The sequence below is a fragment of the Artibeus jamaicensis genome, unplaced genomic scaffold (genome assembly GCF_021234435.1).
Source record: "Artibeus jamaicensis isolate MK-2021 breed Jamaican fruit bat unplaced genomic scaffold, CSHL_Jam_final contig_432, whole genome shotgun sequence".
Lineage (NCBI taxonomy): Eukaryota > Metazoa > Chordata > Mammalia > Chiroptera > Phyllostomidae > Artibeus > Artibeus jamaicensis.
Window position 1 is genome coordinate 7501504 of NW_026521828.1, and position 144179 is coordinate 7645682.

The 144179-nt window shown below is 43.1% G+C and overlaps 4 protein-coding genes and 1 pseudogene across 9 annotated transcripts in view; 3 read left to right on the top strand and 2 right to left on the bottom strand.

Moving 5' to 3' along the window:
* Positions 1-5478: 5478 nt before the first annotated feature.
* On the bottom strand, positions 5479-35172 carry LSM11 (LSM11, U7 small nuclear RNA associated). 4 transcript variants are annotated; one of them, XM_037152260.2, is made up of 5 exons: positions 34718-35172; positions 29639-29778; positions 27660-27743; positions 26808-26915; positions 5479-8234 (listed from the first exon to the last, which is right to left on the bottom strand). In XM_037152260.2, exons 1-5 carry the CDS (start codon positions 35157-35159, stop codon positions 8226-8228), a joined length of 783 nt encoding a protein of 260 aa, XP_037008155.2. In that variant the 5' UTR covers positions 35160-35172; the 3' UTR covers positions 5479-8225. The 4 variants fall into 4 exon arrangements, with proteins under 4 accessions (XP_037008155.2, XP_037008154.2, XP_037008153.2 ...); XM_037152259.2 differs by lacking the exon at positions 5479-8234 and adding an exon at positions 20898-21300; XM_037152258.2 differs by lacking the exon at positions 5479-8234 and adding an exon at positions 22515-24611.
* A 1679-nt stretch (positions 35173-36851) lies between these two features.
* Positions 36852-43917, bottom strand: THG1L (tRNA-histidine guanylyltransferase 1 like). 2 transcript variants are annotated; one of them, XM_037152269.2, is made up of 6 exons: positions 43700-43917; positions 42698-42874; positions 41783-41952; positions 40919-41007; positions 39421-39528; positions 36852-38354 (listed from the first exon to the last, which is right to left on the bottom strand). In XM_037152269.2, the coding sequence occupies exons 1-6, from the start codon at positions 43888-43890 to the stop codon at positions 38193-38195; spliced, it is 897 nt and encodes a 298-aa protein (XP_037008164.1). In that variant the 5' UTR covers positions 43891-43917; the 3' UTR covers positions 36852-38192. The 2 variants fall into 2 exon arrangements, with proteins under 2 accessions (XP_037008164.1, XP_037008165.1); XM_037152270.2 differs by lacking the exon at positions 43700-43917 and having other exon boundaries at positions 41783-41861; positions 42702-42764.
* An 11285-nt stretch (positions 43918-55202) lies between these two features.
* SOX30 (SRY-box transcription factor 30) lies at positions 55203-73962 on the top strand. Its single transcript, XM_037152265.2, has 5 exons — positions 55203-56208; positions 57824-58063; positions 59987-60166; positions 62334-62826; positions 73117-73962. The coding sequence occupies exons 1-5, from the start codon at positions 55203-55205 to the stop codon at positions 73496-73498; spliced, it is 2301 nt and encodes a 766-aa protein (XP_037008160.2). The 3' UTR covers positions 73499-73962.
* Positions 73963-77821: 3859 nt separating this feature from the next.
* Positions 77822-78314, top strand: LOC119054385 (translationally-controlled tumor protein-like; annotated as a pseudogene).
* A 22135-nt stretch (positions 78315-100449) lies between these two features.
* ADAM19 (ADAM metallopeptidase domain 19) overlaps positions 100450-144179 on the top strand; it is a 77596-nt gene continuing 33866 nt past the window's right edge. Inside the window, exons 1-5 of one of the 2 annotated variants that reach the window (XM_037152230.2) lie at positions 100450-100647; positions 103485-103570; positions 107624-107694; positions 131962-132040; positions 139530-139606. In XM_037152230.2, coding sequence (XP_037008125.2) covers positions 100581-100647; positions 103485-103570; positions 107624-107694; positions 131962-132040; positions 139530-139606 — 380 coding nt within the window. In that variant the 5' untranslated portion in view covers positions 100450-100580. Of the gene's footprint in view, positions 100648-103369; positions 103571-107623; positions 107695-131961; positions 132041-139529; positions 139607-144179 lie in introns of those variants that run through there. The other variant, XM_053665898.1, reaches the window with a different exon arrangement.

Sequence of the window (144179 nt, forward strand, 5' to 3'; positions counted from 1 at the left end):
CATTTCTAATTAGGCAGAAATTCATGTACTTCTGCTAAGTGGTAATGAAAAGTGATTCATTTGCTAAATAAGAGATGAGAAAGAGTGTAATTAGCTGACTGCGGTTTTTAATCTTTCAACAATTCAGTGTGTTTAAATTAGTTTCAAAGAATGGGAGCTTTTGAGTGTTGTTACTTCGGAGCAGTTAAGGCAGGCCCTGGTGGCAGTGGGGAGAGTACCTTCACTGATCTCTAAAACCCATAATCTTACGTGAATTTTTCTGTAAATCGGGAGTTAAAGCCTCACCTTTATATGGTTCTTGGAGGAAATATTTTGTTTCTAAACTTTTCTGTTTGTTTTTTTCCCCTAATAAAATCAGGATCTCTCTCTAAAGCGTTTCCTGTGCCCTGCCTTCTGCCTGCATTGTGTCTGCAAACAGAAGGAAGTGCCCATCTGGTTACTGATGCACTTGAACATGCAGGTTATGGCTTACCGTTCTGTTTTGTTTCAGAGCCCGTTAAAGAGAACAGCGTTAAGGGTTGCCTCACTGGAGGTCCATGCAATTCAGTGATTTGTCTCTGAGGGGGTTACTAAGTGATACTTCAAAGAGAAGTTCTGATACCCCCAAATTATTTGGAGTTGGCAAGCTAATACTCTGATAATCGATTAGGCTCCCCTTTGCCCATCCTCTACCCCATTTCCTGTTCCACAGCTTCTCTGTGGTATCGTTTTCATTCTGCCTAATATTCTGGGGGTGGAGGGTGAAATAGTTACTGTTCTAGCAATGGACATTTGAGGAGTGAGTCTCCACTGCCATTCCAGATTCATTTTTACTTCTCTGATTCGATCTTCAGGAGCCGTAAATATATACAGTGTGCCTGTATGGTATTTTGAACATTTCCTTTACTGTTTAAAACAACTGCCTGAATGATATCCATAGTGCTCTTGGTTTGGGGTAGTCACTAGTAAGTTCAGACCTATATTTGGAGGGAAGGATTAATAATTTTTCAGATATTTATGAAACACATTAGTAAAGTGTACTGTCCTTAGGAGCATAGCTGATGGTAAATAGGCTTCTAAAATAAACTGGCTTGGTATTTCAGCTCCCCTGGGAAACAGGACTGCACTGTGGAAAGAGCTTGGACTTGGGAGCAGGCAGAAATCCCATTTCAGCCACCAGCTGTCTGACACCTGATCAATTTACCTGACTTCTCTGGGCCCTCATGTATTTTTGTTCCTATGAACTTAAAATCTGGAAGTGTTGGATAATTAAAGGAGTGAAACCCACTAGCACATATATGCTTCAATGTTTCTCTGCCTCCCTTTTTTTTATGTAAACGCACATACCAAAATGTCGCTCGTGCCAGTCATTGTACTAAAAAAAACTTCACGTCATTTAATCTACATAAAGCAAGCCCCAAAACTCACAATCCCACTTTATTTCTGAAAGCACTGTGTAGTGAAGAAAGCCTGAGAGACTGTTCTACTAAATTGATTTCTAATTGAGGATTTCCCTGTCTTCCTGAATGTAATTCCACTTTATTTAACAGCAAAGGAAATTATCAATGGTCGGTTTTTGTGAATGTATTGACTCACTTCCACTTACCACATAGTACAGACGGGAGGGGGAGAACTAGGAAGTGAGTGAGGGAACCTTTGTGCAGCCAGTTCTGATGCTTTGCTTCCGGGGGGGGGGGGGGTTCTGGAGGGACCAGAAAGTCCTGACGGACTAACTGGCGTTGTTTGTGACTCGATGATAAGTGGCATTAAGTGGAACCATGGAACACTGCATTTCCTTCCCGTTCGATTTTCCTTCACCTGCATCTCTTGCAGCCGTGTCTCTAAAGGCTCCAAGTACACTTTCCCTTTCGCAGTGAGATGCATGCTCAGAGTTGGTATATGGAGGAGTTTGGTCTCGGGACCCTCTTTACAGCCTTGAAAATTATTAAGGACCCCAAAGAGCTTTTGTTTACATGGGTCATATCTATTGGTATTTACTGTATTCGAAATAACTGGAAAACTTTATAATTAATTGATTTTACAGTAACCCATTACCTATCAAATTACAATTTTATAAAAAACTTTTCCAGAATAGAAATTTGTGAAAAGAGCAGCATTGTTTTTACATTTCTGAAAATCTCTTCGTTACCCGGCTGAGTAAAATGCAGATTCTCTTATCAGCGTCTGCATTCATTCCATTTTGCCATGTTGTGTGGAAGTATGTGCAGGAAGTCCAGTCACAGGGATACATGGTTGCAAAGGTTAGAACCTTGCAGTTTTCGTGAAGGGGTCTCAGGCTCCCCAGTGATGTTCAGGCCCCACTTGGGGAATTGCTGCTATCACCAATGAACAGATTATTGCCTAGTTACTCTGTACCCACTGGCTTGTTTTATTCTGTTTATGAGGTGATCTTTGTGAAGTACAAAGAATTTAGTTCTCCCTTTCACTTCAGTTAAAACCTGAAGGCCTGTCACATGAAATTGCTCTCTGGATACTGAATATTAAAAATTAGCCCTGTCTGGTCTCAGTGGATTGAGCACCAGTCTGAACCCAAGGGTTGCCAGTTCAATTCCCAGTCAGGGCACATACCTGGGTTGCGGGGCCAGGTCCCCCTAGTTGGGGGAGCGCAAGCAACTGATTGATGTTTCACACATCGACAATTCTCCTTCCCTTCCTTTCCCCTCTATAAAAAACTAAATAAAATCTTTTTTTAATTGATGACACCATAGCTTTTGCTCAGTCTTTAAGATTATTTCCTCTGATAAACAGTACATAATTACTAGTTTTTATAATTATGAAGAAGCACATTTCTTACTTTGGATTTTTTGGAAAAGCTTAGCCTGAAAGATTGGGTGTTGAGAGCTTGGTAAACCTCCTGTTCTGTCCTTTGAGAAGCAGGAGTAAGATGGGTCAAACCTGAAGATGTCTGACTTGTTTGCAAGGGGGCCTGGCCACCTCGTGTACTGTGTTCTCTGGCAAACACTTCCCAGGGGGCATGGCTGTAGAAAGTGTGTCCACATTCATCAAGTTCCTGGTCAGTCCCAGACGCATTTGATCCCAACACTGGAGGAATCCAGCAGAGTCTCCCTCATTCCATGAAATGGCAGTAGCAAGCTCTGCTGGGCTCCTCACATCCATCAGCTCCCTCCCTTGTTTTATAACCCAGGAAACTAGGCCCTCCCTCTGACAGACACAGAACAGACAAGTCCGATAGAGACAGCCAGAGTGGCTCTGAGGAGACAGTTCATTAGCCAACCACCATCGTCAGCCCTCAGTCAGAATGTTTGGCTGAGTTCTTACTATGGAAGAGGAAGGGAATTTCAGGCGGAATCCCTTCTCATCCGGGAGGAGCTTCGCTTTGGAAACGTGCGTGTCATAGGCACAGAACCAACTTTTGTTAATGAATGAGAGACATTGAAGATGAGATGTTTTGTGTCTGGTAACTCATATACCAGTTTCATTAAACTACATTTCATAAAATGCAGCTAAAATATTAGGTTGTAAACTGGCTTCCAGTATTCCTAGATTTTTTTAACGGCATTTTCACTTTTCAGTCATCAAAAGTTACATCAAGGAAAGCAATGCTAAAACAGCATGATAAGAAATGTAGAAAATCCGAACCCTCCCAGCTAGGGAATGGAAGTACCCAGGGCAATGGGCTACGAAACCAGAGGACACTGCCCACAATTTCTTCCCTGTGTTTACTCACCCCCTTACGGGCCCACTGCCTGCACTGCCTCAGGTCAGTTAACTCGCCACACCACCTGCAATGGGCCCACACAATCAACGTTGGGAGTGTGTGCGCGTGTAAGCGTTCTGAAGATGACTGAGTTGCTGTTAACACAAACCAGAGAGGCCTAATCTAGACAGGGTAGCTCAGGAAGGCCTCTCTCAGACCAGAGCTGCTGTGCAGAGACCTGAAGGATGAAGAGGAGCCAGCCAGCTGACCTGTGTGCCTTGAGTTTGGCGGGTGTGGGTGGAGCTCAGTGTGAAAGGGGTAAGGACTGTGGCCAGGTGATGGTAACACACTTGGTGTCTAGGGTACTGAGGTAGGCAATTAATTCACTCTCCCCAAAGTTCCTCAGGGCGGGGGGGGGGGGGGGGCGACTACAACCACCAGGGACCGTATGTTCCGAAGGCTCCATTTGCTTTCATGGCCACGGCTGTCATAGACTCCCCTTAAAAAAGTTGAATTGGACTTTAAAAAACTTGAATGGAAAGTTGTATGAAGATTATTATTTAACTGTCAATAATTAACACTGAAGTACATTAACAGTTCATTTATATATGAAAGATACTAATTTTTTTATATCTAAGGGGCCACTTACAAGTAAGAATGGAGTGTTTCAAACAGGGCTAACATGAACTTGCACACTGTCGTTCACAGACAGGGCGGCCTCACACTCGGTTCCTTCCAGACCCCATAGCAGCCCTCAGCCAAGGAGACGGCTCCACAAGATGGAAGCAGCTGAACCCAGGTCTCCTGGGGCAGGCCTTTGAGACCCAAATCCAGTGTCATCCCACCGCCCCTCATTGTTCCCCTACTAATACTGCAGACCCTTTAATTTAAAGACTGTACCTGCCACTCAGATAAATTGTCACTTTCTTTCGCGTATCCCTGATCTCTGACCATGTTTTCCCAGATGCCGTGTAACACTCCACACAGTAGACAACTAATGAATAGTTTCTAAACATGTTTTTAAGGAAGCACTGAATGTTTATAGAATCTATTTACATTTTCTAAAGGCCGCCAATAGGAGATGAGCCACAGAGCAAATAAAAGCTGATCTCTTCTGAAGAGTAACCCTTTTGTTTGTTTTGTAGAAATGGTGATATAACTTAGAATAAGATGTGAACCAAATCCCAAAAGCAGAACAATTTCAGCCGCTTTGGAACAGGATAACACAAAGGCTACTGACGGCATGTTAAGAGCAAGCCGCAGGCAAGGCGGGCAGCCTTGGATGGCTTGCTTAAGGCCTCCACTTCCCAAAGTGCACGCAATGCTGTCTAAAAATTGGGTGCTCTCTGCAACTTTTCGTTTGAATCTGTGATTCTTGCATTTGAGAAACACATATTAGATGCCCAGCCACCAATAAAAATAGAAATGGAATTTCTACGTTTAAGTTGTTCTCAAGGAAGTATTTGAATTGGTATCTTTCTAATGGATTGTAAAGGGCATTTAGAAATACCTGGAAGTTTGAAAACCCTAGTCTGACTGCCAATAGTTAAAACTCTGTTATTTTTGATAGGGAAAAAATACTAACTTTAATGAAAAATATAAGATGAAGTTTGAGGCATAAGTTACACAACCAACTCTTCAAGTCATTTTTATAGGAAAGTGATAAGATTAGATAAAAGAAATATTAAAGTATTTTTCCTTTTAATTAATTTACTAGGTTTATCAGTGTTATCCTTTGGATCTAATTCCTATGATGAACCAAGGAAAGAGTATTATAGCTGAAAAATTTTCAGTTAAGAACTCTTCACACACCTTCAATTCCTTCAACATGGAAGTAAGTCATGTGTACATACATTTGCGATACACACACTACCTGTCTATATGAATATATAATAAAGGTTGGCTCTTAAATACTGTCTCTTTACCAAATTTTTAGATGTCCCAAGAGTTCTAAGATTTAAATGATAAAAAGGGTGCCATAAGGTACTGCTTTAGTAATTAACTGGTTCTTTAATAAGGCCTCAATTACTTTGTTTCATGATAAGGAAAAAAAAATGTTCCAAGACAGAGTTACATTCGACATCTGGAAACCTCCTAACAGCTGGCCACCTAATGAATATGCATCTGCTTAAGAAGCTGTAGACCATTAATAAACCAATAGATGTAAAGCAGAAATGATCTTCGTCAGCTTCAAATGAGATTGGATGCAATGTGCTGTGAAGTGTCACTGTCACATTGAATCGAGTTTGGGAGGTTGACAACAACTGTTATCTACTGTGTCTTTGTAGCTCTACACTGCGCTGACACTTTCCAAGTGGGCGGCCACATACGTGAAGTACAACTTTCTCCCGATCACCTTAACTGAGGCTTACAGCGTACGAGTTTCAGAATGTCTTCTGTTTTGTTCCACTAAACCGTAGTTTGCCAAGACTCTTTAAAACAAAGACGTCATCTCCAGGTGGGAAAGGCAGGAAATAGGATCAAATCAGTACAAAATGAACCTCTAGTGAATGGGAAAACATTTAAAATGAAACTTCTATGTGTCTGCAGGTAGCTTGGGAACTGTGGGGTCCTTCTGAGGGAACCCTCACTCCCCGTGCAGGCAGCCATTCAGGTGTTGATAACTGGTCCACGTGAGACCCTGGAGGAAGTAGGACGCAGGGTCCTTGATCAGACTCCATATTCTCCCCTGGGCATCATCGAAGAGAAGCTCAAGTGCAACCTCAGACTTGACTCTTCAGTTGTATTCCCATGCACACCATGGGGATACATTTTTTTAAAAAATGGGAATTAAGTCCCACCCACTCCCCACAACAGAAAAGTAATTTTCTTTCTTTTCTCTCTCTCTCTTTTTAAACAAATATGGTGTTCTATCACAAGCTGAGAATTATGGTTGTTTTTGAAAAAACCCTTAGCATCAAGTATATATTTAATACCCTGTAATCTCAGCTGTGTCACTACTTTATTAAATAAAACACCACCTTGGATTCCTACACAGAGATTATCACCTTATTTGTGGGGATGTAAAACCCATTATCCCCCAGAACCATACAAAAATTACCAACACAGCTGCCACCTCATCTAACATCAGAGAAGGCAGACTGAAAACCCAAAACTTCACATGACCGGTCGGCTCGGTGATGGAGGCAGTGGTTTGTAGACGAGCACCGGCTGTGTCGTGTGTGCGTGTAAACACGACCATGCCGCACTCCACAGTCGGTAGGAAACCAGCCATACACTGGGGTGTGCAATCATACACCCCGACCCTGACTGTTCAGGGAAGTACTGGGCGGACGCCAATGCCGCACTCACGCAGGCACTGTCAGGCAGATGCAACCAGATTTGTATCATTTTGAGTACAAGTATGATGAAAAATAAAATTTTTAAGAAAACAATTCTTAAGAAATTTTTAAGAAAAAAATGCATCTCGTTTATACATTTGCACACTTTAGATGCTAGAAAATAAGCGGCTTAAACCAAGTATGTAAATAATAATATTCATTTACCCCTCATAACAACTTCCTTTTGTTATTCAATGCTCTCTTTTTCCCTTTACCTTACCCCTTTCTAAAACTATTCGGGGAAGATGATAGGTTCAGTTGGGAGTGCAATCTGAGACGATGGTGTTTTTCTCTGTCAAGGTTACACGGAACATTTTTATTATGTGGCAAGTATGGGTGGGTCCCAGGCCCCAGACGGGGGGTTCTTCCCTGGGCTTCCTGGGAGGGGTACATCCCCAGAACTCAGCCATCGGTGCTGAGGCCCATAAACTTCTTCAGTAATGTTAAGTCATTACTTAAATTCCTATCGGTTGTTGCTTCATAGTTCCCTATTTAAAGGATTTTTAGTTCACTGTTGGATGGTAAAAACACACTTCAGAACTTTTGAAAAGGTGGCTGTACTGATTTCTATTCCCACCAACAGTGTGCGAGGGGTTCCTTTTCTCTACTGGTACTGTCCTCGCCAACACTTCGCTGTCTCGTCTTTTTTAATAATAGCCATTCCAACAGGTGTGAGGCAATATCTCACTGTGATTTTTATAAATTTAATAATTGCCTGCTAATTTCTATATACGGTGAGTCTGGCATTCCATTTACGTAATATACAGGATCTTTGCAAACATATGAATTTAAATGAAATTGAGAAAATTCAAAGAAAAGCACTTCTGAAGTCCCCATGCGACGGCACTCCAATGAGCCAGGATCGCCATGGTGGCACGAGAAAGGCAGCCCTGGGGACGCGCTGGCGTCCGAGGTGACTGCGCATCTCTTTGAAAGCTTGGACCAGTGATCCCTAGAGAAGCTCTGGGGAAGATCCAAGGCCAGAGTGTTCTGTTCCATGCATTCTGCATCCAGATGCTTATGCAATTAATGCCCCCAAATGTTCTTAAGATGCCCCTAGCAGTAGATCCATTCCCCATCAACACAGTGAATTCCTGCAAGATACCCGGTTTCGCTCAGGTTACCTCACTTGCCCAGAGCAGTGGTCTTCCACAGTTGTCCCACACGGGTGAGAGAACACCAGAGGGTCCGCGGCAGCACGACAAGGGTGGAAAATCTATTTGTATTCATTTTATCTGAAATACAGAAAAGTGAGTTTACTAATGATTAGTATACTCATATACAGTGACTGTGGAATAGATACTAATTTTATAAATATATACATTTGTGGCAGGACCCTAAACACCATGTTATGCATAAGATGTCAATCAGAGAGGTTTGGTTACTACCAGGTGTGAGAAAGGAGTGGCTAAGTCCCGGCACACGCACTGCTGGTGTGTCCGCGACTGTGTCCTCTGGGCACACTTGTTCTCGCTCACCCTATCTGTCCCTGAAAGAGGGCAGAAGACTCTGCAGCGTCCACTCTCGAGTAAAAGATGCGTGACCCACGGGACACCCTCACACGTGGAGGCTCACAGGCTGTTTTTTCACAGTCCTTTGCAGGCCTGGAAACCCAACCATCTCATTCCAGTTCCAACTTTTAAACAGGAAAGAAGAGACTTCCGCCAAGATGGAGGTATAGGTGGATGTGCCGTGCCTTCTCACACAACCAAGTTTAGGGACAACTAAATATTAGCATCAGAAAACACAACCAGAACACGGAAAATTGAACTTTTCGGAAGTCCGTTAACAACAAATTCTTCAGCCCGACCGGTAAGGGGCGAAACCGGCGACTCGTGAGGGGTTGCATAGGAGGACTCCGGTCGGACGGACCCAGGCGCGGAATCCAGACGCGCGAATCCAGATGCACGGGTTCCAAACCCAGGATTGGACCTAGTGAGCGACCGAGCAACCCACCGGGTGAGCGACTGCTGAGGAGACAGTGGGGAGGCGGTGCTGCATGTTGACTGCGGGCGAGCGGACAGGCGAGGGAGTGGGCGGTTGGACCGGGGCCGGCGGTCCCCGTGGCTTGCGGCAGTAGAGGGCGCCGCCATTTCCCCGCTCTGACCACGCCCCCACATACAGCGTCACAACCCAGCGACCTGGGAGTCCAAGGCGGCGCTTCTCACATTTAAAGGGCCAGAACAGACGAAAAATGTCGCAGGAAGACCTCAAAGCCCCAGAGATAAATCTAAGCGACGAAGAATAGCAAAACTCTCAGACGCACAGTTTAAAACACTGGTCATCAGGTTCCTCACAGATCTGGTTGATTATAGCCACAAATTAGAGAAACATATGAAGGCTAAACTAAGGGAAATGAATGGAATTCCACAGGAAACCCATAGAGATGAAAAGGAAACTGGGACTCAAATCAATGGAGTGGACCAGAAGAAAGCAAATAATGGCCAAACAGAAAAGAGTCAAGGAGCAAGAATTCAAAGAAATGAGGAGAGTCTCAGGAACCTCCAGGACATCTTTAAACGCTCCAATATCCGAATTATAGGGGTACCAGAAGGGGTAAAGACACAACCACCAGTGGAAAAATTATTTGAACAAATAATAAAAGAAAATTTCCCCAATCTGGCAAAGGAAATAGACTTCCAAGAAATCCAAGAAGCTCAGAGAGTACCAAAAAAAGTTGGACTCAAGAAGAAACACACCAAGGCATATCATAATTACATTAGCCAAAATTAAAATGAAGGAGAGAATCCTAGAAGCAGCAAGAGCTAAGGGGACAATCACCTACAAAGGAGTCCCCATCAGACTGTCAGCAGATTTCTCAAAAGAGACCTTACAGGCAAGAAGGGGCTGGAAAGAAATATTCCAAGTCATGAAATCTAAAGACCTACAACCAAGATTGCTCTATCCAGCAAAACTTTTCATTTAGAATGGAAGGACAGATAAGGTGCTTCTCAGATAAGATCAAATTCAAGGAGTTCATCATCACCAAGCCCTTATTATATGAAATGTTAAAGGGACTTATCTAAGAAAAAGAAGTTAAAGAAACATGAACAGTGAAAGAACAACAAGCTCAAAGTTATTAACAACCACACCTAAAACGAAAGCAAACTAAAAGAACAGCTAGATCAGGAGTGGAAATATAGAAATGAAGATCTCAAGGAGGGTTAGCAACAGGGGAGTGGGAGGAGGAGATGGGGGGAGAAGGTACAGAAAATAAGTAGCATAGACAGTAGATAGAAAATAGATGGGGGGGGCAAGAAAAGCATGGGAAATATAGAACCTAAAGGACTTGAGACACATGGACATAAACTAAAGGGGGGTAATGGTGGGGATGGGGGGGCAGGGTGGAGGGGAATGAGGGGGGAATAGAACAACTGTAACAGCATAATCAATTAAAAATAAATAAATTTAAAAAAAAAAGAAAAAAATAAAAATAAACAGGAAAGAAGACCCAGGCCACAAATGGACTGTAGCCCAAATTTTTTAGCATTTTTTAATTTTTTCCAGAAAAAATAGTTTACAATGATACATTTTCTTAGAAAAGATCTACTTAATACTCAACATGGCAGAAATAGACATGTGCAATGACAATTTACAGATTTTAATGTCGTTACAATGCTAGTGATTAAATGGAACAAAAATTGAATAGAAATTTATTTTGAACAGTGTGGTAGTTACAGAAAGCCACAAGAATAAGAAATAGAGACTTCTGTGAAGACTTTTTTTAAATGAATCTTTTTTTTTAAGATTTTATTTATTTATCTTTAGAGGGGAAGGAGAGAGGGAGAGAAACATCAATGTATGGTTGCGTCCAATGTGTCCCCTGCTGGGAACTGGCCTGCAACCCAGGCATGTGCCCTGACTGGGAATCAAACCGTGATCCTCTGGTTCTCAGGCCCGTGCTCAATCCACTGGGCTACACCAGCCAGGGCTCTGTAAAGACTTTTAAAAAAACCTAGTCTGCTTTGAGGACATAAAAGATGCATAGAACTCGCTTTTCCTTGTTCGTGTTCACTGCAAAACTCACGGGTCTTCTCTTCCTTAATACTCGGGTACCACTAGCACACCCCTTTCATTTACATTCCTGACCGAGACCCACTGTGGGTGGTGGAACTCCACCCCCAAAGCAGTTACCATTAGTATATGGGTCTGCTTATATTGAATCTTTTCTTGTCTCGGTTGAGATGAGATGAAATGAGATCAGGCATGTTCAGGGAGGTATAGCCATAGACATCTCGTCTCATTTGAAAAGAGTGTTCTTAAGACACCTCTCAGAGATAATTCAGTTGAAGCTGGGAGTTGGGTATATATTGAGACCCATGGATATTAAAAAAAAAGTCCCAGCAGTCCACCAGGTAAGGGGCCCAGGAAGAGAGGGCCACATTTTGCTGGACCACTGCTTGTTTGACAATTGACAGATTATGGAGGCCCTTTCTGATGTTTCCTGTTAGGGAGAATATTTTCCCCCCACATATTCGAGCAGCACCACCTCAGGTTTCTTGGTGGGGTCAGGTTGCTCTTCCCAGAGAATTTAGCATCCATGGGACAACGTGGACATTTTATGAATATTTTAAAGTTTCTTCAGCACATCATGGAGGTGCTACCGCAGATGAAATACATACAACACAGCTGTACCCACTTGCAGAGCATGGCAGTGGCAGGAAGACGCAGCAACAAGAAACAGCAGCCTCTGCAGTTCTGAACCTGCCAACACACACACGAACAACCAGGTGCACACAAGTCCATACCGGAGTCTGCAGAAAAGTGGCCGTGCTTGCAAAAGAATGATGATGATGATGGCGACATCGCGATGCTGCCCGCCATGTTCCCTCAGTCTCTCCCTTGCCTGCCACTCTCACCCCCATCCCGCCTCCCTGTCTCTCTCCCTAGTTGCCTTCCCCAGTCACCTCCGCTAACTTCAAAGGACACACAGCAGACACAACTGATGATGACACTGGGGGGAGAACAACCTCTACGTTGCTCAAGACCCTCCCACCCATTTGCAAACGTCACTTTCCTCTGAGAGGCCTTCCCCAGTGACAGTCACAAAAGCTGCCTCAGTCCCCTTCCGCCACAGACTTCCATTCTCCTGTTTGAGTTTTTTCATGGCACTCTGCACTGCCTAAAGCTAGTGCTTATGTTTTGTTTCTTTGCGATGTATGGTTTTTGTCCCTCTTCCCCAGTCACATGTAAACACCAGTTCATCGTCAGTATCTCCACTGCTTAGAACAGTGCCTGGCCCCAGAGGTGCTCAGTCAGCAAATGTCACCTAAACAAATTCCCTCAACTATCCAAGAAAGTAACTCAATTAGCATAGTGTCTGGTGGTAGTAAACGCTTAGTAAATGGTGGCTATTGTGTTTTTATTACATTCTTTTGGGACAGAAAAATTACCTGGCCCCTAGAATTTGATGTTCTTTCCTGGCCCAGCAAAACAATTTGGTTCTTCCCAATTTGGTTCTTCTCACTCTAATCCTAGAATAAAGTTCCCCCCGAAGCCCAATAACTGTACCCTACCCACCCTCAGCCCCAGTCCCAACATCTCTGTGTATGAGCAATGTGGGCTTAGTGCTAAGATCCACCATCTCCTTTGAAGATGCTGGGTGAAAAATCCCCACACGCTTGGCCTTAACTTTCTTTGTTCACTTTGTTTGCTTTGAAGACCTTAACGCAGTATCGGGAAATCAATAAGCAAGGCCGCTGCTGACCCCGTATGTGTCTCCTTGATTCTCCGGGAGGCCTGGCTTACTCCAATGCACTGATAAGTCATGAAGTACCCAACTCTGTCTGCAAATTAAGGTCCTTGTAAGTAATCAAGGAACACCGCGTTTAGTGTGCCGTGGATTTTCCATTGTGAGTGTCATTAGATGAAACAAAAGAGCACAATGCAGGTTTGCATAATGAACAAGCCTTAAGTTAGGTTTGCCGTGATAGGGTTATCAGTCATCACACAAATGAATTATTTAGGAAAGCACTTTTTACAGTGGCTTTTCATTTAAGTTTTGTCCCTTGATGTATGTGTATAAAGATGACGAATTCATTGGACACTGCTGTTGTACTTGTGCATCTATCACTATCAGACCTTTTTTTGTAATTGGTTTATTAATTATAGCGTCTTAATGATCTGTTTAAAATAAATAAACCATTTGCACAATTTCAAAGGTATTTTGTGAGGATCAGCTGATATTAAAATAGCACCAGCCTCATGTGCTTTTTCAGCAAGTGACCTAATTAGTTAATAAAGTAATTGAATATTAAAAAGGATGTTGCAAGTGATTAAAATTTAAGAGCCTTCAGAATGTTATTAAAGCTATAAATCATACATCACTGTTTTAATTTGCATAGATGCAGAATTACTAATGGTCCCACATGCACACGGGGCTTGGCAATTAGTTCTTTAACAAAATGTTAGTGATGTTGAGGCACCAAATTCTCTCAACGGTTTTTGATAGCTATGTAGAAACCTGCTTTTGCCAGATTAAATGTCTAACTGTTGAAATTCTGCTTGCTTCCTTTGACAGGTATAGAGACATTCATTTGCTCAATAAATATTTATGAATACCTACAGTGTTAGGTGTTGAGTATAATGATGAACAAAACTGACACAATCCTAATGGAGTTTACAGTCTGGAGTTAGGTGGGTAGAGATACTAGTCATGCACTTCTCTAAATTCATGTACAGTTACAAGGAGCTATGAAGGAAAAGTAGAAGATGCTCCAAGAGGATCTGGCTCACAAAATCTGATGCCATCTGCCAGATTAGGGACCAAACACTTCATTCCAGGTGAAGGGGCTCAGAAGACTGACTTCTTGTTCGAGGAAGAAATGCGTGATGAACCTACCAATGCTGTACAGGAAGAACTGGGTGAAACTGTTGGGGGGTTATCAGCAGCCCCGACTGTTTACAGCCTAGTGGAATCCCAGTTCTGTCTGGGTGCAGTACTAGCACTCTGCTCATGGACGTAGGCCCAGCCCAGGGATAATAATGAGACATCTGAACCAACTGTTGTGATTGCATTGCTCTGTGCCTATGACTGGCTGGAGGTAGATATGTCCCGAGGGACTCTAAGAGGCTTTCTGGAAGAATTTCCACTCTGATGAAGGGAGGTGGACAAGGAGAACACCCTTCCCTCCATGCTTTTGGATGTCGTCATGAGTGGAGGTGGTACTTGGAGCTATAGCAGCCATACTGAGACCATGAGGGAGAAGGCAAAACAAACCAAACCAAACCACACACGCACAGTCCTTAAACCTGAGCCCTAATATTGCCGAGTTGCTGAACCAACTCTGGAAACTTTGAATGTATTGATGTATGAAAGAGTAAGTTGAAGTTGGGTATTCTGTTACTTTCCACCTAAAGTGTCTTCACTGAACCAGATGGGTTTAAAACAAAGACACTGGACCCTGAAAGACACATTAAGAGCCTACCATAACTGTCAGCTGAGCAGTGATAAAATGCTAAATTATGGTGGGGAGGACTAGGAGGAATGGCAAGTAAGGGCAAGCCCAGAGCTGAGGCACTGCAGACACGGAGTCAACAGAATGTGTTCACTGCTCAGTTATCCGAGGTGTCAGGTGGTAGTCGCTGCCATGCACTGAGTATTTCCTATACTCCAGGCATTGTTCTGAGCATTTTTCACACTGTCTCATGTCATCACTTCAAGAGCTGTATGAGGGACTATTAATTGTCACCATGACCGAATCCTGGCTTAGCCATGCCCTGATTCCCCAAGTCAAATCTCAACAGTCTCTGCCACCACCAGTGGGCAAAAGCCGAAGTTACTTCAGACTCCTCCAGAAAGCTGCTGGCTAGACTGCTGCTTCCAACATTTTTCACTTTATAACACACATAAAAAATGATAACAGTTTAAGGTCCACACTGGTATAAATTGAAGGGGACTTGGAGTATCCATATGGGACTTAGAAAAAGCCTCCATTACTCTTTCTTTATATTACACAATTATAAGAAATAACATTCAAAATTTAGGGAAGATACTAAATACCAAAATTGTATACAAATTCTAAAACATAATCTCTTTAACTTTTAATGAGAAATTTGCATTTGTTTTTCTGCATATAGCTCTTTAATATCAGATTTTATGCTTGAGATAGCAACTCCAGATAAAGATTTTTAATCCAATCAAGACTTTTTAATGATGGTCTCTTTGAATTCCCGATAGTCATCACTAACTATAAACTTTGTTCACGTAATATTTTTAAAAAGTCACATTTTTGATACTATCCCAAATTTTACAATATTTGGGTCATATTTAAAGAATCTAACAGTTCTTTTCTTCCATTGACAATTGCACTGTTGAACACTTCTGAGATCGTGTGAATAGATTTCAAATCTTCGGGAACTTTCTCAAAGTATTTCAAAATAATGGTAACACTTTAACTTGAAGGCCACTCATGGTGGTCAGAGAAGCTGCTGAGCACAGCCAGCTTGGGCGCCACTGAAAAGGCATGTCAGTCACGGACAGAGGGGAGAACCCAGGATGCGTGGAGACGGAGTCTGCGCTGTGCCTGCCCAGAAGCCCCCACCCTCTCCCGCCCCAATGAACTTCCTACTGGCTCTCCTTTGGCCTGGGGCTGTGCTTCTTGCAGGGCTGGCTTCATGGATGTTTACAAGGACCCTGTGCTTAGTCTAATGCTCTGCTGTCATCCTGAAGTGATTTTTGAACAAACGGCCTTGCATTTTCATTTTTTACTGGGCCCTGCAAATTATGCAGGGGCAGTGCTGACATCTGGGACACCTAGAATGCGAAATCCGTTGGCAGCTCCCCTGTGCCTTTGTCCATGATGGGCTTGGGCATGTGGTACCACTGGCCTTTGAGATGTGAAGCAACTTAACCGTTGCACTCAGCTCCTCGACATGGAGCATAACAACCTGGGTGCCGTCAGCCTCACTAGGTTTGATGTTCACATAACCATGGGCCACGCCTTCATAACTTGTCCCATTCAACCACTCCTGTCTCCCAGAGGAATTCTGATGAAGTCGTGGACACTTGTGGTTAGAGGTGACTGGCCCAGAGGTTCTAGCTACCCCAAGAACTGAGGCATTAGTTATATAATTCAAGATGCCACAGCTTACCATTTGGCAATCCTGTGCAGTATGAGTTCCTGGATATGTTACTTTCTGGTATGTTCTCTGTGACCAAAGATAAGTCTAGCACGTCATTGGTAATATCTTTCAAAATGAAGTAGTCAGCATTAACTTTTGAATTCCCACTCAACGCAAGACAGCCTAGGGCTGAGGTATAGTCATTGAGGGTTCTACCCAGGAAGGTCTGACGTGAAAGGTGGAGTGAGCAGGAAACATTCCGAATCCTGGGCTCCTCCTCTGGAATGTGAGGGTTTAAACCAGTTTCTTCCAACCACTTTGGAGTTTGTTATATCGCTCTTGTTTGATGTCTGAGCATTGATCTCTCTATTAAAACAACATATAAAGGCATACAAATGTCTCCTTCTTCTCTGCACACACACACACACACACACACACACACACACACACACACACACACAGTAACCAAAAACGATGCTAAGCCGGTTAGGACAGATGACTCCCAGCACAGGGAAAGGTAGCTTCTGCCAAAATACTTTACACGGAGCAACAGATGTGCTCAGATGAACTCTGGGGACGGGGAGGAGGAGGCGAGAGGCCTTGCTGAGGTGTAATTGGACTTGGCAAGGGTACGGAAGAGGCTGTAATGTGAGCCTCGAGTTCCTCACACAGAATACCAAATGAACTGATCGCTCGCTGCCCTCAGAGGCAAAGATTACAAGTGTGCAACAGTCTTAGAAGAAGGCCAAACAGAATCCTAATAGATCATTTCCAAGTAAATACAATGTTTATACTATTGCATATAAATATATATATACCACTCTTCCCAATGACTCAACCTTACTGCTCTACCAAGTATTAAGGAGTGAAAACATTGTAGATGTTAATGGCACGGAGTCCTTTCCCTCCTCTTTACCGTGGGAGTGTGGGTGTCCGCGTGTGTGTGGGGAGGGGGTGTCATTCGAAGCAGTTCCTGTGGTCAGAGGAGTGGTCTTCATGTCCTTGTGCAATGGAAGAAAGCTGTCATTGCATTCCTGCCTCTTCATGTTTGATTTTCTGGTCTTAGTAAGCCTTGGCACTTATACAATTGGTCTGGCTCTCCTGATACCAAATAATGACTTTCCAAGGATGATGAGAAAGTTCTAAGAGTGTGATGACCCAAGCAGCAAGGAAACAATGAGTGACTGCAGCAAGAATCCACAGGGTATGAGGAACACGAGAAGAAATGTGAAAGCTATTCACCTTGTCACCCTTCTGCACCCCAGACGACCTTGTATTTCCACCTTACTGAAAGGACTGAAAGCTGTCCATCATTCAACCTGAATTTGTAAAATATACACCCCTTTTATCACTCTGCTTTGACATTTCTTCACTTTTTAATTTATTGGGAGCTTCAAAAATGGAAGTGGTTGAGCCCTCTCTGCACCCTGAAGAAGCCCACGTGTGTATGTGTGTGTCTGGTTTTCTGTGCGTCTGTCCTCTAGTGTGCATTTTCATAACTGGACTGGGTGTGACATGCTCAATTAATTGAAGAATACATTTTTATTACCAACACCACTATTGGTTGTATCTTGATCTCCATAAGGAACGGGCCAACTGGGGAGATTAGCATGGTCTGGGGCATAACTGGAGGGGAACAAGGATGTTGTGAAGACAACACAGCTGCTTTGCATGTTTATGCTTTAATTATAAAATAGACGATAATGATGAGGAGGTGTAAGATGCACAGTGTTAATGATGATACCAGCGAAGAGTGCAAACAAAAGCCATGACTTTTGAGCTAAAGCTACATATAAATTAAGACTTCTTCAGAGTTTAGGTTTTATAGCTACAAATTTATGGCTATTAGGAAGACGTCTGGTGTTAAAATTCCTGCAAGAATAATTCCATCACATCAAGTGTGAAATTCCCGTCACTGATCCCCACTCTTACCACTAAAGCAATTGCTTTATAAATACTGTTTTTTGCTGATGTGACCATTTGATCATAAAACAATGTATTAATATCACATATACAGCTTATATACCTGCAACATTTATTAACACACAGTACACTGATCACTTGTGGCTCAGGAGGTATTTGCAGATAGTATAAAGATAAACATTTTAATTTCAATAGTTGTATTTTAATGTGTACTCTAAATTTAGGATAAATTTCCCAATTTTCCATTGATGGGAGTGATGTACCATCACTTTTGTGCAAGCTAAAACTAAATCAATTTATAGAAAGATACAGAATAAATAAAAATGCAGTGGTCTGCTTAGGGTAAGGCAAAAACCATGACGGTATTCTGAGAATGACCCAACTTTTGGAAACAATGGGCTATGTAATAATAAGAAAGAAAATGCAGGCTTTGGGTTGGGTTTTCAATAGTGATGATGGCTACGCTGAGCCATCCTGGTGACCAGTGCCACACACGTTAGGCTGTTGTCTGATGCCCCTGCAGCATGCTTTTCCACGTGACACTAATTGGCCCACACAGGAGTGAAACCATGACCCTTCCCTCATTAACCACATGCTCAGGCCAGCTGAGCTAGCTTGCTCTGGGTCACTGGGGTCCTATGTAGGAAATTACCATTCCAGTGCCCTGTGGTCCTTTCGTAACCTCAACTAATGAATGTCCCATGGAGCCTGATATCATTCCTGGGGGAGCACGCAGCTCTCCCAGCAGTGGGGAAGTTGATGATATCCTGAAGTTTTAAGCTGGGGAGAGCTGAGGAAGTGGGGGAGAACTCAGGCAGCCTGGAAACTACCTTTCAAACACCTGTGTGCAAGAATAAACGATGGCCGTGTGCTGTTTTTTTGTCCATTTGTTTGCCAGGCCTGGTCTCAGGACATTAAATGTAAGCACAGGGTAGCAAAGACAGCTGCTGAACATCACACAGCAAGCTCTTCACAGTGAGAATGACAATTAAGTCTTTGCTGTCTGGACCGAGCATGTTCTATCAGCAACCCTCTGAGGCAGGTATTATGCCTGTTTTAGAGTTCCAGACCTGGGACTCTGAAGTAACTAGTGGAAGAGCCTGGGACAGTGGGCTCTTCTCAGGACTGCCTTATTCTGGAAATTAATATATCAGGTTGATGGGCTATTTTACATGATGAACAACTTGTCAGCCCTTTCTGCTTGGTCCCCCTTTAGGTCTCAGGAGAAAGACTATGGCCCACCCCCCCGCCCCGTACCTTTAGCATATCCATAATTTAGCCTTCAGAGGAGTTTTTTAAGTCAGGTGAATGTACAGTCAAGGCAAAGAGAAAGCATTCTTCTCAGGTGCCGGAGAATATGGGAAAGGAAGGGATGGCAAATTTTCTAAACGCATACTGAAGAGCTGGGAAAGGCCATGAGTCACTCCATAGTCTTTTTAACAAGATCACGGGATCAGTACCCCTCTGACAGCCACGCTAATTGGTGGGTGAAAAACCTCCTGGAACTCACCTGGCAGCCACCCCTCTGCCCTGGTCCTCTCTGGAAGCCATGAAGGCCTGAGCGTGTGCCCATGTCCCACCAAAGAACAGTCTGTGTCAGAAGAGACTAGAGACACTTGAGCTCACCGACGAGCCACATTTCACCTCGGGCCTCTGGCATCTATCTGGTTAGTCTAAGGGGATAACTCAGCTTGCCCTTAAAATTTTCTGGTCAATGCCTAAGAAATCTAAGTAATTTTAAGGTGCAATTGACTAACAATGAACTTATGAGTCAGACCTAGATAAAATTGCAAGTTTGCCATTAACAAAGAGATGTTGGTAAGTTTCTTAACCCATGTCTCAAGTTCCCTCTCATGCATGACAGGGACAAAAATCCTCTCACTGTGGTTGTAAATAGCACATGTAATATGCTTGGCACAGGGTTGGAATGCTCAAAAAAATGAGTGTTTCTTACTGAACATTCTGTCCTCTTCCCTGTCAGAGTGGGATTGAGTGAAGTATAGTACAAGCTGCCAGGGTCCACAAACACATGAGGCAAAGATTTTTACTGTAATCTTATTTTTAGTTATTCACCTGAAGACAATGTCTGTTTATGATTTCACATACTGTATTCCTCTTCACCATAGGCCACTGGGAAATTATGTGTTGAGGTAAAATAAAGAGGGGAAGGTCTTTTGAAGGCCTCACATGAAGTGCTGAGACTTCCTCCCACTGTCCACCCACTCCTCCTGCCCCAGTGCCCAGCCTCAAACTACAGACTTTTCTGTGTCTATTACAAATTTTCCTCTGAATCCACAGCGTATCTGCTTGCAGTCATGGGGACTCAGTTCTAGTGGTGGAATCACAAGAGACCTGCAGACTTCCTCACAAATGGGCTCCCAGACATCAATACTGGGTGAACTGAATTGTTTCCAAAATTGAGATAGAGCTGCTGAGAACCAGGGGCATGAAGACAAGTGTTCCGTGATTCTTGGCCAGCAGGTGGGAAGAGGCCGGGTGAGGCTGACTGTACTCCAAGATGAAAGGAGAAACCCCACGATGTGAGAACAGCGACAGACTCTCTAAACGGTGGACACTGGGCAATTTCTCTCCTAAACACTCTTCCCCAAGCATGTTCAGGCTTCATGAACTGCCATTGGTCAGGCTTCCTAAGCTTCAAATTAGGTAAATTCAATATTGGTAAGAAACATTTATATCGCCACTTGAGTTGATTATAGCTTGTTTTTGTTTGATTATCTCAGTCTAGACTGGTGAGCATTAACAATGAATTGTAGCAGTGATTGGAGATCTGGAGAAGTAGGTCCTACTGGGACCTCTAGGAAAGCAGTTCTCTTTAACCCACTGCCACCTAGTGGTAATTTAGCAGACCGAAAAAAGCTTCACTTTCATCCAAAGAGAGAATGTTGGGCAAGAGACTTTTTCTTTCCTTACCACTGCTATTCAGAAAAGCATAGGGGAAGAATGATAGATACATGTCATTCCACTGGCCTCCATTCTCCTGCCAAAATTTAACTGTCACTGTATCTTTTAAATGTCAAGATAGCTGATTCTTCTGCTTTTGACTAATGAGGACATTTTCATTTGCATCTTGAGATGCAAAACAAAAAAGCAACGGCCAGAACTGGAGCATTTGGATCTTGCCTCCCTTTCCTCCACTTCCTTGGTGGTTAGAAATTTCCTGGTATAGGTCAGCTGAGCCCAACCTAATACCATATTCTTTCAAAGTGGAGAACAGAGTCTTGACAGTAAACTCGAGGTTTCCCTCTCTAAGAATCAACTTGATTTGCTTGTCCATCTTCCCAAGGTAACCTGGTTCTGGAAGTACACAAAGAAGATCAAGTAATCAGTGTGGCAAATCTCTGCACAGTTCAACTTTCTTTACATGCAGAGAAAAGCTGATGGCAAATTCCGATATCCTTGGAAGCAGTGAGGATCAATTAGCTGTAGTAAAACATTCCGAAGGCGCAGTCAATGGTGACCTCAGCAGATTGTGAAGACAATGGATTAATGCCGGTGAGCTATCAGAGTGGAATGAATTCACAGGGCAATCACTATTACTTGGGGCTTAGAAGGGATGGTTCACAATGTGGGGCACATTTCTTTTCTAAGCATGAACTTTAAATAAACTTGGAGGAGCAAAGTTACCCCCAGGATAGAAATCTAGATGCGTGGCTTTGGTAAAGAAAAGGTACAAGGTTACAACAATGGTGTTGCTTGAAATGTTTTAACTTTCTGGGTCAGTATCTTCTCTTGGTAACAGACTTCCCCACCTCCTCTCCCCTCCCCCCAAAATTAGCAGAGACAAAGCAGTCAGTACATTAATGCAATCATATTTATTCCAGTTTCCAGACTCCCATATGGCACATATCTAAAGCAGAACAATACAAACCGACGTTACTAGCAGCGATCCTCCCTAAACAGGAAGGGGTTAGGTGAACTTAACATTAGGAGTAATTTCAAGACAAGATTACAAGTCACAGTTTTTCTTTTAGCAGCTGGTATATGAAGAAAAAAACTCTAAATTCAGAGTCATCCAGGTTTAGTCCTGTCTAAAAAAACAGTAACATGTCACGGTGCAGTGGAGTATACCCAGGGAAGCCCCGAAGGCTAACGTCTTACGGTGTCAGTATGAAATAACTAAATCACTTTTTGAGATATCACTCACTATCTGCTTTACTGCCAGGACAACAGAAGAAGAACTGGACAGCTGCCCTAGAACCTGGTTCCCACAAAATTCAGCCAGATAACCAATGTTTAAATAAAACCCCTTAATATTTTTAGACATTTTTCCCCACAGCTCTAAAAACATAACATCAGACGTTTGTTCCAAAGGACCAAAAATCAAAAGCAATTGCAATGTCCTGGGAACAGCTTTTACAGCTTTCCTGAGGGGCAGTCCATCTTTTCAGAGTATTTTTAAAGAAGCACTAACTCTGGTTGCTTATCAAACTACTTTCTATTATCAATAAATAAAAGATCAACTGAAGGTCTCAGGTGTACTTATTCTGCCCCCCCCCCCCCGCCCCAGACCTCCAAACCATCCAAAGCCATTTCTTGACAGAGAGCTTTCATTTCTACTAGAGGAGTGCATGAGAACTCACAAACATTTGAAAAAATACTCAAAACACTGAGAATAAAGAAGGCCCAGCCCTTTCTCAGAGCCCAGGAAACAGTGACAAGGAACCCCAAAGGCTTATCTTAAATCCATCAAATCAATTAGTCAGAAAGCAATGACAGATCACACACCTTTGCAACACAGGCCCAGATAAGATATTCTTGCTTTACAATCACTAAGAAAAGCCTTCCGGGAGTTACTGCCCAGAAAAACTGAAAAGGGGTTGACTGCATCCTACATTTTGACCAAAAAAAGAACAATTACAACAGTTGGGAAAGCACTATATCTATACCATTATACCCTATATAAACCTTGACCTTCCCACAGCAATCATCTCATTCATAAAAAAATACACAAAGGATTGGAAAACTTTACGGCAGCACCAGTGACAGCTAGCTGTCTTTGAATAATTTATTTTTTTCCCTAAAGACAAAATTTAAAGAAAAATTTACAGAATCTGTTGTTTCACAATTTTACCCATGTCAGCTGCTGTAGGTAAGTGCAAACAGGAGCATGAATATGTCCTCTTCATCGAGTCAGGTTTCTATTTTTTCTCAAGGGACACCCACAAGCAGTACACCCACATTTCTGAAAGGCTTCTGTGGATTAAGGGCGGCTCACAGCTCATGACCTGACAGTCTCTGAAAGTGCTCCTGGACTGCTTCACCATAGAAAGAGATAAAAAGCCTTCTCGATCCACTGACAACTCAGAGCTAGAATTCCGACGCACCTACACTTCACCGCTAATGGCGTCTGGGCTTTTTGACCTGACACGCGCCCTGCACAGAGAGCAGAGCACTGATGACATGGCTCACTCTGGCCGCCTCTTCCACGGCCCACCTCTGGCATAAGATGGTCCCAAAAGGAAGCATAAATGCGTCCCAGACACTAGAACAAACAACCTGAAGTGCAAGTTCTCATGGTGGCCAGTAGAATTACTTCTATGTACAAAGAGTGCACATGGTTTCTGGGTGTTGAAACCATTATCGTCCATTTCTTAATCCCTTATTCTTCCTAACAAAGCTGGAAACTCCTGACAGCACCTTACCAGGAAAACAGGTGTGCCCTGTGAAAACGTCTAGAAAACACACTCCCAAGTTTAGGGATTACTCTGAAGACCCAAACTTGGATGTTCAAAAATAAGTGCTATTCCTGCCACATTCCCCAAGTCCAAGTCTCTGGAGAACACTGAAGCCAGCTATGCTGCTCCGCAGCTGCTCTGAGCCCCTGGGGGTAAGTGGTGGGGGCCCGCAGGACACTGCCGCTCTGCCCTCCTCTCTCCTCCTGAGGGAGACTCAGCAGTTTCCACAGCAGTCACTGTAAGGCCTGGATTAGCACATTGTTTTGAGCAGCATGTACATTGCTAGGACCTATTTTTTTCTTCCTCAGGAAAAATTTCTCCAATAATAAGGAAAAAGGCAATGATTTTTAAAAAACTGACTTCTCTACAAAAAGCATGCTTTGTACAAAAAGCACATTACTAGATAGTTCCTTCATTCCGGGATCACTGTCCAAACCAAACAAATAAATGGGCACATAAAACAGGTCACACAGTTTTAAAATAATTTTCAGAGCTGGGATTGTGAAACTGGGCAGAAAAGAAGTACATCAACCCTATATGGATATATGAAAATTGTATACAAACATGAATGAAAGCATGTGTTTAAAATAAATCAGGTCAGATTTAATCAGGCATGATTAACTCTTTAGAATGAATAGAAACTGACTATATTCCTTTTCATTTCAAAGCTCTACTTTATTGGGAGAATCTAGTCACCATCACAGCTTCTAGCTGAGGAACAAAAGGGAAGACAGATGGGGACGGCGGCTGAAAAGGGGAGACTGGTGACGAGGTAGAGCCTGGGTGGCTGACGGTTAAACAACTACTAACTGGAGAACCAAGATTTCAGACACACTATTTAGAAGAGATTAGACTGAAAGATCCCAAAGATGACTGTTCCAAGTCTGTGATGTGGAACCTCTTTGAATGTTTAGTGGGTCTGCTCTGGCCCTAAAAGAATATTTAAGGTATACTTTAAAATAAAAACAAATAAACAAAACAGTTTCCACAAATTCCTTTGTGGGGATGTGTTATTTTTAGATGCTCACTCTCCCTCTGGTACTGTCATATAAACCCCAAAGAAGTTCAGGGGGATTCTTTCTGATAACGACCAGAAAAGGGCGGGGACTAGGATGTAGGGTGAGCAGCAATGAAATACTACTCTCCTCTTACTGAAGATATTCTTCTGAAACATCCATTGTCCCTTAGGATAAAGGAATGGAACAAGAAAAATAGTTCCTGAAGATATCACTGCCTTCTGACCACAGCAAGATCACAATTATGACACCTAACGGAGATCAGTTCCTTATGTGGCACCTGCCTTGCTCATAAGAATTCTTACCAAACTATGAAAGAGAGCTAATAAAAACTACTCATGGCACTTACACATGTTCAGAATGTTTGACATGCCTTCCTAAAATTGTCTCAGTGCTCCTGTCAGGTGAGTGTCTGATGGAGAAAACTGAGGCACAGAGGGGCTGAGCCTGCTCTCCTTTCATTATACAATGAGCCTGTGACCCAGCTAATAGAAGGACAAGGCATCCTGGCTCCACAAACTCTATTCACCCTGCTTTTCAAAGGCTTCTCTAAGTTACACAACAAATACAGCAGGAGAAACTTTTCTTTTCAAGCATTTTAACTAGTAGCTATTTCTTATTTTCGCTTTACCTACAATAAAACCAAATATAAACATAACAAAAAATCAATATTGCCTAACAGTCTGTGTCAAGATATTGCCTATCCCGCCATGACTATGACTCAAGTAGTATCAGCGAGCGCTGTGGTGCTCCTGCAGCTGCAGCCAGGCTGTGCACAAGGGGTCCCTTCCGGGCAGCACCCACTGTCATTTGTGAGAACCTCTTCGGCCTGACACAAGGGAATAATGGAACTGCCACCACTGTCTCATGGAAAACCATTCTGAAAGGTATTCCACACTGGGCCAGCCCTGCCTGCAAAGGGGACTCTCAGCTGTATGATGCACGTATATTACTGAGTTCATGCAGCACTCTCTTTGAAGCCAGACATAAAGGTTCCAGTCCCTTTCCATAAAGCTCACAGGACAGGTCACAAAGGGACAATACACAGCATACATGCACTAGCACCATGCCACAGAAGTTAGAGAGAAGGACAAGAAGCCACCACTTGAGCATCTTATAGTCCCACCTGGTATGCCATTCACAGAAGTTACCGCTGGTAAGGAAAGACCACTGAGGTCCCCTACTCATTTCCATTACAAGGAGAGGGATAAAAACAAGGCATTCGTTGCTGGCTGCTTTAAGCACACCAACTATTTATATTTTACCCTTACATAAATTGGCAGCATTCTTAGCTCTTATCTACAGATTACAGTTCTTGATTAAGAGAGAACGGTATAGAGCAAAATTTAACAGCTACAAAATGGGGGTGCAGGGCTCCATGACAGGGTATACTGCTCCTCTTCGATTCAAATTCATGAGTACTCAGCACACCACCTTGTACAATGAGAGTTTCTTTCCTCCATGCTATAGAGTCCATGGGGTGAATTCAACTGACACCATAACTCCTGATTCAAATGGAAGATCTTATCTTTGGTTTGAGTGTCTGAAGTCGACCACAATCCCAAATCAGATGTGTGCGCCCATGTGCAGCTTTAGCCCTGATATTAATGCAAACGCCCACCCTCCCAAGACCTGTCTCCCCTTGAGGGCGCTCGACTCCCAGAAAGCCCAAGCCTGGCTCCCTCCTCAACACATGCAGCACCAGAGGGAATCATTCCAACTCAGGGATTCACGGGGACACTAGGATACAGCATAGCAGCAGTTCATGCATTTTATTTCTAAAAGCCAAAGCTCAAGGCTGGGCTGGTCACTGTGCCAGATGAACCAGCAGGACATTCTCCCCTCGAATGAAAATCTGATTTATGTGTCTAGTGAATACCTTCTGGTAATCTACTTTGGGCTTTCTCTTTTTCTTACGGGACTGGCCCCTAGAAAGCGTGGTAGCTCTGGAAAAGGTACCTCCCACACTAGACCCTTCTGTCCGCAGAGTCCTCCCTGACAGCTCTGACCGGGACTCCTCCCTTGTGGATGCCTGCAGGGAGGAAGGGACGGAGCGGGAAGGCTTGCGTGAACCCCGGTCAGTGTCTCCTCTTCCCCACACTGAAGCTACCTTCCAAGTGGACGTCTGAGAGTATCTGGACAGAGTGGAGTCTTCAACTGCAGACTTAGAATCTGCCTCCTTCTTGGAAGAATCTTGAAGTTTTAGTCGATCAAATAGCTACAAGGAAAGCAATGACAAATATTAGCCCTTAACATCCCTCTTCCAATACACAGAAATAAAGACCAAAGTCTTTCAATATGCTCTGTGGACAACTTGCTTCGCAACTTTTAAAAAGTCAGCAATGAATTTTCTTTTCTTTTTTTTTTTAGCTGCTTTACTCAAAATATTTTAATAAAAATAGATTTATGACGCATTTACAATGCATCTTTTAACACTAGCTTGGGGGTGGAAAGCATTTCAAAATTACTATTAAAATCAATAGCTCAGGAATGACCTTATTTTCCCCTCCATAGGTTAATTCCACCTTTAAAAAATCCAAGAACCCCTGGATGTTCCCTTAATCAGAAGGATCAATTGTTTGTTTCCAATCACCTGCCAGAAAGGAAACTGGCAATTCTGACGGGTCCACTTATGGACCCACGTGCTCTGTGGCCAAAAAGTCAGCAATGAATTTTCTATTTCTACCCATAAATCTGCAAATATGTCAAGAGAAAAGGCACCTGCTTATTTCTACAGGGTAAAAGAGAAAGACTTTTTGGCCTTGTTGCAGGTCAAAAGCAGAAACTCATGTGAGATTAGCTGGATGCATAAGAAGACAAACTGCTGGAGACCTTGGTCCAGACATACCTTGGTGACAGCACTAGGGCCTTCCCACTAGGAAACATGCTCACTGGGCTCAGTGACTTTAATTCCTAAGCTGAAAGCATGATGGTGCCCAGGAAATGAGGAGAAATGGCCTACCCTCGTGAGAGTCAATGAAGAATCCCGCTCATACGCTTTGCCTAGAACAGGCTTTCGGTAGGTCTCATCCACATCGGTAAGTGCCTAGAGAAACAGCCCAAAGGAGAAAATAAGGCAGAGTTAAAAATATTTCTATAGCTTTCAAAAAAATTTTTAAAGGCAGAATAACATCTAATTGTAGCATAATTAAACTTAAGAGGTGACTCAGCTACTGGCAGAAAAAAAAATGGTAATACCTGGCACCCTCTGAGTAAGATTTCCAAGTGGCTACGACCATGTAAGACGAATTTCTACTGTGGCAAGGGGCCTTTACAACTGCAGAGAGGTTCTTAAATTTCAATGTGCATGAATTCTAGGAAGTTTATTAGACTATGAATCCAAGGCTACTACTCTCCTAGAGATTCAGGTTCAGTAGGTCAGGATGAAACCTAGAAACTTTATTTTAACCAGAAATCCTAGGTGACTCTGCTGCAGGACAGCCTTAGACACACTTTGAGAAACACTACACTATTGCTTCTTCTCCTTTTCCAGTTTCTAAGTTTTATGAAGCAATTAAGAGAGACTGACTAGAGTTACACAATGAATTACCGGTGAATTCTTGTTATTGAGAGATCAGCCACACAGGACAGCTGTCAGGATCAAAGGAGATCCTGTGTGAGCAACTGCTTTGAAAAGTGTCAATCACCATACAAACATAAGCTGACAGTACCATGAGTACCAGCACTGTCATTACATATGTTTGCTTAAGTCCTTTTCCTTCGAAAATAAAATTATAATAATAAAATATATTTCTTCACATTTTAGAGGCAAGAAAACTGAGCCTCAGAAATTACCTTGCCTAAAGTCACACAGTTACCAAGTGGTAAAGTTAGGATTCAAATCCAGGTTTTCTAATTCCATGATGGTTGAAAACATGGTTTTAAAAGCCAGAAAGAACTAAAATAAAGTCCTAGTACTTCTACTTACTAACAGTGTGATCTGGACTAATCCCTTCATTTGTGAAATGAAACAGAAACATATATACAATTCATTCACTGAAATAATATATGTAAAGTTCTTATTATAGTATCTGGCACATAGGTGCTTACTAAATATTAGCAACTACTATTATTATCCAGGGGAATGCATGGATGCAGACAAAGCGCAGGGAAAAGAAAAGCTGGAGACGGATGACCATAAGGAAGAGAAACACTAGGAGCCCTGATGGCTCCTAGTTTACCTGCCTCACATTACACTGTGCTACAACATAACATATCCCTTCTTCAATATCTAGTGAACAATAGCCTCTAGAAGGCTGGGGGCATGTGTACACTTCTTCATAAGCAAACACCATGCAAAGTATCTTGCTTATCAATATGTCTGCATTCCCTCTAACCTTATCTTTCTTTTTTTAAAATGTAATCTTTATTGTATTTTTTCTATCTTTTCAAAAACAGAAGAGTGATGGTTCCTTTCTGAAACTTCTGCACTTAGCATTATGTCCAGCGAAAATGAGATGCCAATAAATATTTTTAATAGAAAATCAATGTAAAATTTACTAAACAGTTGAAGTAAGTCATTATTCCTTCAGGCTGGGTTTCTCAACTTTGGCATTAAAAACATTCTGCACTGGATAAATTTTTGTTGTTGGGGTGCTGTCTGCATTGTAAGACATGCAGCAAAATCCACAGCCTCTACCCACTAGATGCCAGAAGCACCCTGTCATTCCACAGTGGGACAATCAAAAAAACGTCCCCAGATAGTGACAAATGTCCCTGGGAGGGAGACAAGGGTAAAGTTACCCAACTAAAAGCCACTGCCTTAAGAAAAAGAAAATAAAAAGAACCTTTTTGTTGCTTCCCAAGAGAGTGTAAAGATTCTGTTTTTTCTGGGAAGTTATTCTGTAGGTTTTGCTGAATAAGGTTACTCGGGACCTTTAAACTTATAAAAGATTTAATGCCCCAGAGGTTCTTCCAGCCCCTTGAGGAAGGCTCAATTACCATATTCCAGAACTTGTCAAATGCAACGAGGAAGCCCGTGCAGACGCCCCGAAGTCCCTTGAAAGTGCGGATGTGAACATTCACCTTCACCCCTTCCCGGATACAACGATGGAGTTCACCCAGAGGGCTGCCTTCATGCACTGAAACACGAGAAGAATAGTCAGCATAGCACGAACATCTGCTCTCATTCCCAGAACTAATGACCTAGACCACCCATCCACCTCCAGCAACACAAGGCAGCACTATACAGTGGCAACCTCCCACACTGTGGGAACAGAGAGGCCCAATGGGCAATATGGCTGTTACAGGCGACACACACTGGAATGAGACCAGATTCCACCACAATGTGGATAAACCATGTGAATGGCTATCATCCGAAAGTTTCGCCTTCTGCACATCCCAGAGTCTATGATTCTAAGATGCATCAGCATTTAAAGCCTTTCTGGGCAAAAACAAAACAAAACAAAACCACATTAAATGTACACAGCAGCTAGATTCTTCTCATTCTGTGTTTAGTTAAGACAACATTTTTTAGGGTAATTCTCATAAACCACATATCCAGCTTGAGCCCTCCAAATCACTGAAAATCTTGTTCATATGTCTGAAGTGTTTCAACGTACATCACCTTCACACTAGTAGTCATGGACCTGCTTGTATTCCAGCCTTTCTGGGGGAATGGCACCTGCTGAACATTTGGCTCCCATGAGATTGCTGATGAGCAGCATGTAAAAACAGCAGTGTGACAACGCATAAGAATGCTGGGATTATATTATCAGCTTTTACAATTACGGATTCTTTTTGCAGAGCTTGGGAACGGAGATAAAGTTTTTTATTACCTCATGTTAATTTACCCTTCACAATTTGCTGCCTATACTACATAATGTATACAACCTCTCAAAAGAAAATCACACATACACATTCTCTCTCTCACACACACACTCTCGCATTCATGCATATAGTCTCAGTCTTTCCCTCCCTCCCAAGTTTGCAAGGCACAATTCTTTGGAGGTTACTGCCATTGAAAGTATACAAACAAAAAATGACTGTTTTCTTGCTAGTGGCACAAAAATAGAACAACAGTTCCACAGTTCAGTTTGGATAACTCATTCTTCTTGACCTCATTCTTCACTCATGGATGGGCTTATAAATGATGGCAGTGATAAATTAATAAAAGAAAATACTCTTAGAAGGAAGTGACATAAGGTGAGAAGTAGGAGCTTATGTCAGACTGAAGATGCAGCAAGAAGGCACAGATGATACAGAGTGGCAGAAAGAGCAGCCTTGGGAAGGAACGTGAGAACCTTGGTCTGACCTTCATCACCTACCCTTCCTCTAGCAATAGTCTAAAATTCTTTGACCCTTTGATGTATGTGTGTGTGTGTGTATGTACATGTGTCTGGATATGTGTTACAAACTGTGTTGAATCCAACATTGTAAACAACTTTCAGTGTGACCTTGGTAAATAATTTTCTCTCTACAAATCCAAGTTTCCTGATTCATAAAATGAAGTTAGAGGACTAGTTAGCTTCTAGATTCAGGAATAAATCTCCATAATTCAATTCCTCAGAAACTGATCACAGTGCCTGGATTACTCACTTTGCCTTTACATGTACACTGCCCCCGCATCACTCCCTTACACATGTGTTTCCACAAAGAGGGGAAAGACCATTCTGTTTCTAAGTTGGAAGAAAATGGGGCGCTGCTTCTCCCTGCACACCCCCAAATCAAAGAGGAAGGACAAGCATGTAGCTCAACAAGTCCCTTATTCTAATTAAACCAATAGGAAACTCAGGTCTTTCTTTCATCTCTTACATCTGTGTCTTTCCCTTGATTTTTTTTCCTTCAAAAAATGTAATAAGGTATAGTTCCAGGAAGCAGTTCTCCCCTTCTGTGATCAAAGGTACAACACCAGCATCACCTATCAGAGCAACCTGCCAAGGCGAAAATGAGCTTCACATTCTGAACCTCTTTCCAGCAGCCTCTGTGACAAACTCCAAATAGGTATGAGCTAATAAAAACTTAATATGACAAAGGCAAAAAAAAGCGCCTCTTTTTTGCAGAAAACCTTTCTTCTAAATCTCCCTTTCCATTGCCATCATGCTTGGGCCACACCCTCCCAAATCCAGGTCACTTTTTAAAGCTCCACTCTTCCTCTTTTCCCTGCTCATGACCATCACCAAATTCAAACAATAGATTCTCAATAACTCAGATCTTTCTTCTTCACAACCAATCATATCACCATCATCAGTGTCACCATCATTATCACCAACTACTAAGCCCTCAGTATGGGCCACACCCTGTGGTAAGTTTAACTTTATGTACCATTATTTTCTTCAATTGTCGCAACTAACACATACGTAGCCTTATTTCCCCTCAGTCCATAGATCAAGAAATCAAGGCTTAGGAAAGTTGAAATAATTTGCTCAGTCACCCACCCACCTACCTAGTAAACAGCTGAGCCAACCATCAACAGAGGCAGAGCACACGCACCCTGACCAGAGCCTTTGATAACAGTCGACCAGGGACAGTTCACATTCGCCAAGAATGTTCCCGCATGTTAAGGAAGATTATTGCTGTAAATGCTTTAAAGGTGTTAACTAATTTAAACATCACCACAACAGAGTCTATTGTGGTCCTCACATTGCAGATGAAGAAGCGGGAGCCCCGAAGAGTCTAAGTGACTCACCTGAACTAAAACAGCTAGCAGTGGGGGAGCTGGTGCTCACACAGAGGCAGTCAGACCTGTGTTCCTCTCCACCCCCAAATGCGCTTTACCACCAGAAACTTAGCTCCTAGAAACATCCGCCCCGAAAGTGCTTTTGCTTAAGAGTACACTCCATGGTTCCCATTCTCCATCATCATAAAGTCTAACGGAAACCCTTCGGGCTGGCTCTTCCATGGATTCTAGCAACAAGTCCCTCTCTGGACTTAAATTCCACTCTCACCGCTCTGGACACAAACCCTCAGCTTCACACATGCAGCACCCTCCACACACCAAAAATGAGCATGCAAGGAGACAGGAAAATGACGGACGTCCTCTCCCCCCTCCCCTGAGATGAGCGCACAGGGTAAGCACAGAGGCCCTGGGGTTGGACGAACCCAGGATTCTCAGCTGCAAACTAACCAGCTGTGTGACCTGGGCTCTAAAAGGTAATAACTGAACCTCCGTTTCTTCATCTACGAAGCTGTATCTAAGGGCACAATGAGACATAATGCATTTAAAAGGCTTAGCAAAATGTCAAGTGCGTATGTGCTCAATAATAGTGGCTACAATTAGCAGCAATAAAATTATCACCTGGCTTACAAAGGGGCATAAGGAACCTTTCTGGGTGATGGAATTGTTCTGTATCTTAATTGTGGTGGTGAAAATACATGAAAAGGGAGTATTTTGCTATATGCTGAGTATTTTACACCTCAACAGCCTGATTTTCAAATAATTACTGTTATCTGGAATCACGATCTTCCTTGCCTTGAAGACCTAAAGTTAACCCTTACAGAAACTCTTTCTTGAATAAATCTAGTCTCCATCCATGCTTCTGTTTTTGTTTTTGCTTTTTTTTTTTTGCTTTCTGAAGGTCATAACTCTTTGTGATGCCTACCCATCTCCCTCATACACACTACTGGTTCCAGTGGCATGACTAAAATTTTCAGAGCAAACTGAGGCCTTGATTCCAGGCATATATTTTAAAGTGGTAAATCAACAAAGCTGGGCTTCACACTGTGCCAGAACACTATAGCAAAGGTGCTCCCCAGGTAAAGCTAAAGCCACCCACCACATAGAAATATTTCTTTTCCTTGACAATCTTAGTAGCAAAGCAATAACTGGCAAAATGGAAAGGAATGTTACATTCTGAGACCTGGGGCGCATTTCAAAGACCTGATGTGGCAAAAAGCAGAGGCAAAACCAGGTCCTCCAAACTGCTTTTACTTTAGGAATGGGATGCTCGCCCCCCATCTTTGTGTTACTGTGGGACAAGCAATCTGGGGTGAACCCTAAGCTTGGGCAAGGATGCTCTGGCAAGGTGAATCGCCTGACAGAGGCACCCCCAACAGCACACAGCTTTTCAGGATAAATAAACACATTTCTAGGAATAAGACCAAATATAGCCTTGCTTACTAGCACAACCCTCTATTAGGAAGGCAGGGATCTAATAATGTCACAATTCAGCTATCAGGATACAGATGCTCTGAATGGCTAAGGAGGTCATTGCACTCACCCGGCAGATGTCAGAACTGCTCGCCAGATAACTAAAGATATAACCCTGGGCTGTTTTTATTCCGTTCATACAAGACCTAATTCACACATTAGCAACCTCTGCTGTTTACAGCTTTGCTCTAAGGATCTATTAGGAGGCTACAAGAGCTGTAAAACAGTGTCTGTGTTTTAGTGGCATTTGTGCCTGCTGCATTCTAGCACTTAAGATCTGGCAAAGCGAAAAGGTGCACATCGAGAGCCTGCGACCCTTCTCCTACGTACAGCACCGAGGAATGAGCCGTCACTTAACGTGCAGGGGTTGAGGTTCTGTCCCCTGCGCCATCTGAACAGATCTCCCCACACTCCCTCCCATCGTCCCCACACCCCACTGACCAAACGCTCACTCCCCTAATGCTGGCTGTGCACCACCTCCTCCGTCTGTGGTCCCCCAAACCGCCCGACACCTATGCAAGCCCTTCCTATGGTTTCCGGGCTCCACTTCTCCAGACCCGCCCCCCCCATTCCTGCAGAAGCTCTCTGTAAGTTCCCTATCACCCCACCACCTTTGCAGACCGACACCCATTACGCACGCAGACCCTCCCCATTGCTCCCGATCCCCTCTCCAGCTTTTCCTACTCTGCCTCAGGGCTGGTGCCGACTCTTCATCATTCTGGACGACCGCTCCCATTTCCCACAGTATTCAAGCAAGTACAACCGCCCTCCTCAACAGTCGCTGACTACCTCTGCAAACCTTCACGAGACCCTCCCCCTAATAAGTACAGACCCTACCTAGTACGCCAAGCCCCCATCGTCCCACAAGTGCCCCTTCGGCCGCCACCTCACGGACAGCCAGCCAGTCCCTCGTCTGCGCCCGCCGGACTCACATGGCATTCGCGTGAGCACGTTGCGCGGTGCCTTCCTGCTCCGGCCCGGAGGCCGGCGGCTATCCCGGTCGGCCTCGTCCCCTTCCTTCTTGACCACCATGAGGCGGCGGAGGCGCTCGATGCGCTCGGGGTCCGGGGCGGGGGCGTCTGCCCGGCGGCGGGTCCTGCTGGAGGGTCGAGCGGCGGCGGAGGCCCCTGAGGCTGGGTCTGCGCCCCGCGCCCGCCCGCGCCCGCCGCCCCGGGACCCTGTCCTGAGGAAGGTCTCGTACGCGGCCACGTTGTTGAAGCAGGGCGCGTTGGGATAGGGGATGGGAGGCAGGCGGGGAGAGTACAGGGCCAGCAGCGGGTCGAAGCTGTCCGAGTTGACATCCAACCGCGGGCTGGGCGGGCGCGCCGGGCTCCCGGCGCCAGGCGACCTCGCCCCCCGCTCCCGCTCCTCCATGTTTGAAAGGCCCGCAAGCTGAGGCCGATGGGAAGAAGGAGCCGGGCCGCCAGAGGGCGGTACTGCGCAGCCGCGGAGCGAGGTCGCACTGCGCCGGCGCGACCGCGGGAGGGCAGCACCTGTCCGCGGTCAGCTACCCCAGGGGCGTGGCGCGCAGCTGCGGCTTGTCAGGGCTCCGTATGTCCTGAGCGCGGGGGTGACGGATTAATGTTTCAATGCTATATTTCCCCATCTGTGTATCACTTGGCGTGTTCGTTAATACTCCAGATTCCCTGGGGTCGAGTCCGGGACCAGTGTGTTAACTCTCCGGGCGTGTCTCTCTTCGCTGGGACTGCTATTTACTCCTAGCTTGAGCTGGCAGGAAGAAGGCTAGAAATGTCCCAATTTGCTTTCATGCTAAGTACCGATGCCGTTAAGCCTCCCTAGACACAAATTACTTAGCTTCGCCGGGTCTTCACATTCTTATCCTCAATATGACTAATAGTTGCTACGTCCTAGAATTGCCCTAACAGGGAAGATACAGTGCAGAGTGCGTAAATGCTCCATGAATGTTAGCTAATATTGGTTAAGTGCACAATGAAATAATGAAGAGGGGGCGGATTCCAGTCCTCCATTTCCTACATCCTATTTAAAAAGTAATTTGCACTAACAAATCTTAGTATTAAAGAAAAATCATTAGCATCACTGATTTTCTAAGCATTGCTGAGCAACTGAAGAAAAAATGATCCTGGTCTTGGAACACAGGATGAAGGATTTACAAGACTGGTTGTACTTTATACTCTCTGCTCAGCAAAACATTTTTTAATATTAAAATGATAGTCTTCTCTAAAGGCCCAGGTATTAATTACCCCCCTCATCCAGCAGAGATAAGATGCTCCAGTTACCTATGAGCCACAAAAATCTAATTGCCACCACTCCTCAAAACTATCAACTAGTATTGACTCTACACCAGCTCCTTTTGTGTATCTTAGTTCTTTAGATTTGGAAAGGAAGCCCAAGAAAATACTATTCTCTATCCTAAAAGAGCAAGATGAAAATGATTATAAACTGCACTATACATTGGAATACACACACAAAATAACAAAAACCATCAAGCAATAATAGCACTATAGATTTAGTTATGGCATGAGTATTAAGCCCAGAATATTCATTTGCTCAAAAACCCTCTGCCAAAACAAAACCCAAAGCTGCAAACTGCTGGCAATTCAAGCAACAAGTGTTTGTCCCCAAACCTTGTGACAAAACCAATTATCAGCCTTTGTAGTATTGCACAGCATCCACTGAAAGCACATTTCTTTGGATGGCTTTGTCTTGAAAACTCATACTTTAATGCCTATATGTTTTGATATGAAGTACTAAAAATTTACTTACCCCTTTTGTTAGTCAAGAGCTACATTATTTATTGCCTTATTTCACTTACAGTATACCTTGTGGCCCAGAATGTGGTGTATCAACGACCATAGGCATCAGGACCCTTTAGAGTTAAAAAGCAAATTATGGAACCCCCAATCTTCATGGGGAAATATGGAGTCATCATTTTAAACAAGCATCCCAAGCACCTTTGTGCACCCAGAAACCTGTGAACCATTGCTATGATGAAAGATATGTATGTTCTGGCTTATGAAGACACACACACACACACAAGTGGGACTCAGATATACTGTGTGAGAAAAATAAATGAAAAATTAGGCCTAGGGAGCTGAAACCTTTATTCTCACACAGATTTTATCAATTGCTAAACATGAACCAGATCTGTTCCTGTGGAGTAAGAACAGGAAAGGAAAACATGGTGTGGACAGATGGGGCATCAACTGGTGAGGCGTGAGACCAGCCGTTGCTCTTTCAAAAATACATGTTCTTCTTGGCTGTAAATTCTGCAATGCAAGACCAGGCACTGGGACATGAGCTGTCTTAGTTCTCAATAAAGCCAAATTAACTTCTTCCCTCTACAATATGAAACAAGGACAAGAGGCAATGTGAGTTCTCCCACCACCTGTCCCCACTATCTCCCCTGTTCGGAGGCCAACAGCTGGGCAGCATGAAATTACTGCGGCAACTTCCTGGGCACCTCACCCATGCCACCTCCACTGGCGAGCACCAGGTGGAGATGTTGGCACTCCAGTGACACCTGCCCTGGGTAACCTGGAGGGGAGTGTTGACCCCTCTGCTCTCCAATTCAAATGTCATTGTTCTGATGATACAAAAGTGACCTCAGAATCTTTTTAACGAAGTCCAACAGGTGACAAGGTGACTTTAAAAACAAGTATCTAAAGGACATGGAATGAATGTTTCTCCCTGCCAGTTCATTCATTCTCACACATTTTTTCTCAAATATACATATGACTCTTCTTAGAAAGACATAAGTGACCTTGCAAACAATGCCCCTGGCAAGACAACGGTCATGCTGATTAACTCCACAAAATCGATCTATAGACTGTCTAAGAAGGACATCCAAACTACTCATTTATTTCAACCAAGGTTGCCAACTTGGAGACTGACACCAAGCCAAGTTTTCTTTGGAATTCCTGAATTCAGAGAGAGCCTGCAGGCATTGGCCTACATTCACCTCCCGGTCTGCCAACGATGAATGCCAAGCAGATGGGTGGGAAAGGTGAGATTTAAGGTCACTGGATTCTCTAGTTAAGAACAAGTGTGCCACAGTAAATTTTGGGTTCGACTTGAATCATAGGTGGAAAGAGCCTGGCAGGTTTTTGTAAGTCTTGTGCCATAATCTAAAAATGATTCATTTCGCAAGGCATAAAATAGTTCTCACTTTATAAAAATAGTACCATGATTTTTTAAAAAAATGCACTTCTACCAAAGGAACCATGTTCTAACACTGCAGAAAAGATGTTCCACTTAAAGAACAAAACCCCTCGCCCCATCCATGCCTTCCCTCCCTGCTCCCCTCCCAGCCAGAGTCATGTCACGCCTGGGACACTGTTCTGGGTGGTAGGGATACTAGGGCCACCTAAGGCCAGAAGACTTGGGGGGCCGTCCTGGTTAAGCACAGCAGAACAGTAAAGCAAAGGGTCAGCTGTCTTCATCTAGGATCTCTGGGTGCTCCTTCCAGAAAGCATCCCCGATGATATCGCAGTGCAAGGGCACTGGCTTAGTCCTGGTTCGCGTCACTGCCACCTTTTTCCCTTCCATTTCCGTGGGCAGCTTAACTTCTTTGGTCGTGACTTCTCCCACCTACAGGTAAGTTAGAATATTGACACTATGAACTCAAGAGTGGGCTTGGGAGAGAAGGGGGAGATGTGAGGGAGGTTTGCTTACTTACTTTATATACTTTGACATACATATATTTATCAGAGATACACAAATACACATATATCCTGACATACATGAATTTCTTTATAATTAAAAATACTTCTAGAAAGAGTTATGTTGCTATATTCTAAAAGAACATCTTAGGAACAGAGATTTCTTATTCCTTGTGAGCAGTAACTATAAAATTTTTTAAAATAACTATAGAATTAATGGTAGTTTTGTTTTCCCACCTGCATTAAGAAGTCTCCAAAGAACAAATGTGCTTTAAAAAAACGAGTAAAAGAGCTGAAGTTGCTAGTGGAATGACTGACTAGCTCCCAAGGTTCCCCTTAATACTTGAAAACATTCATTTCAGAAAAACTACTTTGGATGGAAGGAAATACATTTAGAGAAAATCATGTGGCCAGGAGCTGGTCACGGAGGGAAAATACTGGTGGAATGAAGGATTTAGGTAAATGTACAGACTCATTATGGAACATTAAGGTAAGTATGAATGTCTGGGGAATCTCATGAGTATTCTGCAAGTATCAGAACCCTCACATCAACATCAACATCTCTTAGGACCTCCCATTACAGGCGCCCTATTACAGGATGTATGGATATTTAGTGGTATTATCCAGTGTAGGAGAAAACATTATTGAAATGTGTTATGAATGCAACACTCCTTATACCTGCACTGTAATCCTTTAACAGGGTTTTATTTGATTTGAGGAGAGATTATGACCCAGAAAAATAAGTGTCACAGGTCTAAAATTCTGTGATTCTACTTACAAGAGAGATTCAAGGTCACAAATTTCACTGACAAACTGATATAGTGAACCTGGACCAAAAAACCCCACACTGAAATAGTCATCTACAGCTTCTTGTTTTGGGAAGCATCTAACTCGTGTTAGCACCTGCAGTCACAGCAGCACACAGGCAGCAGGGAAGACAAACTCGGGATGGGCACAGACTCTTCCCCCGACCCCCATCTTTCTCAGGGTGTTACCTTTTGCCATATCAACACGGTCCCTTTCCTACACACCGGTGGCTCGTTATTGTAGTTGATGCTGAATTCAGAAAACAAAATCTCGTTCTTGTCTGCTGCAAGAGTTCCCTGGGAAAATAAAAGCAGATATACAAAGCTCTGTATGTCTCATCTCCGCCCCAAGCGTACCACTCCACCTCTACTTAAACTGCCTAACTGGAAGTGTTTTACCGAACATCTTTTGATACTTAAGAATTTGCGTTTTAAGAGCAGTTCCAATCTTTGGATGTATAAATTCAAAAAATTCTTGCTGGCTGAGCACTATGCTATATTCCTAAAACTAATACAGAATAATATTGAATGTAAAAAAAAAATCTCTTCTGTAGCAGACAGTGGCTTCACAACTCAGGACGTGATGGGGACAGGAACAGTGAGATACCTATTCTGTACTAGACACTTTATTTTCTTATTTGACCCGCATAACCATCTCTGTATTAGAAATGAGGACTCTGGAGCTTAGAGAGTTTACACAAATTGCCCAAGACTATAGGTTGCTCTTATTCCTCTAAGAAGAATCAAAATCCAAACTCGGCTCTTCCAAGATGGACAGACCTATTAGCATTCCTATTACTGCTACACAGCAGAAATGACGCCTGCTGGAGTGTGGTTGGCAGGTAATAATATGGGTGTAGTAATTTATACTTTTAATTAGAACATTTCACCTAAAATGTCGTGTAGTGTGCCTGAGTGTGATAATGTTATGTTACATAATCATATGCTTATGATTTTGTAATAAAAAGGGGGTGTTATTTGTGCCAGACCCTGTATATAAATCTTCATCATCATTTACTAATTATAAAGGACCAGACACCATAGTAAGAGCGGTTACAATTCATCATTTCATTTCAGAGTTATTATACTACAAGTCGCACTGTCATCTAATAACAAAAGCCAGTGTTCACTAAGTGCTTACAATGTGCTTTGCACTGTCCTATGTGTTTTATATGCATCACATCGTTTAATTCTCACCGTAACCTATGGGGCTGGAACTATTAATCTGTACATTTTACCTCTAAAAAACTAAGTCAGAGGGGATTAAATCAAACAGGAACATGACGAGTACGACTACTTTACTCCCAGAGCCTAGACGCTTTACCATGCGTCGGGGTCAGAGACCTGAGAAACTGCAGGTGCCCAGCAGGTCCTGGCCATGAGAGGAGAGGTCAGGAGGGACTGGCAGAAAAAGAAGCGCACATGCCCTGTCTAAAGAGGGCAGTCAAGGCTCAGCTCCGGCCAAGCGCTACCGCGTGGGAATGCAGGGCCAGTGTCACTGCTTCCATCTTCCAGAGCAGGACACTGAGGCTCAGGGAGGAGAAGTAACTCACAGAGCACCCCAGAACAAGCAAGCAGCAGAGCTGCCGCTAGTCTGATTTTCAAAGCTACAGAGAGAGATTTAAAAGAATGCAAAATATCATGGGAGAGACTACAGTTAAGCATTAATACAATAAGACTTTTATACCTGTAATCTCTCTTGGGCTTGTACTGGTGTTAATCCAGACTGCTGTACGAGTGCCCAGAAAACTGTATTATAAAGATTATTGATGTGACCTGTCAAGAGAATAAAGTAGCACTGTTTATACATATATACATATATGATCTTTACTCAATATTCATGCTTCAAAAATACAAGAGCCGCACCACTATCCTTTTTAAAGGAAAGAAATCTCAGAGAGATTTACTGACCTCCCCAAGACCATACACAGGAAACACGGGGGGAAGTGGGCAACCAGAAACGCACTTATTTCCTAAGACTTTTTATTCTGTCACACTTTACACAAACCTGTTCACTTGTGCACTAAGCTTAGGTATACCTTCCAGGTTATGGGATTTACACTGTTCCCACCTCTTTTCCAGTTCTTCTGGCAAAATCAAGATACACCAAATGAGAAAGTCTCACAAATATTTCAACATTGTCATGTAGGACAGGAGTCACATCTCAAACCCCCAGAGTAGGTGACCTGCCACCCACCCCAAGAGAGAACAGGGACTGGTGGAGACTGTGGCACACAGACTCCTGTGTGTGTGTGTGTGTGTGTGTGTGTGTGTGTGTGTGTAAAGGCAGCAGCCACTGCAGAGGTTCTGTCCAATAGCAAGTGGAATATAGACAAACCTACTACTGCCAGATCTTCCAATTTAAAAAAAAGGTGGAAATAGTATTTACCTGAAATCTTACAATTTTTTCAATTACTTTCAACTAATTTTAAAAATTTTTAAATATTTCATTCCAAACAAAAATACATGCGAGCCAAACTTGTGCCAGATTACCACCTCTTGAGTCTGGAATTGGTGATTTAATTGCATCTGTTCAATTCCTTTCACTTACAATCCGCCTGCCGCCAGCTGAGGTAGTCCTTTAAGGTCTGATTGTTAGGATACAGCACAACTCTTCCATCAAAGCCCGGGGGATACAGAAGGGGCTGGTCCTCAAAGTAATCCGGCCAATAAAACACGAAGCTGGAGGCGAACTGGGAGGCCACGTGAGTCATAAACTTACTTGTGAGTGTAAGGCACAGTGGGTGGAGCAAGAAAGGAGAAAAGACACGACATTAACTCAACACCCTGATAGGGCCTGTGGGTGCAACAGAGAGATTACACAGACTGGCCAGCAAACGTACAGATAAAATATGAGGGACCAAGAAAAACTGCTTTAATATTTTAGTTATATATTTGAAATGTAGCCTGCCTCTCCCCTTAGTCCTATAAAAAATTTACTAACATGAATTTTTTCCTCTGTACAATATAATGTAAATTTATGGTTCAAGAGGTATTTTTTTCTAAATCTTGAAAGGAGAGAAATCATTGTTATAAAAAATACCAATTTATTATGTGATTTATTTCCTGTAAGAGTTGAAAATACTCAAATACAAGATTTGTCTGTTTTGTCTGAAATCCTCCTTTATTAAAAGTTTAAGCAATACTGCAATACCTGTGTAGACTGTCACTGGCTAAAGCCAACCTATGAATCATAATATCATATTCCATGGTCTATTTCTCTGGTCTTAATGTTCAATGCCGAATCAGTCCAGAATCTGAGGTGGTGGGGAATGGTGCAGAGAGAATCAGATACAGAGGGATATGGAATGCTCAGACGCCAGACCAAAGTACAACAGTCCAAACAGGAATACAGAATCACTGTGCCATTGAAAACACCGCAGGCATCATCTGAGTCTGAGTTTGAGATAGGCAGAAACCAGAAGCTGACAGGACAGATTCTGAAGGAGCTGGGCTATGGCATTACCTGGCTCTTCTCTTAAACCAATTGCTTTTCCTCTTGAACACAAAGCTGTACTCGTCACTCTGTCCATAGGCTATCACAATGTCCTCCAGTTCTTCCATTACCGTCTGGGCACATTTGGTCATTAGGTGGAGGGCACGGCTGTCATTAGGTTTGGCAAAGTTGTGCTTCTCAGAAAACCTTCGCGAGAGGGAAAGAGAAAAGGGCGTGGATGCAGGAGAGCTAATCATTGACATGTCAGATCAAAGGAGCTGTTCAAAGAGGAAGGTACCTCGAGTCCAAACATTCCACCAGCCACGACCTAATCCATCACTTTAAGAATTCAGGTTTTTCTTGTCCTGACCAGCTAAGAAAAGGGAATGTAATTGTTAAATCTCAACTCCCTTTTCTATAAAATAGGAATAGAGAATATTTACTTTATAGAATTGTCCCGATGATTAAGGGAAGATAACAAATGTAATTATGCCTGGCTTCTTAGAAGTGTTCAATAAGTGTTTATTAAAATAATCATTATTAAAATAGCGGTTTTTCAAAAACTATACTCCCGCATTTATTACACTTGTGCCTTTTTTTACTTTTTTTCCTCCTGAGCCCAGTCCATGTGTCTTGCTACTGAAAATGAAACAAGAACATACTGTCAAGTGTTGCCCACAGCAAGGCCTAAGTGGGCCTCTGAACAGTCAGCGCTCAAACGAAACAGCAGAGCAACCGGCTGAAGAGCTGAAGTACCTGCACGAAAGTGACTTTTTCCACAAGGCCCTTGCCACCAAATTTCTGCTCACAAGTACCCCAGCCCGCTTCTAACCAGCGGGACACCTTGTCGCCTTTAACACCCAGACCAGCTCACGTCCAAGCATGTCATAGGCAGCACCTAGAATGATGCTCAATGCCGCGCGCTCATTGGTTGCTGCGTTACTCCGGTGACCAGGAATCTGGGCCCGCCTCCCGGTCGGATTTCCCCGGAAGCGTCGGCGGGCCGAGCGGCCCGGAGCCGCGCTCACTCACCGATGGAAATTCCTGCCGTCCAGCCGCACCACTACCCAGCAGTGGGGCAGGCAGGTGTCGTCCGTCTCGAATTCCCGCACGTACTCAAACTTGCTCTTTGCCATGATCACTCCCAATTTCAGGCACCGCTTCAATGTAACATAAGTGGAAGCCCAGCAATCGCGAACCTTCACAGTGCAAGCCGCCCACATTCCCCGCCCCCCCCCCCAATCAGACCAGAGAGTCCGCCCCCGGAAGTTCCTTCGTCCCTTCGTGGCCTCTCTAGCCTTAGAGGAGGTCGGCATATTTCTCGCCTCTCCTTGTAGTCCTTAATCCACTTCCGAGCCTGGAAGGAGGGTTCCAATGTTCCCCTTCCCACGACCCGCGGTTGTGGCTTTTCTCCTATCTTACAACAAGTCATTGTGATGAAGTTTAAAAAAAATTTCCAAGTCTGAAATTTTACTTTTTTCTTTCAAAATAGAATTTACTAATTTGTTGTAGAAAACGTAAAATACACAGCCCTGACTGGTGTGGCTCAGTGAATTGAGCGAGAGACTAAACCGAAAGGTCGCTGGTTGGATTCCCAATCAGGGCACATTCCAGGGTCGTGAGCCAGGTCCCCGGTTGCGGACACGAGAGAAGCAATGGATCCACGTATTTCTCTCTGCACACTGATGTTTCTCTCTCCCTCCCTTCCCTTTTCTCCACCCCCCCCCCTGCCAAATGTAAAACATGAAATGAGTGTTATTTTAAAAAAAGAAAATGTAAGATATACAAAAAAGCATAATTAATACTTCATTCATCTCCCCTCTCCATGTCAAAGTTGTTGAAGCTTCCTTCCAGTCTCTTTTCTCTTTGTGGTGTGTTTTACACAGGGACCACACAAACCTGTAATACACATACAATTTTTTATATTTTTTCCACTCACCTTGAGTATTTTCAAATGTCATTAAATATTCAAAGAAAATAGACTCTAAATTAATTTGGTCAACATTTTCACAATTAAATAATCCAAGACCCAGTGTTTTATTTATTGTTGTCACGGGCAGGCAATGCAATAGTAACAATAAAAACTATTATATATTATGCTTTATGATTTATAAATCTCTTGGATTCATTACTTATGTTATTGGTTTTATCCTTAAAATATTATTCAAACAATATAAAAGGATATATGGTAGAAAGTGTCTTGCTAACTCTTAACTCCCTACTTTAGGGAGTTAAGTAAACTATTTCCTGTTTCTTACACACCATCCAAGGAGAGATACAGATATATAATGATACACATAAGTACATATTATATGTAAGCATATATGTACATATATATGTCAGAGCAACCAGATATTACTTCCTTCCCTCCCCACATGTCCCTTTTCTACCGCCTGCCTTGCGCACCCACCCCACACCCAGGACAAGTAGTGGCAGTGGGTAGAGCCTTCAAGGGGATGCAAGAAGAGAGGATGGCTTCCTCACTTGCCAGCTGGGATGCTGCAGAGTTTTCCTGGAGCTGCCATTGTCGGAGGGCACCAAGAGAGTCACTGAAAGATTCTGATAGATGTCATCTCTCCTGATCCCTTCAAGTTTGAGGATATATGTGAATGTAGAGACCACTGACTATGTCACAGCTGGATTTTTCTGGAGCCATCTAAGCCAATAGATGAGAAGGAGCAGCAATGGAATGTGCTGAGAAAAGAATAGGGGTAACTTGCTGCGGTTCTCCCTAGCCTTCCAGGCCTGGAAAAGACCACCACCACCACTCCCACAGGAAGGAGCTCAGAGGTTACAGGAGGAGGGAGGAGCTGGGAGTTGCCTGTGAAGTCATCCTGCTGAAGAGGGTTTGGAGACAGAACTGGAAGAGCCAAAGAGAGCAAGGCTACTCCTCTTCAAGGGATGGAAGGAAGATCCTGCTGATTCCAAGAATAGCCTCAGGACAACCAGACACCATGCCAAGCAGGAAGAGAGAAGACTTTCCACCACCAGGTTAAAGGCCAATTACATAAATGGAACATATGTAAGGCCTCCTACATAAGGAGGCCTCTGACTCACCCACGGCCTGGCCCACTCCTCAATGGGATGGGAATTAAGCCTTGAAAAGAGGGGGCTGATCCAGAGGATCTCAGAACCAGTCCATACTTCCCACCTCCATTCCAGGTTGTTGGAGTGGGGGCAGAGAAAAAGGGCAGACCCAGGGCCTCCTGCTCCATGTCCCTTTAGTAGTGAGCCTGGCCTATTCTGGGGCCAGGCAGTGGGGAGCAGATAACAATGCTTGTTATAAAAAGACAAAACCAAATGACTCTGCATACTCAAAGAGGTGCTTAGAGTAATCAGATTCATAGAGAAACAAAATAGAATGTTGGCTGTTATGGACTAATGGGAGTGGGGAAAGCTGAATTGTTGTTTAATGGGTATAGAATTTCAATTTTGGAAAAGATCAAAAAAGTTCTAGAGATTGGTTGCTCAACACGAATGCACTTTACACTACTGAACTGTACACTTAAAATGGTGAAAATGGTAGTCCCCAGCCAAGTAGCTCAGTTGGTTAGCATATTGCTTTGATGAACCAAAGTTGTGGATTCAATCCCTGGTCAGGACACATACAAGAAGCAACCAATGAATGCATGAATAAGTGGACAAATCAATGTTTCTCTCTGTCTCTCCCCTTCCTCTCTAAAATGAATACAAATGAATAATGGTTTACAAAACCATTAAAAAATGGTTAAGATGCTCAATTGTATGTTATATGTATTTTACACGATTAAAAAGATCCTGCACACAACAGATATTTATGACCTAACTGGATGCTGACCTCTGTTTTCAAAAAATTTCTATTACTTAGGAGATCACTTACTCACTGAGGCTGACAGAAAGAAAAGTAATTGCCTTTGGTATGGAAGTCATATTTCAATTTGTCTTCCCTGCTGCTGACTCATTTCATTTGTACTAAGAGCTGCATTATGTAAATGAAATTCATGGTTGGGGGAAGAAGAACGACTAATTTGTCTCTAAAGTCTCCTTCCCCACTCTGAATCACCCTAATCAAATTTCTGGCTGGAAGTAATATACAGTATTGCTTCCAGGAATGGACTGCCTGTTCTGTCATGGTTTTGAAGTTGTAGTTCTGCCTGCCCGGGACCCCTTGTCCTGTCTTCTGGCAATGGCACCCCAGTTGTCCTTTCCCCACCCTCCAGTCATCTGGTTCATATGAGGATAACACCATCTAACCTTTGCTCTGATGTGAGCACTCGACCAGACCACTTAGTGTCTACAGTGCCTCAGTGTGAATTACAAAAAGGGCCCCTCTCCAGCAGGTGTAGTAGTGCACCAGTCAAAGGATTGGTAAGTATTCCCGAATTGGGTTTCAGCCCCTGCTTGTGCTCTTTGAATTGAACATTTGCACAAATACTTTTGGTGGCCTCACCTGTAACCTAGACTTGGACAGTGTGCTCAGAGACATGCACCGGTCCCAGCTAGGTCAATGACACCATCTGGTTACTCTGCTGGAATGGCCAGGAAAAACAGTCTCTCTTCCTATTAGGATTGCTACACCGCTGGCCACATTGCCTTCAAGAGGGACCAGTCTGCCCATGAGTTAGGCCTATACAGCAAAGGATAAAAATCTGAGAGATGGGGAAAAATATCTCTGAGGACACTGAGCACCTGCCTGGAGCCAGCAGTACTCCTAGACTCCTACAAGCTCCAGGAGGGCAGGAACCTCAGTGTTTTCCAAAGCTGTATCCCCTATGCCTAGAACAGTGCCGGACACGTGGGAAGCAATCAACAAATATTAGTTGAGAAATTATGACAATAAAGTCCTTTTTTGTGTATGAAACTGGGTTTTTAGAAATCTCAATTCATTGGGGTAAAGATAAATAACTTCATTTTCCCTAATAACTGCTCTCTCATGTCCTCCTCTCCTGCTGGTTAGCAATTCCCATAAAGAATCTTGAGCAGATCCCATACCTTCCCAGTCAGTAAAATGTATCAGTGTTAGTATTCAAATGCTGGTCAAGAGGACCGTGCTCCCCCAAGGCGGGCAACTTTCTCCCTCAGCCCTATTCGAGCCTGTATCACCTCAGGATAGAAAGGTGATTTACAAAACAGATCTGGTTCTAGCCTTTTTAACACAAGTCTTTCAGGGCTTAAACTTGTAGGGGTTCTTTGAACTTAGAAGTGGGCTACTTCACATCTTACCATCTCAGTATGGGGCCTTCGGTATAACTTCCGAACAACAGGAAAATCAACATCTTGTTTATTATTGGGATGGAGTTGGATCAAAAAGTAATTCATACAGATGAGATGAACCTGACATTTTGGATAAATTCAGGAATGTGAGTAATATATGCAAGGTAGATTGAGCGGCATGAAGACCCACAACGAGATGGGAAATTAATCTGATGGTGTGAAGGGCAGATGAAAGTGAAGGCCACCTGGAGGCAGCCAGCCAACTGAGTGTCTACTTCGATATTCCCATACACAGTGCTGATTAAAAGGAAGAGACAGATGAAAAAAGACAAGAAAATGTGTTGAGGTCCTAAATCACAAAAAGCTTTAATCCTTTTTAGAAAAGGAAAGGCATTAAGAGATCTTGAAATAACGTGGGCATTACTATTGATACAGAGACAGCACCCTGTTCACCACATACCCAACCCAGACTTATTTACAAGGCTACATAGTGAGAGCCCCATTATAATTTGGCCCTGAATGTGCCATAGGTTGGTAGTGACATTTATACAGGCAGATATATTTCAATTTTTTTTCCGATGGCTTGGCCAGTTTATTGAAGAAGGAATCTGCCTTCTATCCATATTAAAGCGGAATCTGGAATGTGAGCTGCTTTTCTATTTATGCTGTTACTCATTTTTAAGGAAAAAAAGTTAAAAGAAAAATCTATACATTTTTGAGTAATTTGCTTTGGAAAAGTTATTTCCTAATTCAAATTCAGAGACCATAGCAGACTCAACTTTTAAAAATCAACAAAACAAAGACAGGAAACTGATAGTTGGCTTTTTGAAAAGATCTGTGCAGTTGATGAAATTTTAGTAAAATGACTAAGAAAAAGGGGGGAAAGATACAAATTACCAAAATTAAGAATGAAAGAGGAAACATTCCGAACCCTACTCAAATCGAAAGGATTATAAAGGAATATTCTAAACAACCTCATGCCAACAATTTGACAACTGTTGAAATGGGCAAATTTGTAGACAGAAATGATAAAATTGACTCAAGGAGAAATATTAAATCTGAATAGACCTTTATCAAAGACATTAAATTATTTAATTTAGATATTAAAAAATCTTCCTACAAAGGAAAGTCCACACACAGATGATTTTCTTTACTGGTGAATTTTATCAACATTTAAGGAACTAATAATACCAATAAAACACAAACCCTTTCAAAAATGACAGAAAGGAACATTTCAACCTCATTTTACCCTGATACCAAAGCTGCAGACAAGGATATCCCAAGAAACTAAAGAACAATACCCTTCACAAATATAAATGCTAAAATTCTTAAAGGAATGGCCATTGGGTCCAGTCACGTATAGAAAGGATTATACATCATGAGCAAGTGGAATGCAAGTTAGCATAATATATGAATATCAATTAATGTGGTGCACATATAAATAGGATAAAGCGGGGATCAGCAAACTACAGCCCATTGGCCAAATCTGACATGCTTTCACTTTCGTAAATGTTTACTGAAACACAATCACACCATTCACTGACATGTTGTCTAAAATTGCCTTCATGCTACGACAGAGTTGATTGGTTGCAACAGAGATCACAGAGCTCACAAAACCAAAAAAATTTTTATTGTATGTCTCTTTCTGGAAAATGTTGCTCACGCCTGGAATAATGTAGAAAGCCATATAATCATCTCAGTAGATGTAGAAAAAACATTCGATAAAATCCAGCAAACATACATGATTGAGTTCTCCACAAACTAGGAATAGAAGGAAACTTCTACATGAAACCTACAACTATCATCAAACTTAAAGATTGAAGACAATGCTTTCCCACTACTATTGGACCCAAAACAAGGATATCCACTGTCATCACTTCAACACTGAACTGGAGGTTTTATCTAGTGCAAAAGGCAATGAAAATACACAACCAACAGAAAACGAAGTTAAGAAAACAGTTACAGCCAGCCCTGCTGGTGTGGCTCAGTGCATTGAGTGCCAGCCTGCGAATCAGAGGGTTGCCAGTTCCATTCCCAATCAGGGCACAGGCCTGGGTTGTTGGCCAGGTCCTCAGCAGCGGGTGCGTGAGAGGCAAACACGCACTGATGTTTCTCTCCCTCTCTTTCTCCTTCCCTCCCCCTCTGTCTAAAGACGAATAAATAAAATATTAAAAAAAGAAAGAAAGCAATTACATTCAGAACAGCATCAAAAAATATTCAGAAATAAATTTAACCAAAGAAGTGTTCACTGGGAATTACAAAACACTGTCAAGAACAAAACCACGCTCTGTAACTGGATTGTAATGATTGTCATGGAACTTCATAAATTTATTAAAAACTCACCGAATTTTACACTTAATTGTATAAATCAAACTTCAATAAAGCTGTTTTTGATTTTAAAAACTGCTTTCTGCTGCAAACACACTTCTCATAAACTGTTTGCATTTCCATCACAGAGGATTGCCATATCCCTTTTTTTGAATTACTGATTCAAATTGAATTAACTGGCCTTGCCCAAAATCAACTCTAACTTAATTTATTTCTCTGCCTCTTTTATCAGCTTCTGTTTATGCCCATACTTGGCTTTATCAGTTAAACCCTAGTTCACTAGGTTAATACAATTTTTATAATAATTCTAAAATAATATTAGCTTTTTCACTATAATCTCTCATGAATGTACAAAGAAGCTTTCTAGAGCCTATATGACATGCGAATCACAACAGACTGAAAGCAGAAGCAGACATGAGAATACAAGCGTATTTTTTAAATTAAGCCAGACATTAGAGTCACAATGCCACTCTCCTAATTTTTTGGAAAACAGTTTTATCATGAAAATATGTTAACATGTAATGGTTTAGTAATTGATATCTTAATTAATTGATAATTAAGTATTTTTTAAAGTCCTCAGTTTTTATTTATAAAAGAGCAACTGACAGATAAAACCACATAAATAAAAGCTCTTTGTACTCTTCAATCATTTGCATGTAAAAGTTTCCGGATGATAGGGGAACTCAAGAGTTAAAGGTTTTATACAGCAATACATCAAAAAGATCATACACCACGATCAAGTGGGATTTATTCCAGGAATGCAAAGTTGGTACAACATTCAAAAATCAATACATACGATTCACCACATAAACAGTTAAAGATTTTAGCTGTAGTGTTTTGACAGGCTTACATGACTAATGCTTGTGGAAAGCTGTTATTCCAGGAACTGGAATACGTGACCTATGTGACTCCAGGTGGTAGACAGGCAATTCAACCTCTGTGCCCCAGGGGGTCTACAAGCAATAGGGTCTGAGTCAGGGTGTTCCAGGGAGGAACAGTGGTGAGGCAGATGAATTGTTGATCATCAGATAAATACTAGTAAAATTGCCTGGAGACTGCACCTCTTAGCTGATTAACCTTTTTCCCGAACCCCTTACTTACCCTCTTCTTCTTCTTCTCAAAAGTTCAACTTGAGGTGAGATGTTAAGATGAATTTTAGGGTATATAAACCCATCATATTCTCAGATGGCCAGCATCTGAATAAAGCACCCATTAAGATTCAATCCCTGTCTACTTATTGGTTCTGCTAGTGACAGAGCACAAACACCAACTTTTCCAGTTTCACTGAGATAGAAGTTTGAGAACCACTCCCCTTGTGTACCTGCCAGGTGTAAAAACCCCTGTATGCTACATTTGACAACAGAAATTAGAAACCCTTTCTTTCTCCTTCTCTTCCTCTCTAAAAATAAATAAATAAAAGCTTTAGAAAAATAAATTAAAAAAAAAAAGAAAGAGAATTGGGGCAGCCCTGACCACTCTGGCTCAGTTGGTTGAGCATTATTCCACAAAGTGAAAGGTTGCTGGTTCAAATCCTGACCAGGGTACATGCCCAGGTTGTGTGTCTGATTCCCAGTTAGGGGGGATGGCATGTTACTAGAGGCAAATAATTGAAGTTTCTTTCCCTCTCTCCCTCCCTTTGCTTGGTTGTTCAGTTTGTTCATTAGATTCAACATATGAGTGAAATCATATGGTATTTGTCTTGCTCTGACTGGCTTATTTCACTTAGCATAATGTTCTCCAGATCCATCCATGTTGTTGCAAAGGGTAAAATTTTCTTATTTTTTACGTCCAAGTAGTATTCCATGGTATAAATCCACTCTTCTGAAACTGATGGACACTTGGGCTGCTTCCAAATCTTGGCTATCATAAATAATGCTGCAGTGAATATAGGGTGCTTATATTCTTTCAAATTAGCATTTTGGGTGTCTTGGGATAATTCACCAGAAGCGGAATCACTGGACCATAAGGCAGCTTCATTTAAGCTGCCCGTCCAACACATTTAATTTTTTGATGTAACTTTCCATTTGCTTGGCTGAACCAAGCTGTGCTCCCACCAACAGTGCGAAAGGATTCCCCTTTCTCTACATCCTTGCTGGTACTTGCTGTTTGTTGATTTAATGATGATGGCCATTCTGACAGGTGTGAGATGATATCTCATTGTGGTTTTAATGTGCAATTCTCTGATGATTAGTGATGTTGAACATCTTTTTATATGTCTATTGGCCATCCGTATGTCTTCTTTGGAGAAGTGTATATTCAGGTCCTTTGCCCATTTTTTAATTGGGTTGTTTTATTTTGGTGTTGAGTTTTATAAGTTCTTTACAAGTCTTGAATATTAAGCCCTTATCAGCTGTATCAGTGAATATGCTCTTTCATTCTGTAGATTGTCTTTTTATTTTGTTGATGGCTTCCTTTGCTGGACAAAAACATTTTAGTTTGATGTAGTCCCATTTGTTTATTTTTTTATTTTGTTTCCCTTGCCTGGAATGATATATGAGATAAAATATTGCTATGAGCAATGTCTGAGATTTTGTTGCCTATGTTATACTCTATGATTTTTAGGGCTTCAGGCCTGACATTTAAATATTTAATCCATGTTGAATGTATTCTTGTATGTCATGTAATTTTCTGTGCCTATCTGTCCAATTTTCCCAACAGCATTTATTGAATAAACTCTTTTCAGTCCATTGTATTTGCTTGTATCTTTGGTCAAATATTAATGGACTGTAAAGTTACAGGTTTATTTCTGGGCTCTCTGTTCTGTTCCATTGATCTATGTGTCTGTTTTTATGCCAGCACCATGCTGTTTTGATTATTATGGCTTTATAAAAGAGTTTGATATTAGGTATCAGGAGTCCTCCAACTTTGTCCTTCTTTCTCGAGATTTCTGAACTAACTGAACTAACAAGCAAAATGGAGACAGACTCATAAATGGAAAGCAAGTTACAATTCTGAGGGGGCAGTTGAGGGGTGGAGGGATTAAGCAAAAAGAGAAAAAGGACTCATGGACACAGACAATACTCTGTGCAGGGGAAGTAGGGGGAGGGCAGGGTGGAGGTAGAAGAGGGTACAAGGGGATAAATGTAATAAAAATATGATAAAAACATATGTCATATACTATGTTGTACACAAACAATTGTAGCAGTATTGTTCATAATAGCCAAAAGGAGATAGAACCCAAATATCTATCAACTGATGAGTACATAATGAAAATGTGGTATATGTATACAATAGAGTATTTTCAGCAATAAAGAGAAATGAAGTTCTGACATATGTTACAACATAGACAAGCCTTGAGAACATTATAAGTAACAGAAGTCAGTCATAAAGGACCACATAACAACATATAATTACACTTACATAAAATGTCCAGAATAGACAAATCCATCAAGACAGAAAGTGGTTGTTCATGGCTAGGGGGAATGAAGGATTAGCTGGCGAGGCTAAGAAGTGCAGGATTTATGGTGGGGGGGGTAATGAAAATGTTCTAAAATTGATTTTGGCGATGCATGCAAAACTCAGTCACAACATACAAAAGCCACTGAATCATACACTTTAAGTGGATAAACTTTATGGTATATTAATGGTATCTCAGTAAAGCTTTTTCAAAAACGTCTTCAAAATAAATAAGAATTAGGGCAGGTCTTTCAGAGAAAACTTGTCTTATTTAAAATATCTGTTTCAAGGTAAATTTATAGCTTTTAGATAGTACATCATTTAGAATATAACAAATGTTAAAAAAAATACAAGACTTGTTTGTTTCCCTTGGGGATATTTAATAATATATACTATTGTGGTGATAATAGTGGTAAAAGCTTTAAAAGAAGTGACAGAGGTATGCCTACATAAAGGAGATTTGACCTGATTTTCAGGGTCACAGAATACTTTTCTGAATGAGTGCCAACTGAGCTCAATTTGAAAGATAAGCTGAAGGAGTTAGGGGAGGACTAGCATTGGGGGCACATCCAAAGACCTTGAAGTAGGAGAGAGTATGACTAGAAGCCAGTGTGGCTGGACCCCTTCCAGTACTAGAATGGTGACTAGGAGTACTACCAGAGCCCAAGCTATTTGGGGCTTTATGGGCTTTGTCAAGTACATTAGACCTTTATCGGGTGGCCAATAGGCAGCCATGGAAAGACTTAGGAGAGTGGAGTGTGACAGATCTGCATTTGTATTTTTGTAAGATCCCTGGCAGGTGGGACCAAAGTAAAAAGCAGGGATACTATTCACAGTGCTACAGCAATATCCAGGTGAAAGATGATGGACGCTTGGAACAGAGCAATGGTGAGAAAAGGGAAAGAAGTGGATGAATTTGAGATGTAATATGGAAGTAGGGTCCGTAATACTGGCGATTAAAGTTTAACTAGCACAATCACACAAACACCCTTCCCAGCAAGGGAATTAACTAATGGGATTATAGAGAACTTGCAAAATTTCCTCCTTTTCCCTTTGGCAAAGACCCAAAGGCCCCTGTGATGGTCAGGGTCTATTGTGTACCCTTCCAGCGCAAGGAAACCCCAGGTACAAGGCCGGGTTCCCCAGACCGTGTAAGGGACTCACGCGACTTTATCACCTGGAGGTCAGCGACGCAGAACCACAGTTTCCTGGGCAACACCATTGTCGAGCACTCTGGGCGGGGGAGGGGTAACTAAGGACAACGGCCAGCCCTAAGAGAACTCCGGAAGAGAGGGAGAGTCACAGAAAAATGGGAAAAATGGGCAGCACGTGCCGTAGCCGCGGCCCGGGCCCTTGCGGGTGATTCGAAGCTCCGCACAAGGCGAGAGTGGAGGGCGGGAGGATCCGCAGAACGCGCCTGTAATTGGCGGTGCCGGGGTACTGGGACGCTTGTGATTGGGCGAGGCCACGACAGAGGGCTTCTTTTTGAACCGCATGGGGTTCTGGGTAGCAAAGGCCTTGGAAGGGTCTTAACCGAAAGAGGGAGGGGGAAGGTCGCCAACAAACGGCTGAGCTCACAATCCGGTCCTGGACTAGGCCGGGGCGACCCTCTGCCCCTATGGAGAGAGCCAGGCGGGAGCCGCCTCAGCCACGTCAACTGCCACGGGCCACCCCGCCACGTCCACTGCGCCCCGCTCCGCCCCAGCCGCTGGTAGAGGCCACCCCCTTTCGGGCAGCGGCCGCAGAGCCCCCTTTGTCGCCTCCAGCCCCGTGCGCGGCCGCCATTGCGACCGTGGCCTCGACGTGCGGGGAGGCACCGGCGTCGGGCATACAGCCCTCAGCAAGGCGGCTGTTAAAGGTGAAGTCGGAGCAGGTGTTAGTGCTGCCGCCAGGGCCACCACTGCCTCAGGCCCAGGACGAAGACGCCAAGGCATCGCCCGCGCAGGCGCGGCTGCTGCAGCTCAGGCCCGAACTGCTGCTGCTACCGCCACCGCCCACAGCCGAGGGCGCCCCCTGCAGGCCCGAGTTGCACACGTTGCAGCCCAGGGCGCTGCAGGTCAAGGTGGAGAAGCAGGAGCTCGGGCCGGACTTGGATCCCTCAGTGGGGCCTCGGAGGGCAGTCGAGGTGGGCCCCAGGACCTCCAGGACGGTCAAGGCCGAAGGCCCTGGGTCGGCTCTGGAGAGTCGCCGAGGCGACCGGAAGAAGGGCAAGTTGGACGCGGAGGAGGTAATGAAGAATGCGGAGAAAGGCTGGGAAGGCAGAAGTCTGACGGCCATCAGAGAAGGAATCATCAAAACCGAGGAGCCTGAGAAACTCCACGAGGACTGCAGGCTTGACAGAGAGCCCGCGTCTAATGGGCTGCTCCATGGCAGCAAGGAGGTCTTCCTGGCCCAACCGTCCAGCGCTTTTGGGCCGCACCAGCAAGAGCTTAGGATCCCTTTGACTGTTCACACCGTCTCCCCTGGGGCCCAGATCCAATTCCAGGGACCTCCACCTTCAGAGCTGATACGATTGACCAAGGTCCCCTTGACACCAGTGCCTCTTAAAATGCAATCCTTACTGGAGCCTTCTGTAAAAATTGAAACCAAAGATGTCCCGCTCACCGTGCTTCCCTCAGATGCAGGTATTAGACGCCAGGGGAATCTGGTTTTCAGATTTCGTCTGTGTTGCCCCATAGCTGACTTGTCAGCAGTTCAGAAGCCTAAACTAGAAAAATAAAATCATGGAACCGATTCTTTTCAGGGCAAAGCCTGCACAGGTATCACTTCTGATTGACTTGTACATATACCAGTAAAATACACTAACACGTTCAAGATTACCAAACATTTTTTTTTAAAAATCTGTTTTAAGACCCACTGTAGCTGGGATTTTAATGTGACTAAAGTTTACACACAAAAATAGAAGCATTTCTGCTGGATAATACAAAGTCCTTGGTTTATATGCTGCAGATAACAAAATTAAAATATTGTATTATAGTAGCTCAATATTTTTATGTGTAACAAGAAGCAGAAGAAAATATGGTGCTTAATGAAAAAAATGGTTGTTATTAACCAGGAAAGTTTTACTGAATTTATAGTTGATTTTTCTTCTTTAAAAATGTATAGTGAACGTTGTTTTAGGAGAAGACAGTAACATTTCAGTTTTATAAAAGCTAAGGACTTAGAGAAATTTGGAAAATGAAAGTCTATAGAATAAGTTAGAAAAATTGTTTTCAAAGAAATGACTAGTTAACTGTGGTAACAACTATAAGTAAATATTTTAATTCCATTCATTATTTCCAAATATAGAGCTAGAAAATTCTTATTTTAAGGTTTAATTCAGACAAAACACTATGCCAATGAATGTCACAGGAAGTCATATTAATCTGCAAATTTTCATGAACTTTTATATTTATTGTTTTTGTTAGTTTCTTCACTGATTGTTCTTACGCCACCTTCTTGCTTTTATCTTCAGTAGTTTTTAAATGTTTTTATTTTCTAAAAAAAAGAAAGGGAAGTATCTTCACAATACTTATTTCATTCTTTGTTCACTTTTAAAAATCTATATATAACCCTAAAAAAGAAACAATATAAGAAGTTTATAGACAATTGTTTTTGATAAATTATATAAGAGATGTCAATTTCATCATCCTTCTTTATTTTTATTTCAACTGGATCCGTGACTCTTAAAAAGTCACTTTGATTAATTTTCTCCCAGGACATGGGAATAGTGTTGATGACCCATTTTGACAGGAGCTTCCCCTTCATGATGAAATAAAACTAACATTGTATTATAATATTATAAATATTTTTGCTTGAATGGGCACTACAGCAGCGTGTAAATGAGTTCCTTTCAACATTTTGAAAACACCTAGTGCTAGGATTATAGTCATTAGTAAATCATAGTTCTTGTCCCCCATTAATAGAATATTTTAGTGGGAAATAAAGAAAATGTTAATGATTTTTAGAGGTATTGATAAAGTCCAAAGAAGTAATAAGCTAGCAATTCACTGTCTTCAACACTATCCCACAATTTCTTCAACAACACACTATGTGAGGTACAGAGCCATCCTAGCTACAGTTTAGAATGCTGAGTTTAAGGGTGACGAGGAGTTCTGGAACACTGGCAGTTCTTCGGCTATTTAAGTGTATATTTTCTCCAGCTACTTAAAAAAAGTCAATGTAAATGGTGCATTTCACTTTGAAATTGTGCATATGTCTGTGACATGTTAATTTAGTGTCTTAATTTTTGTCATGTAGGAATACCAGATACTCCCTTCAGTAAGGACAGAAATGGTCATGTGAAGCGACCCATGAATGCATTTATGGTTTGGGCGAGGATCCACCGGCCAGCACTAGCCAAAGCTAACCCAGCAGCCAACAATGCAGAAATCAGTGTCCAGCTTGGGTTGGAGTGGAACAAACTTAGTGAAGAGCAAAAGAAACCTTATTACGATGAAGCACAAAAGATTAAAGAAAAGCACAGAGAGGAATTTCCTGGTAATTAAATGAAGCAAACAAAACTAATTTCTTTTAAGTGAATTTACTTAGGTAAAGATTAGTTAGGCTAAGATTGAAAGAAACAATGTGTAATGTTTTTTCTAGTCTGGTATGTACAATAAAAGACAACTGCTAATAATATACTAATCATTGAATTGTTACTGGGCATCAGATTCCTTAAACAGAACCAAGTAGAGGGATATCTGGTCTCTTATTTGCTAACTAATGTAAACCAGGTGACATACACTTTTACTATGGTTTTGATGAAATATATAGATATAAAATTATAAAGGTAAAAGCTCCAAAGATCTAGGCTATAACATGAGGGAGGACCCAAAAAGACTGGAATTGTTTTCCAAAGGGTGGACCTTTTGTGGTAGAGGCTTCCCCAACTATGTGAGCGTCCTAGGAACCCATTTGTAGCAGTGTGTGGTGTTGCCGTGAGAGGCTGCGTATAGCTTCAGTGAATTTTTTTTTGAAGACTCAACATGTTTGACTATTTCCTGACAGGCAATTTATGAATGCACCTGCCCACACTATACTGAGTGTTTAGTGGTTTTTGACCAGAAATGGCATGACCCCCTTTTGCCCCACCCTTTCTATTCTTGTGATCTCACCCTCAAGCAACTTTTTTTTTTGCTTCCCTGGATGAAAAAAAATCCCCAAAGGGAAGTGTTTTGCTGATGTGGTAGAGGCGAAACAAAAAATGGCAGAAGCACTAAAAGGTGTCAAAATCAACAAGTACAAAAACGGTTTAGAGCAGTGGAAAAAACAACTCAGTAGGTATATTGCATCAAATGGAGAGTATATTGAAGGAGACTGACGTTTAAACATGTAAGAATAAATACACTTTTACAAATACCATTTTGGGGGGGTTCTCCCCATACTAGAAAATGAAATTTTAAAATTATACCAACAGAAAAAATGCAGGGCACACTTAATGAGAATGCAGGTATTAACATTAAGGCCAAGCTCTGTTTTAATATTATATGGTTATCAGAACACGGTCCTGCATTCTGGTTAATAGATTTATCTTCACTTTGATGTAGTTTGAAATGAATTCTGATTTCCTCCCTGGCAGCAAGGACATTAAGATTAATTTGGGTGGATGCATAGTGGACAGCAGCCAACATGACCGTGCATGGTAGAAAAACAATTATTTTTTTCTGAAGTATGAGCAAAGAGGTTCAGGGAGGTGCAGAGAGGGGGACAGAGGCAGCGATTATAGGGAACCAGCTACCCTTCTGGTTATATTGTGACTATTACTGCCATAGCTCCACTCCTCTGGCTTTGGAAGGAAATTAGGTGGTTTATAGACTTGGAGACTGCACGTCTAGGTGAGTAACTCTTCCTAAGTCAGACATAGAAATAGTGATTGCTCATTAGTGACTGTTTCAGTGTAAGAGAGAGACACTTGCATCTCATAGAAAGGAAGAAAATGGGGGGACATGAATACTGTCTTACTGGAGCCTTGTTTTATAGGTAGAGGAAAAGCTTTGGGACTCAAACTGGATGCCTTTAATACCGGTTTTACTACAGATTCTATGTGTCTTTGGGTATAAGATATTTGACTTTGTCTTCCTTGGAATCAAGGGTTACAATGTTGACCACAGTTAGAAGAATATGGATAGATATGCTAAAATACACAGAAGTAGTAATATAGAGCTGGAATAATAATTTAGATGATAACTTATTTTTTGAAAAACAGAAATGTTATGGACTTTTAATACAGGGTAGGGCAAAAATAGTTTTACAGTTGTATGTGGAACAGAGTTTATTCTTGCATTATTCATTAACTATTGTATTATTTTTCATACCAACAACTGTAAACCTAATTTTGCTTCACCCTGTATGTAAAGAACTATTTAAAGGCTAAATGGGGTCTATACGTTCAAATTAAAAATCGTTTATCTTCTTCAATAGGTTGGGTTTATCAGCCTCGGCCAGGGAAGCGAAAACGCTTCCCCCTGAGTGTTTCCAATGTATTTCCTGGTACCACACAGAATATCACCTCTACAAACCCTGCAACAATTTACCCTTATCGCTCACCTACCTACTCTGTGGTAATTCCAAGCCTACAGAACACCATCATTCATCCAGTTGGTGAGTTGGTTTTACTGTCGTTTATGAATTTTTAAATAGCTCTCTGAAAACTTTACTTCAAGTTGAAGTTTTATTTCTGTTAGGTTAAGAATTTAGAAAAACAATAGTAGGTGAGAATGGAGAAGTGAAAACATTAAATTGGAGAAGGAAAACGTTCAGTCGATGTCAAAGAACTAGGTTTGCCAGAGTAGCAAGTATGCAGTATGGCTGAACACCCTGATGTCCCATTGGTACCCCTTCTGTTATGGAAATGTCTTTGGTAGAAAAGAACATTTGTTACCAGCTAAAAGAGAGACACTTCTTCAGTATCTGAGATTAAAGTAATGGTCTTGCATCTCCCATCATTTATGTTTCCTTTGCCCAGAAATGCCATTCTTCATTACTGAGGGCTAAGTGTTTCTCGTAATGGGCACAGGGAAAAGAGATCTGAATCACAGGTAGCTTTCAGGAGCTGATGACTTGAGTGCAGTGACAATTCAATTCACACAACTTTGAGAGGTTTTGTGGTTTCATAGTTGTTTAGAGGAGGTTTAGATCCCCTTATACCAGGTCAGTGGTGGAAATGCTGTTAGCTATACACTTGCCTGTTAGTCTGGTCTTTCATCAAGTCATCCCTTTCTTAGCTGTCATGAGCCAGGTTCTGTGCCAGGCAGCGGGGACATAAACATGAATAAAGCAGCTTCTGCTCTCAGACTCCCAGTTTCATGATTATGGTTGGGGTGGAAGATGTGTAAATAATAATAAAGATTTATAATATTTTCTAATAAGGGATAGATTTACAGGTTCTGGGGGAACAAAGAGGAGGGAAATTACTTTATTCCTGATTAATCAGGAAGGGCCTCACTTAGGCTCATGCCCATGTAACCCCGTCAACTGAGAATCAGGACAGCTCCATTTACACACTGGTCCTGTGTGGCCTCTGCTTCACGGGGTCAGAGGCTGTCTGACCTGGTAAAACAAGTGGATGCACCCTTAACTCCCTACCTCCAGGTTCAAGATGGGTTCTCTCTGCCTTAAGAGAAGGCAGGATGTGGAGAGAAGGAAGGATGGGAAGTTGTTATCTGGACAAGGCTGAGAGGAGATCCACATTCCTTTGAGCCTCTGGCAGAGGCATTTCTATCCATTGAGTCTGCTCTTGGACCGCAGCTTTTATGTTAACAGAGACCTAATTGCACCAGAATAACCTAGATGGTGCCTGTCCTGCCGTGGCCTCTGTCTCCACTTCTTTGGAAAAGATTAGCTGAATTTAGGTTAAGTGCGTCATTTGGGTAATTTAGTAACTCAATCAGCAGTCCTGGCTTCCTCTGGAACAGAGAGATCAAATCAGGGCTGTCTTCCCGGTCTTTACCAATCCTGCCCTGTCTGTCCTGCCCTGCTGCAAGTACTCCTTTCGAACCCGTCTCAAACTGACCTGTGGCCCATCTTGTTCTCACCTGGGCACCTCCTTCTGCATTCACACTGAATGCAATGAAGTGAAATACTTTTACTAATGGTTTCCTTAGTTTTTTTCAACTAAAAAATTAAATGTCATTCATAATTGAGTTTACTAAACAGAGAGAACAAAAACAAAAGAAGAATGACCCATGCCACTACAGTGAAACCTCTATTAAAATTAAAAATAAAATTTATGTTTAGATAATAAAAAAATCCAAACAGTACTTGTAGGTATAAAGTGCAAGTCTCGTTTTCCCTACTGCTCCCCTGCCCTGCCTCCTCTCCCAGATAATCATCCTTGACAGTAACCACTGTCAGTGGTTTCATATCATCTCTTTTAGAAACATTTGTACACGCATACCAGCATTGTGTATATTTGTTTTATATCCCATCATTCAATAATGTTATTCATTTATTTTAAAAATCTGTTGCATGCTTATTCAGTGTCAAGCAGAATTTAGAACCCTGGAGATAACAGCAGTGCCCAGAACACAAAAGGTCTCTCCTCCCATGGTCCTCAGAATCTGGGCGAGAAAGAGAAACCAAACAATGTAGGTAAACAGATGACTTTAGTTTGTTCAGAATGCTGTAAGGAAATAAATAGAGTGGATTGATAGGGTGATGCTGTTAGCTTAAGGTAGTTACTGAAGGCTTCTAGATGTATGGTTTATTCAATGTAACTGGAAAACAACCCACAGAGTGGCTCAATTAATGCCTATTTTTATTTTTGAAGGCGAAGCCCCGCCTGCCATCCAGCTGCCCACGCCTGCAGTCCAGCGCCTAAGCCCCATCACGCTTTTTCAGCCCACCGTTTCCGGTACCGCTCAGGTGGCCGTCCAGGCTCCAAGTCTGCCCCTGCGCCCGGCACTCCCACCCCAGTGCTTTGCTGGGCCCTCCCAAACGGACGCTCATCCGCTGCAGTCTGAAGCCAATCACTCTGTGAAGAGACCCACACCTGTGTCTCCCGAGAGCACCAACAGGCTTTCAAGTAGTGCAAGTACTGCCCACGCCAGATTTGCAGCCTCCACCATCCAGCCTCCCAAGGAGTACCCCGGCGTTTCCACTTGTCCCAGAAGCGCGCCCATCCCCCAGGCTCCTCCTCTCCCACACTCCCACGTCTACCAGCCCCCTCCCCTGGGCCACCCAGCCACACTATTTGGGACACCACCACGATTTTCTTTTCATCATCCTTACTTCCTGCCTGGACCTCACTACTTCCCATCAAGGTAAATGATCTTTTATTTCCTTTCACCTAAAGATACAAACATCCAATGAATTTTTACCTCTGAAGGCATCCCTTTTTCACTGAAAAGGAAACTTCTTCAGTTCTGTGTGGAACCTAATTTAGGTTACAGGCTGAGTAGGGGCCAAGCGGTAAGCGTGGACACATGAAAGGGGAGAGATGAGGGCTTGCGGGGGAGGCCAGGAGAGTACACACCCCACCCAACAGGGCAGCTGCTATTCAGTTCCCGCAGACTGTTGCTCCATGAAAAATGGGCGCCGGTGTTGTTGGATCTGATTCTTCATGAGAAATTAGTTATAAGGGACCTTCAGATCATTTAGTCACCCCCCCTTAGTGTATAGAGCTGCATTTCTCAAACTTTTATATGTATATAAATCACATGTGATCTTTTTAAAATGCAGATTCTGAGTCAGTAGGTCTGGTGTATGGGAGTACTCTATGCCAGGATATTGTAGGCCTGATATTCTGCATTTCTAACAAGCTCCCACAAACCACAATTCTCCTGGTTTGTGGACCACACATTGAACAGCAAGGGTATAGAGGAGGACACTTGGGCTGAGAGGTTAGATGATTTGTCCAAAGTTACACTCCCTCTCTGTGCCCTTTTTAACCCCAGCATTTCCCCTAGAATTTACCAGCCGAGGAATTAATTATCATAGGGAACTATCTAGAATCGTAGGGAAATGATTGCTGTTCCCTTTTTCTTTTTAGCATTTTGAGAACAAGGCATTGTTACATATAATTTTCACAACAATCCTGTGACTTGGGTATAATACTTCCCAGTTTTTCAGATAAATTATCAGATATTAAATCTCTTTGTTAAGGTCACACAACTGGTAAATGGCAGAGCCGGTAGTCAGACTTAATTTGTCTAGCTAATTTTGAATTCCATATTCGTTATTTTCATTGTATCAGTAAGGCTTCTCAGTTTAATGGCTCTTCTTGATTGGCAGCTGTTACTTGTTAGCAGAGATGCAGATGAAAAATATGTACTTTTGAATGGACACTCATGTAGTCAAATGGACTTTTGGGTGGGTAATACTTCCATATGTAATAAATAGATAAAAGCGTAGGAAGTTTATCTTTCTTACTCATGACGAGGCTCATAGGAGTTGGCTATTAATGTACAAATTATCTGTTAATTTAAACTGCATTTTACAAGGAAGCTTTGGAAAGAAAGTCCTTATAAGACAGAAATAATATCTGTATCTTTAATGTCATATTGTCAATTAATAATGATGCTATTGGGGAACCAAATGAAGTGAATTAGTAGTATAATAATGAATTTTATTTCATTTAAGAAAGTCAAAAGCAGAATGTCAGCTGTAAACATCAAGGAGCATAGAGTTTTCCAAAACAGAAGATCTGCCTTATAAATCATAATATTCTTCAATTGCTTTTCTAATTTCTACCTGTATGCATATGATAATTTCCCCAAGGAAATGGGTAATCTTATTTATGCTTGTTTAGATAGTATATTTCAGTAAAATCTAGCCTAGCTAAATGACAAAACTAATTGATTCCCTCTCAATTTTCCTATTGTCTCTTCTCGCAACTGATAATAGAATCTTCTATAAAGAATATTCTCCCTAATCTAATCTATTCGTTTATGGAACTGTTTAGTACCATAATTGAAATGATGTTTGATATACATATCAACTATATAAATATATCAAATATGCATATTTTAAGCAGTCCATTTTGCCCTGTATATATAGAGTAAAAATCAAAGACATTAGCTATTTTGTCAAGGAGTCATTTTATAAAATGGTTGAACTCAAAAGTGCTGATTCCTATCCCTGAGAGCTAACATCTTCTTTCAAATCTTAACCATCTTCATACTCTGCTTATTGAAACACTCTCTTTCAGTATTATTAATTTCTTAGATTAGTTCTCTTCTCCCCCACCCTTTCTCCTCTTCTTCCTCCTCCTTGCAGTGTTTATACTTCTACAAACAAAGAGATATCTAGGATCTTTATTCTGTTGGCCAATGAGTAAATAAAGGTGTTTAAAAGTCTGTTAAAATTATACATACAGAAAGGATACGAAAGATAAATGGGAATTTGTAAGCTTGAAATATATGAAAAATATAATTATATATAATTATGTATACACATGCGTATATACATGCACATACATGGGAAGGTAAGTAAAACTAAATTCCAGATTTATGAGAATATGTAGCGTCTTAACTATAAAATTTCAGACAACATATCAAAGGTTAAAAGCAATTATCCTTCACCTTTGTTTGGGTTATAGGCCTATTTAAGAACTCGATGTAAACTGTGGACCCACTTCTCATAATAATGCACATCTAATCTGTAGACATGTACAATGTTTTGCCTAAATCTTATTTAGGAGGGAACTTGAAGACCCCAAATAACATGATAGACTCAGCTAACACAGAATACTTCTGTGGTAACTATCTAGAAATATGAAATTTAAATATGAACAATTTAATATGTAACTAAAGGCACCATTTCGTTTGCTGTGTGGAAGCTTTTTAGTTTGATATAGTCCCACATGCTTAGGTTTGCTTTTGGTGTCAAATCCAAAGTATCATCACCTAGACCAAGGAGCTTATTGCCTATATTTTAGTCTTAGAGTTTTTTGTTCTCATGTTCAAGGTCTTATGTTCAAGTTTTTAATCCATTTTGAGTTTATTTTTGTGTTATGGTATAATGTAGGGGTCCAGCTTTATTCCTTTGCATGTGGCAATCTAGTTTTTCATTTATTGAAGATATTGTTTTTCCTCATATATTCTTGGCTCCTTTGTCATAAAGTAATTGATCAGATACATGTGGGCTTATTATAGCTGGGCTCTCTATTTTATCCCATTGACCTGTGTGTCTGTTTTTATGTCAATAGCATACTATTTTGATTACTATAGCTTTGTAACACAGTTTAAAACTAGTGAATGTAATGCTTCTAGATTTGTTCTTCTTTTTCAAGATTGCTTTGGCTAGTTGGGATCTTTTGTGGTTCCAAACAAATTTTAACATTGTTTGTTTTATTTCTCTGAAAAAAATGCCACTGGAACTTTGATAGTCATTGCATTGGATCTGTAGATTGCTTTGAATAGTGTGGAAATTTTAATATTAACATAGAATATCTTTTCATTTATTTGTCTTCTCTTCAATTTTTTTATTAGTATCATAGTTTTCAGTGTATGGGTCTTTCACCTCCTTGATTAAATTTATTCTTAGGTATTTTATCCTGTTTGATGCAATTGTAAATGGGATGTTGTTTAAATTTTTCTGATAGTATGTTGTTAGTGTATAGAAAGACAACTGGTTTTTGTATATTGATTTTGTATCCTGCAAATTTATTGAATTCATTGATTAGTTCTAACAGGTTTTTGTGGCATCTTTAGGGTTTTTAAAAATATTTTATTTATTTATCTTTAGAGAGGAAGGGAAGGAGAGAAGGAGAGAAATATCAATGTATGGTTGCCTCTCATGCATCCCCTGCTGGGAACTGACCTGCAACCCAGGCATGTGCCCTGACTGGGAATCGAACCGCGATCATGTGGTTCGCAGGCCCGCACTCAATCCACTGAGCTACACCAGCCAGGGCAAGGGTTTTTTATTAGTAGATTTTCATAATCTACTAATAGAGACTGTTTTATGTCTTCTTTTCCAATTTGGATATCTTTTATTTTATTTATTTATATTTTTTGCCTAATTGCTCTGGCTAGGACTTCTAATACTATGTTGAATAACAGTGGCAAGAGTGGATATTCTTGTCTTCTTTCAGCTTTTTTTTGTTATCTGTGAATAACTAATTTTAAATAATGGATAGAAGATGATCCCCAAATGGATGACTGATCAACCAACTAGATCTAAATGTATATTTATTATATATTATATATAAAATGTTCCATCCAATAACAAAATATAGATTTTCTCAAGTGTGCATGATATATCCTGCAGGATAGAACATTGTTAAATCACACAATAAGTCTCAAAAACTTTAAAAGATTGAAAGCATACAAAGTTTCTTCTTTAATTATGATGGCATAACATTAGTAGTCAATAACAAAAAGAAAAGTGGAAAATTCACAAATATATGGAAATTAAGCAGCATACTCTTAAATAGCCAATGGTCAAATGAGACATCATGAAGGAAATTGGAAAATATTTTGAGGTAAATAAAAATGAAAATACAACATACAAAAACTTAGGGGATTTTTGTAGTGAAAGCAGTGCTGATAGAGAAGTTTATATTTAAAAAGAAAGATATCAAATCTACAATCTAACTTAACAACCATCAGGAACTGAAAAAAGAAGAGCAAAGAAAACCCAAAGCTAGCAGAAGGAAGGAAATAATAATGATTAGCGATAAATGAAATAAAGAATAAAAAAACAACAGAGAATTTAATGAAATAGACAAAAGTCAACCAGTTGTTCTTTTTGAAAAGACCAACAAAATGGACAAAACCTTGATCTAGACTAAGAAAAAAGAAAAGAGACATAAATTATGAACATCAGATATGAAATTGGTTACATTCCTTCCGACCCTACAGGAATAAAAATGATTATGGAACAATTCAATGAATAATTGTATGCCAACAAGTTAGGTAACCTAGATAAAATGGAGAAATACATGAATTACCAAAACTGACTTAAGAAGAAACAGAAAATCTGAATAGACCTGTATCAAGAGATTGAATCAGTAATCAAAAACCCCCAAACAAAGAAAAGCCCTGGACTAGAGTGTTTCACTGGTGAATTCTACAAAACATTTAAAGAGGAATTAACATCATTACTCTCAAATGCTTAAAATGTGAGAGGGAACGCTTCTAAGGCCAACATTACTCTGTTACCAAAGCCAAAGATACCACAAAAAAGAAAATTGCAGACCAATAAATCTTATAAATACAGATGTTAAATATACTCATCAAAATTCTAGTGCCCTGAATCCGGCAGCCCAGTAAAAGGATTACAAACCAAGAACAAGTGGGATTTACCCCAGGAATGTTTCCAGCATTTGAAAATCAGTCAGTATAATAGACTTCATTAATAGAATGAAGGCACAAAAATCACTTGATCATTTCAACTGATACAGAAAAAACATGTGATAAAATCCGACACTTTTCCATGATAAAAATCAACTCCTAATTTCAGAGTTGTTCAGAAAATGAAGAATATAGACGGGGAATATCTCAGCATGATAAAGAACATTTGTCAAAAGCCAACACTTAAAGTTTTAGTCAGTGGTAAAGGACCAAAGCTTTTCTGCCTAAGATTGGGAACAAGACAAGGATGCCCACTTGTATTTCTATACACTAGCAATGAGCAATGAGCATTGCTTATTGCTCATTTGGACTTAAAGTCCAAAAAGGACATTAAGAAAACAATTTCATTTACAATAGCATCAAAAAGGACAAACTACTAAGGAATAAATCTAACCAAAGAGCTGCGAGACTTGTAAACTGAGAACTATAAAACATTGCTGAAAGAAATGAAAGAAGACCTCAGTAAATGGAAATGTGTACATGTTCATGCATTAGAACACAGGTGGCAAGCACAAGGCCCATTGGCTGAACCTGCCCCTCCACCTTGTTTCTACCTGGCAACAGCGCCAAGCTCCTTGCCCCTAGTTAAGGAGTAGTTACATTTATATGGTCCTAAAATTATATTCGGCCCTTTGAAGGCAACTGCGAGGCTGATGTGGCCCCTGGTGAAAATAAGTTTGACACCCCTGCATTAGAAGACTTAATATTGTTAAGATGGCAGTACTTCCCAAGGTGATTTACAGAGTCAGATACAATCTCTCTTAAAATCCCAATAGCTTTTTTTGCAGAAATGGGAAAGTTGGTCTTAAAACTCATATGGAACTATAAGTGACCAACAGTAGTTAAACAATCTTGGAAAAGGAAAACAAAATTGAGGACTTAGAATTTTTATTTTCAAACTTACTACACATCTACAGTATCAAACAATAGGGTATCAAGAGAATGAGGAGACAAGCCACAGATTGGGAGAAAATATGTGTGCAAGATATAGCTGATCAAGGACTGTTACCCAAAATACACAAGGAACTCTTAAAATTCAACAATACGAAAATGAACCACCTGAATAAAAATGAACAAAAGACCTGAACAGACACCTTCCCAAAGAAGATATACAGATGGCAATTAGGCATATGAAAAGATGTTCCTAATGTTCATTAGGGAATTGCAAATTTAAACAGCAGTGAGATACTACTACACACGTATCAGAATGGCCGAAATCCAAAACACTGGCAACACTAAATGCTGGTGAGTGTGTGGAGCAAAGGAAACTCTTCATTTATTGCTAGTGGGAATGCACAATTGTACATCCACTTTGGGAGACAGTTTGGCAGTTTCTTCCAAAACTAAAAATACCCTGACCATATGATCCAGCATTCACACTTCTTGGTATTTATCCAAATGGATTGGAAACGTATGTCTATACACAAACCTGCATATGAATGTTTATAGCAGCAGTATTCTTCAGATGAGTAGATAAACTATGGTGCATCTAAACAATGGATAAATTATTCAGTGCTAAAATGAAATGAGCTATCAAGCCATGAAAAGACATGGAGGAACTTACATGCATATCACTAAGTCAGAGGAGCTATGAATAATATTTCATTTTTGTTTTATTTACCATTTTGTCATAGACATTTTCCTATGCAAAGCAGAGGGACTAATCTCCATGTACCCGTCACCCAACTTCAACAATTATCTTGATTCATTTAGTTCCCCTCCCTTTTGCAGGAAGGTGTTTTCAGTATTTTAAAGCAACTTACAGACATCATATAATTTCACCTGTAAATACATCAGTATGTATATTTACTAGTTAAGGATTGGGAAAAATGACCTCTTCCTATTTTTACACCTAAAAATTAACAATTACTTATTGTTTAATTTTTCTCCATTGTCTCAGAACAGTCTTTTCACAGTTGGTTTGTCTAAAACGAGAACCAAGCAAGGAATACACATTGGATATGATTATGTTCCTTAAGCCTCCTTTATGCTGCAGTAGTACTTAACCTTTTTTAAAAATACTGTGTATTTATCGAAGAAACAAGAAATCACCCACATCCTGGATTTGGCTGATTACATCCTTGGATATTATTTAATATGCTTCCTTATCACACATTTTTCCTGTCAAATGATAGTTGGATCTTGTAACTGGATAGATTCAGGTTCATTTTTTTCTTTTTTCTTTGCACTGTTACCTCTTAGATGGTTCTCTGTACATTGTGTTACATCCCATCAAGAGGTACATAAAGTCTTTTTATTATTGGTGTTAGAATGATCTCTTGGCTCAGGAATTACCAATCGGACCATCTGTTTCCCCACCTAAAGCAGTGCTTCTCAACTCTCTTCCCTCTGTAGTATCACTTGGAGGTCTCCGACCAAATAAGTCAGAATTTGGGGGGGGTTAGAACCTGGGCGGCAGTATTTTTCAAAAGTTTCCCCATGTAATTCTAGCGGTCACCTAAGGTTGAGAAATACCAGCGTAATTATTTTAGTAGCTATGTTGATTGTTACCTGGAACCATGGAAGTGTAAAATGGTGATTTTCTGATTTGATATTCCTTCATTCATTAATTGGAATTCTTTTATGAAGAAAAACTTTCCCTTATCCACTATTTAATTACTCTGAAATACGGAAGGGCAGGATCGACTCTTGATTCTTTCCACATATCAATGAATCTTGTTTTGTTTTGGCAATATCATTATGAACAAGTGGGTTTTTATATATTTGGTCCATTTTAATGCTTTATAGTCATTATTTATTATATCTTTTGATTCTCAGTTTTTTGTCCAATTGGCTACAACTTTGCTCCTGTATCCTTTGATCTTTAATAAATTTTTTCTATTAAAATATGAAAAAATCTATTAAATTAAATCTATTGTGCCATATTCTGGCACAATATGTCCCAGACTCATCTTGTACCTTATTTATACCAGACCTGGAATTAGCCATTTTACTGAGATGTCCAAGTTTCTTTAACTGAAAGTGATATTTAGAAATATCAATTTGGACAATAGGCATGTTATTGCTACTGAATTAACAGGGTATCTAGGCCTTTTCTATGAAAATATGTATTTTTGTGAAAAAATTAGAGTTTAAGTTGGTAGAATTTTTAAGTTGGTAGAACAGGCAATATTATCCCTATTTTATATGGGGAGGCCCTGAGGTTCAGGTAACTTAAGATTTACCTAAGACTAGGCTTGTAAGTGGCACTGCTAGAGCTAGTGAGCAGGCAATGTGCCACGGTGGTTTGGAGAGCAAGCTCCGGAGTCAGTCTGCCTGATTCGGTTTTACTCCTTATCGAACACGTGACTTCAGGCAAGTTGCTTAATCTCTTTAAGGCTCCGTTCCCTCATCTATAAGGTGGAGATATTATAATATCTATCTCATAGAGTGATTCTAAGGAATATTTAAGATAACATACATAATCCTTAGGCACTGCCTAGAAAACATAATAAATGCTTATTATATGCTGGCTAATATCATTATTCTGATAATTCTATTTGATGCTTTTTCCACTATACCCCCATGCTTCTATGGTTGATCATTTTCACCCATATAACCTTTTAAGGATTACCCTTGTCTCTTAACTGATCATTTTGTTCTTTGGATATAACACTAATTTTTTTAAAAAGATTTTATTTATTTATCTTTAGAGGGGAAGGGAAGGAGATAGGGAGAGAAATATCAATGTATGGTTGCCTCTCATTTGTCCCCTTCTGGGAACTGGCCAGCAACCCAGGCATGTGCCCTGACTGGGAATCAAACTGTGATACTCTGGTTCACAGGCCTGCGCTCAATCCACTGAGCTACACCAGCCCAGGCATAACACTAATTTTTTTATAATACACCAGCAAGTCATGTGGTGTTTGCCCTGTAGACTTTAGCACATGCCTAGTATATATCTAGATTTCAAACCTTTTTAAAACCAATTCTCCACCAGTGAATGCCTAGTACCTTGCCTATATTCAGTCAGTCCAGAGAAAAACAGTGGTTGAATTGTTTCTAGCTGATGTGAATGCTTGGTGGGGGAAGCAGCTTTAAGCACCCCCTGAAGTATCTGGAATTCAATGGATAGAGAACCTGAAGGTGGAACAGTTACAGGAGCCAAGTCACAGTAGCCGGAAGCACAGCATTCAGGACATAGGTATTAAATTAAAAATGCCCAAATGAGGATGTGGCAGTAGGAGCGGAAACCTGAAACATCTTAGAAACTTTGCCTCACATTTGTGATATTTAACATGGGTAAGGTCCCTAGCACTTAGATACACTGAGGCACTGAATGAAGAGTATATTCAGAGTTTGAGATGATAGTTTAGTAGTTGGTCATATGTATGTTTTTAAAGAGGAGGAAACAAAGTTGACTTCTTTTTAAAATGTGACAGCATGAAATGAGACACCATGTCATGGGTTTTGCTAATGAGAGTGTTGGTTATGTTTACGTTATCAGTCACTAGGTGGAGTCCCTGAGTCCAGGGAAGTGCTGGTTGGACTTCTCTATACACCGTACCTCTTCCTTCTATTCCTGTTCTGTGCCTTTGAAAAGGAGAATAAATACTTTAAATAGATATAGATATAGATATAGATAGATATAGATATAGATATAGATATAGATATAGATATAGATATAGATATAGATATAGATATAGATATAAAGTTAGTCTGAGTGGCAAAATTGGGAGGGGGAAGAGCTTTACAACAGCAGTTTAGCATCAGTTCTAAATCTTTCTGGTACTGTTTTTAATTTACTTTATTATTGAATATCAATTAAAGAGTTAAATTGTTATGCTATGTTTCAGGGCTTCCCCAGGATCTCTTGATTTCAACCTAATTACACATTTTTCCTTCATAAGCTTTGTTTGAAATACTCCTAAGAATGATTGCTGCACTGCTTACTGCCAGCTTCTAAGGCAGCACCGCACGTGCCTGCATTTCCAAAACCTTGCACTGCATAAGGCATCGTGAGGGAAAGGCCCAGATTAGTAATTTCCTTTATCAAGACTCAACAGGAAGCCGAAGGCTGATGATAGACATTAGTCTACTGAATATGTCGGTCACAAGCTTACTTTGCCATTTATTTTATGTCGGGACTAAGCAGTAGTAAAAGGGCAAATGAATGCATGAAGTCGTAGCAGAAAGTTATTTCAGGAATTTTCCAGGCCCCAAAGAGGATGCAGTTAAACTTGATCAATTAGTCTGTGTGCTAGGCAGTATCTGGGCAAGGTAAGATCTAATTCCTTTTTTGTCTTTCTGCTGCAGCACGTGCCCTTATAGTCGGCCTCCCTTTGGCTATGGAAATTTTCCAAGTTCAATGCCAGAATGCCTTGGTTATTATGAAGACAGGTACCAAAAACATGAGGCTATGTTTTCAGCTTTAAATAGAGACTATTCTTTCAGAGACTACACAGATGAACGCACACACAGTGAAGACTCTCGCAGCTGCGAGAGCATGGATGGGACCCCTTACTGCACCAGCCACAGCCACGGTGGGGAAGAGTACCTGACTCTCGTGCCGCAGCTGGACATTGGCGTCTTGGAGAACGTCTTGACAGTCCCCACATCCGCTCCCTCTAGCGTCCAGCAAGTCAATGTCACTGACAGTGATGAGGAGAAAGAAGAAAAAGTGCTCAGGAATTTATAATTTTTAAACAAATATGCTCAGAAAATAAACATTTCTTAAAATATATTCTGGGTCAGTTGGTGTGAGGGGAAAAAAAGCCTAGAATGCTTTGCTGAGAGTTTTCAGCCATGATCTGAGGAGTCAAACCAAACGCAATTTATGCCTTCATTAAGTTTTTATTAGTCAAACTGGAGTCCTGATGTTTCATCGTAGGGATATTTAAGATACGAAGTAGTTTATTTTTATGGCGGAAATATGCATCAACATATATTATCATCACTTTATCTTGGAACATGAAAAATTCTGAATCCTCACAATTACATGTGAAGGAAAGGGGAGTATACATCTGGCATGACAAATGTGATTTGTATTTATTTCAGGATACATTTATTTATTTGTTTTTTATTATTTTTGTTTGGTCTTTATGTACTACTTATGGATGTCAATTTTTATGTAACATTTTGAAAATATTTTGATAACTTTTAATGAATTGGGACTCAGTTACCACATTTAATTTATACTGATAACCAATTATAAGTTACAAATGTGTTTTAATGTCACCTGAGGTAATTCCTTCAGCTAAGTTAGTCATTTCTGTCTCTGAACATTTTGATCATCAATTTAGAATATCTTTTTCCATTTGGTATTCATTGTTCTACTTTTGTTATAATTAAATAAAGATAGATAAAATCGTTCATGTTGGATGTTTTCTGTTTGGGGGATAGAAATTGGCAAAATGAGCACCCCTAAAATGAGGATGCTTTCCATACCACCTATAGATATTTATTGTGACTTATTAATAGCCTACAGAATTACAGATTCTATTAGCTTACATGAGACCAAAACTCTATTAATGAAGATGTTGTGCACATATCCCAATGCCATTTCCAAGCTCTTAACACACGTGTCCATGTGACTTAAGCACTCCTCATATTGGAAGGGCTCTTCCAGATTTGGTTCAAGCAGCTGTCTTTAAAACCACAGAGTTCATGTAAGAACATGTTGGGATTTGTTTATTCACAAAGAGCAAAAAAAAATTCTATTTGCAATGTGACCTCTTGGTAAGTGCCCATTTATGAATGGAGAGAACCTTTTGAGAATGGGATTGGGATCACCAAAGATGGGATCATGGTAAGAGATCTGTGAGACACAGAGTGAACTGATGATTGGAACTAGCCACAAGCCCATACCTTTTCCCTCGATGATCTGTACAATTTATGCAAATTGAGATCTTGTTACTTAAACCTGCTTGGAAATGTTAGAAACCTGTTCTAAGCTTTTAGCTTCTTCCTTTGCTCAATCTGTATTTGTTCCTTAAGCAAAGGCGGTTTATGTACTACATTTCATCAACCCTATACTTAATTGTATGTAAAATTTCCTCTTCCCAATAAAAATTTTATTTTCATATGTTATCATCTTTATTACTCTGTGCAGTGTCATTTCAATGTGGTTAAAGAGCAAACTGTAATTTCTTGGTAGAGAGCAAACATTACTTCACCTCGAAACTAATGAAACGTTTGTCTTCACACTTGACATCTACACCATGAAGGAAAAAAACGCACTTGATAATTCGACCCACTTTACTCCATCTCACTTAATGTTAAATTGGGTTTTGATCACAGATCTTATTCTTAAGATAATTTGGTTAGGGGCCTCCCTGTGTAAGGAATGACACAGGGTTTGGCCAGTGTTTCCTGACTGCTTGTCTTCAGGCTAGCCCTACACCATCAATTTCTTCCCCAATTTTCTTTTTAATAGCTGTTAAGGTTTGGCAACTCTTTAATCTTCCTCTTCCTCTTCTTCAGTGCTCCAATCAGAAGTTTAAATAGTTTACAGATCCACTGTATAATTTGGGCTATGAAATGTAGGTAGCTCTTATGTTGAAAAGTACCCAGTTGCGGATAAGTATTCCAAACTACAAATGCCCATTATCTGCTTGTTTCTAGTTCCTCAACCCACTGCTGGCTCTGACTAGAGCTCTACAGACTATACAAAGCTCTGCCCCACTGGCATTCATTCATTCACCTGCCTCTCCAAGTCATCAAAGTGAAATTCTCTCAGCTTGAAGCCACAACCACTTTCTAATAGGTCTCATGGCCTTGTTTGTTTTTATTATAAACTGGAAGCTAATGATATTTGTAATAAGAATAGTCTCCTTTAACAGTATGTTGAAATGTCAATAGGCTTAAAATGTCCAACTGTTCTGCGCTCTGGCTATTTGCAAATAAAAACTGTTTTCACTGCAAATAGACTTGAAATAGATTTAGTCTCAACTTTTGAGTAGCTGACTCACCAGATTTAGAAAGGAAAGGGCAGTGTTCCTCTAAGTGTACTAGTTGGAACCCCAACTTTTTAGCTACCTGACACTATCTGGTCACATAAGTTTGGGAAGCACATACCGCACCCCTACCTTGGACTGTGCCATCATCATTGTTAGGGTTCTCAGAAGTCTTGCAGTGAAGGAACATGTTGAATGCTGTTCATCACAGTGCTTCCCAAAGTTATTTAGCTCAAGATCCCCTTTTTCGTTTGAACATGCTGTCTACTAACATCTCAGAGAGTCTACTTTGGAACATGTTAATTACAATTAGATCTGGTGGCTTGGCTTTTTAGCTGTTGACTTCACATATGGTTTTCTGTATTGATCTCCTTAAATCTTTTAGTGTAAGAAGCCAGTGGGCAAATAAAATGTTTTCTGCAAGAAGTATCTGATGGTCTAAAAAACTAAAGTGCTGAAAAATAGTTGTAAATTGTCATTGTTAACTTTTTAATGAAAGCTGATATTGCACCCGGGAATTCGAGTTGGGCAAATGTGCCAGAATCCCACACAAGCACATTTTTCACAGTGTAAACCAGCTGTCAGTACGATCATTACTGAGTCAAAAATATAGGCTACTTTGGAAAGTTGAAGTTTGGAACTTATTTTGAAGTGAAATTATGGGTATTCTATTGAATTACAATATTTTAAAGAAGTATAATTTTAATGTATTCAGTAGACAGGGTAATTCTAAAAGTTTTGTTCTACATTTTGGAACAGACTGCTGAGGCACATCTTTTTTTAGCTTTCTGAATCATCTTTTCAGGATATTACAAAAATTCCTAAGTCTTTACAATAAAACTAAAGTTAAGTGTTATAGGGAGTTACCGTCTGTCTAAGACTACTTGATGAAAAATCCCATGTCCTCAAGACAGATTTACTCCTTATTTGTATGTTCTGCATTCTGATTGCCTGGTCCAACCTTACATGTCTCCTTTCTGATGCTAAAACACACACAAACATGGTTAACTTTTCACTAAGTGATGAATGCTCGTAGGAATCAAGGGGAGATGGGAAGGACTGTTTGCTGTAATTCTGTGTCTCTGTCTCCTCTGAAACCACTTCAGGAATATTTTGATTTCTAACAATAATGAACAGCATCTTACATGTATTCTTTTTCAAAGGAAGATCTTTCGAAAGCTACGTGTTGACCCCTATGTTCCCCGACACACTGTCTGCGAGGTTGACCAGCCTTCCTGGAGAATGACTGTTAAAGACACTCTTTTAAAGACTGTACATTATTACATAAACCAAAGACGATGGAAAGGTGTGGGGTGACCAGCCATCCCAGCACTGAAGGACAGTGTGTCAGTGCTAAGACAGAGAAGCTCTTTGGCACCTGAGACAAACTGGTCACTTTACGCAATGAATGAAATGAGTATAGAATCATAGAGAAGGCTGGCTTACATGGACTGCGGGGTCCAGATTTAGAATTTTAAATTGCCCCGATTCATCCAAAAAGGCGGATCTTAGCTGAATTTGGGTCCGGCCTATGGCAAAGGCATGGGGTCAGTTATAGGATGGGTGGGGACTATAAGAGAACTGGAGATATGTTAACAGTTAATAATCAGGGGTGCTTTTATCAGACAGCTTCAAGTTTTCTTGGGAGGATAAAAAAAACGATCAAAGGTCTACCTTTTAGTGATATTTTACTTTATAAACCAGGGACAGAAGACATTTTTGTTACTATGGAGTCTTTGTTTTAAATTTTCTTCCTGTTTCCCCCAGAACAGTAGTGGAATATTGGCCTAGAGTCTTTAGCACAGCGTAAGCTGTGTGGCCTTGGCACAGATAATGTCCCAACTTCGTACTTTAAAAAAATAAGTGCCTCCGAGACACCAGCTATTTCAGTGTTTTTCCAGTGCGATCATTGCCTCACTTCCAACGAAGAACCTGGGGTCCTCGTTAAGAGTGCAGCCATTCCTCTCCAGTTCCCCCTAGCACTGCTCCAGCGGCACCGTGCTCAGTTTTGGGCTGCGCCCAGCCAGCGCCACTTTGGTCTCCCTCCAGCCTCCATCAGGATCATCTCCCAGGACCTCATCAGCCATGATGAGATGTTCTCCGATAGCCACATGATCCGGGTCTCAGATGGGCTGTGCCTGGAGGTACAGGGGAAGATGGTCAGTAGGACAGAGGGTGACATTGATGGCTCGTTTATTGGTGGCAATGCCTCTGCTGAGGTTTCCCAGGGCCAAGGTACCAAAAGCACCGTAGTCACTGGTGTTGTCATTGCCCTGAACCATCACTTGCAGGAAACCAGCTTCACAAAACAAGACTAAAGGAAGGACATCAAAGATGATATGAAAGCAATCAAAGGGAATCTTGAAGGACAGAGGCCAGCAAGAGTAAGGCCTTTTATGACAGGGGCTGCAGAACAAACCAAGTGCATCCTTGCTAATTTCAAAAACTTACCAGTTCTTTATCTGTGAAGGCATGAATCCAGACGGCATGGCTGCTCTTCTGCACTACTGTGAGGATGGTGCAACCCCATGTGCAATTTCCTTTAAGGAGGGCTTCTGATCCCTCCTTAACAATGGAAAAATGTTAACACAGTTGACAATTTGGATCTCTCATCACACCTGGCTGTTGTTTTTCATGCACACATCATGACGAGGACAAACAAGACTGAGGTTATCTTGAGCTCTTCATTTATTTTGACCTTGATTTATTTGGAGCAGAGGCATTGTCTTTAAGGAAAAAAACATGTCATGTGGGTTGTCTATACAATGCATTTAAACTTAAAAAAACAAATGCAGCCATTTCCCAGACCTACATAAAACCAGATCTTTCTGGCTACAGCCTGGGAATCTGCATTTTAAATAAACTCCTGTGATTCTTGAGTACTCCTACCTTTGACACTATGTAAAGTTTGCAAGACTTATTTCAAATTTTACTTGTTATGAACACAGTATTTCTAAAGGAAATTTTCAGTGAAGTAAACCTTTAATCCATCTGATCATTGTTTTTATGATTTTTCCTAATATTTGTGCATATATATACCCTTTTTCACACAATTATAATCATAAGACATGCACATATACACATTTGTGTTTTCTTGTGAGCTCTCTATTATACAGTATAGCTTCATAAGTGATCACCCTTTATGTTTGCATAATAGTGCTTCAGGCAGATGTGCCAGAATTAATCCCAAGAAAGGGTTAGGATTGTAGTTTTTCCTAATCCATTTCAGTACTTTGTCCCAGTAAATTTCAATAATGAGGTTTCAGATCAAGCTCTTTTATAGACCAGAAGGAAGGGGTATCTCCAAGCAGCCATTATTTCCGTGACATGATGGGTTTTGATATCATTTGAGAGACCATTTTAGATCTGAGCACTGATTGGCTAGGGAGGCAGGCTCATTATTGTTGAGACTTTGGGTCATAATATGAAGGATAAGAAATAGAATGTGTGGAAAGAAAAGTGATTCTGGAGAGTCTTTGTGACTTCCCTTGCCTATTGCCTCTCATTCTCCATGCCTCAGCTTAGAGCTCTATCTCCCAATGGCTGTTCTCCTTTTTTTTCCCCCAGCAATAAAACCCTATATTTTTAACTGTGCTTCATCTGAAGCAAGGTGTGGCTAAGTGCCTAGGTTCCAGGCTATAAGATGTCGATGGACATTTCATGTGCAACTTCCAGAAAATACCTTTAAAGGGAGAGGTTATGTCCTCCTTTGCTCGTTTGTTCTTCCTACTGGCAGGATATGGAAGTGATGGCTGGAACCTGAGTAACCAATCACCTTGGACCACAGAGACCTGTGCTGAGTTGGTAGAAAAGCCACAAAGGAATCTGAAGCACAATACCAGCATGGGTTACCTTCCTTAAGGCTTTTATATGAGAAAAAGTAATTTCTCTCTGGTATCATTCAGTATAATTTTGTGTTCTCTGCTAAATGCAGCTAAGCCAAATTCTAACTAACTAATCCAGAATTCTTCCCCTCCAGAAAGTTTTCTCTGAAACTCAAAAACTAAGTTAGTTGTTCCTGCTTTGTATTCCCACATCCTTTTCATTTATATAGTTTGCTAGATTCAAAGTGCCCTGAGGGCTAGCTAGGAAAAATATCCTAGAAACTAGAAAACTAAGTATATGGTGACCAGTAGAATAACAGGCCCAGTCCTGTAGTGTTGGCCTTGGTGGGATTCCCAGGCTGGCTGACAAGCAGTGCTTCCTATGTCTGGAAGGCCCATCAGAATGACCAGGAAACTTTAAACCATTCTGGACCTCCAGAATTCAAGATTTCAGGATGGGAGCTGGGAGTCTGTCTCTTTTCAAGGCTCCCCAGGTGAGTCTGAAGCCCACCAGGGTTCAGACCAAAACAGTGTTTGGGAGCTATGGTACAGTGTCAGGATTTCCTTCCCACCAACACCCCATTTTCCTTCTCTCCCTCCCTCCCTCCTCCCTCCCTCCCTCCCTCCCTCCCTCCCTCCCTCCCCCCCCCCCTCCCTCCCTCCCTCCCTCCCTCCCTCCCTCCCCTATCTCATCACTTTAAGAGCTAGTAGTTCAATGCCTTTCCAAATTCATACATAATGCAATTGTTAAACTCTTTTCAAGTTGAGAGTGGCTCCCAATACATACATAAAGGGGTGGAGAGAGCTAGAACAGGAGGAATTTTACACTAACAAGCTAAATATAAGCACTTTTCTGCCATCTGCAATTAACTTATCTCTTTGTTTTGTTTCTCCCTATCAACCCCTGCTGCTTGAAGCCCCAAGAGAGTAGGAACATTGACTTTCTTGCTTGATGCATTATCCTTAACACTTAGCGCTGTGCCTACAACATGTGACATGTTTAATAATATTGGTTGCATTAGTTAATAGGGAGGAGTTACACTTTACTGAGCATCTACTACGTACCACTGTGCCTGGTATTTAATGTGAGAGGCAGGGGTACAGCAGATCAGCTTCTGACTCCCTTTGGCCTGAGAAGACAGTCCAGAGCACTGATGAAGCCTGAAGCACTTGCACTTGCAAAGTGTCTTCCTGAGAAGGCACCATGATCAAGCAGGTGACTCTCTGGAGCTGGGTAAAAGTGACTTGAGCACATGCCCCAGTCTTGAGCAGGACCACACCCTGTAACAAATGAGCAAATGTCAGAGAAGACCCAGAAGTAGGTAAAGATGCCAAATATAAACAAAGATGGTAATAGTGGCTACTGATTCAGGACACAATTCTACTGCCCCAAGAGGAAGTTTGGAGTCATCCTTTCTAATGGTCCAGCTCTGATTAGCTTAGCAAACCTGAATGTACCCGCTCCGTCAAAAACAAGTCTGAACAAGCCAGGCATTGTCCATCAGATACCCAGCCATTTTTGACGGTTGAGTTCTGAGCACCAGCCAAAAGTAAATTGAGAACTCCAAGTCATCCATCATGCTTTAGCCACGCGTGAGGTTAATGCCTCATCTTTTAGAGTCACACAAAGGGCCGTTTGAGTAGGAAAGTCCCACCAAATCCCACTGAAACACACAGCCCACGTTCGGATCATCTTTCTCAACAGCGTCTTGGTTTGGAAGGCACAGCTGTTGCTGAGACCCCTGAATACAGCCTGCTGTTCTCTGTGGAAGCTAGAGTAGATTAGCATGGTGAACTTGATATACAGGAAAGCCCTCCAGACTGCCCCTTCCTCCAAATAGCCAAGCTGTGAGAGCCAGAGTGCTTGCCAAAGCATCCCTGTCCGCTTGCCAGTGGGCAAAGCTGGGTGGAAGTTAAATTCATCGTATGACTTGGGGAATGTCGGCACCCTGTCAAGGGGCCTCGCTCCATCAAATCAGGAATAGAAAAAGCTCCACTTCATACTGGAAAGTCCCCCTTGGGAATGAGCGGGTGCCCACCCCTTCTGCTTCCTGGGAGGATGATTAGGAGAAGTGGCTTTCTCTGACTCAGTCCCCAGAAGTGTGGCTTTTAGAAACTCTCACGAAATATGAGACATGGACCAAGAACAAAGCTGAAACCAGCTTTAGGTTTCTAACAGCTGTGGTGTTCAAATGGTTTCATATTGAAGAAGTTGAGTAACAGCTGCAGATTTAGTCCTTGTTGGGACAAGAGGTGGTGGAGGAAAATCCACTGGAGACACAACTGGCATGACTTTCTCCCTCAGCAAATTCCAAGTTATGTCTTGTGTTCTGTGAAGTAAGGTGGAAAATTAGTGATCTGCTACAACCTATCCAAAGTGGGTACACGGAGTTAGCTACCCCCAACCCCTACAACTTCCCAGATTCAGGCTAATATTTTGGAGCATCTGGAGATGCTCCAAACACAGAGAATGCTAAGAGATCATTAAGTTTTCTAGTCTACATATGGGAATGGCATTGTCCTCTTGTGTCATTCCTCATTCTGTTGATGACAGGCATTATTGCTCACAGAGCCCTTGCCTTCTTTCACAGAGGTGGTCCAGGTGGTCTCTAGTAGTGCTATGGAGTTAACATTCAAGATAGACGTGCATCCCTGACCTATCCCAGCTCATGTCTTTTACAGATGGAAAACTGAGAGCCAGGGAGGAAGGAACCTGCCCAAAGTTACGCAGTGAATCTATATTTGTAGGAAGGGAAATGAGGGCTCAGAATTCGTAGAAATGTCAAGTAAAAAGTGGGTCACTACTTATGTGCTTACTATGCTGTGTTTGTTCTCTCTTCCTGTTTTTCACATTAATCAAACTTGAAAATAAATGATTTTTTTCTTATATAAAAGCAATAGAAATACAAATGAATGAACCAAAAAATTCACCTAAAAGTACTACCCATACATGAAGCCATTGTGTTAAGCCAAGGTCTATAGACTATATTTAGATACATATATAAATATAGATAGAGATAGATATATAGATACACAGCTATTGTATGTTTGTATTTTTATAAGGGAGTAGTCAAGCTTCCTTTTTAGAGTTCCTGGTTACAAGAAATTCTTAACGGAAACACTATTTCAGGCCAAACCCTCAAAATGGACCCACATTGTACGTATTGTTTTATAGCCTGCTTTATGTAAATGTTCATCAATTATAATGTCTAAATATGCATTTGACTTCTGTTGTTAGACATGTGGACTGTTACCAAATTTTTGCTACTCTAAGTATATCCTGGCTGATTCTTCGCTCACAAGCTTCATTGTTTTCCCAAGGGCAAACACATTTTTAAAGGCTTTTGACACACATTGACAAATTGCTCTCCAATCAGTCTGGAAGCAGGGGCCAAGCAGTGTCTGAAAACTAAAGTTCGTGTTTTCTAGCAAATTTACCATCACAAGATCTCATCATTCATTAGTGTTGTTCTTTTATTCCCCTGTCTGTATGCTTTCTGTATCATGATACAGTACAGAATTCCCAAAGGTAAAACTAGGCTTTTGTAGGCCCCATGGTGAGAGCAAGCTAACAATGAATTAACATTTATTGAAAGTTTACCAGGTGCCAGACATCAGGCATTAGTTCATAGGGTTCACAGAAACTACTTTGTAGGGGAAGCTCAGAAAGGCTGAGCAACTTGCCTGATGCCCCACAGGAGCAAAACTTGGGTAAGTCTGACTAGAGCCTGCATACCACCCCCGTTCGCCATGCTGCCTCCACATAGTCCCAACAAATAAATATTCGTACACGGTTCTTTTTCCTCCAGCAGGACAGACCTGAGCCACTTAGAAGGGAGCAGCCATAAAAATGTTCTAAAAATGCAGTCCGTTTTCCCAGTCAGTCCTGACTTGACCAGCCCCAACGGATTTCAGCAATGTTCAGCTGGGTTTGAGGGCATGACCTGAGGTAGTATTTTTATTAAGTATTTCTTATGACTGGGAACTCTAAGAAGGAAGCTTGAGTTATCCCGTACGAAAAATACAGCCATCTAAGATTATCAGTGGCATTTCCTTTTTATAGTGTTTAGTGCTAATAATAGTCCCAAACTCCTCACCCCAACTTTCCAGCTTTTTAAAAGAACAGTGTGCTTCAGAGAATGGGATTTATTCCACCCACTGTTTTCCTGGGGCTTCTTTGAAGGAGTAGGCAGAAGGCTTGGGAGTCAATGGCAATTATAGTCTCTGGGCTGCCCAGGCACCTCTGAAGGGCCCCTGGTGGCTGAGCAGGAGCCAGAGAGAGAGAGAGAGAGAGAGAGAGAGAGAGAGAAAGAGAAAGAGAGAGAGAGATTCTCTAAGGAGAGGAGCACAGCAGAAGAGAGAGGCATGAGGGTGTTAACTCATAAGTCAGGTTCCTGTCCTAGATTCCAGGGAACTGAGTGAAAAAGGGGGCTCCTTGCTCCAGGCCACTGTCCTTCAGTTTACATGCTGTGCCTGCTGGGACCCAAGCAGGGACTGCAACCTCGAAGAGCGTGAACAGTCTTGGCGAAGTGGAGAGTGATTCTACAAACGGCTGTGTTCCCCGAAGGTCTCCTGCCCTTGCCCACGGCCGTGTTTCTTCCCCTGCAGGTCTGCCCATGGAGGCCCCTCCCTGCTGCAGGGCTTGGGGGACAATTCACCGTGTTTCACAGCACTTTTTGAAAAAATCGTTTTTTGGAGGTATAATGACATGCACTCATTTTAAGTGCGCATACAAATGTACCCTACAACCAGGACAATCCAGATTGAGAATGTTTCCATCATCTCAAGAAATTCTTTTCTGCCCCTTCTGGTCGACCCTCTCTCCCTCCCCGCCCCACCCCAGGTCACCACCAATCTACTCTCTGTCGTTGCAGCTTAGTTGTGCATTTTCGAGAACTTCATAGAAATTGAATCGTAAGGTACATAGGATTTTGTTTCGGACCTCCTTTACTCCACAAAGATGTTTTTGAGATTCATCGATGTTGGACATATTATAGTTGGGTATTTTTACTCTTGAGTAATATACTGTTGTATGGATGAGCCACAGTCTCTCCGGCTATCTGAGTTTGCCAGGGTCTCATTATGATGAATGAAGTCACGGTACATACTCCTGTACAAATCTTTATGTGGGCACGAGCATTCATTTCTCCTAAGCAAATACCTAGGTGTGGAATGGTTGGTCACAGAGTGAGTATATGTTTAACTTAACAAGAAACCGCCAAACTGTCAAAGTGGACTCTCTGGAAGTTCTAGCTCTTTCCATCCTTACCAATTCCTGGTGTTGTCTATGAAGTCTGGCCAGGCTCAGTGGTGTAAAGTGGTGTTTCCCAGAGGTTTTACTTTGTCTTTCCCTGATAACGCGTCACATGGAACATCTTCTTATGTGCTCGTTGATCATTTATATCTATACAAGGGTCTGCTCAAATCTTATGTCCATTTTTTAAAATCACCTTCTTTTTAGTGAATGTTCGGTTCTTTATATATTCTGGCCCCAAGTCCTTTTTCTAATTATTTGCGTGGCACATATTTTCTCCCAGATCGTGCTGTTTCGGTTTCTTGAGAGTGTCTTTTAAAATGCAGAAGTTGGGTTTTTTTGTTATTTTGATGAAATCTAGTTTATGAGTTTTTCTCTGTGGTTTATACTTTTGTGTCTTGTTTATGAAATATTTGCCTACCTCAGTGTTGTGAATATTTTCTCCTATAATTTTTTTTCTAGAAGCCTGTAGTTTTAGCTTTTACTTTTACTCTGTGATTTATTTCCAGGTGATTTTTTTTTTCCCATCTGGATATCCAGTTGTTCCATTTATTGAAAAGTACCATTTATTGAAAAGATTTTTCCATTGAATTACATTAGCACTTCTGTCAAAAATCTGCTAAACATAAATGTGGGTTTATTTCTGGATCTACTGCTCAGTAGCTTCATGACCTGGGACAGGGACACTCCCTCTCAGAGGCTCCATTTCTTTATGTGTAAAATGGGATACTAGTACCTAGTTCTAGTGTACTCTTTCCCTTCAGGGAATAAATGTGTATAAAAGATTTGTCACTGTGCTTGGTGTAGTAAGTCCTACATAACTCTGGCCTGTTATTATTCCTGGTCTGAACACTAACGTCAATTATATTTACAAAACTATTTTCCATTTGTAAAGTACTGTTGAATATACTCTTTGATGTGATCTTGTCCTGTTCCGTCTCAGGCTTTAAGACCCCCTGACAGAAAGAGCTGGCACTTAATCTGTCCTCAGTAAACACTGTAATTTCCCAAAGGGCAGAGGCTGTGTTTTACCCTTCTTTGCATTTCCTGCCAGTGCCTAAATAGTGCTGGCCACAACACACACACTAGGTGTTCAACGGTAGTGTGGTTTCGTATAGTGGGACAAGAATTTATCGAAGCACTCCGTGAAATTAGTGGCACTGGCCGTCTTTTGCCTTTCCCTCCACAGAGATCTCACGGGCTCTGAACCCACATTGATAATCAGCCCCTGACTCCCACATAGCACCCCTGCCTGGCCTGTTCCCATCCTCCCTTGTGTTTCCGGCACCCTCACACTCAATACCACATTCATGGAAGTTATCTGAATCAAAGCTCATTTGTTTGCAAGAAGCAGAAACTCACTCCAGTGAGCTCAGGTAGAAAGCAGTACTTCTTGAAGGGTTGCAGGGGAACTCACACAAATGGAGGGGTGGGGACACGGGGGGCTTGCAGGACAGCTTGCTTGACTTAAGTGACCAAGGAGTCACTTGGTCACTTATCCCATATGCCTCACGGAGTAGCAACATTTGAAATGAAGTCTGGCTGTGCTTGAAAAAGTGAACGTGGTGTGAAGAGTCTTCTCCGGTAGATGGAACAAGTTGGATAAAGGCAAGAGGATAGGAATGTGGTAGTCATTCTCAACCCTGTGGTTATTTGGAAATCCAGCTTGTCTTCCCAACTGGATTCTCAGTATGAACTTGATCTTATATTTCTTCATATCGATTTAGGACAAAATAATAACAAAGATTATCACCACCACCAGCAGCACCAGCAGCAGCAGCAGCAACACAACTATTTGTTCAGTACTTACACTGTGTCAGGTCCAGTGCTAAATTATTATCCATGTTTTTTCCTAACCCTCACAGCACCTTTGAAGTCTTTTAGATGAAGAATCTGAAGCTCAGGGTGGGGCATGTTCTTTAACTTGATCAAAGTGATTACTTAAAAAGCACATAAGAAAGGAGACTGGATTCCAACACGGGTCTGCCTGTGTGGCAAAGTCCCTTGATCCTGAACCTTAAGGCTTCTTCAGAACCTGGTCTTAACCCTTGGCTTGCCTGTTGAATGAAAAAGGCTCCATGTGACTGCACTGGAAATTTCCATGCAGTCATCTAAGACCATTAAACTGTGGATGCAATCCTGAACTAAAGGTCTTTTTGTGATGACTTCATCCATCATGAAGGTTTCTGGCTCTTCGAAAAAGACAGTTATTTCTTCTGACAAGCCTTTCCTCAGTTGGGATCTTAATTGCCAAACCTTGTAGGAATACTGACGCATGGAGGAAGTCATTGCTCAGCCCGTCAGCATTGCTAATCTTTGGGCAAACTGCTCCTTTTAAAGTTGGTTCCTCAGCTTGGCTCTTTACAGAGAGAACTTTGGTTACTGAGAACTTGTGGGAGGAGCTTTTGAATTGATACTGATCAATAAGCTTCAAGAGGCTGGAAGGAAATGATGGGCTTAAGTGATCCCTGATGACCTCCCTGAGGCAAATGCACTTTCAAGGTGTCTACAGCAGTATATTTTTCAAGCCCAGATCCTTATTCAGAGAAAAAGGTAGACTTGTACCTTTCTCCAAGTCTCTGAGATACAATCTTTGGGCCATCAAAGAAAACCTTCTCATCTGGTCTCTGACACATGCTCCCCATATACCACCAAAATTACTCAGGGTCTGTAAAAGAGGAAGCAGGGCTGTGTAGAACGGCCTGGCCCAGGAAGGAATGGCAGTTTTTCCAATGGGCGTACAGGGGCACCACCCACTGTTGGTATTAGAGCTCAGCTCTACTCTGTCTTCAGCATCCTGTTCTGGTGATTTGTCAACATACAGTCTCATAAATATAGCTCTGAGGTTGGTTGCTAACAGAACTTGTTTGTATAAATATTTGTAATCTGCAAGGCATTTTGAATCATTGATTGGTCCATACATCTATTCATTTGTTCAGTAACTACATGCTTCGTAATAATGGTAACGTTACAGGCCCACCGTGGAGTGAGCTCTGTCCCAGTCATAGAGGCTGTCGTGATAATCAAAGCAGTTATACAGTCACGGTCACTGCCATCATGGAGTTGGTAGTCTCGGGCAGTGTTTTGTTGGTGGTGTTTTTTCTAAACATAGTTCAGTGAAATCCAGTTGAATTGTGTTGTAAAAGGTATTTCTTTTTCAGGAACATGGTCAAAAACATGAAAACCCACTGTGGAGATAAATGTGAGAGATTCCTCAGACTCTCCTCCTCACAGCCAGTAGAGAGCTCATGGAGTCCAGTGCAGAGACAGAAAATACTCCTGCTATTCCTGCTTGTAATGGCATTCTTCAGGCATTGTGGCTTGCAAGGGAAGCAAAGGCGATTGAGCCCCTCTGTCTTTGCCTGCGATCCCTCTGTCTTTGCCTCCGATCTCTCTGTGGCTCTCCATCACCCTCAGGATGCAGGCTCAACACCTTAGCCTGATATGGCAGCCACTTGTGGGTGGTCTGGTCTCTCTCTGTCTCTCTCCCTCTCCCTTCACTGCTGTTGTACCATTTCCCCCCTCTCCCTCAGATGCCTTTCTCACCTCATGCCATAAAAAAATCAACTCAGAAAACTTGTAGATCTAAATGTAAAATGAAAACAGTAGAACATTTAGAGAAACACATAGGAGAACATTTTTCTGATCCCGGGGTAGGACACAATTTCTTCAGGACTTGAAAAGTACTAGCCATTAAAAAATTGATAAATTTGACTGCACTAATACTAAGAATTCCTTTTCACCAAAATGAGTGAAAAGGTGCCTCATAAAGTGGAAGAAGATATTTGCATATATATCTGACCAATGACCTGTAGAACTCCTACAAACCAATAAGAATAAATCAGACCAGTCAATTTAAAAAATGAGAAATAGACCTGAACAGACTCTTCAGAAAAGAGGGTATTTAATGCCCAATAATCATTTGAAGACATTTGCAGTGTTATTAATTATTAAAGAAGTAAAAATTAAAACACAATCAGATATCGACACAGCCATCAGATGTCTAAAATTTTTAAAAAGGGAAAATACTGCTCTGGCCAGGTAGCTCAATTGGTTACAGTGTCATCTCCATAGGCCAAGGCTGAAGGTTTGATCCCCCCAGTCAGGGCACGTACAGAATCAACCAGTGAGTGCATGAATAAGTAGTACAACACTCTCTGTCTCTTTTTCTCCATCTGTCTCCCCCTTGCCCTCTTTCTCTAAAATCAATATAAATAAATAAATAAGTGGAAAATACCAAGTGAACCCGGAACTCTCTTAAAAAGCTGGTGGGGTGTAATTTTGTGGAATCATTTTGTTAAACTGTTTACCATATCTTCCAAAGTGGATAGATACTATGACCCTGCATGCTATGACCCAGCTAGGTCACTGCTAGGTGTACACCCCAAAGAAATGCAGGCATATGTTAACCAAAAGAATGTTTACGGCAGCACAATTTATAATAGTCTCAGTCTGGAAACTACCCAAAGATCTATAATTAGCAGAATAGATAAATAACTTGTGGTGCATGCCCCTAATAGCATACCCTGCAGAAGAAGCCATCTATAACTACATAAACAATATAGTGGAATCTCACAAACATCACAGTAAGCAAAAGAAGCCAGGACATCTCAACTCCCTCAGTCCCACTCCCATAAACCATTTGCTATGTGACTTCATTTCTCCAAAGTACAAAAAGAGGCAAAATTAATCTATACTATTAGAAACCAGGCTAACAGTTACCCTTAGTGGGAGAGGGATATAGGACCAGAAGGGGTCAAAAGGGGGCTGGTGGGTTGCTGGTCATGTTCTGTTTCTTGATCTGGGTATCAGTCATATGGGTGTGTTCAGGTTGTGAAAATAGTTGAGCTGTGTGTACGGTGTGTGCACACAATGTGTATATGTATGTTGCATTTCAATACAAAGTTAAAAATATAAATAATGCTGCAGTGAACATCCTTGTAGCTATGTCTTTGTAGACATCTTTCTCTGTGTTTTTTTACTAAATTCCTAGAAGTGGAATTGCTGAGTCAAATGCTGTGAATGTTTTATGGCTTTCGGTATGTATTGCCAAGTTGTCAGGACTGCTTTTATTTATCTGTCTCCCTGTGCCTAGCACCACACCGCTGCCTAATAGATGTTTGGTACATAGATGAATGGATGAATAAATGAAGAGCTTCTTTCAGTTCCTTGAATGAATCAGGCCCTTTCAAGCCTAAGAGAAGTTCCTGTTTGCTCTGCCTGGAACTGTCTTCCCCCATTCTTTACACCACTGACTCTCAGCTTAAAAGACACTCAGTGAAGAGCCTTTCCCCACCATACAGTCTACAGTTGTCCCCCTCTCCTGTGTTCTTTCTTAGATCTTCTGGTTTACAAATCCCAGTGTGTAATTACTATATTTTATTTGTTTGTGCAGCTAGTTGCTTCTTTATTGCCATCACCCCACTGGACTCTAAAGGAGTGACATGTGTCTCGTCCACTATTATAAGCCCGGCACCTAACACAGTGCCTAGGTTGGAGAAGCCCTTTATATTCATGAGACATTTTCAGCAACGAGGGACAGACTCCTAACCCAGACAAGCTTAAACAAAAAAGAAAGCAAAGCTGGGGGCTCAAGGAAATGAGAAGTTCAAAGGGTTGGTTTACTTTAGATATGGCTTGAGGGACAGATTCCAATAACATTATTAGACCCTGGTCTCTCTCTTTCTATCTCTTGCCACTGTTTGACTTCATTTTCAGACAGGCTTTTTCCTGCAGCAGTACCAAAGAACAACTCGCAGCCCCAAATTAACCCTATTCGCCATCTCAGAAGAAAAGGAAGTCACTTTTTGATAGCGCCATCAGAGTCTTGGGGACCCTTTGTTCATTGGTCCATCTTAGGGCCACATACCCTTCACTAAGCCAAGCACAGTAGCTGTGGGGATGGAGTTCTATGCCCAGATTTAGGTTCCTTGACTATCTTTGAGGGGGCGGATGTGTGGGAGAGGAGGCTTCACCCCACCCAAACCACAAACCCAGATGTGAACAGGTGCAAGACCACCTGGAGTTGACTTATTTGTCTAGCTTCTAGTCCAACTTTCCACTCAACCAGCTGCAGGGACTCAGCTCTCTCACTGGGTGTAAGCAGCCATTAACCTGAAAACAGCAACTGGGACCTACAAGTAATTGAGCTATTTTCCAGCTAAGTGGGGCCAGCTGAAATTACGTGCTTCCTTGAACCTTGATTGCCATTTTTAAATCAGGCAGCATGTTGGCATTCCCTGAATGCCTTTGCCTTTTGCAATTTATTTGAGGTTTAGGTGGAGGTCTGCCTTTTGTAACGAACTTGGGTGGAGCTCATATATGACGTTTTTCTCCTTCACAATCTTTATCCCAAGCTGGGCCTTTTATACAGTTTTCTTGACCTGTTTAAAGATCACTGCCCCCCCACCCCCACCCCCTTCTGTTTTGTTCACTTCCTTCAGCTTTAAGCAGATCAACCAAAGTTTACTGAGCTAAGTGACAAATAGAAATTTCCTCATCGGTATGCTGAGGTACGGTAGATATATAAACTCACTGCCAGCCTTAGTATTGACTGCCTTGCAGACTCATCACTTTAGCCTTCCAATTTGGCTCCTTTTTCAGGATTCGGCCATGACCTTGAGGAAGCCAATTCTCTCTTTCTGGACCTTGGTAGCTCTAGCTGTAAGATGAAATAATTACCTTGTCAACTGAACAAGATGGTTTCTGAAGTGCGCTCCAGATCCCCGATCCTGGAATCATCTTTCCCTCCACACCCCGTCCTTAGCAACTGGTGATGAGAAGGTTACCATTAAGAGTGGGGTGGCCGCACAACCAGCCACATGCTTTGTGGGTCTCCGTACAAAATGAGAATGTAGTCCTCTTGTACAAAACTATTAAGAATTTCAAGCTAGCAAGAGCAGAGAATGAATCTAAGGAAGGGGCCTTTCTAAGAGTGGGGTCATATGCAGCCACCTAGCTTGCACTTTTGTGAAGCCACGCCCTCCCCGCCCCCCCCCCCCCAGTGTCTGAATGAATCAGATAGGATAACCAGCTCTGCTCCTGCACCTCCTCAAAATTCTGTACTCCACACCTTTTGCGGGGACAACAAAATCAATTGCCTAGGAAGCAAATGAGCCCTGACTGTCATGGCTCAGTTGGCTGCGTGTTGTTTCACAAACCAAAAGGCTGCGGGTTTGATTCCTGGGCAGTGGGCAGGACACATATCTGGGTTGTGGGTTTGGTCCTTGATCGGGGCATGTATGAGAGGCAACCAACTGATGTTTCTCTCTCACATCGATGTTTCTGTCCCACTTTTTCTCCCTCCATCCCCCTCACTTTAAAAATAAATAAGTAAAATATTTAAAAAAAATAAATGGGTGATGTGCACTGTAGGTAGTTGGTGACTATGACAAAATGGAGAACTAATGTTCAGTCTAAAAGAAGCAGCTAATGCTGATCTCTAGCCAACTGGCACCATAAAGAAATGTAGGCTTATTATTTCCCACCCTTCTAATTTTTCAAGAGAGGCCAGGATAAGGATCTCTTTAACAATAATAAGTTTCCTGATTTTTTTAAGTATTATAACTGTTGAGAAAAATTGTCCAAAGTATGAAAATGTGGCAAAAGATGACAGCAATTCCTTTCAACATTGTCCAAGAGCAGTGGTTCTCCAATATGCTTTGTTACCAACAACATCCACATCACCTGAGAACAAAGCATCAGCATATGTGTAAAAGCATATACACACACATATATGTATACATGTACACATATACATATATGGGCGTATATATATGCTTATATATGAGGGAGGAAATAGAATACTTTTGTTATTACAAAATACACTGCCCAGGAAGTGGTAGAGTATCATTTAAAAGTGCACTTGGATTAGCTATAAATTTATATTGCAAACTGTAGGACAACCACTAAAGAAAGGTTTTTAAAAGTGCAGCTCATATGCTAAAAGAGAAAATGGAATCAAAGAAAATCACAAAAGGCAGAAAAAGAGTAGAAGACAAAAAAGGAAAAAAGAACAAGAACAACAAATAGGAGAATGTAACAAATGTGATAGATATTAATCGACTATATCAATAATCATTTTGAATATCAATAATCTAAATATGCCAATTTAAAAAGAGGTTATCAGAGTGGATCAAAATCCAAGATCCAATTATATTTTGTACACAAGAAATTTACTTTAGATATAAAGAATATGTAGATTAAAAGTAAATAATGGGAAAAATATACCATGCTAACACTATTCAAAGGAAAGCATGAACAGCTACATTAATTTCAGACAGAGCAAACATCAAACCATGAAAAGTTAGCGGGGATAAAAAAGAGTATTACATAATGATAAAGGGGTCAATTTTCCAAAACGACCTAACGACCCTCAAAGCATCTGCATCTAATGATAGACCGTCAAACTGGGTGAGGCACAAATTTAGATTTGCAGAGAAAAGATGACTTCACTAACTTAGTTGGGGACTTCAACCTCTTTATCACAAATGGACAAATCCAGCAGGCAGAATATCAGGAGAGATAGTTGAACTCAACAATGCTATCAATCAGCTGGATCTAACTGATATCTATAGACTACTTCATCAACAACAGCAGAATACATATTTTCCTCAAAATTACATGGAATGGTCACCACTATATACCACTTTTGGAGCCATAAATTACTTCTTAATGAATTTAAAGAATAGAAATCATGCAATGTTGACTCTCAGACCACAGTGGAATTAAATTAGAAATCAATAACAAAAAGATAACTAAAAAAATTCCAAAATTCATGGAGGTAAAAGAATACACTTCTAAATAACACAAGACAAAGAAGAAATCTCAGGAGAGGAAATGTTTTGAAATAAATGAAAATGAGAACACAACTTGTCAAATATGTGAGATACAGTGAAAGCAATGCTTAGAGGGAAATTTATACCATTTCGTGCATATATTAGAAGAGAAGAAAGATCCAAAATCAATAATCTATGCTTCCACCTTAGGAAACTAGGAAAAAAAGAGCAAATTAAATCCAAAGTAAGCAGGAGAAAATAAATAATAAAAACTAGAGCACAAATCAATAAAAATTAAAATAAGAAATTGAAGAAAATCGACTAAATCAGAAGCTGGTTCTTAGAAAAGATCAATTAAATGAATAAGCCTCCAGCTAGACCAACTAAGAAAGGAGGAAAAAAACCACAAATTACTAATAACAGAACTGAAAGAGAGAACATTGCTACAGGTCACATGGACATTAAAAGGATAATGAAGGAATGCTACAAATAACTCTATGCCCATGAATTTGATAACCTAGAAGAAATAGACCAATTGCTTGTAAGACTTAATTTACCAAAGTGACCTAAGAAGAAACAAACAAAATGAATATGCCTATATCCATAAAAGAAATCGAATCAATAATTAATAGCTTTCAAAACAGAAAGCACCAGACCCAGATGGTTTCACTAGTGAATTCATTTATGGAAGAAATCATACCAATTCTCTACAATCTGTCCCAGAGGATAGAAGCAGAAGAAATACTTCCTATCTCATTATATGAGGCCAGCATTATACCAAACCAGGCAAAGACATTACAAGAAAATCACAGGCCAAAATCTCTCATGAATATAGATATAAAATTTCTCAACAAAATGTTAGCAAGTCTAATACAACAATGTATAAAAAGAATTATGTGCCATGACCAAGTGGAATTTGTCCCAGTATGCAAGATTGGTTCAACATTCAAAAGCCAATTACAGTAATGCAATCTTTCACATTAAACATGCTAAGAAAAGAAAATCACACATTAAGAAACTTGATCAATTTTCTTAATGTGTGGCCTGCAATTGGCCTGCAATTGGCCATTTGATTCTCTCCTCAGTTCCTGCTCCTTCTCTTTTTTCCCCCACCACCCCTTACCCTAATTGTTATAGTGGCAACTTTGTCTTCATAATCTATGTGTCTGTAGATTCTAGAAAATGCCAAGCACATACTAAATGCTCAATAAATATTATTGGATGAATGATTTAAGAGCTTTATGGGTTATCCAAGGGTTGGGGGCATTTGCTTTTTCTCTGGATTTTTTTTTTAGGGGGAAAAAAACAGAACTAAAGATTAAAATCTTGAACATAATCAAGAGACTTGAGTAAAAGACTCTCCTTAGGTTCTAATTCCTTCTATCAAAATGGATTCAATAATCCTGACCTGGCTCCTTCATGGAGTATTTGAAGAGCAAGAGAATTGCTGGGAAATTACACATCTATTAGAATGGCTAAAATCAAAAGAACCAACAGTACTAAGTCCTGACGAGGGTGCGGAGCAACTGGAACTCTCATACACTGCTGGTGGGAATGCAAAATCATACAGCCACCTTGTAAAATACTGTCTATGGTGTCTTACAAAGTTAAATATGTATTTAATATAAGATATAGCAAATCCACTCTTAGTTTTTACCCTGGGAAAATGAAAATTTATATTCACACACAGCTTGCATATTTACAAGTACAGTGACTTTATTCATAAACGCCCAAAACTGGAAACACCCAAATGTTCTTCAACTGGTGAATGGATAAATTAACTCTTGTACGTCCACACAATAGAATACTACTGAACAGTAAAAAAGGAACCATTGATACATAGGCAACATGCATTGTGCTGAATAAAAGATCCCAGACTGCAAAGGCTACATTTTGTCTGGTTCTATATGTATGACAACACTGTAGGAACATAAAGCAGACCAGCGATTACAGGGCAGGAGACAGGAGGGAAGTTTTGGGGGTGATTTTGATTGTGGAATTTGATCATATGCATTTGCCAAAACTCATAGCTGTGTATACTGAGAAAATGGAGCATGCTGATTTAAAGAAATTATACCTGAATAAACTGAACTTCAAAAAAAAATGCTAGTTCCCAGGAAGATGATGGCAAAGTTCTCACAGGGCCAACATTATGCTCAGAGTAAGGGCCAATGAAGACAATTCACCCAGGAGCAACTTGGAAGTCTGTGCAGAGCCAGAATGAAATAACTGCTATTAATCGTGTAAGTCATAATTTATTATTTAATAAAAAATTTAGAGTGCCTTCCACACGCTGGAAGGCTGAAGCAAGAATAAGGACCAGCCCCTATTCAGAAGGGCCTGACTATGTAGTGGGGGGGGGGGGTAAGGAAAACACAATTATGATAGCACATGAGTCATTATCTTTGATAGTAATGAAAGAATCAGTATAAAATTAGACTCTTTGCACATTACACAACTAAAAGCACAAGGTAGCATCATAAATAGGCTCCACATGCCCATACTTAGTAGCGGTAGAATAAAGATAATAAAAGCTAGCATTTGACTGCTTACTGGGTGAGAGGCACTATGCTAAGCACCCACAAAAAGTGGGTCTCACAAATATAAGCCCCACAAAAACTCTATGAGCTATGTTGAATGAATTCAAAAAGTCTGGAGGGTTTGCTAGAAATGAGTGATAAAGTTTATTCAAGGGCCTTGGAGTTTGCAACCTGGAACACAGGCGAAACTCCAGGAGCGTTCCAAAGAAGAAAGAAAAGTTAAAAGTTATTGTAGTAAAAAGTATGTCCTTGAGAGTTATCAGTCCTGCACGCTGGGCTCTAGGATTGCGCCAGGACTGTTCTGAGTCAGACCTCAGGCAGACAGGGTGATGGGAGCCAGGAGTTCTCTGGCCAGTCAGGGGTGTCTGGATAATGGATGTCAAGGGGATGTGTCTGTTGAGTCATTCAGGGGGCAGTTAGATGGCCTGGGTCTGAAGGTCCTTTGGGGGGTAATTAGAGGGTTACCTGGAGTCAGATGTATATCCAGGCAATGACTCAAGGCAGGAAAAGTTTAAAAAAAATTAAGTTCCTGGGGCTAGTTAGAACAAAAATGGACTCTTTCCTTATGCCTTAACCTTCTTCACACTGTTAATAATTGTAGCAGCTTGATTAAATGACTTTATTTTATATATTCCCTATCATCAATCACTGTTTCCTCAGCTAGGAACTAACATTATCAATCATTATCCTTCATAGAGGAGGCAACAAAGTCACAGAAATGGGTTTTTTTTTTGACCCCTGGTCCCATAGCTGGTGAAGGAAAGCAAAGGGACTTAACCCCAGGCAGGACGGCTGCCTCCGAACCATGATGGTGTACTGTAGAAAGGAACAGTGACATGGGTCACCTGGAAAAGTTTGAAACCGGTTGCCGTAAGTAACTCTGCCTCAGTTCCCCTAACATCAGAGAAGAGAGGCCAAGCATTCAAAACTTTCTAGAACACCAGCATAAACCATCATTCCTCCTGGGTTCTTTTCCTGTATTTACTATTTTTACCCACCTATCCCCACTACTAAATAAAGTCATACCTAAGTATTGTAGAAAATGAAAAAGAAAAAAAAAAAAGAAAAAGAAAGAAAAGAAGGAAGAAAGAAAGAAGACAAACCAAAACCAAAACAACCCTCAAACAAACCAAACCAACAGATTTTATTCATTTATCATCTCATCACCCGGAGGTACCACTGCAAACATTTTGGCACATTTCCTTCTAGTCTTTTTAAAAATGTCTTTTATTTACATAGCTGAGGTCATACCTAAATGTAATTTTGGACTTTGCTTTTTTTTCACTCAACATCAGAGGATAACATTTTTTTAATGTTATTTTAAATGACTGCATAATAATCCATCATATGGATATTTTGTAATTTATTAACTGTTCCTTCACAATGAGATATTTAAGTTGTTTCCAGTATTTTCAGTATTATAAATAACACCACTATGAACATTCTAGTTCATAAATCTTCGTATGCATTGCAGATTATTTTTTTAGGATAGTTTCCCAGAAATGTAATTAGTAGGTTAAATGTCATGAATATTTTAAAGATTATATAGAGAAATATAGTATTTTTTATAAACAACAAATACATCCTTTAAAAATGAATGGGAAGGCTTCCAGGGGTCAGAAGTTGTGTATATGTTTGTTCCTGTGTATAAGGGTGAGGGGGGTGGATGAGAGACAGAACAGACACTTTCTCGCTCCTTGGTCAGAGTTCGATAATCACTGGACTTTTTCTCTTGTGAGCTACTTCCCAATTTGGGGGTAGGGGGTACATGCTGATTAAATATTGATCTGCTGAGTGCCAGCAAATGGAAGCAAATTTCAAGTATGGAGTTTGTGTACCTTTTGCAAGGAGATGCTCCATAGTATCAATTAGACTTGGCCTTTGAGCATTTTTCACCGAGTACAGTGCTTTCACCATCATTATCTCAACAGCTTCTCACAGCTTCTGGGTGGGATGGATTGGGGCGACCATTCCCATTGCCAGGTCATTGGTCAGACCCTCAGGCCCAGACAGACATGGCTTATCCGAAGTCCTAGAGCTCATTAGAGAGCACTGGGACTGGCATTCTAGTCTCTTGGCTCTAGCGGTAAAGTCCACTGTCATGGACTGACTTATGTCCCCTACCCCCATCAGCATGGTGAAGCCTTCACTCCCAATGTGACTGTACTAGGAGACAGGGCTAACAGAACACCAAGGTGTCCCTATAAGGTGACCCATGCTGTTAATCAGCTCTTTTAAACAGAAACCAGGAATAGAAATGTTATTACTGTATTTTGCCATGTATAATGTGCACCCATATTTTTTTTGCTCAAACTTGCAGAAAAAAAATATTTTATTTTAATTATTTAATTCAATAATGTACTTATTTCTAGTTAGAAACAAAACTGAATATCATATTCCAGGGTATTATTTTGCATAAGGGTATCATTATTGCTTTCTAGAGTTACACTTTTAGTGCATAAGCATAAATAAAAGAATTAAAAACACTTATACAGATACAGAATTAGTGCTACCCATGTATAATGCACACCCTTATTTTTCTCTCAAAAATTTGGGTGAAAAAGTATACATCATACACAGCAAAATGCAAATATATCAGCAGAGACTCTGCCAGTTTGGACCAAAGGGAACAGAGTCGGGAGGAAATAAAGTCTTCTAGACTTCTGGGATTCTACAGGACAGAGCAGTGGAGCTACTGAATATGCTTTATCCTTCGAGGAAGTGGAAAAATGACCCTGAAGATGATTCGGAGAAGGTCAGGGCCACCACTCCCCCTATATGCCTGGAGGGCAAGGTGTGTGTTTCCCTGGTTTCTGAGACTGGGTGCCCCTCCAGGTATTGGGAGTCAGGCTGCTCCTGTCTAGTGCCTCAAGTGGCAGAGCTGCAGCAAAAAGCCCCAGGGGTAGGGCAAGGCCGCTGCCTAGGGCCATGGGGATGACTCTGCTGTCTCAGTGGGCCTGCAAAGCCCAGTATGCAGCCAGAGGGCTATTCTAGAGCTTTAATATTTAGTAGAATTTCCCTTGCTAGGTTTGGGGACTTGCTCTAAACCTATCACCCCATTCTTTTTGATTTCTCCCTTTTGGAATGGGGATATCTAACCTATAATCTCCAATGCAGAAGCAAGTAAGTTGTCTGGTTTTGATCAGTTCACAGATGGAAAAGACTTTTGCCTCAGGATGAACCACACAGAGTCCCACCCATATCTGAGTAGATACTTAGATGAGACATTGGACTTGGAGTTGATGCTGGAATGGGTTAACACTTTGGGGGCTACTGGGATGCAGTGATTATATTTTGCATGCAAGAAGGACATGCATTTTGGGGGCCAGAGGATGGAGTATTATGGATTGAACTGTGTCTACCGAAATTAATATGTCAAAGCCTTTATCCCCAGAATGACTGTATTTGGAGATAGAACCTTTAAAGAGGCAACTGACCTTGGGTAAATTAGCCACTCAAGTCTGGTTTTCTCATCTGTAAAACAGGATACTATTAGTACCTGCCCTGGAAGATTATGGGGCTAATTAAAGAGATGATGTATGCAGAGTTCCTGGCACATATTAAAGGACAATAAAAAGTAGTTCTTTTCCGAGATTAATTAATTAAGTCCGTTAATGGATGTAAAGTGCTGAGGACAGTGTCTGGAACTTACTAAGTGCTATGTCAGTCTCAGTTATCGTTAGTATTCCAGCAGATAGTAAGCTCCCCAAAGCCTTAAATCCTATCCACCCCAGATTCCGGTTTTCCCCCAGTTGAGATCACAGCCTTTCTCTCCCTAGTGCGCTTCTCTGTGCCATTTTCTCTGCCTGGGGCTCCAATCCTCCCCCTCCCTAACTCAGATGTCATCTTTGGGAGCGCTCTCTTCCCCGCCCTCCCTCTTCTCCCAGTCAGAAGGAATGGCTCCTTGATTTGTGTTCTGCTAAGAAAACAACTCTATATAGCACTTAGTTCTTTGTGTCTGGTGGTTCCGTTAAATCTTTGGAAGCCTCCCTCCCAGAGTGGCGGCCTCTGGGGACTGGTGCGGCTGAGTAGCCTCTGAGTGTCACCCAAGGCGTCTGGGACAGTACGGGACAGAGGAAACATGCTGCTGTGCAGAAACGGGTCTTGTTTAACTCCCGTACGCCCGAGCCCAGGACTCTCCCCAGGCCAAGCCCCACCTTCAGTGAATCCTTGCGGCCCAGCTCCGGGTCACCTGAGCCAGCGGACTCCCGAGGGGTCCAACCGACTCCGCCCCTGGCGGTCCCGCCCACCCCTCTGGGCGGGCCTGTCCCCTCCTCCACCTCTGCAGGGCGGAGCATCTCGCTGATGGCTGGGAGCGGGGCTGGGAAGCACTGGCCGGTCAGTGGGTTCCAGACGCGTCGCCGGCTGGTTGGGGTGCTGGCATGGCCGCGTGCTTGTGAGAGCGGAGCGCGCGAGGGGCCGCTGCCACCATGCCCAGGGGTGTGGGTGCCGCCGGGCTGTGCCTGCTGGCGCTCGCCCTGCCGGTGTGGAGCAGAAGTAAGTGGCTGGGCAAGAGATGGCTGTGGTGGGGATGGAGGGGGGTGGGCTAGGTGGCCCGGGGACCTGGGAGCTGCCCCTCGCAACTCCGCAGGGCTGCGTCCCCGAGGTCCCCCAGCCCGGGATCCCGGCTTTGTTCCCACGTTGCACGCCCTGGGAGGTGGTGGAGGTTCTGAGCAAGAAGAAAACAGCGGGTCCCCTCCCTGGCTTCCCTCCCTCCCTCTCTCTCTCTTTCCTCTGTTTTTTTCCCCCCCTGCTTTTGCCTTCTCTTTCCGCTGCTTTTCTAGTCTCTCCTCTTTTCTCCAGTCTTTGTGTGTGTGTTCCTATAAATACATACTGATAAAACTGGAACCATACCATATGTAGTTTTGTGCTTGCATTTTCTACTTCACATAATGAGCATTTCCCACATCGTTAAATTCTCAAAAAAAAAAAAAAAAAAAAACCAGGATTTTAATGACTGTAAATTCCACCAAGAAATTGCAGAAGTATATTCTTCAAAAAGTGAAAAACATGACCCGCATCCAAATATAGGATGAAGGGGTGGCAAAGATTTGTTCGGGTCGTTAACGAGGCAGTGAATGGGGTGGCAGAGCTGGTTCAAAGCGTTAGAGGAACAGGGGTGGACGGGCGTTGGAGGAGGAACCTGGAAACCTTGTGCTGGGACAGAGGAAACCTTGTGCTGGGAAGTGTCAGTACAGCAGCTGGGGCCAGACAACCAGGATTCTTCGTTATCTTTCTACTGCACTGAAGTCATTTGCATCTCCACCAGTCAGAAACCTACAGCTGACCCTTAAGTGAGTATAGTCTTTTAATTAATAGTACATTCTAAAAGTCAGCCAAAGATACATTCCCCTTGGTCATTCAGTGATGTATGGAAGGGCCTGTTAAACAATGCTACAATGTGGTATTGAAAGGATGTCCTACTTTCTCTTTGCCTTATTTCCAAATTTTGAACAATTTTTCTTAAAATGCCCTGTGGTTCTCCATTATGGAGCCTTTAGATTGCTTTCAGCATGTTTTATATCATATAGATCATTTCATTTTTAAATATTTCATTAAACATCATATATATATATATATATATTTTTTGCAAACAATCTAGACAATCAGAGCCCCTAGAGCAGGAACTGTGCTTCTCTGGTGCCCTATGAATATGAAGTGCCTAACATGATGGAACTAATGCACGTCTAATGAGATTATTTATAGGATGTGTCTTGATTGAGAATACGTTATATCACTAATCTGAAAGGAAAGTTAATCACTCATAACCCCACCCCTCTAACAAAACAACCATGTTACTCCATCACTCAGTACATACATTCTGTGTGATTGATATGGTTGGTTTAGACAATAGATTTTGGAGTCCTCACCCTTACCCCCAGGAGTCCTATGGGTCTGGCCTATTCTTACAGAGACTAGGTCTTGCGAAATGACCACTTTATTAAGATTGTCCGGCCCTCACTGGTGCAGCTCAGTGGGTTGGGCATTGCCCCACAAACCAAAAGGTTGCTGGTTCAATTCCCATCAGGGCACATGCCTGGTCATTACCTCATGGGGCTAGGTTGGGGGTGTGCAAGGGGCAACCGATCAATATTTCTCTTTCACATTGGTGTTTCTCTCCCTCTCTAAAAAATAAATAAATAAAATCTTAAAAAAGATCATCTGCAACCTGTTTTCAAGGTTGCAACTGCTTTAACCAAGTCTCTCTTTACACAAGTTTCAATTTGCCCTTCTTAAAAAATAGGAATCCTACAGCCTACATCCGGGGTTGTTGTGAAGATGAAGGAGAACTGGGTGGTAAGATTGATTTGGAAAGTGGGAAGTGAGAGCCAAAGGTGGATTTCGCATCAGGAAGCTCAGGTCGTGCTATGATGCTTTGTGGACCGAGTAGTGATTTCACAGTGACTCTCTCTCCAAGTAATGCTGTGAGATGGGCAGGCAGGTATCATCATTTTCATCTTACAGATGAAAAAACTGAAGCTCAATTGAAATAATACCCATAGGCTTGACCTCCAGAATATGCCCAGAATCCAACCACTTCATTCTTCTCCACTGATGTCACTCTGGTCTGAGGCACCATCATCTCTCACCAGGCTGGGCTTCTGCGAGTCTCCGGTTTTGCCTTGTGGTTCTACTCTCACTCCCTCTGCCACCCACCCCTACCCCCAGTCACCACTCAGCAGGCTAAACAATCTGTTCAAGACTGAATACAGATCATATTGCTCATGTTTAAACCCTCCAGTGCCTTCCAGGTCTATTTATAATAAAATCAAGATAGCCTCTGTAATAGACCCATGGCTGTCTTGCTGATCACGTCTCCTACCAACTTCTTCCCTCATTTACTAGGACTCAAGCTACCTTTACCTTCTGCTGCTTTGGTAAACCGGCCAAGTCTGCTTCTGCTCACACAGGGTCATTGTGCCTGCTGGGTCCTCTACCCGGGGCACCCTTCTTCCAGATCTTTGCATGGCTGCCTTCCTATGGTCCCTCAATTAAATGCCATCTTTGTTGACCATCCTGTTTATAATAGGGAATCCCTCTTCAGGTGTCTCTTTATGCCCTGACCCTGTTGTACCATTTGAGAATATTTGTGTGTTACCTATCTCCCACCTCTAGAAGATGCACTTTGGGAGGAGTACAGAGACCTTGACACCTGTTTGGCGCTGTATTACCAACACCTAGCAGAGCGCCTGACCCATAAGAGCCAGGAGCCTGCAATCCAGCATGTCTTCTAATGACCCAGGATGAGGTTCTTCCCAGTTGGAAAGGCATGTCTGGTTTAGCTAGGGTGCAGAGGTCTGGGATTCCAATGGTTGTGTTTCTTGTATCAACAGGGGGAAGTGGGGAGGGCAGCCCCCCTCTACAGCATGAACTAATAATACCTCAGTGGAAGACTGCAGAAAGCCCCGTGGGTGAAAAGGTAAGACTGAAAGCTCTCATTTTCAAAGGCAAGAGTTGGCAACTTCACCGTGTGAGGCTTGGGCCACCTACTCGACTGTCATCACCGATAGTTCCATCCAACCCACTCTATGCTGTCTGTCTGTCATTTTTGGAATCCCAGATGGGACTTCCCTTCATCGTATGACAAATTTCTAGAACATGTTCAAATGTTGTTAGTTGAGGAAATGAAAATCCTTGTTAATGCTGCTCTACAAACTAAGTGAAAATATGTGTCACAAAAATCACCAACTTATTTGGAATTGATTAAATATTGTCATTGTTATTCTCACTCCTCATAACACATGCTTTATTTTATTGATGAGGTGATGCACTTGGAGAAAAAATGCTAATGCAAACTATTTTTTAAATAAGAGGCCAGGTAGGGACCTAGTACTAGGGAATATATATCTTAAAATCCAGTGGGCATCTTGGATCATGGCACCAGCAAAATGCACACGCTTTATCAGGGAGCTTGGGGATAAGATGGAAAACACACCCCTGTTCTTGCAGAGAGGACCTATGCATCTAGGATATTCATTGTGGCTCTGGTTTTTACGTGGGAGAGCTTGAAGGGAAGATGTGGTTGTTGACCTTTCTGAACTTCAGTTTCCTCATTGATAAAACAGAGCTTCAAAGGAATGAGAAAGGAGAGGGCTGGGGAGAGCAGGTAGTGAATAAGATCTCTTCATTTTCAAAGGGTCAGTGATTTATTGGGCAGCATATAAGAGCAAGATTATAGCAGGGGAGAGAGGAGAGAGCTGTGTCAGGAAGGATCCCAGACTCTGTGGCTTTTGAGTCTAGAAAGGTAAATAGTCAGAATGCCTGGAATCCTTATAGTTATGATTAGAGTTATATTGACATATTAAAAAATGCTCCAGTTTGTGTTTAGTAAAAGAACTTACAGCAAACATTTTAGGAGAAATGAAAAGCAAGGAACATTTTACCCTAAAGACAATAAACGCATTGAATTCATTTCATCAAAAAGTCAGAAAGGCTGAAAATAGCTTCAGGAAAAGTCTAGACAAATTAATGGATGGCCATCCTGGAGCAGGTTGTTTTTAAAAATTCAGATCTTAGATAGTCCAGCCTGTTCATTATTGCCGAGGAATGTCTCTGATACTCTTTGTAGAGGCCTCCCTGTTACGCGTCCAGATGTGGGATGCTGGGCATCCTCAGGAAGGGTTTGAGCAACAAAGTGGAGCCCCAGATCCTGTCTTTGTTCCCAGCCATTGTCTGCCCAGAATCACGGCGTTTTGTATGAATAGTCAGCCCAGGGCCTGGCACATAAGTATTTGTTGAATGAACACATGAAGGAATGTCTGGAAGGTAGGGGGTGAGTAGGCGAGAGAGAAGAAGGTGTGTCCACTCAAGCCTCTTATTCTCATTTACATAATTAATTCATCAAACACCAACTGAACACTCACTGTATAGTAAATACAGTACTGGCTCTTAACAGGGATGCAGTGCATAGGACAGATCTCCAATACCCTATGAAGCGCTGAGGGTCTGTTTAATGCAGCCCTAAAGTGAAAGGAATTTTAACCTTTTAAATACAAAATTGTGGCTTAGCTCCTTAGGAGAGGCAAAGTCTCCCATTCCTAGCACAGGGTGGAGTCGCAAAAGAAAAGCTGAGTGAAGCTGGCCTGGGAGGCTGCATAGATCCTCGCAATGCCGTTTCATTGCTTTGGATGAAACGTCCCTGTAGAAACAAGGACCTTCATATTTAGAAAATAGTGCCTGAGCTCATTCTCATGTTACAGTTTGTGTCTCTTTGAGGAGAGGTGACGGTGCTTTGGCTTGTGTCCACTTTCCTTTTTTGTGTGGGCTGTTTGATGGCCACCTACCTCTTGGATAAGAGAATTGCTGCCACTCAGTTGCCATGGGCTTTTTCTCAAATGACCACTTGGGACAGTGTCCCTGAAGCCTAATGTGATTGCGCAGGGCCCTTGTTCCTGAACTCCCCAGAGTAAAGTGGCCAAGGACCAGCAACCAGAAGAGGTGTTGGCAGAGCCAAAGCAGGGCATCAGAAACAGAGAAGTGGATCCCTTAGTGAAAGTTATTGGGCAAACAAACATCCACCTCACTTCCTCTCCCCGTGATTTTGAAATGTTCTTAAGGGAAGTCAATGAGACAAATGAGCAAAATAAAAGAAGTAAAGGACAGGGTTGCTCAAGCATCCCAGGTCAGAAAGTTCAGATGTCCTCAGAGCCCAGAAAGTGCTCAGGGCTACCCAAGACTCTACTGGGAAGCGGGGTTTGAGGCAAGTCAGAGGAAGAAATGTGCTTGGAAGCCCCAGGCCCCCAACCAGAAGGGGATGACAAAGCAGATGACCTGCTCTCTCAGACACACCAAAACTAGGTTTTCAGTTCCGCACTCAAAGGGGCCAAGACTCTACCAAGAGCTTTTGTGGATTGAAAGAGACCTCAAGAGTTGATCAGTTCCTTGCTATTATCAAATTGGAGAGCACATATTTAAAATACCCCAGAGGACAGATGCTGTTTTAAAAAGGTTTAAATATGTAAATCAATAATTTCTTCCTTCAAAAGTAGTTTAACCGCTGGAAGTTGAATTGTTGAAGCATGGAGATTTACTTAGACTTCGATTTTTCATTTCTTTGAAATTTTCCACCATAATAAAGTAAAAAGAAGTAAGAGGCCTCTTCCTTAAGCAATTATAAAAACATGGGAAGTTGCACAAAAGAAAATCAAATTAGCCAGGGATCCCACTGCCTTGAAGGTAACTATGGTAACTTGTTGGTTTAGGTTTTTTTTTCTCTCTGCTTTTTCCTTTTTTACAGAAGTATATTTAAATAAAACATGCCGTGTACATTTTGAGTTTTTGTGCTTCATAATTATCATTTATACTTTCTTGATAATTTAGATATTATTTAAAGGCTTTGTTTTTAATGACTGTGTAGGGTTTTGTCACGTGGATGGGTCATCATTTATTTACCCATTCTCCTATTTCTATTTCGGACATTTAGGTTATACTTCATTATTTAGGGTTATAAGTAATGCACGTGTTTATGCAGGTAGAGCTTTGCCCCTTCTTCCATTTGTTCCTTTCAGACATAAAAACTCTTTTCAGACACTTAACAACTCTTAGCCTGTAGTGTCAAATTATTTTTCAGTGAGTTGGTGGTATCAGCTGAAAATCTCCCCGGTGGGTATAGGGTATGAGAGTGTCCACTGTACAGTGTGCTCTGACGTTCTGTGATGCATGTTTTGTTTTGTTTTTTTTAAGGTATTTTTGAAAAAAAATTGGAGGGGGGAATTAGTAGTGATGTTGAACATGTTCTTCTTGCTTATCATTTGTGTGATATCTTAAATAGCCTGTGCTGGATGGATAGCAACTTTGGGCATCGGCACATTTTCTCCTGTATGTAAAATGTGGCTTCCTTTGGCTTAAAAAACCTTAGTTGGAAGTGGTCCTAGTTGTCTCCTCTGAGATGATGGGGGGTATCCACACTGAGAGCCAAAACAAAATAATATAGAATAACCCACTATGAAAGGCTTTCCCTGGTATTTTAGATAATAGCCACCACGTATTGAGGCTTCCTGTACGCCAGATAAGTTCTTCGTATTCACTGTGTCACTTAATTCCCACAAGAGCCCCATATTATCTCTGTTTTATAAATGAGGAAACTAAGCTGTAGGGGGGTCCAGTAACATGCCCAAGTTCACATCACAGCAGTGTCAGAGTCAGCCCTGGATTCCAGATCTGATCCCACACCAAGTTTGCTGTCAAAGACCGTGTTTTCCAGCATTTGCCTTTACCAGACCCGCATGCAAGCACTTACACCACATTTCAGCTGGGAGTTTCTTTCCTTTGTCTTTTAGGAGAAGGCAGATGGGGGAGGGAAATTGGTCCTTCTGGGACTGAAGCTATTTTATGTTTGGGCTGGAAATGCAATTGACCCTTTCTCTTTCACTTCCTGTGATCAATGTCAAAGCACTGTACTAGATCCTGTGTCTGTTTCTGGGAGCGTCCATCCTGCATTTAGGAACTGACATTCTTTTGTTGTTGCTTTTAGCATCCACTCAAAGCTGAGCTCAGGGTAATGGCTGAGGGGCGAGAGCTGATCCTGGACCTGGAGAAGAATGAGTAAGTGGACTCCTCCTTTGTCTAAAGTGAAACAATTCACTTCCATGTCAATGCCGGACGCAGGTGCCACTGTTATGTAAGGAAACAGTCAGTGAAGTGACCCAGGGGCTTGCTCAAATCCTTGGTTTCTTTGTGGGGAGCCTCTGACCAAGACAGCGTTTCCACAACCTCTACACTTACCGTGAAATTGCTGGACTGTTTAACAAGCTGTATTTCCAGGGCTTCCCAGAGTTCATGTGCGTGTGAGTGTGCACATGCGTGAAGAGGGGGTGGACTCGAGGACTCCACGGTTGTGTTACCAGCTGCAGCTCAGGGCATGGCAGGAAGCAAAGGAGGTTAGAGGAAAACAGCAGAGAGGAGGAGGCAAGGTGGAGCGTTCTGGGATTTGAGCCTCCAACCCTGGCTGCTCCATCTGTTTTGGTTCAGCTCACCCTGAGATTCTGCCAATAAGGGCATGGTCAGCAGTCTCCTGGCTTCATCGGGCTGCAGTGTCCACCTTTCTAACCTCATTCATCTTGGGTGGCGGCCTGAGTCAGAAACCTTTGCACACTGGTTTGCCATCATGTACAGTTATATCCTGATTCGTGTTAGTGAGCAGGTGAATAGATAACACATAGCTGTGTCTGCTGCCTGCTCTTGGGTCATTCCAAATCTGCTCCGCCACTGGAGAGTTCTCCTTCCTTGGCCCGGAGACCCTGAGGGCCTTTGGTATTTCCCCACTTGGGCTCTGCCACACAGACCTTGCAGATGAGGCTGCAGGGCTCGGACAACTGCCCATCTCCTCTTGGCAGCCTCCCTGGAAGCAGATGAGTAATCAGATGCATTACTGCCAAGAAAGGGATGGCTGGGGACCTTCCCATGTCCAGAAGGGCGGGAATAACTAATGAACTCGGTGGAACAAGAGAATATAAATTATTCCCAATTTGGGCTTCTGGACCCTTGCAAAGAAGGGTGAGTGGAGTCAAAAGATGGTGAGTGGTGCCAGAAATGTCATAGAAGTGTGACTTCACATGTGCAGTAATGGGGCTTCATCCATGTCTTCCTTCTGCCCCCATAAAGATGGGCATTTCCATTTATTTTAGCTACTTTTTTTGGAGCATCAACCCAACCCAAGAATGTGTTCTTTCTGTCTCATTCCCCTGGAGCAGACCTGGCTGACTGTCCCCAGAGGGTGCAGGCTCGACATGCCAGGGATTTCTCCTCGCCTAGTCATCCTTTTGTCCTGCAGGGAACAGCTCTTAGAGGGTCTGTTCCTGATAATCTCTCTCAGGGGTCGGCTTTAGTTTCTCATGGCCCCTGCCCTCTAGCTCGAGTCTAAATGTTCCCTGTTGTCGCCTAATCTAATCCACCCTATTCTTCCCCTAAATGGAGTATTTGACCCTTCAGCTTCCTCTGGGCAGTCCAAGTGGTAGGGTTGCTGTCATGCGCAAATCCTTAGGAGTTGGGCTGGCCCAGTAGGGATCCCAGCACTCATCCCTCCCTCCTGTTTTGGAGCCTTTGCAAGAAAAGGTCACTGGAAGTTAGAACGGGAAGCCACTTTAAAAAACACTGAGAGCAACAGTCTTATGTGTGGATGCAGAAACTTCAACTCGGAGGGGCAGGCACTTGTCCAAGGCCACAGAGCAGGTAGATGAGAGGGGAGACCAGGACCATGTGTGTTCCTGGCATGGGTCTGGGTTCAAGGAAAGCCTACGGCTGTAGCTCTATGGTGTGCTGCTCCGAGCCGCTCTCTGGCTTCCCAGTGAGTAGTGGGGGACTGGATGTGGTTCCCTGCCTCCTTGAATTGGCAGGAGGCAGGAGACTGAACAAAAATGGAAACAGCACAGTCAAGCACTATGACCTCATCAGGTATCCCTAGGGGACAACTTCCTGCTATTTTCGTCTAAATTGGGCTTTTTGTTTTCGAACATGTGTTAGCGAGCGGAACTCCAACTGCACACGACTTCCTAGTGTGTTTATTTCCCAAACCCTTCTCATTCATGGTGTGTGTGAGGCCGGATGCAAAACAGCTGAGGGGGTGGGGATGATGGTTTTCTGATTTTTTTAAACCTCTCTGTTACGGTTTTTATAATCCTGTGATTTCTGAGGGGAAACTGGGCCTTGTGCTAAGTGACTCCTCTGGCTCTGGTTTCTAAGTTCCTTGATTGGTTCATTCACACTTATTTTTCATTTTTTAAAATTTAGATAGAGGGAAAGAGAAGGAGCAAGAGAGGGAGAGAAACACGGATGTGTAAGAGATACATCGATTGGCTGCATCTTGCCGGCCCCCAAACGGGGGCTTGGCCCACAGCGCAGGCCTGCGCCCTGACTGGGAATCAAGCCGGCAACCTTTTGGTCCGCAGGCCTGCACTCAGTCCGCTGAGCCATGGCAGCCAGGGCGGTTCATTCATTTTTCCATCTCCTGTGTGGCTATAGCACTCCGGGCACTAGTGTCAGTACTGGGAAAGCGGTTGTGAACCAACAGCTCTGCCCTTATGGAGCTTTTATTCTATTGGCGGGAACAGCAAACAAATAAACAAGTGAGTGTGCAGTATGTCAGTTGACAAGTGTTATGGAAGCAAAGGAATAAAAGTTCTCAGAAGAGCAGGGATGGGGAGGGAGGTGCTGTTTAGGAATGGTGGTCTGAGAAGGCCTCGGTGGTGAATGGATATTTGAGTCAAGACCTGGAGGTGAGAAAATGAGCCATGGGGTGGCTAGGAGATGCCAGCTCCGAGGGGACAGCACAGCAGGCTCCAAGGCCCTAATGAATAATGGAGGTTTCCATTCCCTTCCCCAACCCCTGAACACTTCTCTATTCATTGGATGGTCAGGCCCCCTGCGGGGAAGGGGAGCTTGCTGTAGCCAAGAGCTTCTGGGACGGTGAGGGGAGAGAGATAGGACATTTCTAATTTCTTTTTCATCGTCTGGAGGTGTCTGGCCTTCTCCCATTACATCAAAGCCCACGTGCTAACGCATGGTCCAAAATAGCAGTGAGCAAGCCTTTGATGGAATTCACACGTGGAGAGATTGCTAAGAATGGTGAAGATGGAAGAACAGGGGGTGGGGCAGCAGAGGGGCCATCAGCTCAGGCAGCAGGAACCCTAAGGCCCCTTATTCAATAGTGTGGCAGCCGGCAGCCTTTTTCTGCCGTGAAGCAACTCAGAAGCAGTGGATGACATTCCCATGGGAGACAACGCTCTCCTGAGTGCACGTGTATCCCAGGGATAATTTGCATATGGCTTTCGTGTCAGATAGTGCTGGGTTCAGGTCCCAGCACTCCCACTTTCCAGTTGGGTATCCTCTGTAAGCCTCAGTTTCCCTCTCTGGGGTGTAATGATTGTCGTACTCTGTAGAGCCACGGGGAGGAGGAGGTGGGATGGTGTGTATAAAGGACCCAGCAGAGTGCCTGGCTTGGATTCTATACTCGCTAAATGGCATTCTCATTTGTGTTTTTTTTGTAATTGCAAAAGCAATACATGCTCATTGTAAAACTTGTAGCAATACCAAAGTATAGTAAGTACAAGAATGAAAGTCTCCCACCCACAAGAAGAATCCACTGTTAACAGTTTGGTGGGCATACCCCGGACCTTTTCTATGCTTGTGAGAACATGCACGGCGATACTCATAGACACATCACACAGAAGCACACACAAAGGCTGCTATTTCTGTTGGGAAGGGAGGAACAGGAATGACATTATACTATACCTGTTGTGGCACACTTGTTTTTCTGGACTCAACCATATATCATGAAGGCAGCACACTGCTTTGTAAAGTATATATTACACCTTTTTATATTTATTCACACACAGACACATAATATGCAAATGTTGGTGCATAGCTGTTGTTAGGAGAACCTTACTTGTGGGGGCTGTGTGGTACAGTGGAGAGAGTACTGAACTCAGAGACAGACATGTGGAATTGGCCAAGAAGGCATTTGGCCATCCTGGGCCTCGGCCTTCTCATCTGTGAAATGGGGGTTTTGTCCCAGCTGGGCTCTAAGAGCTCCTTCTGCACCTCCTATTTAGAGGATACCGTGCAAGTGGAAGGATGGAAAAGAAGCATGGAGCCTGCTCTCCACTTGGGGAGACATTTCTGGAAGTAAGGGGCACTGGGATAAAGGCAAATGGCCTCCCAAACCACAGGCCTTGAAGTGGCGGATGAACTGCCAGTTCAGGACCCACCATTTAGGCAACATAAACACGAGAAAGGTAATTATAGAGAAGAGATTACCATGCTATTTTTGCAGCCCACAGTTTTGAGGCATCCCTCCATAATGTTACTTCTCCGTGTAATTTCCCCCATGCTCTGAGGACTGCCTTGTGAACCCAGACACCACACTGGACACACACACAGAAAACAAGCCTTGTTTGCTGAAATGAAATGGAACCTTCCTGAGCTGCAGGCATCTGGGGAGATATACCCCTCCAGGGAGATGCAGGCCTGTCTCTCTTCCTTCTCCTTTTCTCTTCATTGTGCCCTTCTTCCCAAGAGGAGGACATGCTGAACTGTTGAACCAGCTTGCAGGGTGCTCATTGAGCTGCATTCTTAGATGGCAGAATCACCACATTGCAAGGTCACCTTCAGAAGCAAATGAACAGCTCACCTAGTGGGCACTGTGCCCAGAGGACCTTTGGCCATATGCTTCTCTCTGCTTGTCTCTTGAGCACATGCTGGAACTTTTATCTCTTCACACTACTGCCCTTCCTGCATCTGAATAATGATAAGATTGGGGTTTTAGCTTGGAACAGGGACAGATGTCCTTTGTTCTCACCCCATTCATTGTGCTTCAGCCCTGGCTAATGACAGACCCTGTCTGCACAAATCTAGTCAATAAGAATGGGTATTTATTTTGTGTGTGTGTGTATCGACCTCAGACCTCATGAGGAACAGTGATCGTCAAAGTAGAATTGGGACATTTAGAGGTTTGCTGGCCATAGTACTCACTATTACTTTGGAATCAAATCTCTTCCTATCTCTGACATCTTATCAGTCCCACAGAGATACCACAGGGAAGCAGACTGCTTTTGTTGGCTTAGGAATCAGGCTACAACCTGGAAAATGAAGCCATTTGTGCGAATGGAGCCATTTAGCTCCTTAATTTTCTCCCCCAACCACCAACCCTATTTAGTTGTATAACAAGGGAAGGGGAGAACTAGCAGGCAGGAAAGGAATTTCTCAGCCCTCGATAGGATGGATTCTTTATCACCTCTTCCTACTGCTCTTCTCTTCAAAGGAGGCCTGGGAGATATATGTACCCCGAGCAAAACCCCGCTTACTGCCCAGGCCTGGAGCTCTCCCTCACCCACACCTCCCATTTTCTCCTGGGTACTCATGTTAACATCTTATCCAGGACTAGGACAAAGGACAACTCTCTCGGTCTCTCTTTTGATTTTTTGTTGGCAAAATTCAACGTCCTGGATCTAAGAGAAGCTTAAGAAAGGCTTAAGACGTTACCCCAGTGCTTTTGGGAAACTATGCTTCACTGAGTTGCATTTAAATGAGTCGCACACATATGGGTTACATTTCACTTGAAATACACATGGCTTAAGAAATTAGAGGATATCATTCTTTAACCAAGTACTTGGCAGATCTCAAGTATTCAAAATGTTTTTCCAAACGCGGCGTGCAGCTGGGCGCCCCATTCCCTGCAGCTGAGGTTGTCTAACCCAAGGAGACTGGTGCCGAGAACACAGTGGGATGGATGGGTGGGGACACCAGAATTTGATGAGAGCTGCCTGTGAGTGCTGGAAATGTTTTCAAACATTTTTTTTTAAGTATCAGCAACTGAATTGACCCTGCTGCCTTGACTCTGAGGCGGCGAATGCATTAAATGAATTTAAATTCCAAATGCTATGCTTGATCGGCATTTTGCCCCTGAGAGCCCTCGTGGTCTCGTTGGAGATGCCGTTTCCAATGGTGGCTTTGTAGGCAGAGATCAATTTCATTTCCAGTTCTCATGATGTCCAGCACCCTTGGAGTCACAGACCCAATGGATTGCTGGCCACTCTTGTACAAGCCAGATTTTCAACCCTACCCCTGCATGAGCAGGGTCCCCATTATTTCTGAATCATTGGAAACATGATATTGCTCTCTGAGGGTCCTTTGCATAGACTCAGTCCCGGTGTTAGGAGTGGTGATCTGCAGGGAGGCAGCTATACAGTTGCTGGAGGAGAGAGTGAAGGAGCATCCGGAACAGAAGTAACCTAGGTGTGTTGATTCTGAAGGCCATGAGCACATAAACCCAAAACACCATAATCCAACAGGCTTGGGCTTTGGTGCCAGAGAGACCCAGGTGGAATTCTGCCACTGCCACTTGCTGGTGAGGTGGCCTTCAGCAAGTCGCTTGCCTTCTGTGTTCACGAAATTATTCCTTACTGAGCTTTACTGAGAGCCAGTCGCTGTGCCAAGGCGCTCCACACGCCGTCCTATTTGATCCTCGGGGCAGCCTTTTGGAGGAGTTACTATCATTGCTCACGTTTTATAAATGAGGAAACTTAAGTGCTAGGAATTCACATAATTTATCCTAAATGTCAGGTGGAGCCAAGAGTCAAACTCAGGTCTACCTGCCTTTTATAATATTCTACCACCTGCATGGGAAATAAACATTAATACCTTCATTGCAGGGTGGGGAAGGCTGAAAAACGCCTCCTTCCCACTGTCCCAAGGTACCTGCATTCTAACCGCTGGAATGTGAGGCTTTGCTACTTTATATGGCAAAAAAAAAGAGGCTTTCTTTGTAAGGGTGACTAAATTAAGGATCTTGAGAAGGGGGAGATTGTCCTGGATTGTCTGGGTGGCCTCTACACGCAGTTGCAAGTGTATTTGGATAGAGGAAGGGGGAGGGAGATTTGCTCATAGGTCGAAGAAAGCAATGTACCTTGGAGGAGGAGATTGGAATGATAAAGCTATAAGCCAAGGAATGCAGGGAGTCACTGGAGGCTGGAAGAGGCAAGGAGGGGACTCAACGACAAGGAGAGTTCTGCTCAGTAATACTCATTTCATCCTTCTGGTCTCCAGAACTGAGAAAGAACAACTTACTGTTGTTTTAAACCACCAAGCATGTGTTGATTTGTTACACAGCAGCCACAGGAAACGAATACATGGGTGTGTGAGGTTTAGAGATAATGTACGCATGTTCTGATGTGCTTGATACACTGCCTGGCACATCACAAGCAGCTTTTCAATACATGCCAACATTCGTTAATGCAAAGTCAAGAACAGATGTTCTCTGAAGTGTCTTGGTGATGTAAAGCTCGCATGTGACTGTCTTCAAATAGGAAAGTAGTGAGAGAAAAACATATTGACAAACACAATAGTGTGTGTGGTTATTGTTTATCAGCACTTCCCAAGTTCTTGGTCGTGTACTTGGGTGCTCGGTCTGCCTTTGAATTCTGGCTGAGGAATGTGGGTCAGATATGAATACTGATGCCAACGGCCATGATACTTGCTACAGCGAAGGAGATGTCTATAGCAGGCTCTGTTCTGCAGTCTCTACGTGGCTCATCTGCTTGAATCTTCACAGCAACCCTGAAGTGTAGGTGCCTGTGTTAGCCCTATTTGGCAGATGGGGACCCTGAGACATGGAGCCATGTGACTTGTTCAAGGTCACCTGGGTGGGAAGGGCAGAGCCAGGCTCTTAGCCATGACCTTGTATTGCCCCTCAGATGCACCATCCTTGCTCAGTATGCTCTTCTTCTTTGAGCACTAGCATTACTTCTCCATGATTCTGCCCTCCCCTATTTCTTTACTTCTTTCTTCCCGAGGCACTGGTTAGAGTTTGGATTTCAGTGTCCTGTAGTGGTATAGTCCAGGCAGGCTGGATTCAGGGCCCAGCTCCTTGTGGCCACTGGAGATATATACTTTGGCAAGTCGCTTCTCCTTTGCACCTCTCAGCTTCCTCATCTGCCTGATGGGGCTAATGAGAGTGGCCACTTCATCCAATGTCCTGTGAATTTGATAACGTAATGCTCTTAAAGGCTTACAGCATGCCTAGTGGGGAGCCCAATGAATAGTCACTATTATTTGTATTTTGTGGGGTTGGAAAAACAGTTAAGAATGAAGTAAGAGGGAATTCCCCTGGGTTGCTTTCCAAATGTAACTAAGAGGACTTGCCCTTAAAACCCATTGCCCCTGGGAGGAAGCTTACTTCTGCTCTCCAGCCAGTGCCCAGTTTGACCTCACTGTACCTCAAGAATACAGCCTTGCAGGGTTCTCTGGTCAGCCGCACTGTATCTCGTTTCTGTGCCTGCAGAACCAGTGCCTGGTCCCTCCCTTGGCAAGTCCCTGAACCGTCCGATAAGGAGGTCAGGATTTGTTCACCGGTTCCGGCTCTCTCTCCTTCCAGGGACCAGCAGCCAGGGCTGCCTGTGTAACCAGGAAGGATGTCCACGGCTTTCTTTTGTCTCCAGCTTGTTTCTCCTGGCGGCCCTTCAGCAGGCACACGGGGTAAAATGAATGGGAGGAAGCTGTCAGCTGCCCTCTTGGCCTTCGCTGGACCCTTGTCAGAGTGCAGGGAAGCTGTGCCCTTGGAGGAAGGCTGGAGTCGATTCTGGAGTCTGAAGATTCCTTGACCGTCGGGCTGTTTACCTTAATACAGTGATAGCTGGCATCCAGTGAGGGAGCATTTACCACACACGTACTATTTTACACTGATGGTTTTAAACATCTATAAATTTACCTGAATAGGGTCATTCGGCATCCTCAGTTTGATAACCTGTTCGTTTGTTTTTTCACCTGGAAAAACAGCTTGGGAAATCCCAAATCATTAAAAAAAAAAAATTTACACCCGAACTTTTGGGAATGTTTGAAAACTTTGATGATACAATTCTAGAAAAAAAGTACACAAATAATAGAGTTTTAAAATAAATTAGTTCATACTTCATATACTATACTATTCCGTAATTGTCTTTTTCATTACTTGTCTTCAAATATCTTTTTATATAACACTTACAGGCCTATTTTATTCTTTCTAATGGTAACATAGAATGCCATTGACTAGATGGACCAAAATGTATCAGTTTCTCTTTAACGGACAGTTAGGCCTCTGAGTTCTGGCTCTTACAAGTAATGCTGCGGTAATGGGCTTCCACTTCTGCAAGTACTTCTGAAGGATTGGTCTCTGGATGTAGAGTTGTAAGGTCAAATGGCGTATATATTTTGAATGTTTTAAATTTTGACAAATTGTACCTCCAACTCCACAGATTCCTCCCCCAAGGCTGTACTGTTTTTACATACAGCAGAGAATAAGAGAATATTATAGATGCATTTCCATGTAAATTTACTGGTTCATTTTTAATGGCTATATGGTTTTGCATTATAAGTGTACATTTTAACATTTCTTTTTTTTTTAAAGATTTTATTTATTTATCTTTAGAAAGGAAGGGAAGGAGAGGAGGAGAGAAATATCAATGTATGGTTGCCTCTTGTGCATCCCCTGCTGGAAACTGGCCTGCAACCCAGGCATGTGCCCTGACTGGGAATCGAACCGTGATTGTGTGGCTCGCAGGCCCGCGCTCAATCCACTGAGCTACACCAGCCAGGGCTTAACATTTCTTATGATGAAAAATTACCAAATGCACATGGAAGGAGAGAGAATAATGTAATGGATTCCCATATACAAAGCAGCCATATTCAGCAATAATCAAGATGCTGTGATTAATGTAATCATCCTATATGGATGGGCGTTCCAGCTGTCCCTTTTTTTTTTTCTTCGTTTTTGCAAACAGTGCTGGAATGAGCACCCTTGTATTCCTGGAAGGGACTTCTAGGCGATCACCCCCTAGGTTTAATCACTGGGTCAAAAAGAATTTACATGTAGGTAGAGAAAGGCACATTGCCTTTGACTTCTGTCTAGGTCACATCTTGTCGCCCTTGTTTAGATAACTCGTTTTCACACACTCTCAGCAATGGTTGATTGTGGAGCTTGGGAAAACTTAAATCCAAGCTCTTCTGCCTTAAAAAAAAAAACAGCTTTGTTGAGATATAGCTTACATAGTATATAGTTCATGCACATAAAGTGTACAATTCAATATTTTTTAGTATCTTTACAGAGTTGTGCAGCCCCACCATATTCTGATTTTTTTAACATTTTCGTCACTCCAAAGAAGCCATCAGTAGTGTTATGGATTGAATGTGTCCCCTCAAAATTCTTACATTGCAGTCCTAACCACTAGTACCTCAGACTGACCTTATTTGGAATTAGAGTCATTGTGGATGTAATTCCTTGAAATGAGCTCATACTGGAGAAGGGTAGCCCCTAATTCAATATGACTGGTGTTCTTATAAAAAGGGGAATTTAGACATAGATGTGCACACGGCACAGAGTTATGCTGCCACGAGCCAAGGAGCTCCCCAAAGCTAGGAGAGGGGCTCAGAACAGAACCTTCCCTAACGACCTTGGGAGACAGCGTGGCCCTGCCAGCAACTTGATCTCAGATGTCTGGCTTCCAGAACTGAGAGATAATAAATTTGTTATGTTTCTTTTAAGATTTTTATTTATTTGTTTCTGGAGAGAAAAGAAGGGAGGGAGAAAGAGAAGGAGAGAAACATCAATGTGTGGTTGCCTCTCGTGTGCCCTGCACTGGGGACCTGGCCTGCAACTCAGGCCTGTGCCCAAACTCGGAATCAAACTGGGCACCCTCACCCCACCCGCCCCGCCCTGCCCTGACCCTGGCACTCAGTTCACTGAGCCACACCAGCCAGGGCATAAATTTGTGTTTTTAAACCAGTCAGTTTGTGGTGGTTTGTTAAGGCAGCCCCCCTCAAACTAATATAAGCAGTCACTCCCCAATCCCCCCACCCACTTCAGCCCTAAGGCAAACACTGATCTCCTTCCTGTCTCTATAGATTTGCCTGTTCTGGACTTTTCATATAAAAGGATTAAACAAAATGTGGTCTTTTGTGACTGGCTTCTTTCACGTAGTGTAATGTTGGTGAGTTTTCTCCATGTCGGACAGCATGTACTTTAGTCCTTTTGTTGTTCTTGTTCCCTCGTATGGATTTCCCACATTTTGCTTATCCATGCACGCATCGATGGATCTCCTGCCTCTTCAGCCACAGCTAGCTGGTCTTCATTTGCAAGGTGGAGTTCATCAAATATTGGCTGAGCCCCTGTATGTGAAGCCCTGTGCTAGGCGCTGTGGGGAGTAGGAGCAAACACACTATCCTTGCCCTCTGGCAGTTGACTTTCCGTGAGAGAGAAGATATGCACAGCAAAATCCAAGGCAGATTTCAGTTTTACATAATAGAGTTGAAAGTGCAGTGCTCAGGAGGCAGGAAGGAAGAGAGGATTTCTGACTGGGGAGATCTTCCCTAGAGCTCTGTCTTGCAGGAACCTGGAGGAAAGTCTTTGGATGAGGGAGGGAAGGAAGGGAAGTGAGTGCAAGGATGAAAAGGAATTCAGACTGAAAAATTAACGTATAAATATTTGGTCTGGGTCCAGGGAAGTCAAAACCGTAGTGTTAATAATCTCATAGGAATTCAGTATTTCAACCAGCCAAATCATTTTAATTCCAAAGAGTGGTATGTGGGGAATGGGAAAGGGGTTTATTTTTCTTCCACAGCTGGGCCACCTGAGGACCCAAGTGGCTTAGAGCTCAGTTTTTTTATTCTCCTGTTTTTGACTTAGAGTTAGGTTCTCTCTTGCCTAAGGTAAAACCACACAACCGCCATGTGGTCAGGATAGGTGGGGTACTTCTAGGTAAGATACTTGAGGTGCCCTTGAAAGCTGCACTGTATTTTCTGCATCTTGGATGAGAAGAAGCTCTTCCCCTGCCCCTCCCCATTGATGGGAAATTTGGGCTGAGCCAGGTGGACAGTGGTGTACCTGGTGGGTGGAGCCGTGGACTGCTAGGAACTGAGCACAGGCAGACATGGCTTCTTCTCAACTCAGGGAGGTGGGGAGTCTCCAGAGAAGCAGGTCATGGGGGTGGGGATGGGTGAATATGTGGACGTATATTTGGGTTTGGGAGATGCCCTGGAAGTCTGTACCTTCCACATCTCTATTTTCTCCCTAGCTTTCAGGATCTGCCTCAGTTCTTATTCCAGACTCTCTGGAAGCTGGAGGATGTTTTCTACTCTTCAGTCTTTGAGCATGACTATCCTGGGGGAAATGTACGGGAGGAGGAGGCCGATACTGGGCCTCTGGACTGGTTTTGCCCTGAGTCATGGCACTTATATCCACACAGGAAATATTTTGATTCAAAGAAGGAAAGTTTACTCGTTCTCTACTTACAACTCATTGACATACACAGACCTTTGGCTGACACCTCAAATACTGAATGAGTTGACTTTCGGGCACCTTGGAGATGGTCTTACTCTGGGGCAGTTATTGGGTCAGGGAATCCCTGGCTTCACTGATGAGAGTCTCTAGTGTACTGGGCTTGAGCTCTGCACCACTCATTGGGAATTCTTAACTAATTGTCTTTCTTTTCTTCTTTCATCTGACAAATATTGTGAGTGCTGACCATATGGTAGGCATTGAGCTAGGTCCTGGGTTTTCCTGGGAGAGCAGTGACAAGCAAGACACAGTCTCTTCCATTCTGGGGCTTAGAGCCCAGTGGAGGAGACAGAGAACTGAGTCATCGTGGACATGCTGTGATGGAGGAAGTTGTGCTATGGGAGCTTGGGGAAGGGGAACTTAAGTAAGTGGTAACACAGTGGAGTAGTAATATGGGATCAGTGTGTGTTGGGGGTAGGAGGAGGTCAGCAAAGGCTTGTAGGAGGAAGTAAAGTGAGTAAGAAGAAGGGCTGTGGTAAGGGGCTTGGCTTATACAAGGGGAGGCCAGTTCCAAGCAGCAGGAGCAAAGGCTCAAAGGCAAGAGTAATATTTGCAGATGGAAAGAAGTTCTTTACCGTTAGAGCAGAGAGCAAGAGGGAGGAAGGAAATGGTGAGAGAAGAGATTGGTATGGTAGACATGGGTGAGTCCTGCAAGGGTTTTGTAGACTCTTTCAAGGGTTTAGGCACTTATCTTGAGAGCAATGATAAGTTGATAAAGAATATTCTAAAAGCCAGATAGTGACAGCACCCAAAATGCATTTGAGCAGGACTACTTCTGAAGTGTAGGGAATGGATTGGAAGTACAAGACCAGCAATAGTAATAAGACTCATTCAAGAGTTTTATTATAACCTGAGTGAGAAATTGTGGTGATGTAATTTAGGGAAAAGGTAGCTGATATGTGGAGAAGGGAAAGGATTCCAAAGATATTTTTATGGTGGAGTCATGGAGGCTGGTTATGGGTTGAATATGGGCTGAGGGTGAGGATGGATTCAAGAACCAACGAGGGGAGGGGTTCCTGCTGAAGTAAGCAGTAAGCGGAGCCAGTCCCTGGGTTGGCCCTTAGCTTGTGCTGGGACCTTGGACAAGCCACTTCCTTCTCAGATCTTTAGTTTTCTCATTAGAGGAAGGTAGTAATCCCCAGTATCCAATTTGGCAGGATTGTGGTGGGGAGCCCAGGATGAACTCCATGTGAGAAGTAGCCTCCGGTATTCTTTCCATGACCCCCAAAGGAGGGTCTGTGCTTATCCTGGTCAGCTCTGCGCACTCTGACAGTCTTTCTACCTTATCTACAATTATAAGCACTTGATCTTCTTAGGAAATGGTTAGACCTCTGCCCATTCTAGCAGGGGAGGCCTCGCTGGGGGCCTCTCTGAGGGATCTTAAACCAGCTTCTGTTGAAAACAATGGTATCATTGAATGGGTATACTGGGCCGGGCTTTCCTCTGCCAGCTGAAGGAGAAATGGGGTCTTTATGCCTTCTGTACTCGTGGCTCATTTCCAGTCCCTTCCATAGCTCCCATGTGGCCCCCTGCCCTCTTTTCCTCCTCCTTTTTCCCCTGAGGTTATGGGTTTGCAGAAAACTGGCAGCCTCCACATTTTCTTCTCTTGTATCAGTCTCCCTGGAGAGAGGTCCAGATGGGCCAAGGAGCTATAATGGCTGCATTATATCAGGCATGGCTTCTTTTTCCAAGCCCCCCTTTCTGGGGAAGGGAAGGGCAAGACACAGAAAGGGGTTCCTTTGGAGGGAGACTGGAGTGTTAGGGAACGAGGTGACAAAGATGTCAGGCTCCTAGTATTCTAGAAGTTCTTTATCTCTTGACTTAAAAAAAAATTTTTTTTTCAATGACAGTTTACATTCAGTATTTTTTTATTAGTTTCAAATGTATAGCATAGTGGTTAGATAATCATATACTTTATAAAGTGTTTTCCCCGATATTTTTAGTACCCACCTACACCATGTATCGTTATTACAATATTATTGACTATATTCCCTGATATGCCCGTGACCATTTTGTAACTACCAATTTGTACTTCTCAGTCCTTACACCTCTTTCACCCAGTCCCCCTAAACTTCCTCCCCTCTGACAAGCAACAGTCTGTTCTCTCTGATCTCTTGGCTTGTTGATGTTAGATTTGTGGTTTGGATAAGAAGGTGAAGATTAAACTGGCTTTCAGTTGTGTGGTGACAGAAATGGGCCTGTGGAAAAAGAGACAGGCGAAGTCGGAGGAGCATCTCGGGGACCTGATCTATAGGCTGCCTTTCTTCTCTGCCCTACGCACACGCACGTGCACACACACTGCTGTTCCCTAGCTATGTGGGCAGCCTTTTAGGGGAATTTGGAAGCTGGTTTGCAACAATTCTAGGAAGGAAGGAAGATGGGCCATGAAACAGTGACTTGGCTTCTGAGAACCAGGCAGTGAAATCTACCTTCCGTGTGGCCTGTTAATGTTTGCAAAGGACTTTCACAGAAGACCTTGTAGGGGAGGGAAAAAAATAATTTTCCCTGCCTAAGTTCTCTGCTGGGAACCCTGTAACAAGAGACAGATTAGCAAGAGAAAAACAAACAGAACTTAACGTGTCTACATGGGCGATACCCAGGGGAAAATGAAAAACTCAGAGTTCAGGCTTCTACAGCATCTTCAACAGAGACAAATACATTTGTAGAGAAATGGCAGGACAAAGGAAAGAACTATTAGGCCTCTAAAAGGGGTAAGCTGTAGGTAAATGCATGGTAAATAAACACTAGTGAGTCAAGTTTGTTGTGCAAAGTCCTTTGGTGGTTTCTCCAAGCTGATAGGATATAAAATTGTCTCTGGTGATTAACTTCTGTCCTGGTTAGACAAGGGAGGAGGGAGGCCTTTGAAAATGTATGTCCTGCTGAAAAGACATTGTAGTATCCCCCTTCAGCTCAAAATAATCCTATGCCAAAGTGGTGTATTTGGGGAAGCATGTTCTGCCACCCTTCAGTGTCCTCTAATCTTCACGGTGGGACATTTGGGTGCCAGGTGGAAGGCAGGAAAACCATGCTGGCTTCACACGGTGCTTGCCACACAATTGGCCTCAATAATATTTGTGGAGTCCTTGCGCGGGCTTGCAGATGCAGACCCTGAGGCTCAGAAGAGGTGCTGCAGCTTGGCCAAAGACCCAGGGCAAATATGTGAGGAATTAGAGCCAAGAGGACCTTGGTCTTCCTGATGCCATGTGCCCCGTAGTCTGTACAGTACTGTGCTGCTTCATGAGTAATTATTGATGAGCTTTCATGAACATCTTTCCTCTCTGCCCTCTGGGAGTGTCTGGATGGCCCGACTTTTGGATTATTTATTGCTGACACTTAGCTTACTTTAGTTTATTTAGACTGATGGGTTTAGAAGCAAAATCTGACTTTGTGATGTCGGGTATGTTGCTCTTGCTCATTTTCGAGCCCACCCCCCCCTGAAAAAAAAAAAAACAGATATGGGGCTATACCTAGAATGAGGGAAAGGGGGAAGGGCTGACTGGGGCTTGGAAAGGACAGGATCTAGGATTTCATAGACAGTATCTTTAGGTGCCACCACCAGGGTGACTCAGCTCCAGCCATTTTCAGCAGATGTCACGCATCTTGAAATGCAGCTATGTGACACCAGATTGCACCGACTCGGGGTGCTCCCACTCAGCATGTAGCGAAAGGGGAACATTTCTCTAAATGCAGATCAGGGTTATCCCACGAAGGTGGCAGGGAGGCTGGAGGCCAGGACAACACATGTTGGTGACGAATTAGGAGAGCTTTCCGAGTCCTAACCCTCCTGACTTGTGCTTCAGCTGTGACTTGTGCTTTAGGTTGCAAGGAGATGTTGGGTAAGATTTATCAGAGTTACTGGGACATTGAATCAGAGCCTAAAAGGGACCAAGCCCCCACATATAGAGCAAGTTGCTTTTTTTTGTTGTTTGCTGTTTTTCATGGGATGGTCCACCTATTCCCTTTTTGCTTTTTTTCTTCTTTTTTATTTACTTTTATTACTCAACCAAACCTTCATTTTTGCATTTAGCTGTCTGACTCTGGGCTTGTGCCTTCGATACTTTCACAATGATTTTCCGCTCCTCAATGAGGAAAGCACCCTGGGCCGGGTCACAGGCACTAACTTAGTGCACACGGATCCACCTTAGCCCCGGCTGCAGGTTTCGTCTGTTTAGACCACCTCATCAGAACTTTAGGTCTCACAGCATGAACTCCACCAAGTCAGCCTGGGCACATGCCACACGCAGATTTGGGAGCTTTTCCAACTTTCTTGGTGTGAAGGGAAACAATTCTGTCACCAGGGGGTCGGGACAGCCTGGTTTTATTAGAGCCACATTGTATGACAGCCTCCAACGGTCTGGCAGACCCTGGACCGCTGCGAACGCCCGAAGACACTGTCCCCAGAAGGGCTCCTCCCTTCTTAAGCGAATTCTCAACCATGCTGTGATCTTAGAGGTTCATTTTCTTCATTCCCTCTGTGTCTTAAACACAAAGTTGATCTCCATCATATGGCCAGTTACCTACATTGGTCCTTCCCTTCAGGTTAATCTGAAGGTTAATCAGGTTAAGCAAGCCTGTGGTTATTTGTCGAAAACTGGTTGCTAGGAGGCTACTGTCAAGATATGTTTTACTTTTTTATCTTTCTTAGAACTAGTATAGAGAGTACCTCATTTCCCTGAACTGTTCTTATCTATTCCCAGTAAATACCCACACTGGGCCATGGCGGACACTGTAAAACAAGTCTGTAAACTCTACTTGGGTGAGCCATTTGTAGGGTCCCGCGGGTCCCTGCCAGTTGGGCCCCCTGATGACCCCAAGAAGCTGACCCTCTTTGCGCAGAGAGCTTGCTCATCTCTGTGGAGGCATGAAGAGGATTAAATAAAGACCCTGCGGACCAGAGGAGTAAACAGTGCTTATCCAAACATCCTTTGGTATTCCACATAAAAGCAAAACACAGGACCAGGAGCTGGTCCCAGGGATACCAGGTCTTGTGGGGACTGGGAGAAGATGTAATGGGAAGTGGTTGGTGAAAAGGAGTGTTGATTTAATGCATTGTTTGGACTTAATGGAAGGTTAAACACACACACACACACACACACACATGCTGACTCCTTTGGCTTCAGGCCAGGCTTGCGGGGTAGCGCCATCTTGTTCTCGGTGCTGCTTCTGGAGCTGGCCCTCTTGCTCATGGCAGCCCTTGAGGCGGGGGGATCCCTGCTCTCTACAGTTCCCCCTTCCGTGGCCTTTCTGTTCCTTCAAAAAGGAATGCCTCTGCCTCGGGCCCCTGGACGTCTCAGTCCCTTATTTGGCAGTAGGGCCCTTTGGCGTGTTGGTTTGTTTCCATTCCTTTGGAGTCAGACATGGAATGAGCGCTGGTTGGGAAATCTCAGTTCTGAAACAGCTCGAGCCGTCTCGTCTCCCCTTTTCTTTCTTCTTTGAAAACACTTACTGTAGTTGTTATACTACTGTCCCAAATATGGGCAAGCTTTGTCCATTTACTAGAATAGCACTCTGCTTTTTCCAGCCCTTGCTAGGGCCTGCCTGTCCTGGGCTCACCTTTCTCATTTGATAGGGAAACAGGCAGAGTAGCTTGGGACTTGCGTAGTAGCACCTAGCGAGTTAAAAAAATATTAGTGTTAAAATTTCTGAATATACCCAAAAGGAGAGAAACTGGATTATGAGCCCTCGAAAACTTATTATCTCTATTTAACAATTATCAAGATTTCTGAGCTACTTCTGGAGAAAATAGCACCCCTGATGTTTGTAATGTACAAATACTTTATACTGTACAAGGAGTTCTTTTACATTTGTTCATCTTATTTAACCAAATATTCTTAATTAGTCAGTCTTCTAACTTTTTATAAAAGCCCTACAAAGTAGATTCATTCATTTTCCCCATTTTATAGATGAGAAAGCTGAGCACACAGAGGTTAACCACTTGCCCGAACTTGCAGAACTAATAAGGCCAGAGCCAGTGTTTGAATATAATTTCTCATTTGAACCTCTCGACGATGCTGTGGGACAGAATTTATTTACTCTGTTCATGTGCAGTTGAGGAAATGAGCACTCAAGTGAAACCCTTGTCATTCAAAGGCTCTTGTCAGCTTTATCCACTGACAAATGGGGGAGCTGGTAGGAGGATACAACTGGTTTAAAAATTGGAAAAAGGGGCCCTGGCTGCTGTGGCTCAGTGGATTGAGCACTGGCCTGTGAACCAAAGGGTCGCCTTCAATTCCCAGCCATGGCACATGCCTGGGTTGTGGACCAGGTCCCTGGTGGGGTGCGCGCAAGAGGCAACCACACATTGATGTTTCTCTCCCTCTCTTTCTCCCTCCCTCCCCCTCCTTAAAAAGAAATAATAAAATCTTTTTAAAAATTGGAAAAAGGGAATGTTGAGATAGATTGCTCAGTTAGATATACAACTTGTTAATTAATATCCTAGGGGCAGCAAAGCCCTGCATAACCTCAGGAGTTATCTCTTACTGGATGGAAATCAGTTGTCTCTCTCTTCTATCTTATTAGGTTGTTACAAATTACATTCTAGTTTTACAAGTTTTGCAAGAGCCGCCCTACTTAATTGTAAAAAGCCTTTTCCCAAGAACCTTAAACAGGCCTCCCGGGGCCTATGACCTACCTGACAGTGCCCTGATCTGACATTGAAAGAGACCTGAGCAACTCTTGACTCATTTCCAGGGTTTGAAAGGACAATTATCTAGATAGTGATTGTAGCTGGTGCTCAAAACAAAGCTTTCTAAGCTGTAGGTTTTCCCTCTATCTTGTGGTGCTATCATTTTTAGGTGTTAGGAGGCTAGAAATGGGGGAAAGAATTTAAAATGTTAAAATTGATCCAGTGGAGGAGGGGAACTGTCAGAACCTGAAAAAAGTTATCACCTGGAAAAACTATGAAAATTCCACATGTCTGCGTCCTTCTCTGGAGAACATGATTCTCAGTGGGTCTGGGGTAGGGCCTGGGATGATACATTTTTTTCACCGTGTTTCTGGATGTGGTGGAGTTACTGGGCCAAATCCCATAATGACGGCATTAAGAGTGTGAGCTAGACCTGAAAGAGGCACATGTCATCACCAGCCCAGGCAGGCAGGGGGAAGATCCTCTGGGGAAAATAGGAGGGACCAGCAAGATAGCACCTCCCAAGGATCACCAGCGTCTAAGTGCCCAGATGCTCTTGAAAGAGCAAGATGGACCAAGAGCTGAGGGAAGGAGGTGTCAAATAGCCCCTGGGAAGAGCGAAGGAATGCTTGCTTCTACTGAGCACGTCTGCACAGACTGGCTTATCAGAAGCAGCAGGAAGAAGGGTTGATCTCAGAGATGTTTTGCAATTGTAGCCTAGAGAAGTGCTTCAGATTTATCTGACAGTAAATAGTCCCTAAAGGGACGGTGCTGGGTGGGAAGGCTTCAAGCCTTAGGCAAGGTGGGTCAGGGCGGGTCAGACTGCAGTGTGCCTTTGGAGTCTGGCTGTGTGTACTAACAGGATCTGGCCATCGCAGGCGATTTGATTGTCCTTCCCTGGAGAGCAACCTTATGTTTTATGTCTGGTATTTGGGGGCTTATTTTCCCAGGTGGGATTCAGAAGATACAGATTTTGCCCAAGGACTTTGAGGTCGGGGCAACCTGGGTTTTGCCCAAGTGGACGTTCCAGTGCTGGCTGCTCTGACAGTAGCATTGGGATGTGATATGGATGCAGCCTGCCTGTGGGCTGGAGAGCCTGGGGGGAGGGGCAGGAGGGCAGATGAAACCACTTTTCCATCAAAGCTAGAAAAAGGAGGGGGCGGGGTGGGAAATCTTGGATGGTCCTTCTCTCTTCCTGGACACACATCACTCACAAGTCGTTTCCTGAAAATCCTAACACACTCCAGTGGTGAGAGACGGCTTCCTGCCGATCTGCTGAGCCAGCTCCTTGTCAGGGAGGAGATGAGAACAAGATGTGGTCAGAGAAGGGGCGTGTGGGCCGAGCTGGGCTGCCCAGTGGCCTCTGTCAGGGGACAGCAGTGTCTTTGGTCCTGAGGGCAATGCCAGGGCACCACATGGGCATCACAGATGGGCCGAGCTTGGGCCAGTGGGGAGCGTTTGAAAGCAGTGTTTCGTCTATCGGTGAAATTGCACAGATGGTGGTGATGAAACATGACCCTTCCTTTTGTTCAAGAAGGAAGGACCTTCCTGGCCAACATCTGCAACCTCATTTGGGGAAAGAGTTGTTGTTTTAAAAAAACAAAAAAACCTAAACAAACAAACAAACAAACAGAAAACCAGCCCTGAAGTGCTCACACGTCCATCCTCTTTTTCTGCCTCTGCTTTGCTTATTTATACCTATTGCTCTCACATCAAAGAGCTCAGTCTTCTTTCTGTGGCAGCACCGATGTCCTCAAGGCTGCCGTCATCACCAGCAACTTGTGGTTTGGACTCCTGGGTCCTGGTGGTGCTTTTTAGTGTTATGCTTCCACCTTCTAAGAGAGACAGAACAGAAAACTACCTGAAAAGTGTGGTCAGGACCAACAGACCTGACACCGTGCCCTGAGAGCTGGGACAGCCACACAGCCAAGTTCCCGGTGTGTCCTCTGTCACAACATGGGGCAAGGATTAGTCCCTTCCTCAGAGCCCTGTTGTGAAGGGGAAGCAATTTAACACTTAACTACGTGTGAGCTCTCTTGACTGCAGCTCTTCTGGGCTTCTCAGGCTGCAAATGATCCAGGATGTGGTGGAGGCAGGAAGGTGGTGGGGACTTTGATATTTCTGAACTTTACCTGCCTTAAAAGTAAGTTGAAATCTCATGGTCTGGGGCGGTGGTTCTGATCAGAATCAGTCAGTCATCACAGTAGGTGGTCGGTTAGACACCAGGCCCAGTTTCTATCTGCTTCAGTGTATCTGGGGTTCAGCCCCACAATCTGCATTCTCAACTAGCTCCTGGGCGCAGCCGAAGCTGATGCTGCTGGACCTACAAGGACAGTTAGGTCGAGGAGGAGGCAGACTGTTCCTTGTAGATTCAGAAGACAGAGTGCAGGCCAGTGGGTGCCAGTCACAGAGAGGTAGTTTTGGGTTCAGTGTAAGAACTTGATTTAACTATTAGGTAGGTATGGTCAAATAGGAGGTGACAGGAGTTCCCTGCCACTGGGTGTGTCCAGGGCTGAATGGCCATGTGGCAGATTCCTATACAAGGTATAGAAGTTCATTCACTTATTTATTCATCCACTTATTCACCAAATAAACGTATACTGCCTGCCTGGTAGGGGCTGGGAGCCAGGGAGAAGCCTTGAATAAGGCAGCCACGCCTCCCGCCCTTAGGGAACGCATAGTCCGGTGCATTTGGCTATGATTTCCTGAAGTCCCTGTTAATGCTGAGGCACTAAGAGTCCCTGGTGAAGGGGGAAGATCCTCAGAATAAGAAACTGCAGAAAGATGCATACCCTTCTGAGGATGAGAGGCTGAGGACCGACAAGAACATGGACACCTGTGAGGTTCGGGCTGGATGGCTTTCTTTGGAGCATCTCAATGTCACCGGGTGAATAATACCTCTCCCCCTGAGACTGAGGAGAGTCAGAGAATGTATGTATCAGGAGTACATTTTCTGTGGGAAAATTTATATCCATTGGCACCCGGATGGACCATTAAACTCTGAACCCCTGCCTAGCTGCCCATTAGGCGGTCTGTGAAACCAGACCCAGGAAGCGGGGCTGCAGGAATGAGCTAATTGCTTTTCCACCACTTCCGAGTGATACACTGGAGAGTTCCTGGCTGGGGAGATTTAGAGGGAAATAGGTAAATTCCATCCATTATGCTGGGTGTTAAGCCCTTTTTGTGAGTTTTTGTCATTTTACTCTTATGAGAGTCCTGTCCAGTAAGGATGTAGTCTTTGTTTTTGGAGAAGAAAAAAACATTCAGAGGGACAGAGTAACTTGCTCATGGCCATAGAAACAGCCAGTGTCAGAGCTGGCATTGAACCTTGTCTCTCGGACTCCAGACTCAAAGCTCCTAGCAAGCTGTATGACTCACTCATCTACTTATTCCTTTGTTTATCCGTTTCTTCACTCAGTAATCAGTTAAGTCATTCTTTCACTGAGTAAATGTTAAACACTGATATATACTGGTGAGCAAAGTAGCGTGGCCTCTGTCCTCAAGGGGCACACAGTTTACCTCGGACACTGGGTGACTCCTCCTCCCTTCTATCCTTGGCTGCTCACATGCTCCGGAGAAAGCGGAATCGCTGCGAGACAGGATCTGGGAAGTTCGCTCCTGACTCAAAGTTTCCATGTAATGAGAGTTTCCCTGCACACGCTGGGGTTTGGACTTTGCTTTATTTTTACATTTCCCTGTTGAGTCCTGTTCTTCTTGTCCAAGGCTGGCGGTTGAAGGGCTTTGCATAGTACAAGGGGGAATCTCGTGGCATTTGCTTTCTGACTGCTCCCCAGGGGTGGAGGGCATCTGAGAGTCAGGATCCCAGAACTTGGGGCTGGAAGTGACTCTAGAGCGACTCTAGAGACTCTCATCAGTGACGCTGTCTTTCCGGGAAATGTCACCTCTTCTAGAATGGGGGGCTGTCTCCGCAGATTCCTTTGGCTTTCTGCGCTGGCCTCAGCCTGTATTTTCTTCTTAAAAGCGGTTTCTAATTAGGTTTTCAGTTTTCAAAATGAATGTGTGTTCATTATTTTAAAAAAAATCAACCAATTTTCAGAAGTATGCAACTGATATTGTGAGCCTCTTCTTCAATCCCCCTGAGATAATTACTGTGGACGTTGGGCATTTGCGTCCCCAGTTGTTTGTGACACATACACTAAGGTGTACTATTATTATTTTTTATTAAAATGGATGATTAAAATGCATACTTTTCTAAAATTGATTTTTTATCTAAGTCAATTTTGGACATTCTTTTCGATCAGTATATATAAATCCACTTCATTCTTTTTTTTTTTGTTAGACTCCAATTTCTCTTCCATTACAAACCCCTCTGCCCCTGACCTTGACGTTTTATGGATGCATTCGGCTTTCAGCGTGGATGAGCGTGTTGAAGCATCCATTTGGCTCTTGAATTTTGTTTTACTTTTATTTTTTATTTTTGTGTTTTTTATAAGGGAAAGTTTATGTAGGAAGTCACAGAGGTAGAAGAAGTGGGCCCAGGAAGCAAGTTACAGAGAGAGAAGGGCCCTTGGAGCTCAGTGGGGAGGGAGAGGCAAGGAAAAGGTGCGCCTGGCAGGCGGGAGTGGGGGAAGGCGCGGGCGTGCCCCCCAGAGAGAGCTGCTTTTTTTTTTTTTTAACTTTTAGAGAAATTCTAGGAACCTCATTTGGCATTGCCTTTCCTTCGTTGAGGCATTCTTAACCTTGGCTGCAAGGGGTCTGTGGCAAAAGAAAAATCAAGGTCTGGTTTTAGAAAAAAAAGGACTTATTGGAAGGGTGAGACAGGGAAGTGCCAGGTCTCAGGACATCTGAACCACTAGGTCTCAGAAAGGCCAGGCTGTGGCAGCTTCAGGAACCTGTGCAGCAAGAACAAAGGGATAGATGAATTGCTCCCACCTGTTCATCTCTGGTGACATTATTCCATTGGCTTGGCTTGGATCATGGTCTCCCTTGGTTAGGACCAGGGACAACGCCTTGACTGACAATCTCACCAAAACATGCAGCAGGGGAAAGGTGTTTTCTTCAATAAAAATTGGTGTGCTAGTACTAAAAGTTGGTAGATGCAGTGGTAGAAAAGTTAATCCAGGTACACTTTGAATATGTGTTTGCCTGTGCATATTCCCGAGACCCAGAAAAAGGCCACTGCTTTTGTTCTGTTGACTCCATCTGATTGTCTGCACTGAGTCATAGTCCCCACAAATTCAAAAATTCATAGCAGACTCTCTCCTGCTTTTCTTTGTGTTCCTGAGGCCTTGGTGTCCGCCCTTTTTCTTCTGCACATGAAAGAAGGGGTGGTTATGCGTGCTTCAGTTAGACTAACTGGCCATAGCCCCCGGGAGGGTGGAGTCTGTCACCTCAGGTGACAAATGGCTTTTCTTATTCTTCACAGGCACCTTTTCGCTCCAGCCTACACAGAAACCCAGTATACTACCAGTGGCAACCCTCAAACCACCGCGCTGAAACCCGAGGTAAGTTCAGGTCAGCAAATAGCTACAAAGCGGCTGCCCTCCGCCACCCCACCCCTGGGACGCCAGGCGATGGCGGACCCGGTGGAGATGGCTTCTCCTCCACAGGGATTGTCTCTGCTGCCAGAAAACCAAGGGAGACAGCAGGAGACGCCAGGAGAAAATTTGTTCGTTTCCTAAGTGTGCCCTCTCCCCTGCTGGCTAACGTGCTCAAACAGAGAGTATTTTAGGATAATTGCTTCTGATTAAAATTGGCATAAGCCACCCTGAGGCATGTATTTTCTTTGCTTTATGTTAAGTACTCACCCGTTAACAGAAGTTGAAGCGGGAGGCGCGGTTTACTGGCCATCCCGTCCTCTCACCCCATCAACTAATTGTTCCTTTTTCATGTGGATCAGTACAGTTTTGCAGTTTGCCTTTTTAATACGATTTTAGGTTGTGGGGATTTTCTTATTTTGCTGCTATTTCCACTTTGGATTTTTTTCTCCTCAAAGTCGTTTTTGAGGATGGATGTTTGCACGAAGAATTTCTCTTTTAGAAGATGGTCTTTCACCCTGGCTGGTATAGCTCAGTGGATGGAGCACAGGCCTGCAAACCAAAAGATCGCAGCTGGATTCCCAGTCAGGGAATCGAACATGCCTGGGTTGCAGGCCAGTTCCCAACAGGGGATGCACGAGAGGCAACCATACATTGATATTTCTCTCCTTCTCTCCTTCCCTCCTCCTCTAAAGATAAATAAATAAAATCTAAAAAAAAAAAGGTCTTTCAGATGGATACATTTTAGTTGGTTTCACCACACCCCACTGGTGACCACTGAAACTAGTGAATCATACACATTTCGTGGTTTGCCAGCTTTTTCCACCAGGGGACCCATTAGAATCATAGGCTTAGACCTTTGGTTCTCAAGCAGGTGTGATTTTGTTTTAAATCATTCATTTACTTAAACTTTTGTCAATATACAGGCAATTAACATGAAGCAAAGAAAGTATGCTTCATGATGATTTATACCAATTTTAATCCAGTACAGTTACCCTAAAATATTCTATTTGTATGTCTGACCATCTTGACCAGCAAAGGAGGGACCCTTGGCAATGTCCAGAGGCAGTTTTGATCGTCATGACTGAGAGGTGCTACTGGCGCCTGGAAGGTAGAGGCCAGGGGTGCTGCTCACCCACAGTGCTCAGGACAAGCCCCACACAGAGAATTAGCTGGCCCTGATTGTCATTGGTGCTCAAGTTGAGACAGTGCAGTGACCCTTCTCAGACTCTGGCCTGACACGGGCTGATGTGGGCTGAAGGGGAAGGGGAGATGGGCTCTGGAGGAGCCTCTGGGGCAGGACTTCACGGACTGGAGTGGTGGGTAGATGTGGGAGGGGTGGTGTGAAGCCAGCAGGACAGGCCCCTCGACCGCAGGCTCCTCCAGCAGAGGTTTCCCATGGAATCTAAGTCTCCCGCGTGGCCCATTCTTTCAAATACCCTGCCTGAGCATGACCACCTGGAAGGCAAGGACAGCCACTGTCTGTCATTTCCAACTCCGATTACTTGATCAGATTACCCTTGAAGGACAGGGTACAAGATAGCTACGTGCCCACAGCAGGCAGTGTAGCTGTTTTTTCATCTCTGGGCAGGCTGTCTGGCTGTAGTGTGTCTGCACACCTTCCTCAACGCCCCTTGGTCAAAACCTTCTTCCTTGAGATTGGTTCTCTGCCTCTGGGGAAGTGGAGAGGGGTCAGGCGTACTTCGAAAGCTTCAGCCACGACAACCTCACAAAGCACCCTCCTCTGAGCTTGGCTCCTGCCTCGGTGTACCAGCAGCTCAAGAATGGGTCTCAGTGCCCAAGTTTGCCATGAGCTCACGCTTCCTGCTGTGGAAGCCCCCTTTGGGGTGGCCCCCTCAGGCCCAGAAGCAGAGCAGGAATGTGGTGATTTCATGACCATTCATTTCCTTGTTCTTTGTGCTCTCAGAATTAGGCAGAGATGTTGTAAAGGCCCTTCAGAAACAGAGGAGTGAGAGAGACCTTCCTCCCATTTCCAGAATGCTCCTCCTTCCTAAAGGGTTTTTGGACCGAAGTATAGTCTAGGCCATTGATTTCTTACATCCCTGCTACAGGACAGCAAAGCCCCTACCCAACCCCATGGAGCTCTTAGTTCTTTCTTCTTTGGGAGTTGAGGACCTAAAGAGGAATGGGAATGGAATAAACCATTTAGCTGCACTTGACCCATGTGTTGAGGACCATGCCCTACTACCAAACTTGGCCTGGGGCAGCGGGAGTTCTGGGAACCTTATCAAATACACTGGACGGGGCTGTAGGCTGCAGCCCTGATCTGGGTCAGATCACTGGGGGAATGAATGGGTCTGCGAATGTGTCCCAGTAGAAAGAGTTACAGAGTTTGGGGTCTGAAGCCAGGGTTTTAGACTTGGCTTCAGCTATTTGACCTTAAACAACCCTTTTGACTACACTAGTATTGAATTTCTTCTTCTGAAAATTGGATATGCTAAGATCTGATTCTCAGGGCTATGGCAGAATAAGATGAATCACTGATTTTATGGGAATTTATAAACATCTCTTGCAACGCCACATTTTACAGATGAGGAAATTGAGAGAAGACAAAAAGGAACATGCTTAAGTTCAGATAACCAGCAAATGGCAAGGTTTAAAGATTAGAACTCAAGTCTCTATTGGTGGAAGAAGAGAACAGTTTTGACAAATGAATTTGTATGTACTTTGCTGGATTGCTTTCCCTGGGAGAGGCTGAGCATGAGATCTGATAGGCTGCTGGGGTTTGAACTCTCCACTGGACAAAACCTCTCTAACCTTGAGTTCTGGTGAAGATGAAGGCGTAGGTAGAAACCCTTTGCTTCCAAAAGCAGAAACCAGGTAGAAACCCTTTGCTTCCAAAAGCAGGAACCAATCTAAAATCAATAAACAACCAGTCTAAAGAACCAATCTAAAATCAATGAACAACCAGAAGTGCCAGAAAATCAAACTGCATGGAACTCCGACAACCCAGGAATTAAAGAAATAGTCAACCAGACCAACCAGACAGGTAAGGCCCCAAGGCGAGGTGCAGACCTCGCATGTGGGGCCGGCTGAACGAAAACTGAGACTCAAAGGTGACCGTGGACTACGGCAGGGGTGGGAGAATCTCCCAGTCTCACACTAGAGTTCATTGGAAAGTGCGCTAGAGATGAGCAGGTAACCACACTGTTCCCGCTCTGGCCCCTCCCCGACAGGGAGTGCTTGCCCTGTTTGTCACAAGGAGGGTTGCCCTGCCCAAGTGAATACCTAGGGCCCCACCCCCTTACAACTTATCAGGGGTCCTGAACAAAGAAATATGGCCCAAATGAAGGAACAGAGCAAAAGTCCAGAAAGAGAGCTGAGTGATAAGGAGATAGCCAGCCTATGTGGTAGAGAGTTCAAAGCCCTGGTAATCAAAATGCTCACAGAACAAAATCCTCACAGATTGAGCTGGGTCACAAAATGAAAGAGCAAATGAAAGATACCCAAAGTGAAATAAAGCAAAATATTCAGGGAACCAATAGTGACAGGAAGGAAACCAGGACTCAAAGCAACAATTTGGAACAAAAGGAAGAAATAATCATACAACTGGAACAGAATGAAGAAACGAGAATTCAAAAAAAAAAAGAGAGAGAAGCTTGGGAACCTCTGGGATAACTTTAAATGTTCTAATATCTGAATTATAGGGGTACCAGAAGGAGAAGAACAAGAGTAAGACATTGAAAACTTATTTGAACAAATAATGAAGGAGAACTTACCCAGTCTGGCAAAGGCAATAGACTTCCAGGAAGTCCAGGAAGCCCAGAGAGTCCCAAAGAAGTTGGACCCAAGGAAGAACACACCAAGGCACATCATCGTTAAGTTACCCAAGATTAAAGATAAGGAGGGAATTTTAAAAGCAGCAAGAGCAAAGGAGAGAGTTATCTACAAAGGAGTGCCCATAAAACAATCAGCTAACCTTGCAGATAAAAAGGGGCTGGAAAGAAGTATTTGAAGTCATGAAAGGTAATGATTTACATCCAAGATTACTCTATCCAGCAAAGCTATCATTTAGAATGGAAGGGCAGATTAAGTGCTTCCTAATAGGGTCAAGTTAAAGGAGTTCATATTACCAAGCCCTTATTATATGAAATGTTAAAGGGACTTATCTAAGAAATTGAAGAAGATCAAAAACTATGAACAGTACAGTGACAACAAACTCACAGCTATCAATGAGTGAACATTAAAAAAAAAGAAAGAAAAACAACAAAAGCAAGAACTAAGCAAACAACTAGAACAGGAACAGAATCAGAGAAATGGAGATCACATGGAGGGATATCAACTGGGGAGTGGGAGGGGAGAAATGTGAGGGGGAAGGTACAGGGAATAAGAAGCATAATTGGTAGGCATCAAATAGATGGGGAGAGGTAAAAAATGGTATAGGAAACTGGTATGGAAAATAGTATAGGAGAATTCAAAGTAAGTACAACCACGGACATGAGCTAAGGGGGGAGAATGCTGGAGGGTTGGGGAGTGCAGGGCAGAGGGGGGATTGGGGGGGAAATTGGGAAAACTGTAGTAGCATAAGCAATAAAATATACTTTAAAAAATAAATAAAAGACACTAGCTCGAAAAAAAAAAACACCTCTCCAACCTTGAGTTTTCCCCCTTTTAAAAATGGGACTAATCATACATACCTCATAAGTCTTTGGTCAGAATTTTATTTTAAATCAGTATAAGTTGTTTAGCCAGTAGTAAAAGCTGGATAAACATTAGCTCTTATTTTTACTAACAGTGAGTGGCGGGTATTGTTATCCATGTGAGGATGAGTGTGAAAGCCCTTTGGAAATTTAAGGCACGTCACAGAAGTCCATTGTGGTGCTGTTTCAGGGACACCCAGGCGGTGGGCACTGTTAGCGTCAGCCCAAAGGCGGGAAGAGGTACAAGGGCTCTTCACACCCATCCCAGGCTCTGATTTCTCTTTATCTGTGGAGATACCAGGATTTTCAAAGCTGACCCATATTTCTGAACTTCTTGACTGTCATTCTGATATCTATGAGTCCCATTCAGGCACAGCCCCCTTTTCTGCCCATGAATGATCTTGGGTTGTGGAGTTCCAAGGCCTTGTTGCTGAAATTTAAAGATCAGGTTTAGAACCTAAACGCCTGATAACGTGCCTCCAGGTCCCAGAGCCTAGGGTAGGTGGAGAAGTCATGCTACAGGCTGGCATTTGAAACAGATGGACTTCTGGCTGGAAGGAGGGTTGTGCCCACTTCCCTTCTTTCACACGTGCCGCAGGATTGCCTCTGGCACAGTGGCTTGCTTTTGTGGCCCGATGAATGTGAGCGTCAGACTTGTTTCAAGCCCAAGAGAGTTTGATGCAAAAAGAGGCTGGTGCCTGCCTGTCCCTCCTCCTGACTGCCTGAATGTGGATGTATGGAGGAGCCACCGTGGAGGCAACTAGTTACCGGGAGGTGACGGGACACCAGACTGAGATTGACCTTGGGCCGAGTGTCAGCCTGGCCTGTATGCTGTGGTCTGGCTGCAGCTAAGACCGAAGGGTCAGCCCTTTGGTGGGCTTCTTGCTCCCTCAAGGCCACATTCTGTATTTGACAAAGGATCACTGATGTTTATGGCCGGCTGCTCTGGGCCAGGTATGCTGCACTAGCTCCTTGAGGTGCGGTGTTCTTACAACCCTCCTTGAGGGAGAAACTAAAGATGCTGGAAGTCAGAGAGGGGTTATACAACTGTTTCCACAGCTGGTAGGTATGGAGCTTGATTTAACCCTGGTTTGGGCATGCCAAAATGCCTATATTTAATTAGACTATTCTTGGGCCTAGAGCCGGCCAGGAGATGAAACCAGAGAAGATAAACAAATGGGCTGTCTCCTAGGTCACATTGCTGCCAGCCAGGGACCAGGGAACATCCACAAGCAAGTATGGTCCTGCTGATGGACCACTTGGACTGTTCCATAGGCAAATGCCAGAGGTTTCCGTCTGGCCCTGCTCCTACGCAGGGTGGTGGGTGGGCTCGGGGGAAGAAGCGTCCCTGTCTGCAGCTACATAGTTCACATCCTGCTTAACAACCTGCTCAGAGCCTGGCTCTGCCATGTGGGCTTTACCTTCTCTCTGTTCTGACCGCCTTCTCTCTCTGAACCTTTTGGGAAGGAGCTTGTAGGGATGTGTCCTTTGTTCTGACCCCTTGCTGTGCCCTGGCCAGTCCTGGTTTGAGTCCATTTGTCAGATTTCACACATGAGCACTCAGCAGTGTCCTTGTTTGCCTCCTAAATGCTCTGGTTACCCTACTTATAAACCCCTCTGCCGGCATCTCCAACCTTGGTTTCAAGCCACTCTTCACGGTTTGTAATTCTATCTTTGTGTAGTTTTTTAATTAAGATTGGCTTGCACCAGACCATAAGTCCCACGAAGGCTGGAGCTGTGTCTGTTGGTTCATTGTTGTGTCTCTGGGGCCTAACCCAGGGCCTGGCACACAGCGGTGCTCCACATCTGTTTGTAGTCATGGAGGAATCCAGCCAGGCTGGGGAGACCAGATGGCCCTGAGACACAGCGACGGGAGAGCAGCCTCAGACCTCTGTGTGTCTGTGAATGTGTCTATAGGTGCCAAATCCATTCTGATCCAGGCACGCAGGGATTCAAGGCAGGTACAGAGGAGCTGGGGTCTATCCATTTCCTAGGCCTGCTGTAACACAGTACTATGAACTTGGAGGCTAACACAATGGAAATGTATTCTGTCATAGTTCTGGAGGCCCAAGTTCAAAATCGAGGGGCCGGCAGGGCCAAGTTCCCTCTGTAGTCTAGGAAAGAATTCTTCCTTGCTTCTTTCAAGCATCTGATGGCTTCTGACCACCCTTGGTACTTCGTGGTTCTCCTCGGCCTGCAGCTTCGCACTCTGATCTCTGCCTCTGTTATCACATGGCTTTCTCTGCGTGTGTGTGTCTGTCTGAGCCCTGTCCTCCTCTGAAAGGACACCAGTCCAGTATGACTTCAACTTTACTTAATTATGTCTGCAAAGATCCTGTCCCAAATAAGATCATTTTCTGAGGTTCTGGGTAGACAGGGATTTTGTGTGTGGCGTGGGGGGGGGGCACTATCCTACCCTATAGGGGGTCACAAAGGTGACTCTGGTGGGAAGGCAGGCTCTTCAGAAGCTGGTGTTCTCGCTGGCCAACATCCTGTTGTGGCAAGAGCTCTGAACTGGCTCTGAAATCCTGGGTCTCCACTAGCAGAAGGGACCTTCAGCAAACCTCTTTGCTCCTCTGGGCCTCAGCTCCTTCCTCTGTTCCATGAGGGTGATGTACCCACCTGTCCCGCCTCCCAGGGCTATTATGAGGATCAGATAAAACAGAGGCTTGGAAGGCTCTTAGCAGGTTCTGAGGTTAGGCTAGGTGTACAGTCATCCATGACCTTCAGGAGACATTAACACGGCTGTGCTTCTCGGTGTTCTTTGGCCTAACCACCTCTTTCTCCTTACTTAGGACCACTGCTTTTACCACGGGACGGTGAGGAAGGCACATCAGTCCAGTGTCACGCTCAGCACCTGCCGGGGAATGAGGTAAGAGGCCCTGACAGTGCTGGGGGACACCCGGCACTCCCCCCAGGAATGGAATTTCAGGATGAGCAGGGCTGGCCTTGGGCAGGGACCTCGAGAAGCTGTCCACTGAGAGTATATGCAAACCAGTTTGGAGACGGGCCGCGCCCAGCAGGAACTAGAGGAACTTGATGTTTTAGTGTTACCCAGGTGTGGTGAGGCCAACAGAGCAGGAGTTGGCTGCCACTGAAGGGACCCTGGAAGCCCAGGGGTCCATCTGGAGGCAGAGGGAGGAGAAATGTGGCAAGTCTTTATTGTGGTGTCTGCAGGAAGGAACGGGTGAGGTTTCGGATTGGTTGGTTTAAATAATTTCGGGGCATCTGAGGCTCGAGTACCTTGTTGTCTGGTACCGGGCCTGGAGTGAACAGGGTAGGGAGCTGGTGGGCCAGAGGGTGAAAGCCGCATTTGAAAGGCATGCTGGCTGGCGAGTTGTTTACTAGCTGCAGGAGTTGGAGTAGATGTCCAAGCACCGGGATATATGAAGTTCACGATGGAGTCATACACTTGAAACTCACGAGTGTGAGCATTTACTCCCACTTCTCCTTTGCTCTTTTCTGGAAGAAGTACTTGTAGGCGGTGAAAAAGGAAATGGGCAGCTAGTGAAAAGAGAAAGGAGAAGCAAGGATAATGTTCAAGACAGAAAGTCAACTGAAAAGCTGCAACTAGGTTGCGCATTGAAAAGAGAGTGACTTCGTTCTCTGAGCCAGACACCTAGTTTGCAGCCAATGGCAGTTTACCAGCTGGGTGACCTTGGGCCACGATGGTCTCCTTTGTAGAAGGTACATAAGAGGAACATTCCTCGTGTGCTGAGGATCGGATGTGTTCATAGAGATCTAATGTGTACAACTGGCTGTCACGCAGGAGCACTCAGTCACCTCCTAGGCTCTTGCTTCCTAGGTGTGGCCTGCAAGGGGTGGCATCACCGGGGAGCTCATTCAAAATGCAGTGTCTCTGGTCCCACCCAGACTTACTGGATTATAATCTGCATTTCCAAGCCCCCCAGGTGATTGCTGTGCACGTTACAGTGTGTCCCCGAGAAGGCGCATTCCTTGACGATGTAAATTATATCTCAGATATCTGTTCCTCTGCTCCAGCCTACCCAAGTGCTTTGCAGATAGTAGGGTTTTGTAGATGTATATTGAAGGAATGAATGTCACTTAGTTAGACTCTCCCCACACTTCCCTCCTTTAGAAAAGAGATGATCTGAAAGTTCTGTATTTTAATTACCTGAAATAATTACCTGGGGTTTAATGGCCTGGGTTTTAGTGTGATACCTGTACCCAGTGTATTGGTAAACTGTCTCCACGAAAAGAAAAAGAAAAGGAAAAACCCTGATTTGTAGCATCTGCCAATAGGCTGGTAAAAATACTCCTACCGTGACCCACATGAAGCTGTCAACACGATGTTACTGACGGCAGAATTGGGGAGGTGTGTGCACGACTGCCTCTCGTGAGCCAGCGGGTGTTTCCACTGTGTACCCTTCTTCTCTGTCAACTGATTCCTTCAATAATTGTTTTGGTCATTCAGCATATTCATATTGGGCACCTGCTCTATGCCCATCCCCTACACAAGTGAAAGAAAGACAGGCATTGGAAGTACTTTTCTGAGCCCTCGGTTTCCTCATCTGTAAAATGGGCATCCGTGACAGGCACGTTAGAGAATGAAATGTATTATGTGAATTCTGAAGCACTCTACAGGCAGACGAGATTATTATCATCTACACCATCTTATAACAGTGAAATCATGCTCACATTTACCCAGGCTCACATGCAAATGCAAGGCTGCAGTCCCAGGTACCCAGGCTCACAGGCAAATGCAAGCAAGGCTGCAGATCCCACGTGTTTGTTTATAAATTGGGACCTGTCTCCTCTGGAAGGCTTTGCAGTGAGTGGGCCACAGGGAATTAGGCAGGAAACGAGCTTTGGAGGGAAGGCCATACCAGTGGCCTCCAATCCCCCACTCAAATGACTTGGTTGAGCCAAGCCAACTGGCCTCCCAGTGGTGTTTACAAGCCCAGCCACAGCCACCTGCAGTCTGCAAGTAAACAACCGTCTTTCCCAAGGAGGAGGAAGGGGAACATGCAGGTGTGACTCGCATCTCCCCGCCTCTTCCTCTGCTCCCTTGGTCTGGAGTGGTGGGAACTTGGCTTAGCCTCTTGTGAGTCATTCCCAAGGCCGTGCTGACAGGGGGAAACCGGGTGAGCTGTCCGTGTGTTTCTGTTTTGCATGCTTCCCTCTGCTGAGGTCCACCCGCCTTCCTTTCCCAGCCACCCCACTACACACCTCAAGAAACCAAGGGTGTCTGCGGGCTCCACTGATTTAAGAGCTGGAGACTCCTGCCAGATGGCTCCTTTCGGACTCCGGAGAAGGAGCAGCTGTGGCAGCTGCAGCCTTCCAACGCATGTAACGCTCAGGTCTCCCCCCACTAGGCTCATAAAACGATGCTGCAATGGAAAATCTTTTCGGCAATTGTGCTTCTCCTGGAAACGTGCTCTTTGTGATTGGAGAAAACAGATAGGGCTTATACCAAGTGGAGTCTTCAGGCTAATGATACAAATACAGAGGAATTCAGCCTAGTTTCTAGTTGCCAGGCACCCTCTTCTCTCCAAACCGGTTCTTTAAGCTACTTTGAGGAAATAATACATGATTATAGAAAAAAACTCAAATAGGACAAGAGTATACATGAAAGATAGGCCTTTTACCCCAAATTTACAGAATTTCCCCTCTCCAGAGGCGGCCGTTGTTACCAGTGTCTCGTGCATCCCATTAGAAAGATTCCTTGCAAAAAAGAGCGTAAATGTGCCTGTGCAATGAGGTGCTTTGTCATCGTATTTGGAACACGGATCCCTCTGGGAACTGAGTGGCAGCTGTGGATACTTGTAAACTGTATCGGTAGAGACATGTGGCACATCATTGCGTGGGGGACGTCAGGTGCGCACATCCCCCAAGTCAGTCTCCGATGCAAGACTCACCCCATAAGTGCCCACGGGACTTCTCACTTGCGCAGATGCTTGGCAAACCAACACGAAGCATCAGTGCAAGGAGCGGTGATGATGTGCTGAGTCTAGACTGCCCTGAGCTGGAGTGTTCTTAGCCGACCTTGTCGGTGGGACAGGGCTGGGGAGGGGGGGGACACTGTGCGCCCGTGTGTCCCTGGCCCCCTATCTGTCAGCAGGAGAGGGGTGGGTTGCAGTAAAAACTTTTTAAAAAATCTGATTTCTCAGTTTATTTTTAATGATACTGCTTATTAAAATTATCATTGCATAACTAATCAGCGTTAAACAGAAGTGCAAAACTATACAAGTCAAAGTTCTTCACCCTGTCCCACTCTTTCAGCTGATCCCATTCCCCGCCTGTGTTCACTGTTGGGGATGTACGTAATTGAATTATGCAATTGTGTGCATATATGGTTTTTTTTTTAATCCAAATGCAATTACCCCATCCATACCATTCTGTAACTTTTTTTCCATTTAGCGTCCCTCCTGGCTGGGTGATCTCTGAGCTGTCCTCTTCCGGTTCATTTTCTCCTTATCTTTGTCTTGTCAGGGCTGGTGCCTCCCACGGCCCTCACTCAGTTCTGTAGATGGTGCCCCGGGGCAGGAGGCTGCTGAGTCCTGTGCGGCAGCGGGGAGGGGGTTGCGTCAGGGCCCCACAGTGAGTAATGAGCCTGTCGGGAAACCTGGGCTCTGCCCCCGGCCCTAACAGTAACTCACAGGTGACCTGGCCAAGTTCCTTCTCCTCTGGGCTTTTGGTTCCTCTCATCTGAAAAAGGAGAGTAGACCACACCACTAAAATGACCCCTTAGCGTTAGGAGTTCTGCGCTGCACAAGGAGTGGGCACAATCTCAGGGAGGTGGCTGCCTGGTGCAGAAGGAGGTGGCCTGTGTATAGGCAGCCAGTGCAAACCTGCCTGTCCCTTTGCCACAGCATGGCAAGGCCCTTCCGCTTTGAATACCTGGCCTTCCGTATGCAGAAAGGAGGGTAAGTGCTACCTCTGTGTCAGGCACAGAGTGAGCCCACGTGGGAGGGTACCATTAAGTTGTGACAGGTGTAGGCCCTAGAGTTGGACAGTCCCTGGTTGTTCAGGGCCTGATGGCTTGCTTGCTTCTGTCCTCCAGCATCAATTTCTCTCCCTGGTAAAATGGGAACAACAGTGACGCCACTGGGTGACGGCTCAACCTCCTTGAGAACAGGGACTTTTTTCCCCATGGCGCTGCATCCCCCATGCTGAGAACAATCCTGGCGTATAGTAGGTTTGCGATGCTTAGGTGTTGAATGACTGTCAAATAAAACGTGTTGTACCCTCCCTGATGTATGATGTGTGCTCTTCTTTTTAATATGACTTTGATTGTTAGTAAACATTGCTTATTACTTCCGTCGATTATCATAGCGAGCCCGTGAGAAGGGCGGCGGGCGTTGTTGAGTGACTTCCCACAGAGCTAGTAGACAGCGGAGCAAGAGGAGTTGGATCCAGTGTGCCTCACCCCTCCTCCCTACCCCCTAGGCCGAGCTCTCCACCGCAGGGGGAGCACGTCACCT

Bases quoted from the DNA above. Each gene is read 5' to 3' on its own strand.
- THG1L (XM_037152269.2), bottom strand. From the start codon at position 43,890: ATGTGGGCGGCTTGCACTGTGAAGGTTCGCGATTGCTGGGCTTCCACT. The intron at 42,875-43,699 runs GTGAGTGAGCGC...CCTCTCGCGAAG, and splicing joins GACGGCAGGAATTTCCATCG to GTTTTCTGAGAAGCACAACT. The intron at 41,953-42,697 runs GTAATGCCATAG...TACACTCACAAG, and splicing joins TGGTTTAAGAGAAGAGCCAG to TAAGTTTATGACTCACGTGG.
- LSM11 (XM_037152257.2), bottom strand. From the start codon at position 35,159: ATGGAGGAGCGGGAGCGGGGGGCGAGGTCGCCTGGCGCCGGGAGCCCG. The intron at 29,779-34,717 runs GTGAGTCCGGCG...CTCGTGTTTCAG, and splicing joins CGTGCTCACGCGAATGCCAT to TGCATGAAGGCAGCCCTCTG. The intron at 26,916-27,659 runs GTAGGCCATTTC...CTTTCCTTGTAG, and splicing joins CTTCATTGACTCTCACGAGG to CTATTTGATCGACTAAAACT.
- SOX30 (XM_037152265.2), top strand. From the start codon at position 55,203: ATGGAGAGAGCCAGGCGGGAGCCGCCTCAGCCACGTCAACTGCCACGG. The intron at 58,064-59,986 runs GTAATTAAATGA...CTTCTTCAATAG, and splicing joins GCACAGAGAGGAATTTCCTG to GTTGGGTTTATCAGCCTCGG. The intron at 62,827-73,116 runs GTAAATGATCTT...TTTCTGCTGCAG, and splicing joins CCTCACTACTTCCCATCAAG to CACGTGCCCTTATAGTCGGC.